Source organism: Sturnira hondurensis, unplaced genomic scaffold, assembly GCF_014824575.4.
Source record: "Sturnira hondurensis isolate 20B ecotype Veracruz unplaced genomic scaffold, ASM1482457v3 Scaffold0021354, whole genome shotgun sequence".
NCBI lineage: Eukaryota > Metazoa > Chordata > Mammalia > Chiroptera > Phyllostomidae > Sturnira > Sturnira hondurensis.
Genome location: NW_028093985.1, coordinates 17655915 through 17800093, shown reverse-complemented (window position 1 = coordinate 17800093; position 144179 = coordinate 17655915). Strand labels below are relative to the sequence as shown.

The following is a 144179-nucleotide window of genomic DNA, read 5'->3' as shown; positions in this document are numbered from 1 at the left end:
CATGTTTACTGACCTACTCTTGGTTCCCTTACACAGTCTCAATGAACACTCTACCCCACTCCATTTATTACCAGTCACCCAGTGTGGCTGGGTCCCACCCACAGTTGTGCTTTCAAACCTGGAAAGTCTCTATTAGGCACCCTCCATGGTTCATATATTGGTAAATTTGGATTTTTTAAATTATGTTCTCCTTAGAAGCTGTAGAATTCATTTGAAAATGAAATTTAGTAATATCTTTTTAAAAGGCACATTATTTTTCAGTGCTCTGGTATTTCTCTAATTCTTTATAACTTCTAAAAATAACTGCTGGTAAGCTCATAAATCCATTACTAATCCCACTGGGACTCAATAATGCATATTACAAACCTCCTGATTTTTATATATTAGATTTTCTCAAGAGTTCCCTTATCTGTTATTATCAACATAGCTATATTGACAAGGTCTTCATTACTTCCTAATTGCCCATATTTCTTTTTCTTGTTAAAGATCAATTTTTAAAATCAAGCCTTGTCACTTTGAAAAAATCATAGACATATTATCCTGTTAATATTAATGTTTCGTGTCTTTCTACTTTTTTTCACATACCTTTTATTATAGGAAACTTACTAAATGCATTCCTTACCTTTTGTTTTAAAAACTAATGCCTTTGTTGTGAGTGGATGGAGGGTTGTCAGTGAGGGGTAGGGACACATGCTAGTTTTTCCCCCTGATAAAATGACATTAAAATGATACTTCAGCCCAGGCTGGTGTTGCTGAGAGGACTGAGCACCAGCCTGTGAACCGAAAGGTTGCTGGTTCTAGCAGGGCACATGCCTGGGTTGCAGGCCACGTCCCCAGTTGGGAGCATGTGGGAGGCGAATGATTGGTATGTCTCGCACATTGTTTTTCTTTCTCTCTTTCTCCCTCCCTTCCCCTCTCTCTAAAAGTAAATGAGTAAAATGATACTTTATATTCAAAGGTAACTTTGTGAGCAGTCATATTCCCTATTCTAAACCAGACCCTAAAATGTAAGTTATGCATAGATTGTAGAAATTATTCCATGACCTTTTGGACTAGGACCATGAAAATATAAGATGACTAGCAATAATTAGAATAGTAAATGGCTGACCAAGAAATTCTTCTAAATTATCTCTTTGGTGAGAACTTACTTAGACTGTCCTAGTAAGCCTAATCTCTTAACAAATCGTGTGTGTGTAATATCACTTAAAAGTGATATTTTTAGCCCTGGCTGGTGTAGCTCAGTGGGTTGATCGCGGGCCTGCGAACCAGACGATTGTGGTTTGATTCCCAGTCAGGGCACATGCCTGGGTTGCAGGCCACTTCCTGGTAGGGGACACACCAGAAGCAACCATACATTGATATTTCTCTCCCTCTCTCCTTCCCTTCCCCTCTGAAGATAAATAAATAAAATCTTTTTTTAAAATTTAAAAAAATTTTTTAAATGATATTTTTTTCTCAGAGAATTCTTCAGTTTGTCAAAAGATTGATTGAAGAAGTAAATAACCTACTTCTTCCTTTAAAAATATTCTACTTACAGAAATTACATTTACATATAACTTTTAAAGACATCTACTACATAAAATGAGGTACAGCTTCAGATTGTCTACATTTGCCAAAGTAAACACATCAGGAGTTTGGCTGCTAACTCAGTAGCATATTTTGGCATGGTTTTTGCCCTCTCCAGGAAAAAAAAGTATGAGTACTCAGACCAAGTGAAGAAGAGTGTGGACAAAGCAGACTTGGAAGAAACACTTGGATTGCCATCATCACAGGAAGAAGGGGAACAGACAAGACTGGAGATATAGCAATGTTTTCTTCTCTCTTATCCTACTCTTTGAGAATTCCACTCTCAGTGCTATTTCCCACCATTTTTGTTTAATTTCTAAATTCTATTACATAAATGTAAGCTCCCTCTTTCTCAATTCCATTATAAGACACTTTTTCTTAAATATATATTCTTTTGGGAAAAGAAATGAAATGTTTTAGCAATTTGATCTTTCTTATATGATTCATAGTCTCATCCTTTACACTTAAAGTTTCTGATTCTTTTGACCATTTGTGCTCTCTTCACTGCTTTGAAAATTGCTACATTTCATTTTTTAAAAACAAGTGATAAATATTCAGTGTAGTATTTCAATTGAAAGGTCCCCTGTCTCCTACTTTTTGATTATTTCATAATGAATCACATCATTAACAAATTATATTTTTGGAAGAAACATTAAGAGAAATAAAAGGCATTTTATTGTCTGTATAAGCATAGAGTAGGATTCAGATTATAGGGGAAATTAAGCTCTAATGTAATAAAAAATAATCAACTTCATTTTTATTTAAGTTGACCCTTGATCATCTATATAGCTCCTATAACAACAAATATTACACATTGCTTTTACTACCCTGAAATAAAATCTAAAGATAACATAACCCATCTACTAATACAGTTGCTAAATTATTGTAATGATCAGTTAACACATAAAAAGAATAAAAGGGAAGCAACTCACAATAAAACTAATATGCATATCAATTAAAGTGCTCAGGAAATCAACATGAGAAGGTATAATATAGTAGTAAGATACTTGGTCCTGTGCATAGAATCACCATGAATTCAACACCTACAAAGGCAGGTGTGTTTACTGGCAACTCAAGTGCAATGGGCAGAGATTGCCATCCGTGATGAGATTTTATCATGTGGTAAACCACTTTGGGTAATATTCTGAACAACATAAAGTACAGAATCCCTTCAATTTACATTATAGTTGGGTTACTAGAAAAATCATGCCAAAAGTACTTCGAGATTATTTGTTAAACAGATCTAAATTCTAAGCCCATGTAATTATACACAGGTTTTTGTGGGGGGTTTTTTCAGGTATGCATAGCTGGTGGAACATTTAAAATCTATGTCTGGTACAGAACAATTCATAGTACTGTACTGCCTCGCAAACTGCAGGATGTCCACCATCCCAGGCCTCCTCCTCCCAGTAAATGCTAATAACTCTTCCAATCATCTTGACCATCAAAAATATTCCTGCAAATTTCCAAAATGCCCTGGAGGCCACTACCATGCCCATTAAGAACCACTGATTGAAACTGAGCAAAGACACATTTTTGTAACAAGGAACTAAGATCCTGTACATTTTATTTTAATACTGATTTGATTTTATGGATTAGGAAACTGAATGTGCCCCAGAGGTAACTTATCCATTAAGAACAAGGCTTTCAATCCAAAAGGATACAAAAATCATTCCCTGAGAACATGGCAGGTGCTTAATATGCAAAACCCTACATTATGGGAACCTCTCTCTGTTAGTAAAATGGTGGTTTGAAAAGTGGAAAGAAGTTCATAATCCCTAAAAAGAGGAGCTTCAGATCAGGGTAGAGTTGCACCAGAGGAAAGACCAAGCACTATCAAACCATGTCTGTCTCCTTCAAATAGCATGGTTGATACCAAATGGAATAGTTTCCATGTCACCTACAGGTCATTGCAGCTTATTGATAAGTGCCTGCTTTTTTGGTCAGCCTGAACTTTTCCTTTTTGTATTATTTTATGAATAATATAATGCCCTAATGTTTGTGTCCTGGCAATTTTCCCTAAAGTGTTGTATGTTTTTAATTCTAGAAAGCTTCTCTTGAAAAGTTTTCAGACTCTAAGCATTGTTATGGGTAGATATTTGTATTAACTTGTAAATATTTTAATTGAACTTTGGTTCTAAATTTTTGAAAATGGTCTCCAAACATGCTCTTGAAATGTGTATATTCAGCCCCAGGTGGACATGCAATTACCTACCTTCCAAGCGCTATTTTAAATTTATTAAAAATCTACTTTAAAATATATAAAATAGAGCCCTGGCTAGCGTAGCTCAGTGGATTGAGCACAGGCCTGCGAACCAGAGGATCGCGGTTTGATTCCCAGTCAGGGCACATGCCTGGGTTGCAGGCCAGTTCCCTGCAGGCCAACTCCCAGCAGGGGATGCAGGAAAGGCAACCATACATTGATGTCTCTCTCCCTCTCTCCTTCCCCTCTAAAGACAAATAAATAAATAAATTTAAAAAAATAAATAAATAAAATAAAATAAAATATATAAAATAGAAAGCCATTTTTTCTATAAAATATTCATGTTAACACTCCTTAGTTTGAGGAGGATTTTCCCTCCTCCATCCCATTCTCTGTAATTCAGTTTCTAACACACCTTGCTTATAACCTTTATTCCTAGCAATTTTCTTTCCTCTGACAAAGCACACATTCTCATTATTTATACTCTTAAATTACAAGGGTAAATGTTGAGAGCCAGTGCAGATACTTAGTTATCTCAGGGACTTTGGTATTTTCAGCCAAGGGCTAATCAAGCAGAGAGTAATCATAAGCTAAAACTAAAAAGCCTTTGTAGTGATGTTATCACTAGGGAAATTTGTTCATCCTTCAAAAAGATTGTCATCAGGAAAGAAAAAAAATGATAAAGGAGTTAAAAATGCTTCAGACCGTTGACTCCTTGGGTCCCTTTAGATTCATAGATTGAATTGGTTTTTAAGGAGTGGGAGGAATTATGAGAAGAGTTCCCTGAGAAAGCTCACAAATTGATCCTAGTCTTGGTAACACTACTAAGTGTTAAGTGTGATCACTGTGGAGAAAATGCCAAATGAGCCTGGAAGCATGGGAAATGAGAAGGAAAAGAGACAATTAACACCTTTTTTTTCTTAGTGTTTGGGGATTGCCAGGTAGTATGCGTCTGAGAATAGTCTTTCAAAAAGAAGAAATACAATTGATTTTAAAATATTTTATTATTATAGTCCTGGCTGTTGTAGCTCAGTGGACTCAGTGAGAGCCTGTGAACCAAGGGGTCATTGGTTTGATTCTCAGATAGGGAACATGCCTGGGTTGTGGGCCAGGTCCCCAGTGAGGGGCAGCCACACATTGATGTTTCATTCCCTCTTGTTCTCCTTCCCTTCCCCTCTCTCTAAAAATAAATAAGTAAAACCTTTTTTAAAATATTGAAAAAATATTTTAGCATTGTAAATGCAGTTAGTAGTTATTGTTGAAATGAAATTAGAGTTGCAAGCACTACAGAAATAGGGACAAGCATTTCATAAACCTCCCCAGAAACTGGGCTCTCTTCTAGATAGACCCACAAAATATTATTTAAAGTTTATGTCTGAACAGGTGAGAACTGCTCACTTGGGTTTGGAGAATATAAATGCCTTCAAATTCAAAATTATAATGATAAATATCTGGATGTTATATATATTTTTAAAAACTTGAAATTTACACACCTATTGATGCAGACAGGCATATGTGTAATTTCTTTCCTCAGGAATTATATTAAGACGTCAAAATCCAGTCAGTCATTTTAGGATTTGCCAGGATAAACTTCACACTCATCTCTCTCTCCCATCAAGTGGCATTGAATTTTGCCTAAAATGAGTAAGCAGATAGAGAAATGACCTCATTTTTAAGCCTGAGTGCAGTAATGTTTCTCAAGGATATGACTTCAATATTGGGTGTTAGTTTCAAACGCTGGTTTGCAAAAGCCATTCTGCAGAGGAGAAGAGGATGGAGAGCATCCTTATGAGGGCACCTGTAAAGAGACCCTTTCTCTGGTAGGGCCAGCTCCCAGGGCTAAGTCACAGACTGTAGCCTTCTGCTCTCTCTGGTCGACCGCAGCCATAGCATCCTTATTGTTGTAACTCCGAAATTGTGATACTGTCACAAAACTGTTGCTAGGCAACAAATGTGGTTACCAGGTCTCAGCGAATAGCTGAAGGGGAAAGCAAAGTGTTGCACCATTGTAGAGTAACCATAGCAATGACCTACTATTACAGACTGAAGAATTATCATTAACAATGTTAAAGTATCAGACAGAGGCCCTGAATCTGGAGACTTCCAGGCAGTATCTTTCTGCATAATTGGGTGATGTAGGAAGAGATTTCAAGTGTCTTAAAGTTACTCATTATTTCTATGGGAGAGTCTTAGTAATTACCTTTATTTTTTAATTTAAAAATTGTTTAGTTGTGAGTCTACTGGTAAAATGATATAAACTATCTCAAGGAATCAAAAGCAAAGTAATGCCCTCATCTGTTACATATACATCAATGTTATTTTTTGCCTGTTAAAATCAAAGTGGATTGGATTTGGAAGATACTGTATGGTTAGTATTGAATTGAAACCACAAAGAGAAGCTGTGGTAAAATAAAATAACCCTGTAAATTAACAACTAAGCCTGCATTTTGTAAATTGAATTTCTCCTGACAAAATAGGAAGTCTAGACGCTCCTTTAATAGTCACTGCTTTGAAACATTTTTTTCTTAGCTTTTCAAAAACTGCCCCCTAAAATCTGTTTGGGGGGTTGCTTTTGTTTTTGTTTTTGTTTTGTTTTGTTTTTAAAGTAGCCTGCTTGGACACTTTCGTATCTGGCCTTCATTAAGCGTCCTGTACAATTTGGTCTCAAAGGCCTCGCGGAGGCAATTCTAACAGCACGCTATCTGGAGAGGCAAGAAAAACCGGACTAGTTTTTTTCTCCTGGAAAGCAGAGGAACGATGGTGCTCGGAGTGGGTGCACAAGCCGGATTCCGCGCACGAGGGAGACCAATCCCCGCGCGCCGGGAGCCTGGGGAAGTGGGTGGTTTCGAGGCGGGGATGGGAGTGGCCCTTCCTGCCTCGAGCCTCGATTGGCCCGGAGGGGCTGAGGCCCGGCGGGGGGGGGGGGGGGGGGGGGGTGCCGCTCGGCTGCTCCAGGGCGACCCTCGGGGACGTCCCCGCCGGGTCCTGGCGCCGGGGACTCGATGGGGCTGAGGCGGGAGGCGGCGGAGGGGTCCGGATCGTCGCCCCGGAGGCCGAGGACGCGCGTTTGGCGGACGTCAGCTCTCCTCCGAGCCCCGGGGCCCAACGGAACGGCAGGTACAGGTGGGCTTCGGGGGCGGGGCGCGGGGGCTCGGCCTGGCGGCGGCCGCTGCACTTGTGGCGCTCCGGAGCGAGGCCCCTCCTGACCGAATCTGTGTTTTTCTGCAGGCACCGACCGTCATGAGCTCACCTCCTGGAAGAGCTTCCCGTCTATTTTCAAGTTCTTTGCGGAAGCCTCTGAAGCCAAGACCAATTCCCTAAAGCCGGCTCTGACGAGGCGCTCGCACCGCATCAAGCACGAGGAGCTGTAAGAGGACAGCGAGCGAGACGGGGAGGGGGCGCCGCAACCCACGCTCGAGCCGCCACCCCGCTCCTGACGGCTCGTGTCGGCGAGCCACCTCCCAGCCGCTCATTAGATTGTTTTCTTCCTAGAGCACAGGGTCGTGATATATACATCTAAATAGCGTTTTGCATTATTTCTAGATGAGTGCAACTGTCAAAGCAATATGGGTTCACTGGTCGTGCTTCCTGCGGGGCCGCGCCTGGCTTCGCGCTGCCCGTCAGCCCTCAGATGAAGGCTGACAGCGCCCTGCCCGGGCGCGGCCTGCGCGCCTCTAATTGCCCGGACGGAGCCGCGCGGGCGCTGTGGGGCGAGCGGTGTCTGCGCGGTCCTACCGCCCGCTGCCGCGCAGCCGCTGGCCCCTTCCCCGGGCCGCAGCCCCCCTTAATCACGTCCATTTTTTTCGCCCTCTCCTCTCCTAACTGAAGCAAACTTTTAGTGTAGACTTCAAACTTCCCCTTTCAGTAGCTCACTGAGAGCATCTTATGCTTTTTTTTTAAAGGACGTCCCCCCCCCACACTCACACACACCCAGAAAAGCCAAATTTAAATTGAGAACGTGAATGCTGTGATTGTACTATGTAGTTTGGGGAGCGCAAATTGTTCTCTCCTAACGATCTATTTTCATTTCCAGACCAGAAGGAAAACTTTGCATAAAAAAGCTATGGAGTACCAATGCACATTACCGCTAAAAGTCCTTGCTAGTTGAAGTGACATTTTATTACACAAGTTTCTAATTTCACAAGATATTATTTAAAACAAACATAATGAAGAACAAATATTTTAAGTATATGTGTGAAAGCCCCCTTTTCAGTGGAATTTCTAATTTTATCATTAAAATTGACTTTTCAATATATAATGTATATTGAGTGGCATTGTAATTTAGGTAGCATACTTGTTTTGCTTTTTAAATCCTAAGGTGAAGAAAGTTTGTTTTTGTGGGTAACCCTAACTGAAACAATCTATTCTGATCTTTCATGGAGTTAGATCCTTTCAAGGACGGGATTTTTCATCGTCATCAGGGAAATGAACCTGTGTACTCTTGAACCTTTTCCTTCTGAAAGACTAAGTGGGGCTAAAATAATTCTTTTAGTTTGCTGCTGCAACAGAAAGGGAAAGGCCTGATATGAAAGATTTCTCAATCCAATAGCAATTGTTTGTAGTCCACCTCCTCTGTAGGGTTTTGCCCTACAGTTTCAACTGTTAAGTATTTTAATCTAGCTAAGATCTGCCCAACACTGTTGGGTATTAGAAGTATAATAAGTTAAGATTTTGCTGATTTTTACATTCAAATATTAAATCTTAACATTATCTTTAATTCCTTGAAGAATTTAATTACCCACTGAATATTCTATTTCTAATAGTTAAGGATCTGAATTTAATATTCAACCTTTTTTCCAAGTATATTCAACAGTATGTCTGCCTTATTTGAGGACATGATAAAATGTACCCAAAATGACTTAGAACTGTCTGATTCCTCAGAAAAAAATTACAAAATAACCACCTCATGGATAAAATGTTTTTATAGTATGAACAGATTTCAGCAAGTTTTAACACTGATAATATCTTTGTTTGTATACAAGTACATTAATTAGTTCTTAGAGTTTTAATAATAGCAAATTCAAGTGATCTTTTTTCAATGATTATAATGCATATCTTTCTATGTTATTATAGCAGAAACAACATAGGAGGAAAACTCAAAACATATTGTTCAGCTTCTGGATAGGTCAAAGTGTATAACTCCAACAATGTCAAGCCCCTTGTTCTGCAATCTTCTGTTTCAGAAGTAATGATGAACTATATAAGCTAATGGTAACTTCCACTGAGAGAATTTGAGAATTGATGTAGATTGGATATATTTTTCAAAGTGTTATAAACTGTGTGGTGTTTTCAGTACATGAAAATGCTCACAAGAAACTAATTTTGTTTTGTTTTGTTTTTTTAAAAACCCGTACTTGTGCAATGCTAAATTTGTGAGCTTCTGCAGCTGAATTAGAGCAAAGGAAATATGCTCAGCTTATAAACCAAATTATTCCTGTTCCTTCTCTTAGATTTTCTCACATCTCTTTAAAAAAACTTTACTTTTAACTAGAATAAATCACTGTTAAATTGCCTTTAATACTTTAAAACCACTGGGTTGTTAGGCCTTATTTAACTATCTATAGGGCTATTTGCAAACTTAAGTTGTGTAAATGTAATTTCTACTTGTGGATCTGAGCTGTAACCACCCGGAGAGAACTAGGCAAACCATCCCAGACCTCCAACTGGTAACTGATAAGATTCCTTGTAATGTAGAATTTTTTTAACCTGTTGATTATGGGTCTGTTGATGTAAATGTAATACTATCCTTCACCTCACTTTTCCTGGAGTAACAGTGATCAGTTGGTGGAAGCCCGCCTGTTTGGAAGCGACAAGTGTTCATATTTTTGCTCTGATCTTCTCCCTAATTTGGTTTCTTTAGCCAAGTTTTTAGAAGAGTAGAGGTCTAAAGTTAGGATGTGGGTTTTCTTTTTAATTATATGCTTGAGCAAGTGAAATGAGGAGGAAAGAATTGTTGCTAAATCTAAGATTCAAAATCATCCTGTTAAAACTGAAAAGCTAGGTATTGGCTTTGGAGCATTCTAAAGGTACCTAACCATTCAGCCATTAAAAGTTTTTATGGAGGGCGGGGGGAGGGGGGAGGGCAAGAGAATCTACTTGTGATAATTGTTCTCATTTCTGCCTTGTGCTTCAACCTGGATTACATTATTGTTTATACCAAAAAATGTAAAAGTAAAGCACAGGAGTTTCCTATATATTATATATTCTGTTTATCATTTTAAAATAAAAACACTTTTCCCAACAAGCAACAGTGCGTGATTCTTATTAAGAGGCTCATTTACTCGTGTATAGATGTTAATAAGAACAGAAACAAAAAGAATGATAGGATATCATTCATCAATATTTAAACCTTTAGTTGCTTATTATTACTAGTATTGTGGCTGTAAAGCAATATCCTAACTCTAGCTGAGTCACTGTTTTGCTTGAACCTTTCCAAAGCTACCATTTTTAATATATTTGTTTTTAATAAAATATCTTAGCTACAAAAAAATTTGAATCCATTATTAAACTATCATTTTATAAAATATGCTGTAGTGTATAGTAAACAACTGTATTTTCCAAATGGAGTCTGCTGAGATTAAATTGTTCCCAAATTCCTATATAAGTTCCTGATGTATTATGAAGTCTAATCTGAAAATATCTAACAATTATTTTACAGCTTTTCCTTCTTTAAAACTTGTAACTCCTCTGAGAATGTGACAAAATATGTTAACAATATTATCAGTGCTAATAAGTTAGATTTTTTTTATGTTTCTCTGGGTTATCTGGAGTTTCAATCCAAACACATGTGTATCTCTTGTCATAATCATAGTTTGTAACTGTAAACTAACAGGTTCCTTTTGGTGTCCATAACCCTGATTCATTAAGAAAGATTACTGTTACAGAAAGTCTAAAAATTTCTACAAAACTTTCCCTGTGCCTCTGTAGAGGGGAAAAAAAAGTCTTTAAATAAATGTGAGACATTCTCATCTTTGAAATATGGGTGGCCACAAAAAGGGAGGGGACAATAGTGGTGGTTATTTTATGATTACTTATTAGGGGCTGTAATAATATAAAATAAAAGACTCCAGGAGGTACTCCCTTTCAAAAATTGAATACTTTCCTTCCTTCCTTCCTTGTATAGAGTGACCGAGTGGGAGTCTCTTGAATTGTTGGTCTTCCTTTTATCTAATATTCTATTAATCTCCAAAAAGATCAGTTTGAGTCTGGGAAAGGGTTTTTAATCAACACTTCACAGAGCTTAAAGCTACCCTACCTAAAGCGTCAGCTTTGTTAGACGGTTTTAGATTTAAAGCATTGCAACTGTCATGCACTGTACTAAGAGTAAAGAATGTACACCAAGTGGAAGATGTTGAAAAGAGAGAAATAGCACAAAGTCGATCAACGGAGATTCAAGAATAGAAGTAGCCATCAAAGCATTCCAGCGTTTATCTCCAAATCTATGTAGGGTTAAAAAAAAAAAGCAACAATGATAGTTTTAAACCTCACACTTAGGAGGGATGAATGTTGATTTAATTGATTCATTTGGATCCATGTTTTTAAAGTTTCACACCACTGATCTTTCATGTAGTGATGTCTTTAGCAGTCAGTGGTCTGACATGAGCCTCCTCAGATTTCATCAGTGGGACTCTCCATGACATCTGAAATTATGCACTGGCCTGTGCGATGGTAACTGGAATCGGGAGACCTCAATGCCAAAGAGCATGGTTAGATTGAAGAACTCTTGTTAATTCTTAGCACAGAGGTTTTAGAGGAGTGGTAATTGTAAATGAACCTTAGAGGTTAAAGTCACCAAACATTATGTAGTGGGCTTTAATTGCTAGACAGGAGAAAATTGTTCTCAAAGTTTGACCATTAAGTGGATATCATGCAGTGAGCAGTGTTTTCCCTTTGAATGTAAAAAGCTTGAAAGTGGAAATTTGACTTAACCTATGAGGCCTTCCAAGCCACTTTTCCCATTCCTCCGCCTTGAGGTTTGTCAAAAATCTTTCACTATATTTTTATATTGTTGGAGTTAAGTTCTATTTGAAACAGACATGAAACGTATTTCTAGAAAGAAATCTAGAGAGGTCCTGCAACTTTCCAGATCATGCAGCTTTTACTCCCTGGGCTATTACATCCGGTAAGATGGGAGACTGTCATAGGTAAAATAATGTTGAACTGTACTTTGTAGCCAGCCTGCAGTACCAATACAAAGAATCTGAAATGAAAAGACAAACAACACCCTAAGAATATGTCTCTTTTTAAAGTTTACAATTTGAATAATGAACTTGGATGGAAACTTGGCAGGAAAACAAACCATGGCACCATCACATCAACCATTTTCACTTTTCTGTCCAATTTCAGAGTGCATGTGTTTGTGAGTATTTCACTAGATCAGTGACAGCTCTTTATTTGCATAATTATATGCTCTGGTCTGAAGAGAAAACTAACCCCCAAATTTCATGGGTCACCAAACTGCAACAATCAATGTTTTATCACGTATGCTAAGCAAAATCTAAGAAGCTATATGAAGTTTCTTGGGGAGTTTTTACTCCTCAGAAAATTAAAGACTTTTCCTCTCCTGAATAGATTCAAAATCTTTCCAAGTTCTTTGTAACTGAATTCTGTTTGAAGGCAAAACTAGAGATTAACGTGTAGATCTGGATCTTAGACTCACTAGCATTACTTCAAAGTGTCTTAAGAGGGCCAGCATTTTTAGAATACTAAACTTTTTAAGTACTGTCTGCCCTTCATGCTATGAGGAAGAAAATTATTAGTCAAATTATGATGAGTCAAAATTAACTCTGAATTAACTACCATTAAATATAAAGTTCATTTCTTTCTTTGAAATAACTCAGGGTTTTTTTAAAGACCAAATAGAAGAATATGTATATGTGTGTGCACACACACATACAAATATTCACCCATGAGGTCCATATGACCATTTTGTCAGAAATAGCCAACATATACAGTATATACATGTCTTTTCAGTGCCCATAACATAGTAGGTACTCAACGTTGGTCACCAGGGTTGTTTGTAAATGTATTTTCTTTTAAGTCAATTTTTCATGTTCAAATTCTACAAGGCATTGAAATAAATATTTTTAATGCCTCAAGTTCATTTGCACCAGTAAATTCTCCTTGTATCTAATGTGTGTTTGTGTATAAAGTGGCTTTATTTCATTCAAAGAAATTGATTTAAACTGTTGGTGTCTTTAGTTTGTAGGCAATCTGCCAGACTTGAAATACAATGGAGCATCAAGACACACGCAGAGAGTGACTGTTTGTATGAAGTTATTAAAATCCTGGAAAGTATGGCTTTACTTAGGCTGTTGAGGAATATGCTAGGTGCATGATTTAATTCTACTGCACATGGACTTAGGTATGAGTTTCATTTAAAAGCATATGATAAAATGCCTTTTATTTGAAATTATCTGTTTGTAATAGTATATTAACAGTTTCTTTATCAGACATTATACTGTCATCAAGAAAAATACTAGAAAAAAACTTTGAGGGCAAAAGTTGAAGAATTGCATCATTTTGAAATAGTTTATTCTCTATCTTGAAGAAGGATAAGATTGTTTAGGTCAGGTATCAAATTTCCCAAAATATTTCAAGTGAAAAATCAATTCTCTCAAGTTTTTTATTTAAGTTGAATCACAAATGAAAGACTTTTTTTCCTCTTTTAGTCTAAAAACTTAAACATCTGCTTCTCAGGAACACTATCCTCTGTCACCCCATCTCACCTCGTTACTGAAATGTTCACCTAGTCATACTCCCTCTTGGGCTACCCCCATGGTCTGCCTCCCCAGAAATGGCTGTTTGGACTGAAGGTCTTGGATTCTTCTTGGTGCAAACTTCTCAAAATTGAATCTGTAAAAACAAATAAGTACAAGGTTAGCATTTTTATCAAACAAAATGAGTGGTAAGCAAATGAATTAATGCTAGTACTGTCTGAGCAATAAAAACAAAATAGTAAAACCCTCCTAGATTACTATTTAAAAGTTTATAGATTGAGGACCTATGTGCCTCTGAATTAGATGAGTTTGCCTTCTATTTTTTAAGGTATAAACTATTAAAAGGAAAGAAATAGACAATATGTATACCTAATCACTTTTCTGTATTTAACCTTTGTGAGAACTTGGCTGGGAGTTTCAAATAAGGCTCTCAGTTTTCTACTCCTCCTAGGACACAGAAAAATTTGTTATTTCCCACCAAATTCCACACATGAAGGGATTGACCCTATATCTGAAAGGCCTTGGTTTTTTCTTTTTATCATTTTCATTTCATTTGGCTCAAGTGCCATGTAAACACATTGTATCTGAAAAAGGTATCTCTGATCCAGTTCATTTTCATGTACCTCCAAATAATTTTTCCAAAGGTTTATTTTCATTGTTTTTAATTATAAATGAAAGTTTTTTTCCAATAAATTGTTTTACCTTCCCTGAGTGCTTAGATAATCAGGATTTATCAACTCAAGAAATAGTAATGGTTTGCTATGCGGTTTTGGATTTTGTTGGGGGGGGGGAGGTTGTGTGTTTTGTTAAATTTCTTTTTTGCTTTTGCTTTGCCTCAGTAAATTACTTAATATTATCCCCTGGAATAACCAGCTCTATAAATAGCCCTAGCACAGAGTGTCACAATTTGGCTTTCATACTGTTTTGAAAGAAATTTATTAAAATTGCATTGATCTCACAAATATTGATCTAGTGCTTGATATCAAATATCATATGAGGCGCTGTCAGTTGCTGCTGATCATGGCGTCAGCTGTTTGAATTCTTGTCCTTTCCCTTCTTCATTGTCACATCGACACAAGTTACGGAGGCTAAAATTTTCATGATTAACACAATTAAGATAATTTTTTTCTGTTTTTCAGATTTCAGGTTTAACCAAACATAGTACTTACCTGAAATTTTGTCACATGGAAATATATGTGTATATATACTCACACTTTTGTAAAAGCATGTGTTTTACACATGTGTGTAAAAATATTTTTAAAGCGGTTCATATACTAGGTGGGCTATGTTTCTATTTAGTTCTTTATCCAAATTTTGAAATAATTTCTGTCTGTATCCTGCTTTGTTTCTGGTCACCTGTCTTTTAAGAAATCAAAATATTTTTTATAGGTTGCAGTTGTTAGAGTACCATTTTAGAACTTTTGATGAAGTCTTAGCCATTTCAAATTTACACACACACAATAGGTAAATCACTCCTTTAAGTCTTGCTGGAAAAAATACAATTGCAGCATTTGACCAGCATGGAGTTTAGAGAATTAGTTGAATAAAATTGAGTCTATATAGTTTTAATACTTTCTTAATAAACTCATGCCAAGTTGTGCTATGCTTTTATATCCTATCAGATATGGAAATAGCTAAGTGCCTTTGGATATGGTTAAGGGCTCACATCACCTCTTTCTTTCTCCCTTGCTCTTTACTTTTACATCAAGAATTGATGGTTCCGTTGCTTTGAAAAAACGAAACACTGTAAGGAAGAAGCCATCCTATAAATGAGCAGGCAGTGCTGTTGTCTGTCTAAGCAGTACAAGCTGAGAAATAGAGTAGAACCCTCCAAGAGTACAGCTTAAACCGTACATCCTCGTGCGTATTTTCCACATTCGCGGGGAGAAAAAAAAATTCTCAACCGCAGGAGTCGATTTCTCTTCCCCCCTCTACACCTGAGCTCTGGTTACAGTGAAATGAAACCAGGTTCTTCCCAGCACCATGGACAGCGCTCAGCGCGCCCCCTTCCCTCTCCCCTCTTCAGAACCCCGAAGTCTGGCCATAGCCTGATTGCGCTCTCCCACCACTGCTAACCATAGGAAACTAGCTCTTGAAATCTTAGGGTCTGGACCCAAAGCGACAATGGGTTATTAAGTGTGAACTTTGTGGGTGGTGCCGTGCTTGCTGCAAACCCGGGAGTTAACAGTGCCCCAGAGTTGACACCACGCCATTTGCGTGCTCCCCGAATTTGCATCTACTTTTATGATGAAAGCAGCGCCACTCTCCGTCATTTTTGTGGAAGAAGTCTTACCCCCACAACTTTCTTTGGCCAACTTTTCACACCACTCCGTAGCTGGCGAAATCTCTACTGGCTCCAGTTTAAGAGGTCTGTATTATGAGCACGTTCTCCCTGGGCTGATGATCTCAGCCACGGGAGACCTGTGTTCCAGGAGATGGACGTCCAGACCCACCCGACCCCTGGTCCCCCTCGCGTTGCTCGGGGCCAGAGCTGTCGGATGGGGCTGTGCGCCCAGGTACCGGTTAATTACCTCCCCCGGGGAGGGAGCTGTGCGGCGGGAGCCGGCGGGCTGCCGCTAAAAAGCCTGGCAGCAACTTATCTGACAGCACTAAAGAGGGGGCCGTCTGGCTGGGTCCCCACCACCACCTCTTCTCCTACTTGCAGACCTCCACTCTAGCCTCCAAATTTCCACGCTTCTCCCTGTGAGGCTTTCTTTTTAACCGTTGAGCTAAGCAAAGTACAGTAAAAGAGGATCACTGCCGTGTGGCATCTTTTTCACTTCATGGTCTCCCTGGAAACATTTAAGTTCCCGTTTCTAAGACAAGACTAGTTTTTAAAGCTTTCAAACTACACCTTACTTTATGGAAACTCGCCTCACTTTTGAGCTTTGAGTGAAATCTGCTCCCTCTCACTGGAACCCTATTCTAGTCATCTACTCTCTGCAACTGACTTTGAAGACGACAATATTATGTTTAGAGCAGGTGAAATGGCCAGAAACAAATTTCCACTCAATACCAATTGTACAAAAATAGTTTCAAACCAACTTAATCCAAACTTTACAAGAAAGCCCCGGGAAAGTGAAAAAAGAGAAAGAACCCTAATATCATAAATTAAGGGGCTTCTTTCCTATAAAATAGCCTTAATAAACCGATTTCAAAATTCCTTTTGTATAGTAATATGGGCTGTAACAATTTCAAGATAAAATTATTCTTGATTTGGCATAATATTACAATGAAATATTTTTGTGTTTCCTTAGTTTAGCAATTTAGTTTCAAAATATTGTATTATATATCTTAAAACATATTATACAAACATTTTACTAAATACTTCACAGGTTAACAATTTAATCTTTCTCATACAGTGCTGCTTACACAAAGTTTTTGCCCCCTTTTTACTGTGCAGAGTCACTGCTGACTTTTTCCCCAAAGATAATTTTTCCTCGTAATTTGGTGATTCTTGTGGTCACAACAGTTTTTTAGCGCAAATAGTAAGCCAAGCCCATACTGCAAGAGGAACTCGGCCATGGCAGGAGCCGTTTAAACTAGCAGTACTATCCTCCTACGAAAACGGGGGGGGGGGGGGGGACTCATGTCGAGGCAGATTGGCAAAAGGGACCTGTTGAATAATAGTGACCTGGAAATTCATATACTGTTGACTGGGGTTCATCTCCCAGGATCCAAACCGGCAACTGAAGTATCTACCTAATGTTTGCATGTCTTTTGCTGGTAAAATTTTCAGGAACTTGGTCCATAAACTGAGCTTCCATCTTTGGATAAATGATATATTTCATTCTCACCTCCCGGAGGTTCAGGAGCAAAAAAGAAGGGGAATCAGGTTCGTGGAAAGAGGTGGAGTTTTCTTTGACTGTGCAGGGGAATTGTTGCTATACAGGATCTAATAGGTAGAACTTACTGAACTTCTGGGTGCCTAATATTTGTTCCCTCAGTCTGAGTTTGGGGGAATCTCTTCTTTGAGGATTTTCCTTATAACCTGGGGGATGGAGTAGCTAAGATCTCTACTTAAATAATCAAGAATTTCTTACTAAAAAGAACATGTATTCTTGACATAGTTCCAGGATGACTTTTCTGGGCTATTCTAAGTAAATCAGAACTTCCCAGACCTTGGTGGGTATTTCAGGGCCACCTTGCCAGAGAAAAATATGCAGAAAAGAAGTAAAAGAAGTTCATTTAAAAAAAAATCAAAACATTGAGTGATACTGACTAGGTCCCCTACCCCCCAAAAGGGGCATCTCCAACAATCTTTGCTCACCACCTGCCTGTGTTCAGTGAAACTTTAAACCATTTTACAGCATCGACAGCAATTCCCCACCTTTTGTCAAGCTTTTTCTTTCATTCCAACTTCAGTTTTCTAGAAGATTGCAGTGGTTCTGTCCATTCCCCCCTTCGAAGTCCTTTAAAATAAGTTTCCTTGTCTCTTTCTTGGTTGTCAATGACAAATATATGCTGCCTATTTAGTTTTTTTAAAAGTGTGTTATAAAATAACAGACTTCTTATCTGGTTTCTTGGAAAATCGATAATCTCTTAAACACTTGCCAAGACCCCTTGGGAAAGGGAGATATGTAAACAATAACTACCAAATTTCAACATGACAGTATTGGTTAAAATCTGCAGGATGGTACAGGGAGGTAAGAGAAGGAAGGACTCCAGACTGTGCAGTTGTGTAGAGAGGGACCAAAGGTGTCTGATGCCTTGCTCCACCCTCTGCAACTTACCCAGGGGGCTGGCTATCTTGCGGACTCAGGAGTTAATTCTAAACTTTCATATAAGACATCTTAATAGCCAGACTTTCCTTCAAATAATTGTGTTGGGAAATGGCTGGATGACCACAGGGACGTTGCAAAGGTCAGTTACCCCCATTTTTTAAAAAAAACAGTATGATTTCAGTCTTTCCCCGATAAAATTAGAGGCTTTGGGGACACTTCTTTATTTTATCTCATGCTGTTATATATATATATATATATCCTATTTCTCTAGCAAACCAAACTTTAAAGAAACTTTAAAATAAATTCAACCATTTAATTTCTGCATTTTAAAGTTAGTACATATGTATGTGAGGAAATAGACAAAGCATTTGAACAACTGAGTTACACATTAGCTATCTACCAGTTTAACAGTAGAGGGAAGAACACACCTAGTTTTTAACTTAGCCACTTTTAAAACTATGTGTTCCCAGAAAGTAATACTTGCTTGGATTATATTTGCAGGGGCTTCTAAACTAGGATCTCAAGAAGGTAATAAAATATGTGAAATCTCATGAGTTAAGGGTTCGGAGGGATTTATAAGCCATTGAGGATCCGCTGATCCACTGGAAGCACAACTCACTCAAATTTGAATTTTCATGATCAACTTTCAACCCTGAGAAAACAAGAGCCATTTGCTTAACTTAATCTGGAACATATGTTTGCACCAGTAGCAGGTTTTTTGGTGTGTGGCTGAGGCTGATCAAGTTGTAAATTTTCCGCTTTAGGTTTTCAGCGCCTGCTAGTTTCAGCCTAACACCTAGAGAGAGACTTTGTGGGGTTCCTCACCAAAGCAGTCAAGTTTTGACAAAAGGTTTCCAAACCACTCAGCTCTGAGTGTTATTGATTTTCCCAAAGGTGGAACATATCTATACAAATTGGTTCTCTAAATCCTAAAAGCAAGTAACAAGTTAAACTCTCTTTTGTTAAAGTGTTTGTAAAATGTCTATATAGAGGTTTTCCTTTCTTTTCTTTTTTTTCTTTCATTTGCCTTCCTCACCTGCAACCTTTTCTTAAGAGACACACAGTGGTAGGAGAGTGGTGGGTGCTGTGAAAGTGACATCTTCATTGGACAAAACAATACACAGATCCTTTGGGCTCATCTTAATTTTTTTCATCAGAAACTTAGAACTATTGATTTTCTGCCTCATTGTGCTTCAGCACAATGGAGTGCAAAAAAAAAGCCTTTTGAATATCTGAGAATAATCACCTAGTGATTAAAGTAAATATACATCAGAATCCACAAATCATCCTTCATGTGAAACAAGCTTTGTGGTGGCTTGTATTACTAATATTAAAACACATCTCTTTGTGGACATAGATTTTAGTATTTGGGCTTCAAACAGATTATAATGATTTTAGAATCAATGAATCCTATACCACAATAATAAATGAAAGTAATAAGTCCCCTACAATCAGCTGAATTCATCCTGAAATAAGAATGGGCGGCAGTGGTGGGAGCCGGCGGTGGACTCTGGTGGTCAACCTCAAGGATTGTAAATAGCCATCTGGACCTGCTGATTTATCTTCTTCCTGAAAACCTCAATCAGATTACTGGAGGAAAAGTTACTAAAGTGCTTCAAATGTATCAGAATGAGTAATTGAGCCATAAATATACCCCAAATTCAGGTGCAGTTTCACGGAATTTTACTATACGGATTTACTATTCACTAAATTTTATTATACAGATTAAGGTGGGAAGATCCCACTTGGAGTCTACCTTCATCAAAAAGGGAACAAGGATGACAAAAACAAGGGCAATAATAATATTACCAGCACTGTGCTAATCAAATGTTCACAGCTAGTTGAGAACAACTGTGCTAAAAAAGCAGCTTTAATTCTGAAATGGTAGGTCCTGAGACACCGAGCGCCATCTAGCAAGCAAAGTTAGAATCAAAGTGCGTGGAGTCAAGCACAGAACACAGGAGACCAGGGAACTGGGAGGCAAAGGGGGACTGCAAGCTGCACCTGCTGCGACTTAACCTCCAGCCCAGTCTCACCTGAGCCCAGTGCTACCTGCAGGTTTCTGCTTCTCACCCCACCAGCCAGCTCATAAAAACTTAACCACTGAGGTGAGACAGACCCTTTCTGCCTCAAGCTAAGGCTAGAGGACAGCTCCTCACAGGGCTGCTTATTGTCTCTAATTAGAACAAGCGGCCTTTCTGTTCCCAGCACCCCCAACCCCAAAACCAGTCCAGTGTCTAATTCTGCACCTTTCTCTCCAGATGGGGACAAAGGGCAGCGCCTGAAAGGCTCACCTTGGGCTGACATGACTCCCAGGGCTTCAGCGCAGAGGAAAGCCACATCACTGGAAAGACCTAGCAGGTTTTGAGAAGTCATTCTGAGTTTACAAGGCTGCCCAATCATCTCCTGACAGGCAATTCGAGCTATCTCTGAGTGGCATAAGACCCAGAGTTACTTAACAAGCCATGGATGGCCATGGAAACTGAGTGCTGAATATGAATAATATAACTTTATTCTTCTCCAGGCAACCAGATCTTTGATATTTCCTTTGGCTGAAGAAAATTAAAGGTAGCTAAAATGCTGCCAAATATTCCTCTTAGTTTATAACTTTCGGGGGGGGTTTAAAACAGCCCTTTTTATTTTTTTAAGTTTGAATGATGTTAACTGATTACATGAATATTCTATAGAACTAGCTTAACAAGGCAATGCTTCTGGGATTGTGATATGAAGAAAATAAAGAGTAATCTTCTGGTTTCTGTTTAGGCAAAAACCCCATGTTCTTCTTTTAAACCAGTCGATCTCAATTCAAAAAACTAAGAGGGTCCATCTCAATAATATGTGTGCTTTCTAAAGAATTTCTGTCAATTCTTTTTGGAATTTTATTTTAGGATTGGGGTGGGAGGAATCCAGTGTACATACATACTAGCTTTAAACTACTTGTAAGTTCCTGATATTGGATATTGCTCTTGTAGGAACTCATTGATTCACATTGTTCTTTAGACTACAGCGCCAGAGCTTGGGTTTTCTATTGTTCTGCCCCCTGCCCCCACCCACACATACAATTGTTCCTAGTGAAGTATTTTGTTTAAAAAAGAACCAATCAAACAAACAAACCTTTGAAAATGAATATTAAAACATTACAGTTGAGTTTTAAATGCTATTATAATCTCAACTTTGCTTCTCAATTAAAACAGGCATAGCAAATATGAAATAACAGATCCCTTTATTTTCCTACTACGCTATTTACTGTGCGAAGTGACCACATTGAGAAAGCTCAAAGTACTTATTAAAATATCTCCATAGATTATAGTATTTACAGAAAAAATCCTACAAAGATCACAACCCACCTAACAAACTTAAGCCAATAAAGAGAGATGTCAGAGTTTAGTCTACAATTTACAAAACATCTAAAACATTTCTATGAAATCTACTTGTCTCCTTACGCCTGAAAATATATGTAAAGATCTGAGGATGGAAAGGAGATACAATTCACACTGCCTCTTCTTTCCCCCTTCCTCTCTGAAGTTCAGAGAACTTCCCAGGCCAGTCTTGCCTCGGATAACAATAAAAATTAAACTTTTTTTTGGTGTCTTGTTAAATAGAACATTTCTCCCATCAAGTTCTTCTTAAACATGGAAACTTCTCCTAGACAGGGTACCCAGCTGTTTAATTTAACATTGATTTATTGCTTTTAAAAGTAAATTTACACACATGCCAGCAGCGCTCCGTTTTGTTTCCCCAGACTCTGAGATTTATTTTCTACTTAGCGCTTGTCTGACAAAACAATGTCCTTTAACTTTATTACACATCGATGAGGAAATCTGTCTTATTTTTGTTTGGATTTATTGCTGTGTTGCTTGTGGGGACTTTTGTGATCCAGAAAAGCTTAGGTCCGAAAATAAATAGAAAATTAAACAGAGTTGGTCACAAAATAGTCAAAACCTAGAATATCACCCAGCATGTACTGACCAGCTGGGAGTAGAGTGGGGCAGAGGATGAAGTCCCTTGGTGGTGAGCACAGTTACTGAAGAAGAAAAAAAAAAACTTTAAAAGTAAGGTAGCACTTGAAAATAAAGTAGCCAAATCTGGGTTCTGTAAGATCTCCAAGTTCTTGGTTCAACTGTATTTGGAATTATAGGGCAGGGAGGCAATCTGCATGCCTCCCCACCCCGTGGCTGCCTTACCTCCATGCAGAACTCCCAATTATCACATGTTCGCGATGACTGAGCCCAAGGGAATTAAGATGGACTTTGAAGCAGCTTTTACGGTACACTTCATCTACATTTGAGTTTTCTTTAGTTCTCATTAAAAGGGCCACTTTCTTCTTTTCATTAATATACTGTCTTTGTGTCCTTCATTTCACACTCTTTTAAAAAGTTCTCTCATCAGATCAAGTGCAAAAAGGAGGGGATGACATAATAACCATCATAATCACGGTAACGACAACAAACAACTGGTACTGTGGGTTTAAATCTCTTTTAAAGAAAGGGTTTCTCCTCGGTAAGGCATGGTCCTCCAACAATTAAAGAAAAAAGCTAGGGTTGAGAATGGAGATAATAAAAGTGTTTCTAAGGTTAAATTACAAATACAGGCAGGCTTTTAAAAATCTGTGTGTGTGATGAGCTTTCCTCTCCCAATCTGATTTCTCACAGAGGCATCTAATAATCACCTTAGAGGTGTTCAAACAAGGACCCTGTCCCTTTTCTAGTAAGAAGTAAAGATGTGACAGGTTTTGTTACTGGGCTAAGGGAGAACTTTGTGAGATATTCCCTTTGTTTGCCTCACAAATACACCGTCGTGATTACTCTGCTGCTTTAAGCACTCTGGTGAGCCCACAAAATCTTGTTAAAATGTTTCAATAATTTTTATCAAGCCAAAAAGATTTTTTTTAAGTTAATAGGTCATTCTTTAACCTGAAACACATCAAGGCACGTTTGCACAGGCACTTTCTAAAAAAAAAAAAAAAGGATCTGTCTTAAAAGGGGGGAGGGGAAGTAACTCTTCGAAACCTTGAAAATTCTCCTATTCATATTAGAATCTTTTTTCCCCCTCTCCGGTTTGCCCTTTGAAAAGGAGTCCTGTCACTCAGAAAAGAGCTGTTTCTTCCACCACCTCCCATCCACCCACCAGCCGGCCCCCCTCAGCCTAGCAGCCTGGCCCCGGCCCACCCCGCGGCCCTCCCCGCACACACAGTTTCTTCCAAGTGCTTTTCAAGTCAGAGCCGGAGAGACGAGAGGTGCGGCTCCTGCGACGCGCAGCCAGACGAGTCTTCCTCCCGGCAGGGCAGAGCGCAGCCGGCGCAGCGGCCCGAGGCCGGCCGTGCCTTTTCTGTCAAGAAGCCACGCGGCTCCCTGGCTGGAGGCCTCTCCCGGCGGCCGGCCCGCGACGCGGCGCTGGAGCCCGTCACGTGCGCGCGCCCCACGGAGCCCTTTGTTAAGCCCCGCGGTCCCCACGCGCGGTCGCAGCGGCTGGGGCGGTGCGGCGGAAGGGATGCTCCCCACATGGTTGCGGGACTACCCAGCTTGGCCTCGGCACCCCGGGATGGCCCGAACACCTTAGGCAGATGCCCCAAGCACTTAACAAATCAAGATTCCCATCACTTTGGGGGAAACGGATCGGGGCCACCCCCCTTGTTTCAACCAAAGGCACAAAGCGGGGTGAGGGGCCCGGAGAGGGCGCGCCTCGGCACAGGGAGGGGTGTAACCACTGCGCTGACTTCCCTCCTCCTTGCCATTCCGCCTCACCAGTTTCTTGTCTTTTTTTTCCTCTTCCCTTACCCTCTACCACGCTCAGAGGCTCAGTGGGTGGGAGTATGGGAGTGTGTGTGTGTGAATGTATTTGTGTGTGTGTGCAGTTAGGTGGAAATTTCATAAGAATATGTTCTACACTTATAAACTTGTCCGAAAGGGGGGGGGGCATGCTCTCCATTAAATGCACTGGTGGGAGAGTTTAAGCGACTTATTTGGGAGGAAATAGGGGGTCAGATTTGGTCTAAGTGGAACATCTGCAAAACATTCAAGCAGCTTATTCAACAAAGAATCTAGCCATTTATTGTAGAAATAATAAAAAGCCACTAATGATTATGGTTCCCACCCCTTCCCCCAAAAGGCCAAATCCTAATGAAATAATTCAAAGGTAGGCCTCATTTCCTAATAGTGGAATTAAACAACAACAAAAAAGAGCCCAACTCAACTTTCCAGTTCTGTCTTCTTAAGGGCCTGGGAACCTTGCTGAGAAATTAGGTAAATAAAAGGCAAGTTGGAATTTCTGTTGAGCTCAGGCTGCAGGGCCCCGACTTGCGCATAGTTCTGCCTTGATATGCAATTAAATTACAGTAAATTCCTCTTTAAATAATAAAATTTGGAAGACTTTTCAGGAATCAAAGATGTCTGGGGTTAAGTAGCTTTTAAACCGTCAGTTTTTAAATGGCTTGGGCAATGAATAGCTACCTTTAAATCCTAAAACCATTATAAATATGCTATACATCTGGGTGCCAGTTTATCTCTCCATATTTCTTTTTAAAATGAGGAAAGCATTCATAAAAAGCTACTTGGCACACTTTATTTTAGGAAAGCAGATGTTAATTTTTTCACGTATCATTTTATGACCAAGTACATGTGTAACATTGGAAAGCATCCAGAACGCCTCTATTATTTGCTAAATGACTGTTAGTTGAGGCATATTATTCTCAGCCTAACCATGGTTTAGGTTATATCAATAAAGTAAACATCTGTGATTTTTTTAACCAGGGGAAAGGGGTATAAAGCGTTATTATAAACGGGGGGGGGGAGAGTTTGGGTAAGAAGAGCACACCTGTGTCGCAGCAAATAGGATATTTATATTGTTCCGTGCAAAACAAAGTCCCTCATTCGGGCACTCGGGAATATTTACATGGCTGGAGATAAAGTTGAAAGCCTTTCCCGGTGTGCCAAATGGGATTCTCCCTGCGGCCTTCTGCGTGGCAAGATAACAGGTACTGAGCGCTCCTGGCGGCGGCCTTCGCCCGCCGCACCCCCCTCCCTGGCCAGCCAGCCGCAGGCCCAGTCTGGGGTGAGCCAGTCGCTCGGGCTCTAGGAATTCCCACGCACCGAGAAAGAAAATTTCAGCGGGGTTCCCAGCCTAGAAATATGCTCAGGAAGCGTCCTCATTTGCCCTGCGTCGCTCGAGGACGCCGGCGCCCAGGATAAGCCAGTGGCGTGATAATTAATGGAATACAATATTTATAGTCCGATGTATTGACTCTGAGGCAAGCGCACCGTGTAGACAGTCCGTAGGGGTCTGACAAACAGGGGGTGAGTGAACAAACATAATGACCGGACTACTTATGTCTATCCGGTTTACTCACTTAAACCCGAGGTAGGTAACATCATGATAAATATTAATATCCACCTAGACAGCCACTCCGTCCTCCGAAGCTCTCCCTTCCTGAGCACTGCCCTTTACAAAAAGGCCAGAGAGGAGGTTTTTAACATAAAATGCTGCAAATATGAAAAATAGGTCACCAATAAAATTGGTCTCAGCATGGAGCGTAATTGCAACAAAGTGCCGCTGAGTAAAATCGAGGAGTGAGCTGGCTGAGGCGGCACAGTCGCGAACCATCTGGTGTGTATTAAAAGTGGTGCTGTAAATATTGCTGAGAGCTAATGCATTATCGGCTTCTATAAGTGCACAGGGCCTGTAAGCTTTCCATATGTTAGAATATGTAGATCGGTGAGGGTAGAGAAAGGTGTCCTATCAATCACCAGCTTCTAAAGCATTGTTTTGCCTAGACTTTGTGGAATTTTTGGCCCAAAAGTGTAGGATATTCATTCTCATTCTCTGTTCCGGACCCCTCCCTTCTCCCTCTTGTCCCTGCTAGCTCTTTCTCTCTTTCTGTAGCCCTTTCTCCCAGCTCCTTCTTTCCATCCCCTCCTCCTCTCTCCCTTTTCTCCAAGGGGATAGGACAGGCATTGCTGACGTCACTTCACATCAGTAAAAGAGAGTAACTGTTTCAGAGAGAGGGAGAAAAAATTCATCTGTTTTTCATCAGTGCTAAAGTTTTGCCTTTTTAATCGAAATGAGCTGCCTGGCCAGAGCACTTTTTCTGATTTGAAGCTTTTGGGGGGTGGTCCAGAGAGATTGGAAGGCGTTCTTCATCCTGTGAGTCCAATCATTTTATAAATGGATCTAATGAGAGAATCAGCTCAAATAGATAAGACTTATTAAAATAAGAGGCAAAACTGATGTGTTCTAGAGAAGATTTCACATGCACACCTACTAGGGCAACTTTTGCCAAGGAGAATGGAAGCTTCGGGCTCCATGACACTTCTGCTCTGAGTCCTGGAACTTCTTCCCTTATCTCCAGTTTCTCTCCTTTAATTCCACCCCCCACATACCGAAACCGCCACACACAAAATAGCTAATAATTTTCCTGCTGTCACATTACTTCTCCAGGGAAAACAGAGTCCTCCTTTTCCTGATGATACCCCACATTTAAGAGTTAACTATAATTACACCCTCATCTCATTCTGAGTCCCCACTCCCCATATTTCTCAGCTACAAGTTCTTACTCAAATCTGGTGCTAGGAAATTTTCCACATTACACTGTCCACAGAGTTCATTTTCTCTCTCACAATGTTGTCCTTGTCTCTTTCATTCTTCCTATTCCATGTCATCCTCTCTTCCCCTTCCTTTCCTCCCCACATCTCTCTCTGTGCACACGCAGTTCAAACCTCCAGCACTTCCAGTGTGGATAAACCTGCTGGTTATGACAACCCAAGTTCAATCAGCAAATAAATAAAACTCTTACTTTTTTTTAAGGCTGCCGGCTGCATTCCCCCTCTTGCCGTTGCCTCCTTTAATTATAGGAGCTATATTTCTTCCCTGGGAGACATTCGAGGGGATTTTTAGTTGGAAACTCGTTTTCTGCTGAGTTATTTTGGAGCCAGGACCAGTGAGTGAGTGGCTGGTACCCAGAGGCTTTGAGTGAAGTGCAGATTGAGACATATCGAGTTCCCTCTAAAAGGATCATTTCATGTGGGAGGTTGGACACAAAGTTTGCACTCGTGACTGGCATTCCAGTGAGAGACATGCATATTTTAAAACAACAAAGCAAGTTAGAAAGAGGGCCATAGGGGAGGGGGAAAACTTGGAAAGAAGTTACTAAGTGACAAACATCTGTCAACATGGGATAATTTGTACATTCTGATGTAAAACTATCTGCCTCCTTCCATGGAGTTCAAGGCACAGATCTAGGAGAGCAAAGTGGATACATATTTGTCCCTGTGCAATATGGTTAAAAGACACTTACCCCAAAATAGGTGCAAGGTGATTAAGCTTCATAAATGAGTATAATTTTAAAATGTTTCTTAAAATAGTGGAAGCCTCTAAATTTGCTTCTGATAGTTAATACAACATTAGCTCCTATTTAATTTTGAATGATGTACTTTATTTAAACAAGGGAGAGTGATAAAGTAATAAGCAGGGCATTTATTATAGAAAATAAGATGAACTTTATCATAGCAAAAAAAGCAGAAGAAAAAAAGAGAAACAAAAAGCTCAGACAATATCTAGAAGTCTTTAACTCAAAGAACCAGTTTTACATGTGTGTGTGAGCCAAACACGTAAACATCCACCTTTCTGCACTGTCAACAGGAAGAAATGGCAAAATATTTTCAGAGGATATTTTCTCTCTAAGATTGGAGTTTCAACAGCATGTTACACTTTGAGAGAGAAAAACAAAAAAAAAGTTCTTTCTTTAGGGGGGAAGTTTTTAAAAGCAGAGTATTAGATCAAGCAAGGTCCTGGAAACATCTTTTTTTTTTTTTATAGCCTGAATTTCCAATAACCACATGGAAGTTCAGGCTCCAGCTTCCACCAAGAAATCTTTTTCTCCTCCAGATCTGAAGACAAAAGGAGAGGAGGCCCGGTGGTGAGCGGGATATCTCTGTTAGTTGTCAGCACAGGTCCATGGGTTAGGAATGCTAATGAGCCTCTTGGCCAGCTGAAGACTTGGTTCTCTCTTGCATACCCTGACGCTCACACACACTCGGGCTTCTGCATGCCGACTGACAAGCACGCAGACAGAGCCTTGTGCTCGACCCTGTCTGTTTCCTTTTTCCTCTGAGCCCAGAGATCGATCGCTGACCCCACCATTGGGCCAACGCTTTATTTATCTGGCCGAGCAATGATATTATCAGCCTTAAACGTTATATACAGCAAATGTCTTCGTAAATCAACACAATAGGATAGCCTGCAGAGACCAGCCTGGTCTGCCTTAAAGAAATCTCTCTCTCTCTCTTTCTCTTTCTCTCTCTCTCTCCCTCTCTCCCTTCCCTTACAAACATCCCTTTTCCTTCCCATCTTTACAACTGGGGATATTTTAGATGCTGGACTTGGGGATTTGATCCCTTGTTTTCAGCTTCGTTGGAGGAGGCCTCAGCCAACTAGGAGATGGATAGACACCATTATCCACCCATCACTGTGATCTTCATCTGAGGTTCCCTTATCAGCCAGATTCAACTGCCTACGCTATTCACCTGATCCGGATTTCTCAAAATTGGGGTAGAACAGAAGGCGAGGGGTGGAGAATCGAGTGTGCAACCTTGCACTGTGTTAATTGTTTTCTTTCCTCTCAATTACATTCATAAACCTCTTTTTTTCCATTGCATGTTATTTCTTTGTGCTTTAAAATTGAAACCACGTGCAGCCTTCTTCCCTCAGCGCACACAATAAACGCTCTACCCCCTCCCCCAACCCATCACAAAACTATTTACATCTTGGTTACTCACTCGCGCTCTGGACCCGGAGAGAAGAAATTGGCCCCTTGAGACTAGGTGAGGCTTTGTGAAAGCATCTCTCAAATCCACATCTCAGGCCCCCATCTCCGAGAGAGGCTCCTGGGCCCCCCTCCGGGCCTACTTCCCATCCCCTCCTCGCACAGGTGGTTGAGGCTTACTCTGGGAGAGCTAGCAGGGAGGACATCCAGAGAGAAAGGCAGCTGTGTCCCGCCAGACCCACAGGCTACCCGGCCCCCCACACCGTCCTGCCGGTTGGCAGGGGTCAATGGCGGCGGCTGCAGCAAGCGAGTCTCTGCTGCACCCTGGTCCATGCACTCTGGGCACCGAAGAAACCGCTCTGGGGCGGTCTCTCCCCAGGGAGCGTTCCAGACCTGGGTCCTCCCGGGCAAACAGGCCCACCAAAAACAAAAACAAACAAACAAACAAACTCCAAAGGGGGAAGGGGGAGCTGGAAAGTGGATTCGCTGACAGGGAGAGATAATAAATGAGAGGCGCTTTCAGATAGATATCTCAGACGTGAAATTGCGCCCAGCTGGTTGTGTAAGCAAACAAATAGTTGCATGTTAGGAACTCTCAACTTGTGGCTTGATGAATAGAACACGACAGAGGTAAATGGGTCTTTAACTCATTTAGGAATGGAACTCTTTGGCTTTCCGAGTTAAAGGCCGGTGACGCCGCGGACCCTGAGCAGACCCTCTAAGGAGCGTCCCATTAGTCGCCACTTGCGTCTCCCCGCGTGCCCACCCCGCGCCCCTTCACGGTTTCTCATCTGCACAGACGTCCAGGAGGTTCGCTCTGAGGGATCTGGGAGCTCACGGGAGGCAGTTCTGCCACCGTGAGAGATACAAGGACTGTCTTGTATCTTCTACCTGAGGGGAGCAGAGAGAGGAAAACGAATTTTTAAAAATAAGCTTTTTGCCTGCTCCAAGCAGAACAGCTCAGGTGGATGCTCAGCGTTCCTAAGGATCCCACACAGCTGGGCAGTGGGGCCTGGAGGAGTGGACCGGCCCGGCTGCTGGAGACGAGTTGCCTGAACCCAGGCGAGGGGCCCTAGCCCGGGCCCCCCCCCCCAGGCCGTCCGCGCTGCCCACCCCCGGGAGGCGGTGTCTCCCAGGCAGGGCCACGGTCGGGGTGCGCGCGTCCGCGCCAAGGCCGCGTCTGAACTCCCTCGCGCCACTTCTTGTCCGGGGCAGCGGGTGAGGCGCAGCCTCTGCTCCCTGGAGATTCTCCAAGACACACGTCCCGAGGCAGCCTTTTTGATGTTTTAAGTAAAGCTGTGGCTAACGCAGTTTAAACCGACTGCAAAGTTCTGGTGGCCCAGCAAGAGTTTGGGGTGGAAAAGGGAACGTTTGACTTTTCCACGTCGTGGGTAATTTTGACAGGGCGGTCACCTCGTGTGGGCCGCTCCCCGACCGTGCGGGTGCGTCTCCGCCTAGAGACCCGCCATTGTCCCCTCGCCCCATCCCCTGCCCTTCGGTCTCGACGCCAGGCTCGAGCGGGCCCTGCAGGCCGCTGCGGGGCCGCGCGCCTCGGGTGCACCGTCTGGCCACCTGCCTGCGGCTTTGCCGCCTCACACCCGGGTCCCACGGCTCCCCCTGGCGCTTGGATCCGAGTTGGGTTCTCCGCTCAGGGCCCCGGGCAGCCACCCCGGCAAGACTGACTGCCTTCCGCTGCAGGTCGCCTTCCGCCCAGGGGCTGCCAGGGGCTGAGGAGTCCCCAGCACTGAGCTGGGCAGCCCGGCGGTTGGAGCTGCCCCTCTGCGCTGCGAGGGGGAGCCGGGCTGCGGCCCACTCGCGAGGCCTTCGGGCAGCTCGTGGGTCACAGGAAGCCGAAAGGACTAATCTCGGTTGTTCCGCAGGCTCCTTCCGCGCCCGAGGTGCCGTCATCTCAGCTTCTAAACCTCCCCTCACTGCGGGCAAATTCAAGGTCCCGACTGCGCGCTTGGAGAGAAAGCCTCGGTGCCGACCGCCCGCACAGCCGGGCAGGGGCGCCCACGCGGCTCCTGAGTCCCTGAGAGGCTCGGTCTCTCTGGTTGAGACACTCGAAGACCTCTGGAGACAACTGTCTCTCTGTGGACAATGCAGGCCAGGACCGCGCTCAGCCACTACGGAGACAGCAGAGGAGAAACCCATCACCCGCAGCCCGCAGGAGCAGACCGCCACTGTCTCCCCTAGTTCCTCCGCCCCAGGGCCTTCCGGTTCCTGGTCCCCAGACTGAGCCTGTGGGGGACTCTGTGAAGACACAAGATGGGCCGCTCCTCTTTCTACACTGGCCCGTCCTGGGCTTGAACCCAGGTTTAGAAAGGTGGTGGGAATTCCTTAGGCAGGGGGCAAGGGGCAACGCTCTGTCCTGTCTGGCAGAGCCAAGTTGGTACTGTCACCTCTGGCCCCTGGAGCAAGTGCCTGGTACATTCCAGGCCTCGGTTTCAGGGCCAGTCCCCACACTGGACTCCTGTGCTTGGGCCTCCACATTGAGATTAATTGAAAAATACGTTTCAGACCTACAAAAATGTTTATCTGTTTTCATCAGAGGGATCACACTGTAATGCATATATTTACATCTCATTTTGAGAAGTGTAGGAAAGATCGTGAGCGTTTGGTGGCAGCTCCCCTCCCCCTCTGGGCTCGGGCTACAGGCACTCCACTCCAACCCTCACGCTCTGCCAGCCATTGGGCAGCACAGGAGGACTTCCTGGGAGGCGGTCTGTGGTTAAATAGGAGTTCTCCCCAAGACCCAACTGCCTTGGCTGTCAAACCTGCAGGGCAGTCACCGCAGGCACAAAGGCATTGCTCCTGGGTAGGGTGCAAAGGATGAGGAACATTTCAGAATATGACCCGTCAGAGACAGGAGCCCCTGGAGATCGAGGGACTCCACACTGCACATACCCTACCAGTCCAGCCACTCTCAGGACCAGGCCAGTCTCCAGGCAGGCTGGCTGGGGATCATGGACCTGCAGGGGTTTCTCCACAGCATGGTATTGCTTGAACTGTGCTGCACTCGGAATATCCAAACTTCAGGCTGGTTGGAGCGGAGAAGCTTGTTAATGTGTTTTTAAAGGAGTGGGGTAGGGACCTGGAAACTTCTAGATAACAAATTGGAAGCAAAATTTTGCCAATGACTTCTGAAAGTGAAGCTTTTGCCTCTCAGACGGGTGTGTTTGGGGCTGGGGGAGGGGGTGAAGGTGAGAGGTGTTATTTTAAAAGATCTGGCTTTATTAATATGGTAAGAAAAAGCTCCCTTGGCAGTATGTGTTCTCACAGTGCTGACTGTGATCCCATAAAACATTCATGCTCTGAAAGCTGTTACAGAGAGCAGCACACCGCCCCCCACCCACCCACCAAGCACACCCAAGGAGAGGCCTGGCGGCAGTTTATGCCCTCAAGGGGCCACTAGGGCTCAAACAACCCTTCTGAAAAGAGCCTGCTCCAGTCTAGCTCCCCCACTCCCACTCCCAGGTCTCAGGTCCACATCCCTAAGGGCCATGGGGGGGAGCGGGGCAGTGGGGTGGGGTGGGGTGGGGAGAGCCCTATTGTCAACCCAACAGACCTGGAGGACCTCCCCCTATAGAAACCCTCTCACAGGGTATGAAGAAAAGGGCAAACCATAATGGCCTCTTCAGCAGACCATAGGGAGAGCAAAGCCAGAGCTCCCAGCACTGAGGCCCTAACTCTGTCCCAGAGCTGGGGAAGCAGGCAGACCTCCAGTCATGACATGAGGTACAGAGGTGTCTAGGTGGCCCTCTCCCTCCCTTATCCCCTACTTCTAGTGCTCTGCACCTCTACAGCCAGGCAAGTTCCCATCTGCAGTCACCAAAGCAAGCTGTGCCCTGAGACTGGCCCCGCCTGGCCCTATCACCAGGCCTGCCCCAGCCCGAGACCCAACCTGCGGCCCACCTGCATGCAGGGCCTCTAGCTTCCCACTACCCACAAGGTCCCATCGGATGCCGCTTGCAGCCGAGGGTCCCGGTCCTCCCTAACCATTGTGGCCCATGCAGAGCCTGGCTCTCCAACTTTACAAAACCAAGCAGCGGCTTGGTTTAGGAAATAAATCTAGCCAACTTGGTAATAAACCTTAAAAGTTCTCTACTCTTACCCCCTCCCCATTCTAATAATAATTGGAGTAGAGTTTAATTGGAGGGTTCTTTTGCACTGATGACACCTGTCAAGCAACCGGACACGTGGGTTTTGCTAAATTCTTTTATTTTGTTTAAATTTTCACTTCAATTTTAATTCTTGAAGAACAGCCTTGACAACATATATCGCACTCATTATAAGAAGCAAAGGGTTATATCAAAAATTATTAGTATAGAATCACAGGAAATCTGGTTTGGAACCAGAAAAAAATACAAAACAGATATAGATACATAGACACAGGACAGTTTTTATAATTATTTGGAAAATGTTATTTTCCCCTAATTCTTGTTTCCTTTTTTTTATGTGCATACGATGTTTAAATTTTACAAAAAAATGAAAATAAAGACTAGTATCTTACAAAATGAATAACAATGGTTGGGGGTGCGTGTGTTTCTACATAGGATTCAGTCCACTTCCATGTGTGTTGTTTTCTGTACAGAATATATCCACATCCGTCCACAATAAATCCCGGAAGATCCATTAGTTTCCTCTTGTTTCATTAAAATTCTCATGGTCCTCTCTTCCAAAGATTGTTTTCTTTTTCTCACCAGACACAAGGTCCTTTTTCTTTCCTTTCCAATGTGTTCACAGATCTGATCCTAAAAGAGTCTCTTTTTCTCTTGGATTGCAGCTCGGGTTGCATTTCTGCAGGGTGGGCTGCTCTTGCCTTCCTGGCCCTCCTCCCCCCTGCCCAGCCTGCCCAGCACACTGCACCCTGCATCAGCCGCCCGGTGTCCCCCAGGCTTTGGAGTCCATGGCCCCTGCCGGTCCTCTGAGTCTCTAGGGAGGTGGGGGCAGGTGGGAAGTGCCCAAGGTCTAGGAACACTGGATGGACATGTAAGGCCAGTTGAAGCTGCTCCCAGACAGTAACATATCACGGATGAGAGTTTCGATGGGGGTTTTACCTACCAAACGAACGAAGAACAGCTGCTCAATGACTGAGGAGGACACGGTGCGCAGCGAGGGCAGCCTCAGTAGCAGTTTGCCGAAGCGGCTGGGCTGATTAGGGTACTGGCTCCTCACGTACTCCTCCAGCGCACACTGCGACTTTTCCTGCAGGCTCTCGATGTGGGCAGCATCCGACAGGCCACAGGCATCTGCCCGGGCAGCCACAGGAAGGAGAGATAAGGGAAGGAGGCACAGTGGTTAGGTCAGTGAACAGCAACAGCACAAGCCATTACAAATTCTTCTTTTTTTTTGAGGAGAAAAGGAGAAAAAAAGAAATAGGAGAAAAAGAAAAGAAATCCATCCCTCCATGCATCCCATTCCTCTACCAACTCCCAATACAAATAAAATAAATCAAACCCCCACCAATACAAATAAAATAAATCAAACCCCCACCAAGCCTAAGGGAGCTGGAGAGAGAAGCACACACATGCAGAGGCAGCAACCTCTCTCATCCCTTTGTTTTTTTTCTTTTCACCTTTGCATTAAATAATGTACAATGCTGAAGCCATGTTTGCTGTACCCAGCAACCTGCCCACTGCCTGCAGGGGAGCATCCGTCCACTGTGCTCATTAAAGGGAGGACTTTTACCCCCTTTCCCCCTGATTTTGAGGTGTTCAGAAGCCCTGAAGAAATATGCAGCCTGAAGGCAGTTCTTAAAGGCTTCCTGGAATCCCCCTCTCAAACCCAAATGATCCCAACCAGAAACCTCAAGGAGAACCTAGATTGTGTGGTGAACAAATACGTAAGAGTCGGTAAGGAATCATGGGCTGGCAGTGCCTGGAATCAGATCAAGCCCATGCTTTAGCAATATAGAATTTGAGATCCGCTATCCATGCAAGCAAGAATTCTGCAGCAAATCCTTGGTGAGGGTGTACACTTCTATCCGTGCCTTAGATCAAGTAATTGAAAATTGGTCACATCTCTGTAAGCTGTATAATAATCAGGAAGAATATGGCTCAGTTACTCCAGGCTGCGGAAAGGAGACATCTTCAGAGATCAGACACAAAGCTGGGCTACAGGCAGCTACTGCTGCTGCTTCAAAATTGGGAGGTCAGGAAGGGGGGGTTTGGGGAAATAAGCTTCCTTAGAGGACCAAGGGGGGGAGGCACTGACACACAATGACAGCATCTCAAAACCTGTGTGTTTATCTCATACCAACCAAGTCTGCTCTTGGTCTCCTAAAAATATTCAAGACAGCAGTTTATACTATATCAACTAACTAGAGGCAAGCAAATGGAGGGAACCATGGAATCAGATGAATGAGGTGAGGGCTTACTTTCTTAGTTCAAATACCTATGTCGTTTCTTATATTAATAATAAACAGTTAAAGATCAGGAAGATCACAGAGGAGCCCTTAGCCAGTCAGGAGACTGACTGGAGATCAAAGGTAGAGCTTGCTAATATATCGATCTGGGAAGGAATTCATGCACAACAATGCCCGCAAAAGGATATTATATAATTGTGAATGGACAAGTGTGACCCTAAGATGATGTAGCAAATGATTCAAAGTGAAACCTCCGTCTGCTGAGTTTCTGAGCTTTATGTCTTTGTATTTCAAGAACTGGAATTTACAAAGCATTCTAACACCTTCATCTACAAGATTATGGCCTTGAGCAAAAACACAAATAAAACTAGTGATAATTCAAGAACTTCTGAGGCAAGTCTCCTTTGACCCCAGATCCAAACTGGGTTCCTTTCAGATGTCTAATCACTCTAACCAGCTGCTTTGGGTGCATCCACACTGGCCTGAAATGGGAAGTCAGTGAGGTTTTATGGCTAGCAGGGTGAAGGCAGGAGCACTTTGGGGCTTTGCTCCTTAGAGAGAGGGGACCCTGAGGTCTGCCCTTGGCCCTGCTTGCTAACCTGGTTCTGCTGAATGGCCACCATGCAGACTCATATTTACATATATCTTGCTTTACATGCATTTTCTGCCCATTATGCAACAGGATCTCTTTCAGCCTTAGACAGTGCAAAATAAAAAGGAACCACTGATACCCCAGCAGATTTGAGGACCCATATGGCATTCCCTCAGGTCTGTAAAATATTTACAATTACCTGATATTTACAATTAGGGCCCCCAGGGAGCAAGGTCACTACTCCTCTCCCAGTGAGACCACTCCAAGGGAGAGAAGCCCAGTAAAGGCATGCTTGCGCCCTGTGCTGGCTGCTTTGACACCTTAACTCCTTTAAAGGCAGAATGCCTGTAGCTGGGCCTGACTGCCAGGAGCTAGCTGGCAAGACCTATGGCCTCCTTCCAGCAGGACCCCTGGTTTGGTCCTGGTTTCCCAATGTAGATAGTTATTCCCACACTGGACATTCCTGCAACAGGATTCCCTCAACTGAGGACAGACAGTATGAGCTCTCCAATGGATTGAGTGGTTGTGGTAGCAAAGCTAGGTGAGCAGGGGGTGTAATGTAGTCCATATTTATATGCCATGAGTTATATATACTCCAGATAAGCTAAGGAGGCAGAGTGTGCAAAATCTATGTCTCACTTTTTATATGGTAGTGTCAATGTGGGAAACTTCAATATTTCTTCTACAGTATATGGCAAAGAAATTATGTAAATAAATAACCATTACTGTTCAGGCCCTCCCGGCTTAGCCTTTGTAGTGTGGAGAATGTATTTCATGTTGTGCATTCAGAAGAGTTTAGTGTTCAGGAAATATAGATGTAATCAGCTGCCATAACTAGAAATCAAAGTTATTATTGTACTGAAAATGGATTTATTGTATTTATGTTAACTAGATGGCTCCTTTCAGGGAAGGTCTCATTTATTTGAAAGAATATTTAGGTGTATGAATTAATACAGTTTTTTTTAAAAGTAAGTTCAGGTCATGACCTAGTCCTTGGATGCTGTCCAGAATATTAAGGATTAAGCATACCATCCGGAGGCCAAATGTGAAAACCACCACAGGGAACCCCTGTGCCAGCTTCAAATACTTAACCGGAGCAAACCTCATTGGACAATATGTCTAAAACTGTCTTTTCCATCATTCAAAGTTTTCTCAAAAGTTGGATGACTTTGAGAAGGCTTCCCATGAATTCCCTTCTGGTTAGCAATCAAAACAAGTTTAGTCAAAAGTGGCAATGTGTTGTATGAAAGGGGGGGGGTGAATTACTACTGACAGCTCTATTTCCATTTTCAGATATTCTGCTTGTAATTTTCCAACAAAATAATGTTATTGTTCACTTCTCGGCCTCCCTTGCACCTTGAAGACTTGGTTTAAGAAACTTCTTTGAGGAAACTTTTTAAAAAAGAAATACTTTTCACAGGGATGTTTTAGGAAGAAAAGTTGAAAGAAAAGCTAAATAATTCCACAGTCTTCTCTCCAGCCTGCAAAGTCCTTGCCTCTCTCTGGGAAAGGGCAGGAGATCAAAAAAGTCAAGGGGGTTCAAAGAACCTTAGGAGGACAAGAAAAAGGGATGGAGACCTTTCTTGAGAAGACCTCTGTGCAGCTCCAAGTCACATTTCTGCTTCAAGACACCTCACTGGAGGAGATTTTAAAACCCCAGCTTCCCTGACACTGGCTTGCTTCCTGATTAATTTGGCTAAAGAAGCTGGGTAGTGGAGAGCCAGCCAGGCCCCAGGCCTGCCAGAGCTAAAGCAGCCCGGTCACTGCTTCCCAGGCTCTTTGTCACTTTTGAAAAACACGTTTCTATCAAGAAGACTTATTAAGATAAAATGCATTCAAACACTGAGGAGCCTATTCAATAAATCTTCCATTTGTTTTAAGGTTCTCAGTTTATCCTCTTGCAAAGAATAACTCCCTCTCCCACTAGCAGACCTGCATTTGCACTGAAAGTAAAAGGGGGGCAGTCCAAGTCCACGGCTCTGGCCACCCTGCATACAAATGAGATGCTCTTGTCTAAATAAATTATCTGCTGTTCAGATCGATATTAATACTACATTTGCTACATTACAATATTGTGCAAATTTAAGAGTCATTTTAATACAATGTAAATACGATTCTTCACGCATGAAAGCCAAGAAATATTGATAGATTATACCAAGGCCTTGGGAAAAGGGGTTTGCCATCTCTGCTCAAGAATGGTTTTAATTTGGCCTTTGGGTGTCTTGGCTCTAGGATAGATTTATTAGGGTAGTTTATTTGTTCTCTGAATGGAGGAATTAAAAACAATAGTGCCAATAATGGAGGCAAAACTGCAGCTATCCTTAATCACAGTGGGCAAGGCCGAGACCCAGTCTGAGCAGCTCTGTTCCCCACCAGCGTCTCTTCTGGCTTTGTTTATATTTCTCCCCATTACCTGCTGTCCGGGGTGTTTATATGTTTCCCTCTTGCAGGTTACAATAATAAAAAAGGCGGGCAGTGTTTTCAGAGGCTCAGACCAGAGCCTTCAAAGGCTACGTTAATGCACTTTCCTGGGAGTTAATTTGAACCATCTATCATAAGAGAAATTGTTAACATGCATGTTACCACAGCCTACATTTAATTTGATATTTTTGAGGCACTCTGTTAAATTTCCGATGTTGGAGTGTGTTGCATGGCGATGCGATTTATCTCCAGGGCGGGAATCCTCCATACTTTCGAGTTCTACGGTATTGCTTTTGTTTTTATCTTTCTTGTTTAGATCGAATCCGTTTTTTACGACCCTCAATAACCTCAGCAACTGCAAACATGAATGGTTTCCGATAAGGGAAAATCAGGGGCACCAATAAAGCAGGATTATTTATGATTTATTTGAACGTATTCTCTTTCCACCTCTGTGTGTGCGCGCGTGTGTGTGCGCGTGTGTGTGTCTAGGTCGGGAAACTCATCCAGGGAGCTTGCCACACCGAGGAGAAAGCTACATTCCCACGTTCTTTTCCTTTCTTCTCCTCCTTCAGAAACGCTGAATTCTGGCGCGCGCGCACACACACACACGCGAGCACACCGCACACACGCGCAGCCAGACGGGTCCACAGCACCACCTCCCCCCCAGCACACACGCACCCGCTGCCGCTGCGGCCCCGCGCAGGGGACCAGGCCGCTAGGCCTTGCCGCCCGCCCTTGGCCCGCACCCGCGCCGCCTCCTCTCCCGCACCGCCGCGCTCGCAAGATGGCAGCGGCGCCGCCTGCCGAGTCCTGGAACGGGGGCCGCAAGACACGGCCAGGCCCAAGGTCAGGCGAGGGCCTGGCCGGCTCGGCGGAGGTCCAGGAGGCCCGGCCGGGCGGAGTGGAGCCTACCGTGGCTCCTGGCATGGCCTGCCATCCCAGCGACCGCAGCCTCACCTGACGTGAACAGCACGATGGCTTTGAGGCAGCTGTACTCGGCTGAGTCGACGTGCAGCGCCTTGAGCTTCTCCACCTGCTCCTGGAAGATGCGGATGTGGTCCATGAAGGCCACGACGCGGTCCGCGGACATGGGCGAGGCGTGCAGGCCGGCGGCGGCCAGCAGCGGCGCCACGTGCAGCGGCATGGAGCACTGGGCTGCGTTGAGAACGAACAGCTCGCTCCAGGTGAGGCGCAGAAGGGACACCTGGTCGGTGATCTGCAGATCCGGGAAGAATGGGATGTTGCGGGCCCACTCGACGGCGCTGAAGAGCAGGCGCGCGGCCAGCTCGCAGATGTTCTCGATGCCCATGATGTTGTTGGGCTGCATGCATTGGCTGCCGTAGCGCGACGTTGGGTAGGGCTCCGCGCGCAGCAGCAGAGAGATGTAGCCAGATAGGTAACAGTGACCGTTGAGGGGGTCCCCGTTGGTGAGTGCGTACTGGCCTGGGTTGGGTTGGGTTGGAGGCATTCTTCCTCGCTGAACCGCTGACAAAAAGAAAGAGAAAAGAGGCAATGTGCATCCAGGAGGCTTGCGAACATCGCCGAGCCGAAGAGCACCCGACACAATGAGGAGGCTTCTCTCGCAGCCACACGCGCCCCGCGCATTTTCTCTCACGCTCACTCTCGCAGTCAGGACCAGGAAAATATCTGGGATGAAGCCCTCCAGCTCCACTGGTCGAAATGTCCAGCCATAGCCTGCGCACCTGGCCACCCCAGTCCTTCGAGAACTAGGCCTGACTTCAGGGCCCCCAGCCCCGACTAGCCAAGAAAGTACCACCCAACCCCTCCACCACCAAGGAGTAACATGCAGATTAAGGAAATCCCTCTCACTCCTCCAGAGGGAAACAAATCAGGGTAGAAAATAAACAGGAAAAATCAGAGAAAGGTTGTTGTTCTAGGCAAATGCCTAGCTGTCTCTTCATTTGCAAGCAAGCAGCGTTTTGCTCAAAATGTTTCCACATTCTCTAAAAATGCCATAGAATTATCCTTAAAATAGATACAAGTTACATACCCTACAAACCACTTACAACTTCTCAATAGAAAACAAGTATCCTGCACCTTCCCTTGTCTCCTCCTCCCCATCTCCCCACACAAAGTTCTCGCTGTTAAAAGCAACAGAAAATTAAAAAATATCAAGAAAAAGTTGAACTTACAGTAGCCAAACATTATGGAAAAAAGTGGGAAATATAATTAATGTCTGTCCTGTGTGGTGCCACTGCAACCTGCAGCCAGCTTTTGCCCAGTGAATGCACGAGCTTGCAACTGCAAAAACACTGGATTCATTAACCATCTGAATGCAAAACGTAAGCATGCTTTGAGTTCTTAAAGCTGACCAAAGTTTTTTTTTTTTAATGTGTATGTTTTACTTCAACAGTGCCAGCGTTTTAAATTGCCACGTAAACAAAGACAACTTTAGAAAAAGTTAGGGCTACCGAACTCTTCCCCCCAACAAATTAATATAGATATGTCCATGTACACATAGCTGTCTTGTTTCAGGTTATGCACCGTTTTCTTAAGTTTGCTTTGATTCTATTTTTAATGTAAACTCCAATGCAATTCAAGCTCTTGAAACATAATGGCTAGGATACTTTTTTTCCTAATTATAGTTTTGAACTTGGCAGTTATTTTTCAATTAAATGAGAGCACAACTCAAAGTTCCTTTTTTTCCAGATGCCTACAAAATCTCCCTGGAGCTAGAAATGAAATCGTCATATTTGCCTGCTCTTTCAGATCTGAAGGAATTCAATTTCTTTTCCTGTGGCATATAAAATATAATTTTAAAGTCAATTACAAGAAGGAGTAATCTGCATTCTGCAAAATTGACTGGTTTGCTAATTTGACTATAAGACATCTTTAACGATTGTCAGGAGATAAACTTTAACTGTAAACGGCTAAATATATTTATAAGAAAAGTGCTGCATCTCTTGCCACATGAACATGAAGCATATCTAAATACAACATCAAAAGTTGTGTTAAAAGAAACCAAAGCCATACAACACAGGGATTAAATGATGTGGAAGCTCATGCCAGCTGCAGTCTATGCATTATAGGCAAATCAGAAGGATCGGTAAATGCCCGTTGTAAATTGTAATTTGTATGCAGTATTTAAGCAGAGGGTGGAGTTTGATGAAGAAATAAAACAAGTATCATGCTTTTAAAAAAATGACACAACTATGAAAGCACAGTTCAGTCACAAACTTCCCTTTCAAAGTAGAGGGGTGAAAACAAGGCCACAGCTCTGGAGGAGGCGGCCCCAGCTCGGTGAAGAGAAGAGGGAACCAGTGAACAGGCCAGAAGCCCCCCTTCTCCCCTAATTAGACCTACAAGTGCAATAAATCTCACTCCTCTTTTTCCATGCTAAGCTTCCAAAAGGATGATGCAGCAATGAATCTACTCAGGGTACTCCAGTCCCGAGCCCTCCCCCATATTAAATAAAGGGAAAAAAGAGATGGGGGGGAAAGTGGGATGCAAAAACACAGAAACAAGTTTTCTGCGGGAAGTAAGCACCCCTCCCCAAGTTCATGCCAGCACAGCCCCAAGCATCCTCACGCACACGCGGGAAATAGATACACATCGAGCACGTCCAAGACGGAGGAAGGAAAGGGATTTTAAGCCACAGCTCACGATCTCGGGGACGCAATCCAAAGCAGGCAGCAAGAGGGGTGGAGGAGCCACGGAGAGGAGCGCAGGCCGGGAGGGGGAGGCAGCGGCAACGAGCTGGGGGGGGGGGGGACGCCGGGGGAGGAAGGCAGCAGGGACAAGGGAAGCTGGGACGGGTCGAGACTGCAGAAGCCCTAGCCCCATACAGCAGCCACCCCCGTGAGAGAGAAAGAAAGAGGGCCGGGGAGGCAGGCGAAGCTCAGGGAGAGAAGCAGAGAAGAAATATTCACCTTCCCGCCTCATGCCCACTTTGAGGCACTTCTTGAGGCGGCAGTATTGGCACTGGTTGCGGTGGTGCTGGTCGATGGGACAGTTCCTGTTGGCACGGCATGTGTAAGTTAAGTTCCTGCGGACGCTCCTCTTGAAGAAACTTTTGCAGCCCTCGCAGGTGAATTGGCCGTAGTGCTTGCCGCTTGACTTGTCCCCGCACACCACGCACTCGATGTGCTGCTGGCTCTGGCCCGAGCCAGGCGGGCCCTGGCCCTTGTCCCCTGCCGTGCCGGGGGTGGCGGGCGCGCCGGGCTGGCCCGGGGTCTGCGGAGTGTGCGGTGCGCCCGAGCCTGCCTGCTGCTGCTGTTCGCCCGCGCCGCCGCCGCCGCGGGCCGCCTGCGCTGCGGGGTTGGGGCCGCCGGGGTTGCCCCCGGCCACGTCGTCCTGCGGATCTCGCCAGCTGCTAACTACCATTGCCATATCTTTGGGCCCGGGGAGCGCTGGGGGGAGCCGAGCTGCTCGCCGAGGGCCGCGGGGCGCGCGGGCGCGCTGGGAGGGGAAGGGGAAGGGGAAGGGGGGAGGGGGAGGGGGCGGGGGGCCCACTGGGCGCCCCGGGGTCGCGGGAGCCGAGCCCGAGCCGGGCACCGGCCGCTGCCTCCGCCGCTGCCGCCGCTGCCGCCTCTACTGCCTCGGCCGCCCCGCTGCTGCTGCGCGCCCGCCCGCCCTGCTGGCGTTTTGTTGTGGTTCCTGCTGTTTTCTTTCTCTCTTTTTGCAGCCCCCCCAGGCTCTCAGACTCCCCCCCCGCAACACCCTTGCTCCCCTCGCCCGCTCCCCCCCGCTCTCCGATCCTGGGGGGGCCACGCTCTCCTTCCCCCCCTCCCCACCCCCCCAGAGAGCAAGCTCCCTTCTCTCGCTTTTTTCTTCTTCCCCAAGTTGCAAAATCAGAAATGGCACAGGCGGCAGCCGGGAGCGGCGCGGGGCGCAGCGCCGGGGGCGGCGGGCATGGGCCACGGCGCGCGCACACACTCGCCCTCCGCCTCGCCCGCACCCCCGCGCACACACACACTCGCACACACACACTCGCTCACCCGCGCCAGGCGCCCGCCCGCCCGTCGGCCGCTCCGGCTACGCGCTGAGCGCGGGCTGAGCCGACATAGAAGACCGCGAGGGCGGCGGCGGCGGTGGAGAAGGAGGTCGCGACTGCAGGCGCCGCTGGAGCCGCCGCCTCAGCTGCAGCGGCGAGTGCCGCTGGAGGAGCTGGGGCCCGGGCCGGAGTCGGAGCTGGAGTCGGGCCGCAGCCGGAGCGTGAGCCCAGGTCCGGGCCGCCCGCGCAGCCGCCGCTGTCCCGGCGGGAGCCCTCGCTGGGCTTGGGATTGAGGGGAGTGCGGTGAGCCGAGTGGGGAGCGGGGCAAGGCTGCTGGCGGAGATCAGGGTGCACTGGTGTCTGGGGGCCAGGTCCAGGGCCGGACGCAGCCAGCCATTCAGGAAGGCAGCGCTGGAGAGCGGGAGACAGCCGGCGAGGAGGATCACACACTTTGCTCTTTTTGTTGTGCCGGTGGCGCCGGGCTCTCTCTGCCTTCTTCTTTCGGGAGGTGACGGAAGGAGAGAAAAACACAAGAGATTCACGCCGACGACGAATTCACAGCAAAATAGAAAAAATAAAAATCAGAAGAAAAAGAATTGCAAAAAAAAAAAAAAAGCGAGAGAGACATCCAAAGTAGGTCGAATAAATAATCCTCTTCTTTTCCTTTTTCTTGCTCCTTCTTCTGCTTCTTCTGCTATAACACACAGAGCTAGTTAAAAAAACCCTGGAGATCGCCCAAAAATGTTCTTTTTTTAGTATTTTAAATAAGTGCTCTTCAGCCGGGAACCAACACCCTCCCTCCAAAAAAAATCATATACGTATAAAATAACGATAAGAAGAATATGAAGGGGGTGCCTCCTCCTTCTCCTCTCTCTCTTTTTTTTTTAAGTTTAGCCCTCTCTCTTTTGCAGGAATGGAGTAAAAGAGACAAGGAGGAGGGAGAAAAAGGAGAGACAGAGGAAGAATATGGGGAAAACAACTAGTAGAATACGTAGAGAAAAGGGAGAGAAGACTGAGGGACAGAAGAGAGACTGAGAGAGAGAGAGGTAGAGGAGCTGGAGAGAGGAGAGCGAGGGAGAGAGACAGAGAGAGAGAGAGAGAGAGAGGGAGAGGGAGAGGGAGAGAGAGAGAGAGAGAGAGAGACCCCAAAATTGAATGCGTTTAAACGGGAGAACTCGCAGAGCAATGTTTCCGAAAGGGGGATCTGCGCGAATGTCTGTATATAGTGAACTTTGACACTACTATTGAAACTGACACGTTTCTATGGAGATCGCTGCCTTATATGGAGCTTGTGTCAAGGAGCCAGGAGAAGGGCTGCTGGCAACTGATAATCAAAGGCGACTGACTGGTCAGAGCCCTGAATGGGAGGCGGGGGGGCGGGGGGCGTAGAGAAAATGGGAGGCTAAGGTTAGCCATGCCTCCTGCACGCCATTGGTTGGAGAGCCCTTCCCCCCTCCTCTTTTTCTTTCTTTCTTCCTCCACCTCCCTCTTAGCTACCTACTGACGGGGATAGCTAGGGGAGGAGGAGAGAAAGTGAGGGAGGGGGTGTGCTCCTGACAGGCGCAATTTACATTGAGATCGCCCTGCGCTGCTATTTACTCTGAGACCTGATTAGTATGGGTCGTCTGTGGTTTCTCCCTCCCCCCCCCCGCCCTACAGGGCGAAGGGAGAATACTTGCAACGTGCAAATTAGAAGAAAATTATGTTGATTTCTTCTAAAAAGTTTTTAAAATTAGGTTCCATGAGCGTGAAGAGAGTGTCATTGAAAATGTTAGGAAATTTTTAATGGGAATTTAACTCTCACCATTTTAATGATTCGTGAAATACACTGGGTTTGGATTGCTTTCTTCTTTGACATATAAGCATAATCCAAGTGTGGATTGTGTTTATTTTATATCTCTTAAAGAAACAAGGTAGATAGGAATCTCTGTTTTTTTGGTCCTAAGTATACATTGGTTTTAAAGGTTTAATTATGATAAAACACTCCTGGAATTTACAGCTACTGTCATGAAATCAATCTGAACGGTTCTTACTGATCCCAGCGATCATTTTAAAAATAAACTTTCCCATAAATTTGACTTTTCTTTCTTTCTTTCTTTCTTTTTTCTTCCCTCTATGGTATCCTCAGGCTGTTCCAAACTCAAACAACACTTCAATAATTATTAAGAAAACAGTGGTAATTCCTCATAGTGGTGGGGTGGTTAGTGCGGCCAAGTCAGAGTCCCAGAAGAGGAAAGGGGCAAGTGAATGAGAAAGGGAGAAGATGGGGAGAAGTGGGGAGAGAGGGGAGGGAGGAAGAGAGGAGAGGGCAGAGAGAGGGGGGGGAGAGGAGGATGGGGGAGAGGGAGAAGGGAGAAGGGAGAAGGGAGAGGGGAGAAGGGAGAAGGGAGAGGGGAGAGGGGAGAAGGGAGACGGGAGAAAGGAGAAAGGAGAAGGGAGAAGGGAGAAGGGAGAGAGAGAGAGAGAGAGAGAGAGAGAGAGAGAGAGAGAGAGAGAGAGAGAGAGAGATTCCCGAAGGCGATTGGTCGCGGGAGGAGGGGCGAGTGGAGGAGCGGGTCGGGCCGTGGGGCTTGCGGAAATCGCTGGCTCCGGCTGCCACCTAGCGGACGGGAGCCGCGCCCGGGAGGCACACAGCCGGGTCCTTCCTCCCCTCTCTGCAGGCAGCCTGTGCCTTTTCTCCAAATGAAGACAGCACTTTGAAAATTCTTTCAATGGATTTTTTTTTTTACTTGAAAGATCGTACTGGGGGAAAAATGATACTTCTATTAGCTACATATTCTCCAATCGCACACTCGCACCCCCCTCGTTTTGGGATCGCTCCCCTAGGCAGGCTCAGGCAAGCGCGGAGCAGCGCGGAGTGACAAAGCCGACGCTGCCGCCGCCGCCGGGGGTGGGAGCTACACTCGCTGGCCCGCCCGCCCCTCCACTCGGGAGAGCGTTAAAGTTTGTCTCAGCTCCAGCATCCCAAGCCTCAACACGCCCTCAGATAAAGGTGGGATTAAATGGCCACGCTGTATTGACAGAGGTAGGGTTTGTTTTTCAATACTCGTTCTCACTTTAAATTTCACCATGCAGGGGTTTGGGAAGCGCTGCGCTTTTGGGATGCGTTTTGCGCTTTCCTGTCTCTCCAGCCTGTAAGTCGGGAGTTGGCGATCGGTTAGTGAGGAGGGTGATTTTAAAGAGCAGAATAAAGGCTTTTCCGTGCCTGCCCCATAGCCCCTCCAGCTCGAATAATGGAGAGACAGTCAATGCACTCTGCCAACGGAGGCCCATTGTACGCAGCCGGTAGAGAGGAGGCGACTGGGATCAGCAGGGGCTCCTTGCTCTCGTCCCTCTCCCCAAATAAATGCGCCTACGTCTCCTGGTCAGTTAAAAGGTAGAACGAACACGACAAAAGAAAAAGAAAGAAAGAAAAAAGAAAGAAAAGAAAAGGAAAAGGAAAGAAAAAAGAAAGAACCAGCTTTCTAGATATTCATTCTAAATTTTACTCCCCACACAGTACAGAGACAAGCAGTCGAGGGCAGGCAAGAGGGAGCAGGCAGAGAGGGAGACAGATGGAAAGAGGACAAGGAGAGAGACGGAGCGAGCGGAAGAAGAGGAGAGGGCGAGCGCCAGGGAACTGAAGGTCCCCTGGACACCGGGTCTTCGGGCCCAGCCCCCTTCGGACCTTGAATTGTGAGTCGTTGGGCACCGGAAGCGAGGCTCTGCCAAGTCCTGCCCCACCAGGCAAGTAATGCAATGATTATCGTTTCTTTTGAACTCGGGGTCGGCAACGCGGACAGGTCAGGAGGCAGCCTTGGCTCGAACGGCTCTGTAGGCCGGGGCCAGAATGCAGGAAGATAGGGCGGGACAAGGAGAACTTTGCGCGGGGCCCGCCCCGGAGCGACCCTCACCCTGCCTCTGTCCAGTTGCGCGGAGGTAGGGAGGGCGGCCGCCGCGCCGCCACGGAGCTGAGGACCTTGCCAGCTGGGAGTTCAAATTCAAAACAGGTCTCCCCAACCCCCATCCTCAACCTGTTCCCCGACCCCCTTTCGGGAAATGGCTACGGGGCCTCCAGGGCGGGTGCGGAGACAGGGGGATGAAGAACCACAGATCTTGCAGGGCGACCCCGCCGCGCCGGTGCGGAGCTCCAGCCACGGTGGAGACGGCGGCAGGGTCCTGCGGGACTAGCCCAGTTGCCCGGACCTTGCGTGGCTACGGTCAGGACCTGGAGAGCTCGGCTCCTGCTGCCCACCTGCGGACGCCGTTAGTAACGGGATCCCCTAACGTAACGCAAGCGGTGACTGCTTGTTTGATGTGGGCGATAGTGTCAGCGGATTAAAAGGGACGCCTAGCTCTCCCCAGCCGAGAACCCGCGGCGGCGGCGGCGGCGGGGAAGAGAGCACAAAATAAATCCGCAGCCCCACAGCCCAGCCAGACTCCTCGAACCTTAGCCAGAGGGCTGGGGGCGGGAGGGGGGTCACCTCCCAGGCGTGAGGACCGAGGGGGCGTGTGTGAAGGGAAGAGCCTGAATTAAAAACCAACTGCAGCGCTTTCATCCGCGCCGGGCAGGGGCGCGCGTTTGCGTCAGAGGGCGCGCGGGGCGGGCGCGGGGGGCGGGGGCAGCCGACGCCCGGGCCGCACCCGGGGTTGGGTGGGCGCAGGAATGAGACGACTGAGCGAGGGTGGTCTCTGTCTGGCCTGGCAAGCTTGGGGGCGGGGGTCGAGGCTTGGCCTGAGGTACAGCTGAAACTTGCCGGGAGCGGCGGGGCCCACTCGTTTTCACTGTGGGCTCTTCCTGCCAGCCCCCACACTAAGTTTATAAACTTGGAAGAGACCTCTGGGACTCGGCGAGATGGGGCTGGGGACTAGCGGGGCCACCGCCCCTCCGGAAGTGGGAGGGAGGGTTACAACCCCCAGCCTTAGTCGCGGAGGGTGAGTGCTGTTGGTGGTGGTGCGCAGAGCAGTGGAAACCCTAGGCTTTTCCGAGCAGGGGAACAAATGCGCCAACTTTCTGAAGGGAAAGGGGGCAAGAACAAACCGAAGCTTTTTGAGGGGAGGCGCGGTTCCCTTCTGGTACTTGTCCAGCCCAAGCAGCACTCAGGGCTCAGTTTCTCTTCCTGATCCTGTGTTTCCTGATCGCGTTTTCACACCCGCAGAGCGCCTCCACTGGTGCTAACAGCCGGGCCAGCAAAATGGCTTCCGTGGACGGACTAAGGGGTCCTGGGGGCGGGAGGGTCCTGGGGAGTCCGGGGGGGCTCTGGTTTAGTCTCTACAAGGCTTTCGGTTGTAACTGGTTCAACTTGACGCACTGGTCCTGGGGCCTGATACTGTTCACGCTGAGTCAGGAGATGGTGATACTGTTGTTTGGTAGGGCACCTAACAGAAAAGTGATCAGATTTTGCAGAAGCACGTAGGTCCGCAAATTGTGCAATTCCACACACGTGTCCAGGCTCGCTCAGCTGCAGAAGCAGGAAACGCAGTTGCAATTTCCTCCCTCTTTCACTCGTCCTTTCTTTTCCAGATATCTGTCCCTTCCTTGTCGCGCAAGCGAGACCTATAACTGAGTCTCAGCGTGTGGTCGTGGCTATTGGACCCAGACTCACTATGGCCCTTTCCTTAGCATCCTCAGATCTGCGGCCATATCTACTTGGCCCTTCCAGGGTCTCGGTCCTGTGAGACCTGTCTAGGTCACGGAAAACCTCGCCGGGGCCCGAACTCCCAGGCCTCCCTTCTCAAGCCTCCCTCTGCCTTCCTGTTCCACATAGACTAGTTCAGTGTACACAAAGTGTCCAGTGTGGTTCACCCAAGAAATGAAGAGAAGGTATCCCTCCTTGAGGGGAGTGAAATCAGGCTGAAAGCTTACAATGCCACTTACAAGTTGCTCTCATCATGGCTTGCCTTAATCACCTTTTAAAAGACCTTCCACACAAACCTTGATTCCTTGCCAGCCTGACAGACAGTAAACAGTTGTGACCTGGTGGGAGAAGGAGCGAAGCAGAGATCTGTGGTTGCACATACAGCATCGACTTGCATTCCAGGCCCCAGTGTCCAGATCTAAGCAGACTTTCCAGCTGATTAACATCCCTCTCCTCAATATTTTTCTTTTGAGGAAGAATGAATCACTCTTCACTAATCCTATGACCTCTTTGATACTGGTATTTTGCCTTCCCCAAACTCACTGGATCATTCATTTTGGCTTTTTGGTAAATTACATCGAACAAAGGTGACCTTGTAAAAATATTTTCTAAATCTAGTTCAAGAGCCCTGAGATCCTGCAAATGACCAGATCTATGTAGAAAATTCTCTCCCATACCTCTTCCCTACCCTCTAGATCATTAAAAATGGTATTATTCTGTTTAGAGAGACTACAGAACAGAAACAACCCTGTTTTATCAAGCCCATCTGGAGAGATGAACATGCCTGCAATCATTGGGAGAAAGGTCAGTTCTTCTGATCTCACTACAGACCTTTCCCAAAGAACTATTTTAAAGGTGCCGAATCAATTAGTCTCCCCTGGCATGAGATTAAGGCTGGGAAGGATGCAGTTGAAGATGTATTTAACATGGTCTTGCATAGATATTTTGAAGAAAAGGGTGGAGAGCCCCACTGGAATGCTTGCCTAATGTTTTGAGCTTATTAAAAAACAAACAAAAGCCTAGTGTATATCAGAAACTCCCCTCTTGAAGGATTGAACTCAGTCTGTATTGTGGCTTTCCAGCTGTAAAAAGTTCTGTCTTTGACAACACAAAAACAGGAGTGGGAAGGCCAAGTTGGGAGTCCGCTTTTGCTGCCTTGCTTGCTCTTAGCCTTTCCTCGTAGTTGAACTGTGGATGCAGCAGTCTCCAGTACTCACTATCACTCTGGTAGCCTGGGCATTTCTTCTTTGTCGCCTTTGGGTCAAAATGCTTACAGATAAGTGCTTTGTTTTGGAAAGCGGTTTAGTTTCCTATCTCAAACTGGCCATTTAACGTAGTTACTTTGGAAAATAGAGGTAAGGGAAGCACTTCCCCTTTTCTGCTTGCACCGCGGTGGGAGAGCCCCAGAGTAGCTAGGGGAGGATGGCAGCAAAGCAAGTGCTGACCTTTGGATGCAAAACCAGCCTTTTATAGGAGGAAAAGTGACAGTTATTCCTAGCATTTCAGTGAAGCTGGGGCCAAATATTTACTTTAAAAAAAAATCAAGTGTTAGCTATCTAAATGCATTTATGCAAAATTAAAGAAGTAACTAGAGACTTTATGTTATAAAACGTATTTACTTTAAATGCCCAGCCTGAGTGAAGAATGACTGCAAGGCTCATCTTCCCAGGTCAGATGGGTTGGGTTCAGATGAAAAGTTTGGGTTTTGAAATGAGTTTGAAGCTTGTTAAAGGACCTTAACAATACAATTGACTACACTTCATAATCATTTTCTTTAATAATTACCTGTCAGAACACAGATTTCTTTTATTACAGAATTAGCCCATCAGAAGTACATTTGAGTTGGACATTCCTCCATTGATTTAGGACCATGTTTAAGTTTTCTAATGTCATTTTCCTTACTGCTTATAAAATAAAGTAGTGGAAAAATATTGGCTCACAAAGCTAGCAGATCTGTTGGTAACTATTGTCATGCTTCACTTGTATTTGCCTATCAGAAAGTTGATCTAAATAATAAACCTAACATTTACTTCTAAACTGTCAATGAAAAGATATGTTTATTATAGTGTCCTCCATCCATCTCCATCAGTGAGGAGAGAGGGGTTTTAGGTAAAGTTTAAATGAAAAAGAATGAGCATAGCACACCACTGATACAAACCACATGGAGCAGTAAATAATTATGCTCTCTGTTATGCTATGTATATTTTATTTGCCTATTTCAGAAGTGGGTGATAAACCCAGCTTATCTATGGGAGGAGTAAATAAGGTATTCCAAATGCATGATGTAACAAAACTCCAGGATAGTTCCATGTTTTATTGTTAAATTTGCATGGAATTTTCTGAAGCTGAAAAGAAAAGGGAAAGGGCTTTTGTGTTAGTTGATCCTTGGCTAGTCTGGGGCTCAGGTTGGTGTGAAAGGGATGAGGGGGTCACACCAAATGAAATCTCCTTTTATCTACTCTTATTTTCTCTGTGGATCAGCAACTTTGAATAGACATCTTCTAATCACTCTTAATAGAAAGAAACTATGGGAGCAACAAAATTGCCTTTACTTTATAAGTGAATACATGTGTGTGGACAGCTAGCTAATTTTGTATAGGACTACGTTTCTGCACATATGTGCTTAGGTCTTTTTCTGGATACATAGATATATATGTAAATGTTTCCCACACAGTTGAGGGGGTTGTTGATTGGGTGGGTTATATTTACCCTTACACATAAATATGAACTCACATCAGGATTCTCTATCAAGTCTAGGTGATACTTTCAGCTGGCTCTTCCTGGAGCTATTTTTTGTTCTCACTCTTTGGAATGTCATATTTAAGTCCTGAAAAAAGGAAGTAATTGAGAACACAATGGAGAGTCTTTTAGTAAAGACATCTTATTTCACCTGGAAGCCACAATGACAGGAGGATTTCTCTTCAGAGGGTAGAGATTGTGTGACAGGTGGGAGGTGATGGGGTAAGGCAAGATTATTACTTTCAATTTCTCCCCCAATTTTTAAATCTATCTTGTAATCAAATTGGTTAAAACACAATAAGTGAATGGAAAACAATAATCTAATATCAGACAATTTGTTTTTTTGCTATAGATTTATATCTCAAAATCTTTAAAGACGAGCAAGTGATTAACATTTGTTTTAAAATTAGAATTATTTTAGTAAGTCTTATATGCTGACCCAAATACCATCTCAGTTGTCTTCTTTAGGTGTTTACTTCAAAAAGGAGAAACAGCCATCAGGTTGTTAAGTGTGAATGGCTATCCAGAAAAGGATATTTGATTTCTAGGACTGAAAGCCCTGGGCTTTACCTACTAAGGAGTACTCCATGCCACCCCCACCCCCAGCTCCATGTTCTAAGTAAAATTCGGATTGCTCCCAAGGCTTGGGACACAGCTATAAATTCCTTTAACGGAACACTTGGTTACCAGGGCTACAAGTTCCCATCTCAACCTGCCAGCCTTCTTGCCCCCTGCTGCGGATCCCAGAGACACTTGGCTGTCTGAGCTGGGACCTTGAGGCCTCTCCCCTACTACCCCTAGCCTACCAGGGATTACAGTTCCAAAATTTGAGGTTTGGTGGGAGAGGATTAATCCCTCTTTAACTCCTCTGCTTCCAGTCCTCCATTATGAACCCCAAGGGATCATTTCCCCGAGTTTCCTGGTAAATAAAAGAGTAGGAGCCGACCTGTCCAATAAAAATTAAATTAAGTAGAAGAACCCCAGCCATTGGATATTTGGAAGCTCTGATGGGGCATCAAACCAGCATTTAACACATTTTCCCACTCACTGTGCACAATCTTGGACCTGTTGGGCTTAGTTTAGAAAAGAAAGAAGGAAAAGGGTAAGGAAAGAAGGAAGGAAAAAAGAGAAAAGAGCCACGGAGAAACTTCAGTTTCAAGAGGGGAAGTGACCTTGTTGTGGCTGAAGGCAAAAGCAGAACTTCTTAACCTTTCTAGTTTTTTCTCTTCCTGAGCCACACCAAGAATTGAAGGCTCCCTCTCCCAGCTAAGGGCCTGGAATTTTGCTGTTTTGAGTCTGTTTATTCCTTAGGGACAGTTTCATGACCTGGGGTCAGAACTGGGTGTGCAGGAGGAAAGGTGCACTCAGAGCCCAGTCATCTCTTCTATGCTGGTTTTTATTTTTTTATTGTTGTTAAAATACAGTTGTCTCTATCTCCTCCCCTCTCACCACTCTCCCCCACCCCAGCCATCCCCATGCCCCACCCTCGATCTTTAAACTAAGCTTTTGGTAGCAGGAACTGCACAGTTTCCTTTAGTTGCTAACCAGCAGGAAAAACAATGGCTTTCTCTGTCAGCCATGTTCAGTGCGCTGGACACTGACCTTGAGGCTGCCACGAGGCCAGGCGCTTCCTCCCCTGGGAACCATCCCAACCCCCAAATATTGGCCTCTCCCTCCCACCTGCTCCTCTAGTCCCAGGGTGAGGTCCGGAGGGGCAAAAGGCGAGTCCCTTTGTGGCAGTGGCTTCTCTGTGCAAATACAACACCGAATAAATTAACCTCAAACCGGCTAGTTGGGGTGTAGTAGTTTAGCAGGACTAATTGCAGACAATGGAGCTGAAATGACTTTTCCAATTAGCTGCTGGTTGGAGTTTAGTTGGAGGAACTGTCAGCTCCAACGATGGGTAATTGCTTTATTGCTCACAAAACTATCATCTATTTAGAACATATGTGCTAATTACTCTGGATGGGCGTCGAAAAAGAGACCATAAATCTAATAGCACTTAAAAAAGTCTATGGTGCTTGTAAGCAATCCCAGTCCCTTGCACATTCTCTTCTGCCCAGGTTGGCGTGATGGATGGCTGCCTTTCAGAACACCGAACGTTTGGACTGGAGGCACCGACGGGATGCTCTGGTCAAATCGAGTGTGCGGGAGAGCTAGCGACCAGTGCATGCTGTGCCCAGGCGATAAATCACTGTCATCAAAACCAGTCCCCTTTTTAGCCGCCCACTTTCCTCCCACTTTTTCAAAAGATTACTTCAGAAATCTTTTAATTGGATTATGCTGGGAAATTAATCTCCTTTAGCCTTGGTTAAATTTGTGGCCACTGTCAGGAGGAAAGCCGAAAAAGCTCTAAGCACATGTATGTAGAGATATGGTCCTATGCAAACTTAGCTGGCTGTCCATACATTTGTATTCACTTCTAGAGTAACTGCTCCTTCCTTCCCTCAGCCCTCCAGGGTCTCCCAGCTGTGTACGGCAACCAGCGCCCCGAGTCCTCAGGAGTGATTGGGAGTGAGAAAGTTGGAAAGACACATCTGGGCAGAAGGCCGCGGCAGCCCTTTGTGAACCCCCTTTGTCTTAAGTGGAACTTGTCTGTCCCAGATCCCCTAGCTCCATATCCAGCATCCCCACAGCACGTTGCCTTCCTCCACAAGTTGGTTCTGGGGGCCAGGTACCAGGGAAGAAAAAGCTGGAGCGGCAGGAAAAGGAAGGAGAGTGTGTGGGTGGAAGGCTGCCAGACAAACCCACTTGGTGCCTCCTCCCCCCACCCAACCCCAGCCCCCTTCTGCACAAAAAGGCAAAGCCCGCTCTTGGCGTTTTCCCTGGCGCAACTCTGGAGACACTTCCCCTTGACATGTCCAGCGCTTGAGGTCTGAGAGCTGGGGCTGGTCGGGCTCCTCCCGATTCGGGGAGCACCAGCGCAATATCCTTTCCAGCTTCCCGGCCCGGAGTTCTTAGCTTGGTCCAGCGCGGCTCGCGCAGTTGCGGAAGCTGACAGCCAGGTCCCACGGACTGCTTATCTCAGCGGGAGATGACAACATCTGCCCGAAACGGGATATCTACTTTTGCAGCTCAATTTAGCTCTTAATAGCAGCCCTCTGAGGTGTGGTTAATTGATGGGGATAAAGGCATAATGACTTGACGGGGAGACGACAATGATCCTTTGATATACTTTTAAAAGAACACCAACCACCCCAAACACCGGCAGGTCATCGCTGGGTGGGAGGATAAGAGGAGGGTCTGGAGGCAGGAAAAACGGCTCTTGTGTTTCTATTAGAGGCTTCAGTGAGGGGTGAGCCGGGGTGAGCCGGGGTGAGCCCTGGCTCCCAGGGCTGGGGCACCCGGGAACCACCAGGGCGCGCAGCTCGGGCTGGTAGGGGGTTGTCGCTTGGTAGCGGAGAGCGGGGCGGTGCAAGGACCCAGGCGAGCTCGGGATGAGAGGTGACCAGACTGAATGGCGGGGAGGAGCCCAGAGCCAGGTAGAAGGTCACCCTCCCCGGGCTTGGCCACTTTACCAGCCCTTCCCTTGTGCAGAGCTGAGTCCCTGTACCACTGGCGGCCCCGGCTGCCCTCCCACCCCAGCTAGAGCTACCCCCTCACCCAGTGTGAGCCAAATAGGCAAAGGGCCGAGCTAGCGGGAACTCACGGGGCTCCGCTGACTGGACAACCTCAGAGGGCCCCCAGCGCTAGAAAAGAGCGGCAGGCGCCGGGGGAGGGTGGTGGTGGTGGGGTGTGTGTGTGTGTGTGTGTGTGTGGTGTCTCGCCCCCGAAGTGCAGAGCTGCGCCCAGCAGCCCCAGAGCACGTGGCGGCATTTTCTTCCGTCAGCCCAGAGCCCCGGGGCAGGGCGCCCTGGGACGCACGCACACGGGAGAGGGTCGCTCCGCCCGTCAGAGCGGCCCAGCGCGCCACCCACCCGGACCTCCCTTCCGGCCGCCACTTCTCTGCACCTTCCTTTTCTCCTCGCCTGAGTTCCCTCCACGCAGTTCTAGTTTAGTCCCCAGGGGGTCAAAGCAGTTTATGACACTGCTCAAGCCCCCAACCAGAATCACACGAGCACTAAAACGAAGCAAAGCAAAGCAAACCGCGTTCTATTTGCCAAGGGGAACCCCATCGGGGACAGGCGGTGGTGTCCCTGGCAGGTTCTGAGAGTGGCTGGTTTTACAGTTTGGAGAGGGGCAACCTTGATGCTTCAGGGGTGAGCTCCCTCTGGAAACGGGAGGAGAAATGACTCCAGTCGCCGTCCTCATTTTATCGTCCTGAGAGGTCGCAGGTGTTTGGGCTGCGTCTGTCCTCTGCCCTTCTCCCTGAGCGCTCGGAGCAGGGATGAGAGGCTCAGGAAACCCAGTGTCCCCGAGCCTTCCTGTGGAGAGGGCGTCCGTGGTCTCGGGGCGGCGCGCTGGGGTCAAGGACTTGAGGAAGAGTAATTAAGAGTCTCCCCTCGCGGTCGGCCTGTCGCAGTGTAGTCTGCCCTCCCACCCTCACCGCCCAACCTCGTCTGGGGTGGTGCTGACCTCTCTGAGGTCCAGGGAATCGGGACTCACTGTCTGTCCCCAAGTCCTGGGGCGCCCCCTCCCCGCGACTCTCCGCCGGCCCAGCCAGGCAGGACTCCTAGGCCGAGGTGTCGTCCTCGGGCACCTCAGAGTCAGGGGCCGGTCCGGGTCTAAGTCTAGGCCCCGGTGAGCGCCTTTCGCCCAGGAGCGCCCCGGCGGCAGGGCCCCGGAGCTTTCCCGAAGGCCCGCAGTCTTCCCGGTCCCGAGGTGCTCGGGTCACCTCAGGTGGGTCCCGTAAGCGCTGGGATCGGCGTGGTCCTCGTGAGTGAGGGCAGCCAGGAGGCACCGTCCCTTCCGCAGTCAAGGGCCCTTCCCCCTGGGTGTCTCCTCACGCTCTTCACCCCACAAGGGCGCTCCTTCTCGAACCAACTCTGCGCTGTGCAGAATCAAACTCTCTGGTAAGGGCCCCGGGACCCTTCCACTCCTTCCCTCGAGGCCCCGGGCATTCCGGCCCTGAGCCCCGCGCCGGAGGGAGCAGCTCCCGGAAGCGAGGCCCACATCCGGGCACCAAGCCTCGCTGGCGAGGCCGCCTGCGGGCGCTCCACACCAGAGTGGCTCCCCGCGCCGTGAGGGGCCCGGGCGCGGGGCTGGGCCTCAGGGACCTCGTCTGACCGCAGGGCCCGTGCTCTGGCTGGCACTTAAGGCCCCTACCCCGGGAGTGAGCGGAGTGACCAAGTCCCAGGCCTGCGCGGAGGAAGATTCATTAAGGAAGCCAGGCCCGACCGGGGGGTGGCGCACGCTCCCCGAACCCCCGGCCCTTGCCCTCGGTCGGTGCCCGCAGTTTGTGTCCCCTCAAGTCCGAGCCACAAACGTCTTTGGAACTCGCCAGGAGGAGTGGGAGGCGGCCTCCGCCGGACCATGCGAGGGCCGGAGACACCGTCGAAGGAACGCCTTTTGCCTGTGGGCCCCAGTAGCCCTCTCTCGCCTCTATGGCCAGAGCGGTCTAAGGCTCCCAGTCTTCGGGCTGCCCCCCAGTCTGCCCAGCCTGGAGCGCCCAGTCCACCGTAGGCCGAGGCGGGTGGCTGGCAGGGCCAGGGGGCGACTGCGACACCTCAACTCCGGTTTTCTAGTGTAGGGGGAACTTGGTCTTACGAAGCTGAAAGTCCGTGGGAGCTGACTTTGTGGCGTTAGGTATTTTTGAAAACACCCGTCAGCAAAGCGGGAACAGCACAAAGTGCTGTGCAGTTCATAAAAAATGTTGGGGAGAAGAGTTTGCGGAGAGAGTGTTTTCTCATCCTTCAAATTAGAAAGTTGGTGTGTGTCTCACCAGCAGCGCACTGAACCGTATCTTCCTTCAGACAGGGATTGCGAAGCGGAAATACCGCCACTCTGCAGCCAAACCTGTGAGGACTGATTGCAGGGGGACTGGTGCTCCAGATGTTGCACTAGAGGCGCTGCGAGTGTGAGCAGGTAATGTGGAGAAGAGTGACATTGTTAACAGAAAGCGTCTAATTAACAATGACTTCATTTGATTGGAAGGATGAAAAAGCCTTTTAAATCAATCCAGATTCACTGGCCTAAGCTTAGCCAATTTATGAATATGGAGCCTGACTGGGGTCTGCTTTCTTTCAAAGATGTCATCTTAGGGGTAATAGCATAGGTGAAGTCATTTGGTTACACTGTGGAAACTTTTATAGTGCCTTCCTTGGGAATTTAATTCAGTGCTTCTTCATTTTATTAGGAACAGACTGACTCCATCAACTGTGCTCTCCCTGTTTAGAGGCAGGACTGCTTGAAGCAATTAGGTTCACCAATTAGCATAGTTTTACTGACCCTAGCAGCAGCACTGCTTCTTAGATTATCCATTTCTTCAAAGTCAGGGAAAAGCTGGAGCACAACATGCTTCCCAGGTGTCCAGGTTGGGAAAATAAGCCCACAAGCAGGGTAGCACAGCAGCGCAAAAAGCTTCCTAATAGTCCCCAAGTGTTTGTTTCAGCAAATTCAGGTGGATTTTCTTCTTTTTTCTGACTCTGGACTCTGTAATACCTCCTTACTTCGATATAGCCTTTAACACCTCTCTCCTGTGGTTGTACTTTTGGCAGAATGGCTTTAAAAAGTGAATTTTCTTCCTTCTTTTCTGCCTGCCTGTATGGTAATGATGCTGTGGATAATGTTTTGAAAGCGTACCTCCAAGACTTTGCTGCAGTCTGTTCACTGTAACCTCAGTCATTTGGTGGCCAACATCTGTAGTACAGCAAAGAGTTTGGAGCCTGAAGTAGTCTGGGAAAGAAGGGGCTTTGCTTTTGCCACCGTCCTGGGTAGTGAAGGGATTACATTTACATAGCTATTTAGTCTCTCTCTCCTCTAAAATATATATTCCCCTGTAAGATTTCACTAGATTAAATTGTTGACAGTTCATCAGTAGCAGCAACAGTGTAATATCTCTAACCTTATTAAATCAATAAATACTAGATCCATGCATTGAATTAAAAATGCTTCAGCATGGTCAGGAATTGCAATCATATGGTCATGAACCTCAGAATTGAAGATGCTACTCAAAAACTGTCTAGTTGGCATTTATTTGACCTTCGTTTTCTGTTTTGGGTCTGTGATTAGATATTCAGAGCTAACATTTCAGGGACCACTGCGATAGATTGTTTATTTTCTGAAAATCCTTTTCTTTCACCAACTCCTCACACTTAACCATGAAAATGATATGTGCATTTAACAGTAGCAATGCACTGTGACTTTGTAGTTCTTGTCATTAATTTTCATCCAGGGAATATACTTCCATTCAGTATACATTACTGTAGTAAGATGTACTCAAGGTGCATACATTTCTACATAAGCATGACTAAATTTAGATGAATATGTTTTTATACATGTGGAAATAAATATACTCAGTGTGCATGTATGACTGTACATTGATTATAAGTTTATTTTAAAAAAAGAAACCACATAAATTTATCTTTCAGCACTGTCAACTGTAATTGTAAGCCAAAGTACTATTTACTGTTTTAAAACAAGTTATTTATAATCTGATTTCCTTATTGAAATTTATTCCACAGAGAAGAAATAAAAAATTTTCAAGTCTTAAACTTAACAGAGTACTTAGGAAGTTATACACTTCTTAAATGATTACATTTTATGTGTGAAAAAAAATACCTCAAATGTGATTTACCAGAAATTGGTCAGTTTTAGATTAGTAGGTAAATTTACAGTTAGTCCCTACTGAAAACAGGGAATGTATTTAACACCTGGAAGTTTAATGGAAAAGTAATATTACTCTAGCCAGATATTTGTTCATACCGATTAATGATGCTAATTATTTAAAAATGTGCACCCCCAATTGATGTCAGCAAGCATATATGGTACTGAATTCTAAGATATAGTCATTGGGCCTTGGGTCTTTCACACTGTGAAAGAAAAAAAATCTGTATTTGACAAAATAGGAAATCAACCGAAATCTATCCCCTTTAAATAAACTGATTCCTCAGTATTTTCCCACTGTTGGTGTAAGTTGTTGTCTGTGATGTTCCCTAGGGCTCTTTCCTCTGCTCTCTGATTTGGTATATAAAAGCAGCTCTGAATGATGGATTACTGTGTCATTGCAGCCTGTGAAGGATTAATTTGTTTCATTGATTTCTCTTTAGGCAGATTGCCAGAATTTGCTGCTTCCCACCTTTCCTTAAGACTTCTAGGAGTAATAGACAGTAATAGCCTAAGACAAATCAGCTCCTGCCCGTAAAAATACAATCATGAAACTAGGAGTCTTACGAAAGCTATATCAAACTTTTTATTGGCACACTGGGAGAAAAATTAATAGACTATTTTATTTGCTTTAGAAATATTTTTAATTGAAAAGTTTCCTTGACATGGTGACTTAAAACACATCATATTAATACCTCTTAAGTAAACATTAATAATGCTTGTCCCATTCAAATTTTCTCTAATTTATAAGGATCCTGTTTACTCAGGTAAAAAAAGTCATCTATGTAATTTACAAATACTTTTCTTTCTATGCCAGATTTTAGGATCAAATAACATGCCATTGTAACTTTAAACCAATTTACCAGAATATTTATAGGATGATTTGACCCAAAGAATTTTTAGAAACTGTGGACAAGGACAGTGTATTAGAGCATAGAAACGGAATTGTGTAATTGTTGAAAGAAACAATAACATTTTATAATTAAAAAAGTAGTATCTGCTCATAATAGAGAATTTTCAAAAATTAAAATGACATTTTGTGTATTTCCTCTAAGCCTTTTTTCCAAGTGTTTATGTTTTTATATATCATATATTTATAAAAATTATAGTTAGCACTTCATACTCTGCTATTTTTCGGTTGACATAGTACAATGAACATTTTCCTATATACTTAAAATTATTATTAAAGTCATTTATATTGACTGTAAAATGTTTTAACATGTATACTTTAATCATCATTGTAATATTGGTGAGTTAGATTTTTAATTTTCCATTATAAATAAAGTTATGATGAATAACATTTTAAATAAATCTTTAATCATACCTCTAGTTATTTCCTTATGATGTATTATTAGAATAGAAATTACTTGGACTGAGGGTATAGACTGTTTTTGAAGTTTCTTTGTATCAATTACTAAATTGTTCTCCAGAAAGGTTCTTCCAGTGTACACTGGTGCTGTTTTAAAAGATTTGTCTGTAGAGCCAGCATTCTAATTCATGTTACATGAGCAAATAAAGCAGAACAACAGTCTTTTCCTTGTGTTCTAAAAGTAGTGGCAGCATTTTGCATATACTTAGTTTCTCAGAAGTATTTTCCCAAATGCAGATGTGAAATAGGCTGGTTATACAAATCTATTTGTTTCCCTTCTGTGGTGCTGAAAATTATATTGATTTAATGATCTCAAGTTATACTTTTTATGCAATTAGTTGTGTAGTAAAAACTAATATTGTCATGTGCTAATGTCTTTTTCCTCTATTGTGCTATAGTAGCAGTCCATGCAATATCAGCAAGTTTATGCTTTTCCTGTGCATTGCTGAAAGGAAAAAGGAACATCTGTTTCCATTATATATCTGCATCATAATGATAACAATTAAATAGCTATTATGGTGTTATACAGTAAATATATTTTGCTGAATGACCTATATGTTCTTGTTTGAAGATTTCAGAGATCTCAGAGGCATCTAGGTTTTACAGGTAGTTTCATGTACCATTTAGAGGTAGAAAAGCCTTTACTTACTTTAGGTAAATCATTGCAGTTTCTTTTTGTCTTGGTAAAAACAAATAAACAAACAAACAAAGAACCCTAAGGCTTGAATACTAGGCTCTCAGATATGACTCTTGAATATATTTCTCTTAGACATATGTTTAGAGTACAAATTATTAGTATTTCTCTCAATATTCTTGAATGAGTTAGTCATGGTGCTAATAATACAGTTCATTTTGTGTTTTGTGACATTTGCGTACTGTTTATATTTTACTAAGCTGCAAAACTGGTGATGTGTGTGTGTATTTACATACTGTTTCACTCTTTTTTTTTCTTGTATTAGGGGGACATAGTGATATTTACTTTTTAAACTCAGCAGGAGAATGTTTAAAACCACATTATTTCCACTGACCTTTAAGATTCTAGAGAAATCTTTTGGTTAGTGTTTTGGTGGTTATTTAAAAAAATTACTATAAAGTATTTCAAGCAAAAAATCATGTATTATACATATAACTCCATGTACTCCAAACTGGATTTGAGAAATAAAATGTTATCAGTACAACTGAAGCTCTTCCTGAAAAGATTATCATTATCCTACATCCGATTATTATATTTTGCCTTGTAAGTCCTTTTTTCACATGGTCTAAAAATTTGACTTAAGTGGCTTGTCCTCTTAAATTACTTGGCATATTTCTCTGCTTTCCCGTCCTGATCTGTGAAGTTGAGAATAGGTCTGCGTGCTTTCTGATGGTCTTCTAGCCATAGTTTTTAAACGGGTTTTGATTACCTCTTGTTTTCCATATGAAACAAAATGGAAAAAAAACCAACAATGAAAACAAAGAGGCTCAGAGAGGTTAAATAACTTGCCAAAAAAAAATATAGTAAATCACAGATCTGGTAATAAAACTCAGTTCTCTTCAACTTAAACACTTTTCTTCAGTTCATAGTGTCATCTTTTGGGTACTAGCTGACTGCCTACAGTTCTAGACTGTGATTAACGACTATCCAGAGGATGTGTGGTTTTGTGATTGTGCATGCAAGAAAGGGTTCTCTCTTAGAAAATCTTTTCTGTGGGTAAAACCATTAGAGTCACATCAGTCTGGATGTTACTTATTCAAGAATGCTGTGTGTCCTGCAGAGATTGTGGTTCCCTTTGTATTTTCTGGACTTTCCAGGAAAGAATGACAGTTTGGGTATAATGAGGCTTTCTGTAGGCACCCTACCTTACAGTTAATTTTCTGATCTCTTCATGATAACTGGACTAGGAAAATAGGAATGGACAAAAATATATATGTCTCTTTATCTGTATGTATATCTAAATTCCAATATATTTTGGCAGTCAGAAGTTTAACAAATTACTTTTTTCCTTTTCAGTGTCTTTTTCTATGGTCAAATAACAAACTACTTTTTATTTGAAAATTAGTTTTTACTTTTTGTTTCTATTTAGCAGCCAACTTACCAGAAAGTAACTTAAAGTGAAAGCAACACAAACAGAATAATGTAGAAACACATTTTTAAAATCTCTTTGGAAAAAAGTCCCCATTCTAAAAATGGCAACTTAGAATTACGTGCATGTAAGTTCTCTTTCAGGTTTTCACTCTTAACAAAATTTAATTCATTCTTAGTCGAGATGAGTAAGCTTGACTCATAATATTCACAAAGTACCATGTCTCTTCTATGAAAAAAATAGCATTATAACTAGAGATGGAGTTATGTATCTTATTTTAAAACCATCTTTTCTAAAATCAGTTGCTTCCAGACCAGAAAGTTGGTTTATAAATTATTTACTTCCTTCAGTAAATACATACTTGGAAACTGTTAATAGTAGGATCATTTTTTCTTTCTTTAAGGCAGATGAAGCTACTAATAGTAGCTTTGTCAATGCTATACATGTTCTCAGAGTATTTGTATTTAAACAAGCAAACCCGATAACTTTTTTTTTTATAGTATTTTAGGTCAGTTATTTTATGTGTTCAGCAGCTTCTAGTTGGAATATTTCCCTAGCATTAAGTTTGAGGAGGGGAGACCCAATGTAATCAGATACCAGCATTCAGGTACCCCTTATATTTAGCTAAAATTATTGGCTTATTTGCTTATACTCACTAAATATGATTTCTTTAATTTCTTTTGTGTTTTTATCTGGAGGGAAAGGTGTGTGTTGTAAATATTTCAAAAAGGTAATTCTTGTCTAGTTGAAAGTTCTGGTGAACATCTATAGTATATAATATAAGGAATTTTCCGCGCTGGTTAATTTTCCCCATGTTGCTGTAGCAAGTTTGTGAAATTCAAGAGAAAAGCCATGGGTAAAGGAAACTAACCCTTGACTGACCTGTTTTCTCCCTGATCACAATATGAATATGTGTGGTGGTGGTGAGAATATGGAATCTTAATCACCAAATCAGTAATGCCAAAACCAGAGAGATCCCAGTGAGACACAAGAATCTATGGTCATATATAGTCCACATGTATTATCTTTCTTAATGTAACAGTTCTCTGTAGAAAGGTTATGTGATGTTTACAGAAACAGCAGTATATGCTAAAAAGTCAAAAACAATTTTTTTGCCCTATAGAATACCAGGCATATAGGTCCTTAAATATCTGCACTGTTTCATTCAGTTCTTAATGACTTTACTTGAGACCAAATTGATATTATTTCAAGACTAACATTGGCTGTGTATTTTCTGTTGACAACCAATAGACAGTTTCCACTTCAGAATTTGCCTTTTGGTAAGGGGCATAGACTTTTTCTCTATTAATGTTAGATTTGAACTTTGTAAAATTTTGTTCATGGCCTGTTTTGAATTCCCAACTCATTAGGATTATTTCCCATAATTCTGAGGAAAATTATGTTATTGTTGTAATTATTGTTTTTGAGTTATAGATAATTACAACTATTTAATGAGCTCTTGCCATGCTTAAGGTATGTGAGGTAGATAAAGGTATAGTCCCTGCCCTCAGGGGAATAATAATTGGTACATTTTTGCCAATAATTTAATAGATTATATTTTCTCAATGTAACATATTTGTGTTATTTATTAATATTACTAAATTGGTACTGTAAGAAAAAAAGAAAATATATTTAGTTTTTGTTGCTGTTCTTTACCTTTTAAACAAATTCTTAGAAATAATGCTAAATGGAATCAGCCAGGTGGTGAAAGACAAATACCATTTGATCTCACCTATAAGTAGAACCTAAATGACAACATGAAGAAGCAAGCAAAATAGAACCAGAGATATGGAAATAAAGAACTAACGGACAGGGACTACAGGGGAGGGTATGGGGTATAATGGGGGAAAGAAGGAGAAGGGTCAAGTCAAGGAACATGTATAAAGGACCCATGGACAAGGACAACTCAGGGGATAGGGCAGGGAGGATTGAATGTGGGAGGGGGGTGGGCATGGCAGGGGAGAGTAATGGGAGAAAAATGGGGATGACTGTAATTGAACGACAATAAAAAATTAAAGAAAAATATAATTTGGGGTCAGGCATTACTTTTAATAAGTACCTTGAATAAATTGAATATAGCATTTGCTAATTTTAAATCAGTTAAAAAATTAAGATCTAAGAATTTTTTAATACTATAAAGTATTTTCTTGATGTTTGCCAATCTAATTATGTCTCTGTAAAAATAATTGCACAACAATGTTTTTAAAAAGTGGACTTTATGTTTCTTATTTAGCAAGAAGGAGGTTCATTTTTTAAAAATATTTTATTTATTTATCTTTAGAGGGGAAGGGAAGGAGAGAGGAAGAGAAACATCAATGTATGGTTGCTTCTTGTGCATCCCCTGCTGGGAACTGGCCTGCAACCCAGGAGTGTGCCCTGACTGGGAATCGGACCGCGATTGTCTGGTTCACAGGCCCACACTCAATCCACTGAGCTACACCAGCCAGGGCCAGGAGGTTCATTTTTAACATATATCTTATCAATTATGCTATTACATTTGTCCCAATTTTTTGCTCCTTTTCTCTCTCCATCTGGTACCCCTATTCCCTCCAGTAACCGCCCCCTTAGTTCATGTCAATGGGTCGTGCATATATGTTCTTTGGCTTCTCCGTTTTCTATACTGTTCTTAACCTCCCCCTGTCTATTTTGTGCCTACCAATTATGCTTCTTAGTCCCTGCATGTTTTTCTCCATTCTTCCCCTTCCTCCTCCCAGCTGATAACTCTCCAAATGAGCTCCATATCTATGATTTTATTCCTATTCTGGTTGTTTGTTTAGTCTGTTTTTTTTATTCAGTTGTTGATATTTGTGAATTTGTTGCCATTTTAGTGTTCATAGTTTTGATCCTTTTCTTAAATAATTCCCTTTAACATCTACATAATAATGGCTTGATGGTAATGAATTCCTTTAGTTTTACTTTGTCTGAGAAGCACTTTGTCTGCTCCTTCATTCTAAATGATAGCTTTGCTGGATAGAGTACTCTAGGTTGTAGGTCCTTGCTTTTTATCATTTTGAATACTTCTTGCTAGTCCCTTCTTGTCTGCAAAGTTTCTTTTGAGAAATCAGCTGATAGTCTTATGGAAACTCCTTTGCAGGTAACTCTCTGCTTTTCTCTTTCTGCTTTTCATATTCTTTGTTTTTAACCTTTGGCACTTTAATTATGATGTGCTTAGGTGTGGTCCTCTTTGGGTCCAAATTGTTTGGGATTCTCTGTGCTTCCTTGACTTATATGTCTATTTCCTTCACCAAATTAGGAAAGTTTTCTTTCCTTATTTTTTCAAATAGGTTTTCAATTTCTTACTTTTTCTCTTCTCCTTCTGGCATCCCTATGATTTGTATGTTGACACAGTTAGAGAGGTCCCAGAGTCTTCTTACTATCTTTTCATTTAAAAAATTCTTGTTTCTTCTTTCTGTTCTGGTTGACTGTTTATTTCTTCCTTATCTCCAAATAATTGATTTGAATCCTGGCTTCCTTCCCTTCACTGTTGGTTCCCTGTGGGTTTTTCTTTATTTCACTCAGTTTAGCCCACATTTATTCCCTTATGCATTTGCTGTACTCAGTGCATCCTTATCACTAGTGTTTTGAACTCTGCATCTGACAGGTTGGCTTAAAAACTTTGGAAGTCTTGCATTTTATAGTAAGGAACTGGCCAAATGCAATACTTCTGTTCTCATATAAGCTTGCTTAATTATTTTCTTGCCTCAGCAAAGTGTAATAAACCCTTACTTTGTGAATTTTACTTTGTTCTTTCATTTATTTTTGGGTGAATTTTACTTTTTATGCAACTATTAAAACGCTATTATCATCATATGAGATGCTAAGCACAGCTTAGCATCCTTCCCCTCCTATCTTCTTCATATATTGTTTAATCTATTCATGTAAAATATAAAATTCCTATTTTACTGATGAAGGATTTGAGTTTCAAACATGGTTAATTCTTTGCTTAAGTCACATAGCTGATGAGTAACTACAGAACATGGATTTTAATTGAAGAACATCACTCCAGAACCCATTCCTCATCTATGGTGATTTCATTGCTACTTATCAAGTAACTCATTATATTACCATATGATTTTATTATGGTCCAAGTTATATTCTCACAGGACATAAAAGTTCATAGGGCAACACTTTTATAAAACAAAGGAGCATCTACATAATTTCACATTATTCTTATGTTCCACTATTTACAGGATTATAACATTCTCCAGTGTTTATGTGATGTTATACATGTAAATGCACTACATAGGATGAAGGATGAGTCATATCTGAGAGTGGCTTTTTTTGGCACTAAGTTGGCTTCATAATTAAATAGCACTTTTGTTTCCAAATTGAAAAATTAATAGCAAGAACTTTTATTATTTCTGATTTGCAATCTTTTTTTTCAGAATGATTTTATCTTTAGTGGCTTTGAGGGGAAAAAATCATGGTTTCCTTAGTAGGTATATTATTTTGCTAGGGCTGCTATAACAAAGTAACGCAAATGGGGTAGTTTGAGGAACCAAAATTCATTATGTCTTAGTTTTGGAGGGTAGAAGTATAAAAGCAGGGTGTTGGTAGGGTTGTTTTTTTGAGGGCTGTGAGGGAGAGGATCTATTTCATTCCTATCTCCTAGCTTGTGCTGATTTGCTGGCAATCCTTGGTGTTCCATGGCTTGTAGATGTATATGACTCTGATCCCTGCCTTCATCTTCATGTGGTACCCTCCCTGTGTGTATACATCTCTGTGTTCAACTTTTCCCTATTTATAAGGATACCAATCATATGGGATTAGAGCCCATCCTAATGCCCTCATCTTAATTTGATCATTTTCAAAGGTCCTATTTCTAAATAAGGTCACATTCACAGGTACTGAGAGTTAGGACTTCAACATTTTTGGGGGGACACAATTCAATTCATAATAATAGGCAATTTTTTCTAAGATATTAGATTTGAAAACACTTTAGTAGTGGTTATATACATAACTTTATAGTTTATCAAGTCTTCAGTATAATTATATGTGCATATATCCCTAAACGAGTCATGTCTGAATAGGACTGATTTTGCACTGTGTTCTTGTAAAACAATTGTAGAAAGAACAAACTGGAGAACCACTCAGGAGGGCTGTCAGTAAAAGATGATTGGATGTCATAGTATGTGGGGCATATAATGAGCTATTGGAATGACATGTACAAGATTGGTATAGCTGGTGGTATGATGAAGTTGGGATATAGGTAGACATCCAAGGCAAGAGGATGTTTCAGAAGCAAAAGGGGCATGGGTTTAGGTCCTGATGAAGGAATGAATATTATATGTATAATGGTGCTAAAGGGAGGCTTTTGGGCCAGTTATGTTGTCAAGGAATCCTGGCTCTGGCCCTTTAGGGTTAATGCCAGTTTTAGCTAAGTTTTAAGGAATTGCCATAGGATTTATTTTGAATATTATCATGTAGAAAATTTGAAATACATCAATAACGAGAAGAAAAACATGACCTGTAATCTCACTACCCAGAGCTAGTCATTATTAATATTTTGGCATCTTGATGTGATTCCTATGCAATTTATGCCATGATTTTTTATTGAGATTATATCATATAAACAGCTTTCTAAAATTCATTAGTTTGTATATTCTCTAAATATATATCTAAGTTTGAGATCCTTGGATAACAGATCTAATGGTCATTAGTGATGAATTGGGTCACTGTAATTATGTAAACCATTAGGTCAAATCAGCTTTGTCTCATGTGATTTGGTCCTTTGCCTTCAGTCTGGTTCTTCCTACTATCTTTCCCACTGCTGTCAAGATCTTTTTAATGATCATGTCATTCTCCTGACTTACCTCCTTTAGTCAGTATAGAGGTCCAGTTTTTTAGTATAATTAGGCATTTCTATGATCTTTCTCATGCCTTTTTTTCCTCATCTGCTACTTTCCCAAAAGTTTCTTGAAGTTCTCAGAATATTGTGTACCCTTTTGCACCTCTATAATTTTTCACCTCTTCCCTCAACTAAGAATGCCCTCTCTGTCCTCTGTACAGCAGCTACTCATTCATTTGTACTCATTTCACATGACTTGTCCTCTCTGAAGCTTTCGTTCTAAGCATTTTAGTATTTATAGAACTTTCTAAAAAACTTGTTATAAACTGATTACAGGGTATTATAATGAGTAATTTCCATCTTTACCGTTCTTACTAGATTGAGTTATTTAAGGGCAGGAATCATGTGATACTTACACCAGTATCCTTTGTACTTAACATGGTACCCAGCAGGTGTTCAAGCAAAATGTTTGCTGAATGAATAATCCTTTTTTAAAAAAATCAAGAATGGTGGCTGAACAAGAAATAATTTGGGGGCCCTGGCTGGTGTAGCTCAGTAGATTGAGCACAGGCCTGTGAACCAGAGGATCACAGTTGGATTCCCAGTCAGGGCACATGCCTGGGTTGCGGGCCAGTTCCCAGCAGGGGACTCATGAGAGGCAACCACACATTGATATTTCTCTCCCTTTCTCCTTCCTTTCCCCTCTAAAGATAAATAAATAAAAAATTAAAAAGAAAAGAAATAATTTTGGGTATGACAAGCAAAAAAGTAAGATGGCTAGTTAAATTCAATATATCACATGTTTATTAAGCATTTACAACTTGTAAGGTGTTCAGCTGGGCATGTGAAAATGGGAGACCAAAATAAAGAGAAACTTTAAGAAACTGCAGTCTAGTCCTGGCTTGTGTGGCTCAGTTGGCTCGAGCATTGTCCCATACCTGAAAGGGTGCAGGTTCGATTCTTGGTTAGGGCAGGTACCTGGGCTGTGGGGCTCAGTCTCTGGTCTGGTTGCTTGCAATCCTTGGTCTGGGCAGGTATGATCCCAGGCCCAGGAGCATATGTGAGGTGATCAATCAATGTTTCTCTCTCACACCATTGTTTCTCTCTCTCCTATCTCCTTTCTCTTGCCCCCTTTCTGAAATCAATGGAAAAATGTTTTGGGGTGAGGATAAAAATATAAAAAATAAAAAATAAAAAATAAAAAAGAGTTGCAGTCTAGTGGAGGATTCCCAATTTCAGTAAATTGATGTGAGATGATGGTAAGGAATATAATAAAGAGTTGTTAAAGAGTATGGCTCATTTAAATGAATTGTGACTGCAAACATTTGTATAGAATCTTAAAATTAACAAAGTTTATTTGTTTACAGGTGAGAGTGGATCTACATCACAGGCTGTAGTTGATGTTCTCAACATTTGTATTGATAGTTCCTCATCATCACTTGCAAGAGGAGCTCCAGAGCCTCATTGCTGAGGTAAACACCATGATCTGGTATGATGCCATGCTTTTCCACTTCATCCTTTCTGTTCTGGCAGAGGATCTGGGTTAGAATTTATCTATTTGTTATTGTAAACAACTATGTAGAACTGAAAGTGGAATTTTTCAGTAATATTGATATCATGATTTCTTTGAGATGTGTACTGCCTGTTCACAGAACTCCCAAATAGTGAGTGCCTTGCTTATTGTAGGTATTTAGCAACATGAATTTGTTTAAATTGTGTATAGCTGTTAACTGCTTCTTACTGATTTTTAACATCTCAGTTAAAAATCATTTTAGTTATTCCCTTTAATAATAAAGAAGCACATAATATTAATTTTACTTATACTTAAAACCTCTGTCTTCAGTAATAATTAACCAGCTCCTCAACTCTTATGGAAATTCAACTGGCAACTAATAAAATTTCATATCAGGAATATTTAATTATAAAACCTCTCTATGTATTAACATGAATGAACACTGGAGCTAATAAAAATATTTTTTCTTTGTAAAAAGTACATGTATTTTTCAGAATTCTGGGAAATGTCAAAGTAGTTTTGCCTGTGGTCATATTACATTTAGTACTATCAAGAATATTGCTAAAATTAACAAAAGTATCCTTTTAAAAATATTTTATTTATTTTTTAGAAAGAGGGCAATGGAGGGAGAAAGAAAGGGAGAGAAACATCAATGTGTGATTGCCTCTCACGCTACCCCTATTGGGGACCTGGCCCACAACCCAGGCACACACCCTGACCAGGAATTGTACTGGCAACTTGTTGGTTTGCAGGCCAGTGCTCAATCCACTGAGCTACACCAGCCAGGGCACAAAAATATTCTGTAATTTCCTCAGTTATTGCTACTGGTGATGAGGAATATGAAGTTGGCATGTTTTCATGTTTTGAGCGTTTTCATTATATACTTCTGATTTTACATGTCAGAAGCAATCTGTTTTAGTTAACAGAACTGAGAACATTTTTACTTAGGGATAGAGGTCAGGCTTTGATTGTATTTTTAGGTAAGTATACTTGTATATAGAATACAGTGAATGTGCCCAAGTAAATCAATGTACAATTTTGTATGTAAGTATTATATAGTATTTATATATTTCTGTGACTATAGTTCATGAAAACATAGTGGTTGGGGACCAAGGCATAAGTTTAATTTCTATACTGATTATTTAATTTAGTTGTTTTCCATGACTGTGGTTACACTCATCTTTCAGCTATAAGCTGCTGTTCACCAGGGAACTTTGGCAAGAGAATTGGCTAGATCAGCAAGTCCATTTCCATTGTGGAAAAACAACTTGAAACTCCTCTCTACTGATGGTGAGTCAGTGTCATCTTCATACAGGAAAGATTGTGTTAGTATTATTTTAAGTTTCCAGGGTTATCAGATGACAGTTTGGTTTAAACTTTTTTATGAGACATTATTAGGATATTTAATTATAATGTTTCATTATTTAAATGTAAAGGATCACACAGAAATCAACCTAACAGTGAAAAAGAATGGAAGTAATAATTTGATGTTTAAGAATATACCTAAAAGCAGTTTGATTAGCATCCCCTTCATTGCATTCTTATTTCCATGTAACACATGCCAACTATAATTCATGACTCTTATATGAATGAATATTGGCTAGAACACAATTATTTGTTCTATACTTGCTTTAAAATATAGTACTGATTTTAGGAAATTTCAGGAAATTTACGGATACTATAGTATCAATGTAAAGATTTTCTTCTATTTTGGTTTTTTAACTGATAACCATCATTAATCCTTACTATCTCAGAGATATAGTGGATGACTACATATGTTTAATATTGTAAGACTTAGTAGTGTATCTGCTTAGCAATCTGTAGTTCAGGTCAATATTATTTCATGTATATTTAATAATCATAACTTCATTTTACTGTACTAATTACTTTTATGATTTGACCCAACCTCATCTAACTGTGAGGTATGTGTGTATGTGAGGTATATGTACTCGTATATATGGGAGTATATATAAATAACTTGATACAGTTACTAATATTGCTTTGATCCTCTTTCTTCAAGTTTTCAACTGAGTCATCTCCATTGTCAGGTTGTCAAAGTAAATTTTATAGTCTTGCTTTGCTAGTATTCTGCCTTTCTTTTGTTGTTATTGTTATTATGTTTTTATTTTCTTCTTTCATTGTATAAACAGATCTCAAAGTTTCAGACTGGTAGGATTGATATTCACTGAAGTCAGATGAAAGTCCTAACTGTAAGGAGAAGATCCTTATATTACAGGTACATGAGATTATGTGATTATAATTAGTCTTACCACCAGTATATATGTTTTTCTAAGAGGCCATGAGATAAAAAAATAACATGACAGTGTAGTTTGTAGGTTTTATTATACAATTTTCTTTTCCTCAAAAATGCCCTGAGTATTTCTACATTAATATTGGATCCTCCCTTCCCGTGATCTATATGTAATTATTCAGTGTAACCTGATGCATTTTTCAAAATTTGGTCCCTTGAATACATTATTTTCATACCATACATCTCAATATTATTATTATTATTTTCACATTAAGCCTATCTCAAACATTTTCAGTTGGACTAGACTTTGGAAATTTCTTTAATAATGCAAGTCTAACAGCATTATTTAGTGTATAAACTTGAGTTTATCATAGCTGGAAAACTTTCTAGTATAGTTATAATAATAAAATACTATTTATTGAATAATTAATATTTGCTCAGCTCTATGCTTAAGTGTTTTCTCTATCTTATTATATCTTCACAACAGTTATATGGGTAGAAGTAATTATCCTAGGTTTACAGATAAGGAAACAGAGGCTCAAAGAGCTTTATAATTTATATAAGGATAGTGGCTGACCCAGGATTCCAAACACGGACTATCTGATCCTAGGGTTTCTGCTCAGACCACCTATTTAAGAGTGCTGTGTTAAGCTGCATGAATGTGAAATGTCAGTTTGACCATTGTTGAGGAAAGCCAAATGGACAAGTTGTTTAGGCATTATGGAAACCTGTGGTCCAGTGATTTTTATTCTTAAAATCCTTCAATTGTTTCTATTGTTTATAAGATATAAATTGTGTTCCCTTTAGTGTACATACAAGGTCTTTTGTTATCGAGCCATTGCATACTATTTCAGGCTTACCTCTGGCAGTATTGCCACTCAACGTCATATATACTTCTTACATGTTGACCTTAGTTAAATTGAATAGCTACCATAGTCATCCTATCATGATTAGTTATTTGGTATCTTTTCATTAATATTTCCCTTCTTACCATTATGATCTTTCCTCTCTGATCCCTGGTAAGTAGCAAATTTTTATTTAAGATTGAACTTTGTTATTTCTCTGAAGCCTTTCCTGACTACTGGTCTCTGTCATTGAACATTACCTTCTTTTTTAAAAAAAGTTTTATTTATTTATTTTTAGACAGAGGGGAAAGGAGGGAGAAAAAAAGGGAAAGAAACATCAATGTATGGTTGCTGCCTGCACACCCCCTCCTTGGAAGCTGGCTGGCCTGCAACCTAGGCATGTGCCCTGACTGGGAATTGAACCAGCAACCCTTTGGTTTATAGGCCAGCACTCAATCCACTGACCCACACCAGCCAAGGTAGAATCTTACCTTCTTTAAGCCTTTCTGTTACATAGGTATATTCTAGAACCTATGCTTTATTATATTTATTTATTTATATGTCTCTTTCTAACTAGACTATAGATTTCTTAAGGGTAAGTACAAAGGCTGTGTGTCTAATTTTTATATCCTCAGTTTTTAGCACAATGGGGAACACAGTAGATTTTTAATAAGCATTTTTTGAACAAATGAATGACTGTACAAATGAATTAATGGCTAATTCTGATAGGAAAGAAAAGATGATTCTCACAGTTGGTATGATAACGGTGATAAAGTGAATTCTAAGGTGGAATATTGCTACACTTTTCAGGGGCCATTAAGTATAGAAAACAGTTTCTTGAAGTCTCACTATAATAATACCAGCTTCTTGTAGACAATATATCGTGTATGACTGGAATTTTGTTATCTTGAACAACCAAACCATTATTGTTGGAAATTTACCAATAAAATTTAGATAGTTGATTTTTTCATAAATATTATATTTCAGTAATGAGTATGATAGATCTTGACTCAAGGACTCTATTACTTTCCTTAAGGAGGTCCACATGTGCTTCAGTATTATAATCAATCTAAAGTTAGAAAAGGACTCTTCTTGAAAAATTATCAAAAGTAATTAAAAAATGAGCCTATTATCACATTTAAAATTCCATTTGCTTTAAAATAGTAATACATTCCTGATTAAAATGCTTATAATGACCAGTATTATCAGGATGACAAAATCTTACACAGGTTAATAGTTTTATATTTTGAAAAACACTAATTTATCATATTACTCCTTTAGTAATATACCAAGCTTTAAGTTGGTTTATATTTTCTCTATTTATAATTTATTTATTTATTTTATTTATCTTTAGAGGGGAAGGGAAGGGGAGAAGGAGAGAAATATCAATGTGTGGTTGCCTCTCATGCCTCTCCCCTACTGGAGACCTGGCCGGCAACCCAGGCATGTGCCCTGACTGGGAATCGAACCGCAATCCTGTGGTTCGCAGGCCCGAGCTCAATCCACTGAGCTACACCAGCCAGGGCCTCTATTTATAATTTAATAAAGTTATATGAGTTAGAGATCAAATGTTCTTTGGCCATCAGAGTATAATTTTAACTGAAGAAATGCTATGCAATGACGATATTGAAAGAAATTTTAAGGTTTCTGATATTAACTAGATTCTGTCAAATTTTTATTTGCTTTGGACTATATAAAACAACTTAAGAAAATACACTAAATTAAAATGAGCTATGCCGACATAGCATATTCACTAAATAATTTAGATTAAATGAGGCAAATGTTGAGGGAGGTTAGAAAGAGTGAAGTTTTCTTTGCTCAAGCTATAAACACTAAGACTTTTAATTTTGTAGAAAGACATTAAGTACTCTGGTCATTCAACTTGTATATCCTTTAGCCTATTTAATAATCAAGTATTTCTAAGTAAATATGTGATTTAATTTGTGCTGCTGAGAAACAGTGATTAGAAATAGCAATGGTGGGGGAGGGAGTGTGCGGGTGGAGGGGAATGAAGGGGGGGAATAGAACAACTATAATGGTATAATCAATGAAATAAAAAAAGAAATAGCAATAAAAGTCATATAATGAAATAAGAATACTAAAAAAATCCAGGGGTTTTACTGTGGCTCATTATTCATTCATTTTCTGGCAGCCTTCATGATTACAAATCACTTGATTGACTAAATAGACATTCTCAAAGTGAATTATGAATCAGGTTCATTTTTCCTGGTTGATAGTTGGCACATGCTGTAACATACTTTGTGATATATCAAATTCTTGTAACACTAATAAGAGATATAATCAACTCTTTATTTCAGGAAAACTAAATTGCCTTTTCAAAAGATGAAATGCAGTTGCTAACATTTTAACAACACAGTGTAATTCCTGCTTTTGTATTCCAGAGTAGAATTCATAATGATGATATTATTTTTCAGATTAAAAACATCTTTAGAATGATTTACCATCAGGCATAAAACTCATATCATTTCTATAGCCTCCTTGAACAGTTGTCTGAGCCTAGTTTGCAAAAATAGTTAAATTTCTTCCTGTAGTATTTAAAGGGTCCATAGTGATTGGAATCTTGAGTCTTTCCACTGGTAAAACTAAATCCAGGGGGTCAATTTTGCTTTGATATGCATTCTGTTCTCTTTTAACTTAGTAAGAATTCTTCATACATAACTACACTGGTAGTTGAATGGCAGAAAATTCTTATAGTACAACTGCATTTTCTTTAATCTCATCCACCCAAGCAACTGACAATAAAGTGGGTGCTCTTTAATGTGTATTCAAAATTTGAGAACTTGAACAAAATTCAGTTATTACCTTAGTAAAATGATGTCCCTTCACTGAAAATTATCAGATATGGAAATGTAGGGCTTCATTTTTTTAACAGAGTTATTATGGGATCCTCTTACTAATAATAGAATTGCATAAGATAAAGTAATTCTGTGTTCCTAATGAAGGTAAAACCATCAAATTTAATAGAAGCTTTGCATATATAAGGATTACAGAATTATGCTGTCATACTTCACACCTATGTAAAAGCAGAGTAATTAGTATCTCAGCGTTCCAGTGCTTTTAAATTTAGTTTCTTTAATGAATAAGATTTATTTATATTATAACTAAAAATTGTTTTGTTGCTATTTCATTGTCTTAAAAAGTGTACAAAATTTTTTTGTACAGAAAAATTAGACTGAATAATAGACTGAATAATACTCTATTAACATATGAAAGTGTAGAATGATAATGTATAATTATATCTAATTTTATAAATGCAATTTTAAGCTAATTTTTATTTCAGTGTTTAGTCTCTTAAAAATTGCTTAAAGTTCTTGAATTTGTTATTTAGCCACCTTGAAATTTTATTTTATTTTAAAATATATTTTATTGATTATGCCATTACAGTTGTCCCATCCCCCCCTTCATTTCCCTCTACCCTGCAAACCCCCTCGCCCACCATTCCCCCCCTTTAGTTTATATGTCCATGTGTCACAAGTTCTTTAGATTCTATATTTCCCATACTATTCTTGCCCTCCCCCCTGTCTATTTTCTACCTACCATCTATGCTACTTATTCTCTGCACCTTCTCCCCCTTTCTCCTCCTCCCACTCCCCTGTTGCTAACCCTCCATGTGATCTCTATTTCTATGGTTCTGCTCCTTGATCTAGCTATCTGGTTAGTTTGTTTTTGTTTTAGGTATGGTTGTTAATAACTGTGAGTTTGCTGTCCTTTCACTGTTCATATTTTTCATCTTATTTTTCTTAGATAAGTCTCTTTAACACTTCATATAATAAGGGCTTGGTGATGATAAACTCCTTGAATTTGACCTTATCTGAGAAGCACTTTATCTGTCCTTCCATTCTAAATGAAAGCTCGGCTGGATAGAGCAATCTTGGCTGTAGGTCTTTGGATTTCATGACTTGGAATTCTTCTTTCCAGCTTCTTCTTGCCTGTAAGGTGTCTTTTGAGAAATCAGCTGACAGTCTGATGGGAACTCTATTGTAGGTGACTGTCCCCTTATCTCTTGCTGCTTCTAGGATTCTCTCCTTCATTTTAATCTTGGCTAATGTAATTATGATGTGCCTTGGTGTGTTCCTTCTTGGGTCCAACTTCTTTGGGACTCTCTGAGCTTCCTGGATTTCCTGGAAGTCTATTTCCTTTGCCAGACTGGGGAAGTTCTCCTTTATTATTTGTTCAAATAAGTTTTCCACTCGTGGCTGTTTNAGCCTCTCCTCAATTTTTTGAATTCTTGTTTCTTCCTTCTTTTCTGTTTGGTCATTTCTTTCTTCCTCCTGGTCTACTCCCTTGATTTGAGTCCCAGTTTCCTTTCTATCAATATTGGTTTCCTGTGCATTTCCCTTCATTTCAATTAGTGCAGCCTTCATATGTTCCTCTAATTTGTGACTAAAATCAACCAGTTCTGTGAGCATCCTGATCACCAGTATTTTGAACTGTGCATCTGATAGTTTGGCTATCTTTTGGTTGCTTAGAAGTATTGTCTCTGGGGCTTTGAGTTGTACTTCTTGAGCCATATGCTTTAGTCCGTTAGCGCCTCTTATGTATGAGGGGCAGAGCCTTAGGTGTTCACCAGAGCAGGGTGACCCAGTTGGGTTGTGACACCATATTTGGGGGTGGGGTCAGAGAGCGGCAATGACATTTGTTCCACTCTCTTTTGGATTTTGGTCCCCTCTGCTGCTTCCTGCAAGTAAACCAGGGCTCCCCCTGGTGCCGGCTCCTGGGTGTGTGGGCCTGGCACCTGCCAGGACCCTGTGGGTCTCCCCAACAAACTCTCTGTGAGCCTGGGAGCTTCTCCCGGCACCTTGACCCCCCAAACTTTTCCAATTGGTGCTTTTAGGCTTCAATTCCCATCTCTGGGTCCCTACCCTGTGCGGTCTGTCTCACTGCTCGCTCCTTCGCCTGGTTTATCTGTGCGCAAATGTGTGACCTCGGTCAGCCTGCCGCCTTGAGCCCTCACTGGGTCTGCCCGTTGCCACCCCACACCTGGGATCTGCTAACCGCTGCCTGTGTGCCTGGGTTGGTCCGGCCACTTTTTCCTGCGTGACCCACTCCACCAGCCGCTGACTCCGCCCCTTTTACTGGTCTGGCAGAATGGTTTGTTGTTGTTGGACTTCTGTAGAGTTCAACTTTCTGTGTTTTGGTTGTGTTTTTGTTACTAAAACTTTGTTGTCTTTAAACTTGGTTGTGAGAGGAGGCACAGTGTTTCCACCTATGCCTCCATCTTGGCCAGAAGTTCCAGAATCTGACTCTTCAAAAAGTTGGAGTTGCGGGCCTCAAGGGGAAAGGCAGTGGGTCTGTTGTAAGGGTTTTGGCAGCTGAAGGTGCACCCTGGATCGGCTCCTCTGCTTCCTCCTGCTTTTGCAACCCTGACTCCCTGAGGTCTCCTGAATCACGCCACTGGAAATAGAGAGGCTGGAGCCACAGCAATGTCCCAGGCTTATTTTAGGGTGGAGTCAGGGCGCTGCGATCTGAGGAGAACTTTCTTTCCTTGGATGATATCCTGACGTCCCACGAGAAGCTCCCGGTGCGCACAGAGATCCCCATTCCACGCCTCGGTGCTTTCTTCCCAGAGCGGAGTAGAGGAGCCGACACAGACAACTCGATCCCCCAGGTTAGCCCTTTGGCTCAGGCCTATGTAAAATTTTATTTTTATTCCCCTAACACCATAATTATGGGACTAGTAGTTAAAATTTCTATTAAATGTGTTTTCTGTGATTAAAATTTCATTCCTGATTAGGCAGTTATTTATATGTGTAGTCCATTATTATTTTCATCTAAAAATTATAACTGGAATATTAATCTTCCAAAGATATTTTTAAAAATATATATTTATTTATTTATCTTTTGAGTGGAAGGGAAGGAGAGAGGAAGAGAAACATCAATGTATGGTTGCTTCTCGCGCATCCCCTGCGGGGAACTGGCCTGCAACCCAGGCACGTGCCCTGACTGGGAATGGAACCACGATCGTCTGGTTCACAGGCCCGTGCTCAATCCACTGAGCTACACCAGCCAGGCCCAAAGATATTTTAATATAAATTATCCTGGGAATTGGAATTAAGGAATTAGAAATGGAGAGACAAAATGTCAATTTATTAATTATTTAAATTTTTTCATAACATTGGTAGGTTTTGTGAAGTAGCCATAAACTAAACTGGGGCCATTAAATGCTCCATTTTCCAGCCTGGCTCAGTGCCTTTTGAACTATGTGACTTATCTGTACATTTGGAATCTAGAAACATTATTGTATTTTAGGTATACTGAAGTAAGTAATGTCCAGTAAAATGAACTTTTGTTGCTTTGACCTGGCCCTAAGATTTGGGAATAGAAGCCTGGGTAGAAAGGAAGAGACAATATTTGTTTTAAATTTATTTAATTGTCGTTCAAGTACAGTTTTATGTCTTTTATTCCCATCTCAGCCCACCCTCGCCAGTGCTCCCCACCTCCCTCCCGTTTCCACCCCCTTTAGTTGTTGTCCATGTGTCCTTTATACTAGTTCCTGTAAATCCTTCCCCTTTTCCCCTGAAATTCCCTCCCCTCTCCCCTCTGGTCACTGTCTGCCTGTTCTCTATTTCAGGAGACACAATATATTTTTTAAAGATTTTATTTATTTATTTTTAGAGGGGAAGGGAAGGAGAGGGAGAGAAATATCAATGTGTGGTTGCCTCTCATGTGTCCCCCACTGGGAACCAACCGGCCTGCAACCCAGGCATGTGCCCCGACCGGGAATCGAACTGCGATACTCTGTTTTGCAGGCCTGTGCTCAATCCCACTGAGCTACACCAGCCAGGGCAGAGACACAATATTTTTAATGGCCACAGAAATACAATGAATTTTTCAACTTTGATTATTTGTTTATGTTGATTAAATAAAACATGCTAGATTGTCTCCATTCTGTGATATACAACCTGATTGCTTCCATGAACACTTCCCTTGAACAACTTAGCATTAGGCCAGTCATTGTGAGATTACATCAGTCTTTTGAAGTGCAAAAGATTTGAATTTTGTTGAGGTCTAATTTGTCCAATTTTTTAAAATCAATCATGTTTTTGGTGTCATATCTATAAGAAATTTTTGCCATCTTCCTGTCAAGAACGTGGTATAGGCAGACATGGCTTGCCTCTTTGCACAACCACAATGAGATTACAACTAAAATATAGAACAACCATCACTCAGAACCAATAGAAATCCAGTTGAATGGAAGTCTGACAGCTACAGAATTAAAGAAGCCACATCCATCCAGACTGGTAGGAGGGGCACAGATGCAGAATGGGCTGGTCCATCACATGTGTAGTGAATAAAAATTTGGGAGGGATATCTCTGGAGCAAGAGTCCCAGTCTCACACCAGGGCTCCCAGCCCTGGGTTCCAGTGCCAGGAAGACAAGTGCCAGGAAGATAAGTCCCCACAACTTCTGGCTGCAAAAACCAGTGGGGATTGAGTCAGTGGAAGAAACTTCTGGAGCTCCAAACAGTTCCTCTTAAAGTACCCAGACATGGACTCACCTACTTTTACTCACTCTCTTAGGGCTCCAGCAACAAGGCAGAGGCTTGAGGGGCACCAGTGCTGTGGAGGGGGAGGCTGAGGTGTCTAGCATGTTGGCTAGCAGATGCCATTGTCCCTTTTCTGGGCCCTCTGCCCATAGAGCCAGCAGAGTGGGGCCATATCTGAGATTCCATCAAGCTGGCTAACACTGACCTTGGAGACCCCTAAAGGCTCTGTCCCACCCAGTTTTACTGGCTCAACCAAGCTGCTTGTCCATAAGAATGGCTGGTCTTGGCTCATAAATCCTATCAAACAAGTAACAGCTGGCTTCAGTGAGCCCTGGCACAGCCAGATTAGATTCACAGCTTGCTTCTTTACCTGGAAATCTTCAAGTTCAGCATAAGTAGCAGCCATCTCAGATTGCTTTACAGGTGAGGCAGGGTGGCCCCAGGCAAAACACAGGTGGGGGCTGATCTTTTTCTGCGCTACCTAGGAAACCCCAGGGGCCAACTCATCCTGTGGACAGCTACAGATCACATTGTCAAAGCAGCTCTAGCTAATACATAGGAACAAACACAGGGAGGCTGTCAAAACAAGTAGACCAAGAAATATGGCCCAAATGAAAGAACAGACCAAAACTCAAGAAAAATAGCTAAAGAAAATAGAGGCAAGCAATCTCTTAGATGCAGAGTTCAAAATACTGATGATAAGGATGCTCAAAGAACTTAGTGAGGACCTTAACAGCATAAAAAAGATCCAGTCAGAAATGAAGGGTACACTAATTGAAATAAAGAAAAAATTATCGGGGAACATCAATAGAGCAGATGGAGTAAAGAATCAGATCAGTGATTTGGAACATAAGGAGGAAAAAACCCCAAAACAATCAGAACAATAAAAAGAATAAAGAATCTACCCCCCCACCCCCCCCCCCCCCCCCCCCACCAAGGATAGTGTAAGCAGCTTGTGGGACAACTTTAAGCAATACAACATTTGCTTCATAGGGGTGCCAGAAGAAGAAGAAAAAGAGCAAGAAATTGGAAAAAATAGGCCCTGGCTGGTGTAGCTCAGTGGACTGAGCACAGGCCTGCGAACCAGAGGATGGTGGTTCGATTCCCAGTCAGGGCACATACCTGGGTTGCAGGCCAGTTCCCGGAGGGGACACACGATACATTGTGTGTCCTCGGCAGAGGCAATCATACATTGATATTTCTCTACCTCTCTCCTTCCCTTCCCCTCTAAAGATAAATAAATAAAAATATTTTTTAAAAAAGAAATTGGAAAAAATAATGAAAGAAAAATTTCCTAATTTGGTGAAGGAGAGACGGGAGGGCAGGTATGGGAGAATGGGTGAGTGATAAGGAGATTAAGAAGTACAAATAGTTAGTTCCAGAATAGTCATGGGAATGTAAAATACAGGAAAGGGAGTAGCAATAGAATTTACATGCATGACCCCTGGACATGAATAGGGTGGGGGGATTGCCTAAGGGAATGAGGGATACTGGGTAGAGAAAAGCAAAGGGGGAAAATCAGGACAACTTTAACAGCATAATCAATAACATATAATTTTTTTAGACTTTATTTATTTATATTTAGAGAGAGGGGAAGGGAGGGAGAAAGAGAGGGAAAGAAACATCAATGTGTGGTTGCCTCTCATGGGCCCCTTCCTGGGAACTTGGCCAGCAACCCAGGCGTGTGCCCTGACTGGGAATTGAACTGGCAACCCCTTGGCTTGCAGGCCCATGCTCAATCCACTGTGCCACACCAGCTAGAACTCTTTCATGTCTCTTATAAGGGGTGCTAATCCCATTCCTGAGGCTCCCACCAGTGAGGCCTAATTATATCCCAATGCATCTATTTCTAAATACCATCAAATTGGGAATTTGCACTTCAACCTAAGAACTTTTGGGAGACATAAGCATTTAGACTGTAGCATATGGATATAATGAGCGTCATGATCATTATTTCAGTTACAAATATTTGCTTCACTAATGTCAGATGGTGTATACACAATAGATTTTTAAGAACTTTTCTGAAGTATAGATTGCAATAACTTTTTTTTATTGTTGTTCAAGTGCAATTGTCTCCATTTTCCTGCCACCACTTCCCTCCATCCCATCCATAGCTGCCTCCCATCCTCAATCCTACCCACCTTTGGCTTTGTAAATAGTAATTTTTATTTTTATTTTAAAAGACTTATACATTTTATTTTTATATTTAAGTATATTTTATTGATTATGCTATTACAGTTGTCCCATTTATTTCCTCCCCTTTATTCCCCTCTGCCCTGCAATCCTCCTCCCACCAGCATTCTACTCCGAACCTTAGTTCATGTCTATGGATGAACATATAAGTTCTTTGTCTTATCCATTTTCTACACCGTTCTTAACCTCTCTGTCTATTTTGTACATACCATTTATGCTTCTTATTCCCTATACCTTTTCTCCTATTCTCCCTTCTTCCCTTCCCCTCCCCACTGATAACCCTCCATGTGATCTTCATTTCTGTAATTCTGTTTCTGTTCTAATTGTTTGCTTGGTTTGTTTTTTGTTTTAGGGTCAGTCATTGATAGTTGTGAGTTTGTTGTCATTTTACTGTTCGTAGTGTTGATCTTCTTCTTTTTCTTAGATGAGTGTCTTTAACCTGTCATATAAGAAGGGCTTGGTGATGATGAACTCCTTTAACTTGACCTTACCTGGGAAGCACTTTATCTGCTCTTTCATTCTAAATGATAGCTTTTCTAGGTAGGGCAATCTTGGCTGTAGGTCCTTGCCTTTCATGACTTGGAATACTTATTTCCAGTCCCTTCTTGCCTGCAAGGTTTCTTTTGAGAAATCAGCTGACAGTATTATGGGAACTCCTTTTTAGGTAGCTTTCTCCTTTCCTCATGCTGCTTTTAAGATTCTCTCTTTATCTTTCCTCTTGGGTAGTGTAATTATGATGTGCTATTAAGAATGATGGACTTTGCAAAGAGTCTCTGAAGTGTGGAATACAGCCCTTGAAATACAAATAAATAAAAAGAAACAGAATTCAGCAACAAACATCTTTATGGACAATAGACCTCAGCACTACTCTAAAAGATCTTCCCTTTTCCCCCTTTTTAAATGGATGGTACACACCCATGAGATGTATTCTGCCTTGGTCAAAGAGGACATCCAATACTGATGACTTCAATTTTCTTTTTCATGTTATGTTTACCCCCAGTTCCCAAAAGAAAATTTTGGAATATATATGACATCAGTGACAAATATATAATTTTTGAAATAATACCAATGATTGTTAGAAAAACATTAAGAATAAGCTTCCCTTCCCCATGTATTTATACCATCACAAAAAGAGGAAAAAATAAATTAAAAGACACAGGAAATAGGGAATCAAATACAGGAAAGAAAAAAAAGGGATTGTCAGAATGAAGGCAAAGCAAAGCCCCAAAGCAACAACAGCTCTGTGGTAATCCCAAAAAGGAACTTTCCCAGACCAGAGCAAGACAGCAAAAGAAAACTAGAAAATTCCAGGAAGGGTGCCTGGGTTGGGGAAGCAGCTAATGGACTGCCTACACAGCTGACCACGCAGAAGACTGTGTTGAGAGTATTTTACCAGCTTGTTGGAAGAGGTGAATAAATGTGGTCATAAATCAAAGAATATGAACATTTTAAAAATGAGGCAATTACTAATTTCAGGAAAAACGAAAGCTTCTCACAATACATGTGATTACAACACACTGTGTAGCAGGGAGTGATATTTACATAGTCATATTAGGGAATTACCAAATTGTGACGTGGCCATGTTGTCAGCGTGGGAGGGGAGGAGAGGAGAGGCTACCAAAGAATGAGTGATCTTCAGCTGCCATAGGAAGTCAATTGATAACATCTAAAATATGTTGTGTTTGTAGCCTAACAAATAAAAAGTATGTTGTGCTAAAAAACACACATTAAGAATAAGCTTATCACATAGAAATTTTATAAATTAATTGGAGCCCAAAGCACACTTATAGTCATGAGGCATATTCTAGAAGCTAATGATCTGCTTTTTTTGACTATACATGGTAGGCTTGCAAAAAAAAAATCTTATTATGTATTAATCTGTTTTGGGATCCTCTAACACTAGCCTGCCTGTAAATAGGTTGCTTTGTTTTTTCTCCTTCTTTGTCTCTTTTTATTCCCTATTTCTTGAAGATTTACTCTGTTCTTTATATCGGCTTAAAGTATCATGTTGTCATGTTGTATGTTGATTGTTTAAATTTTTCCATTTTATCATAATAGGAACTTTCTCTCTCTCTAAGTACTTCTATTTTTTGTCTTTTTCTAAATAGTTGTTCAAGTATAGTTATCTACATTTTCCTGCCACCACTTTCCCTACCCTACCTGCCCCATCTCCCACCCTCAATCCTACCTCCCTTTGGCTTTGTCCATGGGTCCTTTATACTTGTTCCTTGATAACCCTTCTTCTTCTCTCTATTTTTAATTTTCCTTTTAAAAGTATTATTTCTTATTTCTTATTTTAAAGAACAAATACTTAAAAATTCCTCTAATATATTTATTTTTGCATTGTTTATTATTTTCTTTTTCTTCCTTTTCTCTTAAATTTTTTCACTTAATTTTTTTTTGTAATAGCCATAGCTACACTACTGACGTAGCCAAAGAGAGACTCTGTATTACAATTGAACAAAGGTAAGGTTTTATTCCTTAAATTTCTTTCTAATGAGTCTCTCAGTCAATCTAAGGATGGCCTCCTAAAACCCTTTTCTTAATCACATGTTGGCTAACTTTCCTCAATGTACCCCATGCTCTACAGATATCATATTCAGTCTTTGTATAAAAGATATTGCTTCCTAAAATTGCATACCATCTAATTCTTATAGGTATCTGTTTTAAAACTTGTGATTTCTAAAATAGTTGTTAGCCTTTTGCATAAATAGTGGTAATAGAGAACCAAGAATTAGGAGAGTGCCATTTGGGAAATGATTTTTTCATGTAATATGCCTAACATAACTGTGTTGATAATCCAAACAGTGGTAACTCCCCCACTATAAAGATATTAATGGGGGTTTATATTTACTACCAGCACCCATGAATACTCTACCTTAGTAGAGATTCTAAGTCAAGCTCTTGGTATAGCTTTTACACCAGCCTGGTGCTAATTTAGTTATTTCCCGGGGAATCCTCTTTGTTTTGCAGAATCATAGGAGTATCCTTTGGGCATAAGGCCCTTCTAGCTCCTTTTCCTTACTATTTGGATTAAGAGTATATTTTTAAGCCCTGGCTGGTGTAGCTCAGTAGACTGAGTGAGGGCCTGCGAACCAGGTGATCGCAGTTCGATTCCCACTCAGGGCACATGCCTGGGTTGCAGGCCAGTTCCCAGCAGGGGGGCACACAAGAGGCAACCGTACATTGATATTTCTCTCCCTCTCTCCTTCCCTTCCCCTCTGAAGATAAATAAATAAAATCTAAAAAAAAAAAGAACATATTTTTAGCCCTGGCTGGTATAGCTCAGTGAATTGAGCATGGTCCTGGGAACCAAAGGGTTGCTGGTTCAATACCCAGTCAGGACACGTGCCTGGGTTGCAGACCAAGTAGGGAGTTCACAAGAGGCAACCACACATTGCTGTTTCTCTCCCTCTCTTTCTTCTTCCCTTTTTATCTCTCCTAAAATAAATAAAATCTTTTAAAAATATGTATTTTTTAAATATTAAATAAGGAAAATAATAATCTTTCTCCTTGGAATTACATTATTTTATTTTTTAAAATATTTTATTTATTTATCTTTAGAGGGGAAGGGAAAGAACGAGGGAGAAAAACATCAATGTATGGTTACCTCTTATGAGTCCCCTGCTGGGAACTGGCCTGCCACCTAGGCATGTGCCCTGACTGGGAATTGAACCACAATCTTTTGGTTCATAGGCCCATGCTCAATCCACTGAGCTACACCAGCCAGGGCTGGAATTACATGATTTTAAAATATGGAAATTGGATTTATTTCCACCAAAATGTTTCACTATAATGCTGCTTTTTTTTAATGTTAAACTGAGAAAGGCTTTGTTATTTCTTGCATTAATCTCATTGGAAAATCTTCATTTTACTTGTCATTGAGTGTATAATAGTCCATCTTAGAAAAAATTTTAGTGTGAAATAGGGAGACTCATAATAGTGGGTAAAATATAAGGTATGACTATGAAGTGGTATAGCCACTATGGAAAACAGTATGAAGATTCCTCAAAAAATTAAAAATACAGTTAACAGGCTGACAGTGTCCAGAGGGGAGAAGGGAGGGAATTTCAGAAGAAAAGGGGAAGGGTTTACAGGAACAAGTATAAAAGACACATAGACAAAAACTAGGGGGGGGTGGAAATGGGAGGGAGTGGGGAAGGGCTGGGATGGGAGTAAAAGACAGAAAACTATACTTGAAAAACAATTAAAAAATTAAAAAAATAGAGTTAACATATGACCCAGCAACCCCTCTTCTGCGTATCTACCCCCCAAATTTGAAGACATATGCATCCCCATGCTCATTGCAACATTATTCACAATGGCCAAGATGTGAAAACAACCAATTTTTTTTGATAGATGATTGAATAAAGAAGATGTGGTACATATGTGCCATGGAATACTACTCAGCCACAGGAAAATATTAAGTACTGCCATTTGCAACAACATGGATGGATCTTGAGAATACCATGCTAAGTGAAATGCTAAATCAGATAGGAAAAGTCAAGAACCATATGATTTCACTCATGTAGGATATAAAACTGAAAGCAACAAATGAATAAATGAGAGAAACAAACAAAAATAACTCATAGATACAGACAACAGTATGGTAGTTGCCAGAGGGAAGGGGGTAATAAAGAGTAAAGGGGATCAAATATATAGTAATGAAAGAAGATTTGACTTTGGGTGGTGGGCACACAATGCAATGTATAAATGAGGTATTATAGAATTGTATACTTGAGACCTATATAATTTTATTAACCAATAAGTTTAATTAAAAAGAAAAAACCCATGAAGTATGATATTAAAAACCTGGATTGGCATCCTCTATTGGCCAAGTGACCTTGGAAAAATTAGTTGATCTTTCTTATCTTTAGCTTCTTCATTTGCAAAATAGGAAAGATGTTACCTAACAGGGTTATTGTCAGACTCAAATGAGATATTTTTGAAGGTGCTTTATAAATATATATAAGTATTATAATTCTAAATAATAATATGTTATTATTATTTTATAAGTTTTTTGTTCTAAGAGCCATTCATGGTGTGAGAGGCAATAAAGTTAAGTCACATTGCTTAAGTTCAAATTCCAAATTTTCCACTTGCTAGAGGTCTGACCTGACCTCACATAGCCTCACTTTCATGTTCTATGAAATGAAAATATAATAGTATTAATCTCATAGGGTTGTCACGAAGATTAAATAAGATAATCCATGTAAAACACTTCCAACAGTGTTCAGCACATTCAATAAATGCTACCTATCATCACCATCATCATGATTGTCCTTTGATTAAAAAAGGAAGCTCTTTTCCTAAATTAAAAACTATATTTACCATTTATCAAGTGGTAAATTATCAAATCAACTTTATTCTGCATTAAATTATCAGCACAATTAATTTTCCTTAGTGGTGAATACATATATAAATACAAAGATACAGTTTTCTTTAATGGAGAACATTCATTGATGTAGTAAATATTTTAAATAGTAAGTATTCCTGCCCTGGCTGGTGTGGCTCAGTGGATCGAGTATTCCTGTGAACCAAAAGGTTGATGATTCAATTCCTGGTCAGGGCACATGCCTGGGTTGCAGGCCAGGTTCCTGGTTGGGGGCATGGTTTGGGGGCATGCAAAAGGCAACTGATGACTGATGTATCTTTTGCACATTGATGTTTCTCTCCCTCTCCTTCTCCCTCCATTCCCCTTTCTCTAAAAGTAAACAAATAAAATATTTAAAAAATAGTAGATGTTCTTGATAAGTTTTATACATATACTATTTTGATAAATTTAATTATGTTTTGAGTATAGTAAGGAAATTTAGAAAATAACTTGTGAAAATAAAACTGTTGAATAATAAAGGACCCTTTGAAATGTGATTGCTCACTAATTTATTCATCCTTAAAATCAACTTTTTATATTTAAAAAAGAAATCTGACTACATTTATACTCACTAATAACTTATGAGAATTAATTCATTGTATAATCTATTTTAAAGGAATCACAAAAATGATCAAAGCAGCAGCCTTGATGGAGCAGTTTAAACATGCCGGAGACAATGAATTAAATCAAGTAATTTCTTCAGGTAAATGCCTAATGTAAGGTAAAGTCTGACCAAACTAAGACTGGAGTTTGAAAATGCATGAATAACTAACTAAAAGATTGTGATTTTTGTTGTGAACGAATAAATTTAGCAAGATCTAGAGTAGTGTAAATAGTTGAGATTAACTTCTAATACTTAGGTTAAACTTTTATCCTTTTTCTCATTTACATGGAAGACATGACTTTTACCACTTACAGCTCAAGTATGATTGCTTCACATTTTGTGTTAATACTTTGGTGAAGTGTACAACATAGAGTGAATTAAATGATTGATGATTGCTACACAGTCCAATACTGATTTCAGCCAGTCAAAATGTTGCAGTGTTTGGCTTAATTACAGGAAGAGTCTGAGACACATGGTTTCTGTGACAACCCAGTTCAGGTGACCTGGGTATGTCCTGCCAATGTGTTTCTGTAGAATAAATAAGCTGTTTGTAAACAGAACGGCTAAGCATCTTCTCACAAGATTTCAAGTTCACAAAGTATGAGGCAACTGGATAAAAGGTGAAAGGTGAAAGGTAATAAGCCATGTGGGCTTGTTCTTTTGTGGAGCCTTTGGCTGCCTTTCAGACTGAGGTCTTGGAAACAGTTCAGACACAGGCCTTTTGCCAAAAGACTACTGAGAGTTGGCTCAGGCAGGATTCTATTACAAAGTCCTCTCCCTTTCTTTCTCTTACTCTTTCTGTCTTGTGTCCTGCTGTCTGAAATTTATAAAAATGTAAAGCATTATATAAAAACTAAGTATATAAATAAAGCAGCCCAATAAATTCATGTTTTACATAAATAAATTTAGAATAACTTTTCCTTTAAGGACAGAGTTACACTGTCATTACCAATTAGTCGCCTTATATCCCCCTCCCCTAAAAGCACTACATTGTTTTGTCCGTGTGTCCTTTTTCCTTTTTGCTCAGTTCCTCCACTCATAACCCTCTTCCCTGCATATCTCTCATCCTGCTCTCTATCTATGAATCTATCTGTATTTTGCTTGGTTGTTCAGTCTGTTCATTAGATTCTACCTATGAGTGAAAGCATATGATATTTGTCTCTCTGACTGGTTTATTTCACTTAGTATAATGTAGATCCATCCATACTGTTGCAAAGGGTAAAGCTTTCTTCTTTTTTGTGGCTGAGTAGAATTTCACTGTGTAAATGTCCCATAGTTGTTTTATCCACTCACCTACTAAAGGACACTTCAGCTGCTTCCCTATCTTGGCTATTGTAATATAATATTGTAATATTGTAATATAAATAATGCTGCAATGAACATAGGGGTGCTTATATTCTTTCAAATTAGTGTTTTGGGTTCCTTCGGATGTATTTTCAGAAGTGGGATTTCTGGATAGAAAGGCAGATCCATTTTTAATTTTTTGAAGTATCTCTATATTGCTTTCCACAATGGCTGCACCAGTTTTCATTCCCATCAACAATGCAAAAGATTCAATTCCTAGTCAGGGCACATGCCTGGGCTGCAGGCCAGTTCCCAGCAGGGGACACACGAGAGGCAACCATACATTGATATTTCTCTCCCTCTCTCCTTCCCTTCCCCTCTAAAGATAAATAAATAAAAATTAAAAAAATAAAATAAATTAAAAAAAAGAAAAAAATTAAAAAAAACCAATGCAAAAGAATTTCCCTTTCTCCACATGCTCACCAGTGCTTATTGTTTGTTGGTTTATTGATGATAGCCACTCTGACAGGTGTGAGATGATATCTTATTCTGGTTTTAATTTGCATTTCTCTGATTCAAGGTGATGAACAACAAAGTACATTTTAGAAAAAGATTAAGTATATCTCAATAACAAAGAAGAGTAAAACTATTGACAGAAAAACTCAGGGCAATTTTAGGCTTTTAAAAGAAGTGGTATATATCTACTCTACTCAAGTCATCAGAGGCAGTCTTTAAACAGCCTAGTGAGATATTTTAATTAATGAGCTCTTCTACAAGTATATGTTATGTATTGAGTGTTAAGATTTGCTGTGTATTATAAAGAAAAAGATATAATTAGGCTTCCTAGAAATTTCTTCTCTCTCTAGATTTATTGCTGTTATTCTTGCTCAGAGTAGGAATTCATTCCAGGAGTAAAGAAACAAAAAAACAAAGTAAATGTCAGATATACCTTCTCTGGCATTAAAACTTGGCTTGAAGAGCCTTTGTTAGTTCCTTGGCTATTATATCTGCCTGCTTTACTGGCTTGCTCTGTCTCGTTTGAACACTACTACAGAGGTAGAACTTCTATTATGGTCAATTTTGGTATATTTTCATCCTTGGGTTGAAATACTTTGTTAATAAACTTGTAGGACACTAAATCCTCTTTAGGTTAGAAAAGGTGGGGAAAGGAACGGTGAAAAGGTGGCAAAAGAATTATTCCCAAACACAAAGTATGAGCCACAGTATATTTAACCATAAATCTACTTTTTGGGATGGTAGCAATTAGAGAAATCACCCAAATAAATAGAAAAGTAGAACACTTCATAAAATTTTATGTAAGTCCTAGTGGAAACCAGAACATGTAGTTTGGGTCATAACCAGTGATACTTTGGGTTTTATTGTTTATTGTACTAATAAGGATAAGTGTGGAAAGGATTGGACTTTCCAGTGTGTTTCCTAAAGTCTGATTTCTTTTTTTCTTTTAAAATAATGAAAGAAACCCATTTGTTTTAATAGAATTTTCCAAGAATATCTTAATTCACAGGCGGTCTTGTCTTTATCTATTTTCTTTAGAAAGCACTAAAAGAAAAATATTCCCTGAAGTTTGAGAAGTCATTTTCCATTATTTTCATTTCCTTGAATTTCTTGGTTTTAAGAACACTTATACAAGAATGAGTTATTATATGTGTTGGTAAACAAGTTGTTCTTCTTTGTTTTTCCTTTTCTCTTTTTTCAGTATATTTTATTGACTGTGCTATTACAGTTGTCCCATTTTTTTCTCCCCTTTATTTCCTTCTGCCCTGCACCTTCCACTCTCCAGCATTCCCCTCTTCCTTAGTTCATATCCATTGGTCATATATGTAAGTTATTTGGCTTCTCCATTTCCTATACTATTCTTAACCTCTCCCTATTTATTTTGTGCATACCAATTATGTTTCTTATTCCCTGTACTCTTTTCCCCTATTCTCCTTTACTCCCTGCACCTCCCCCGCCCGGCCCTGCTTATAACCCTCCATGTAGTCTCCTTTTCTGTGATTCTGTTCCTGTTCTAGTTGTTTGCTTAGTTTGTTTTTTAGGTTCAGTTGTTAATGGTTGTGATTTTGTTGTCATTTTACTGTTCATGTTTTTAGCCCTCTTCTTTTTCTTAGATAAGTCCCTTTAACATTTCATATAATAAGGGCTTGGTGATGATGAACTCCTTTAGTTTTACCTTGTGTGGGAAGCATTTTATCTGCTCTTCCATTCTAAATGATAGCTTTGCTGGGTAGATTAATCTTGGATGTAAGTCCTTGCCTTTCATGACTTCGAATACTTCTTTCCAGCCCCTTCTTACCTGCAAGGTTTCTATTGAGAAATCAGCTGACAATCTATGGGAACTCCTTTGTAGGCAACTGTCTCCTTTTACCTTGCTGCTTTTATGATTCTCTTTATCTTTAACCATTGACATTTTCATTATGATGTGTGTCTTGGTGTGGTCCTCTTTGAGTCCATCTTGTTTGGGACTCTCTGTGCTTTCTGGGCTTATATGTCTTTTTCCTTCACCAAATTAGGGAAGTTTTCTTTCATTATTTTCTCAAATAAGTTTTCAATTTCTTCCTCTTCCTCTTCTCCATCTGGCATCCCTATGATTCTGATGTTGGCCTTTCAGTGATGTTCCAGAGTCTACTTAAACTTGCCTAATTTTTTTGAATTCTTGTTTATTCATTTTGTTCTGGTTGAATATTTCTTTTTTCCTTATGTTTCAAATCATTGATTTGAATCCTGGCTTCCTTCCCTTCACTGATGGTTTCAGAATATCACTGATGATTTTCTTTTCTTTTTTTTTAACAAAAATTCTTTTAAATCATTTTATTAATGTTCAAATACAGTTGTCTCTGATTTTCTTTGTGTCCTTTAGTAGAGCTTTCATTTCTTCCCATATACTTTTGCCATATTCAGTGAGATCTTTGACCATTCTGACCACCAGTGTTTTGAACTCTGCATCTGATAGGTTGGCTACCTCCAAATTACTTAGTTCTTTTTCTGGAGTTCTGTTTTGTTTCTTCACTTGGGGTATATTTCTTTGTCTCCTGATTTTGGCAGCCTCCCTGAGTCTGTGTACTGGATAGAGCTGCTTTGATTCCATTTTAGTGCACCTGTTAAGTCATATGAGTGAAGCCTTTGTTGTTCACCGGGGTGGGGCAACCATGGTTCTGTGTGGGGGAGTGGTCAAAGAGGGAATAATGCTACTGCTAGCTGACTTCTGGGGGCTTGCCTGACCTTTGCCCCATTTCCAGTCACTTCACCAACTTTCTGTATATGACTGGCACCCCTCCAGCTGTTGTCCTGGTTGTGATTCCCAGGGTGGGTAGCTTTGAGTCCGTTCTGGCTCTCTTTATAACCTGGCAGTTTCTTCTGCCACTCCAACCCCCACTGGGTTTACAGCCGGAACTTATGAAACTTCCTTTTTTCTGGTATCGAAGTCCCAGGCTTCATGGTCTGGCCTGGAGATGGGCTCCCTGGCTCACAATGTGTCTCCCTGGTTTTTATCCACCACACGTGAATATGGGGCTGCCCATTCCACTGGTGACTACTGCCTCACTGCCCCTAGCTCACTGCCACCACACCAAATCCTCTCTGCCCTGAATCCCCATTTTTGTCCCTCCTACTCATTTGGATGAATATAGCTTCTTTATATCCTTGGTTGTTGGACTTATGTATAGTTCTGGGTGTTTTTCTGGGTGATTTTCTGGCATTTCTGAGTGTTGTTCATTTTTATGTTACTTGTATTCCTTCTTTTTTGTGTGTGTGTGTTCCTTCTTATGGTTATGCAGTGGGGCAAGGCATGTCTCCCTATGCCTTTATCTTGACCAGACTACTCTTTGTGTTTTTTCTATATATTGGATAGAGCTGCCTTGACTCCCTGTCTTAGTAGTGTGGTCTATTGTAGAAAAGTGTACCGGTAAGTTGGATGGGGTAATCACCAGGATGGGGCAACCTGTGTGAAGAAGGTTGATGGAGTCTCAGATATGGTATTGCCTCTCTGTGGCTCTGTGTGGGGGAGGGCTCAGAAAAGGGACAATGGTCCCTGCCTGGCCTCTGGGATTTTGTTCGGGAGGAAGCTGTCCCCAGGTACCTGCCCTGATGCCATATATTTTAGTTTCTCCCTGTATGTCAGTGGTGCCCTTCCAGCTGCTGCCCCAGTGCTGGAGCCCAGGGAAGTAAGTCTGAGTAAGTCATAGGACTCTGAGGGCCTTTAAGAGTAGGCTCCTGGAAATCCTGAAGTTTCCTCTGCTATCCCAACCCACATTGGTTTTTACAGGCAGAAGTTATGGGGACTTATCTTCCTGGCACTAGAACCCTGGGCCGGGTGGTATGGTGTAGGGCTGGTATCCCTCACTCCTGAAATGTCCCTCCTGATTTTCATATATCATCTTGGGTATGGGATGGCCCATTCTGTGTTCTGCATCTCTGCCTCTCCTACCTGTCTGGATTAATGTGGTTTCTTTAATTCCTTGGTTGCCAGACTTCCATATAGCTCGATTTTGTGATGATTCTGGGTGATAGTTGTTTTGTAATATAGTTGTAATTTTTTCTGTGGTTGTTTAAGGAGCTGAGTGGTGTTTACCTACGCCTCTATCTTCTGTTACCATGTAATTCTTTTTTTGGTAAGATTTTACTTATTTACTTTTAGAGAGAGGTAAAGGGAGGGAGAAATAGAGGAAGAGAAACATAGATGTACTAGAGATAACATCCATTGTTTGCCTCTCACGTGACCCCAGTTGGGGACCTGGCCCACAACCTGGGCAAATGCCTTTACCAGGAACCTTTTTGAATAGCAATCTTTTGGTTTGCAGACTGGCACTCACTGAGTCACACCAGCCATGGCAAATTCTTTAGTTTCTTTTTATGATTCTTTGTATTTGTGTGGTATCAGTTGTAATAACTCCTTTCATTTCCAATTTTGTTTAAATCTTATTTCTCTTTTCAGTAAGTCTAGCTAAAGGTTTGTTTATTTTGTTTACATTTTCAAAAATCAGCTTGTGGTTTCACTGAGCTATTTTCTTTTAGCCTTTATTTCATTTTTTTTCTGGCCAAGATGGAGGTATAGGTAGACACATTGTGCCTCCTCAGACAATCAAAAGAAGGACAACAAATTTAAAAACAAAAAACATCCAGAACTCACAGAAAATTGAGTTGTATGTAAGTCCTACAACCAGGGAGTTAAAGAAGAAACATTCATCTGGTAGGAGGGGTGGAGATGGGCAGCCAGGCAGAGCGGACTCAGGCAAGGCTGTGGCTGGTGGACCCAGTTGTGTGCAGATGAACTGGCAGGAATAACTGGGGAATGAAACAGACTATGCAACAAAGAGTTCCAGCAGGGAAATAAAGCCTCAAAGCTCTGATTGAAAACACCTGTGTGTGTTGAGGTGGCAGTGGGAGAAATTCTCAGCCTTACAGGAGAGTTCATTGGAGAGACCCACAAGATCCTAGAATGTACACAAACTCACCCACCCAGGAATCATTACCAGAAGGGCCCAATTTGCTTGTGGGTGGTGGAAGAAGTGACTGAAAGCTGGTAGAGAGCGGTGCAAGTGGCACCTTGGACCCCTTCCCCACATATAGCATCACAGTGCAGCAAAGTGGGTTGCCCCACTCTGGTGAACACCTAAGGTTCCACCCCTTACTAGGTAACAGGCTCAAGGAGACAAAAAAATGGCCCAAATGAAAGAACAGATCAAAGCCCTAGAAAATATACAACTAAGCAACAAAGAGATAGCCAAGCTATCAGAGGCACAGTTCAAAATACTGGTGATCAGGATGCTCACAGAATTGCTTAGATTTGGTCACAGATTAGATGAAAAAACGAAGGCTATGCTAAGTAAAGTAAAGGAAAATGTACAGAGAACCAACCGTGAAGGGAAGGAAACCAGGACTCAAATAAACTGCGTGGACAGAAGGAAGAAATAAGTGTTCAACTAGACCAGAATGAATAAACAAGAATTCAAAAAAATGAGGAGAGGCTTGGAACCTCCAGGACATCTTTAAATGTTCCAACATCTGGATCATAAGGGTGCCAGAAGAAGAAGAGGAAGAACAAGAAATTGAAAACTTATTTGAAAAAATAATGAAAGAGAATTTCTCCAATCTGACAAAGGAAATAGACTTCCAGGAAATCCAGGAAGCTCATAGAGTCCCAAAGAAGTTGGACCCAAGGAGGAACACACCAAGGCACATCATAATTACATTAGTGCAGGGGTGGAAATGGAAGGGAGGTTGGGAGGACGGGGGTGGTGGGCTGGAATGGGAATAAAAGAAAACCATACTTGAACAATAATTAAATAAATAAATTGCATTAGTGAAGATCAAAGATAAGGAAAGAGTCTTAAAGGCAGCAAGAGAAAAGGAGACAGTTACCTACAAAGGGGTTCCCATTAGACTATCAGCTGATTTCTCAAAACAAAACAAAACAAAAAAACCTTGCAGGCAAGAAGGGCCTGGAAACAAGTATTTGAAGGCATGAAAGGCAAGGACCTAAATCCAAGATTACTCTATCCAGCAGAACTATCATTCAGAAAGGAAGGGCAAATAAAGTGCTTCCCAGATGAGGTCAATTTAAAAGAGTTCATCATCACCAAGCTCTTATTATATGAAATGTTAAAGGGACTTCCCTAAAAAAAGAAAATATATATAAACAGCAAAATGACAACAAACTCACAGTTATTAACAACTGAACCTAAAATAAAAACAAAAACAGAAACAAACTCTGCAAACAACTAGAACAGGAACAGACTCATAGAAATGGAGATCACATAGAGGGTTACCAGTGGGGGCATGGGTGGGGAGAGAGAGGGAAAAGGTACAGAAAATAAGTATCACAAATGGTAAGTAGAAGATAGACAGGGGCAGGTTGAGAATAGTATAGGAAATGTAGAAGCCAAAGAACTTATATATATTACTTAGGGACATGAACCAAAGGTGGGAAATGGGGTGAGAAGGGGTACACAGGGCAGAGGGGAATAGAGGAGGGAAATGGGACAACTGTAATAGTATAGTGAATAAAATACATATTTTTAAATATTTATTTTCTTTTTTTAGTTTTATTGAATTTATTAGGCTGACATTGTTTAATAAATTATATAGGTTTCACATGTGCAATTCTACAATACATCATTTGTATATTGTATTATATATTCACCACCCAAAGTAAAGTCTTCTTTAACCCCACTTATTCCCCTTTTAACTTCCTCTACCTCCCCTCACTGGTAATCTACCACTGGTAAACTACCTTCCCTCTGGTAATCACCATACCGTTGTCTAAGTGTGAAGTGTTTTGTTTTTTCTTTTTTGCTTAATCACTTCACCTTTTTCACCCAGTTCCCAGCACCCTCCACTCTTAGCAGCTATCAGTCTGTTTTCTGTATCTATGAGTCTGTGTCTATTTTGTTTGTTTATTTTGTTCATTAGATTATGCGTATAAGTGAAATTATATGGCATTTGTCTTTCTCTGATGGGCTTATTTCACTTACCTTTTAAAAAATATTTTATTTATTTATTTTTAGAGAGAGTGAATGGGAGGGGCAGAGGCATCAATGCATGAGAGATACGTCTATCAGTTTCCCCTTGCACACCCCTAACTGGGGACCTGGCCTCAACCCAGGCATGTACCCTGACTGGGAATCGAACCAACAACCTTTTGGTTCATGGGTCAGCACTCAGTCCACTGAGCTAAATTAGACAGGGCTCATTTATATTTTTATGGCCAAGAAGTATTCCATTGTGTAAACGTACCATCACATATCTACTCATCTACTGCTGGGCACTTGGGCTGCTTCCAACTCTTGGCTATTGTAAATAGCACTGCAATGAACATAGGAGTGCATCCCCTATTATTAATTCTAATAGTAACATGGTATACTATCATAATGAATGAACCGGTATCGACATATTGTTTTTAACTAAAGTCCATACTTTATTCAGATTATAGTTTTAATATGATCTCCTTTTTCTGTTCCAGGAGCCTGTCCAGGCTGCCACATCTCATTTTACTGTCATTTTATTTATTTTTGCTTAGATCTTTTTAAATTTCCTTTCTTCTAGCAACTTTGGACTTAATTTTTTTCTTTTTCTAATTGCTTGAGGTGTAAAGTTAGGTTGTTTATTTGGTCTGCTTGATGGTGTCCCATAAGTCTCTTAAGGTATCTTCACTCTTTTTTTAAATTCTCTATCCCTTTTGTTCCTCTGCTTGGATGAGTTCCACTGCCCTGTCTTTGGTTCGCTGTTTCTTTCTTTCACTTCATTTAGTCTTCTGTTGAACCCTGTATTGATTTTTTCACTAGTTATTGTATTTTTCAACTTAGTTATTTGTGTTTGGTGCTTTCTTACATATTTCTGTTTCTTTGTTGATATTCTCACTTTGTTCATGCATTGTTCTCATGATCATTTGTATTACCATTATTTTTAACATTATTAGGTAATTTTCTTATCTTTGTATCATTAACATCTTTTCTGAGCTTTTCTAAAAAATTTTAATTTTTTAAATTTTAATTTTTTTATCTTTCTGTTTTGCTGACTTGTTGTTCTGTTAATTCTGTTCCACTTATAGCTGAGATCATATGGTATTTGTCTTTTACCACCTGGCTGATTTCACTTAACATAGTGTTTTCTAATTCTGTCCATGATGTCACAAAGGGTAGGAGTTCCTTCTTTCTTTCTGCTATGGAGAAATCCCATTGCGTAAATATATCAGTTTTTTTATCCACTCCTTTACTGATGGACGCTTAGGCTGTTTCCAGCCCTTGGTTATTGTAAATTGTGCTACTATGAAAATTGGGGTGCATAGGTTCTTTTGAATTGGCATTTCAGGATTCTTAGGGTATAATCCCGCAGTAGAATTGCCAGGTCAAGAGGCAGTTCAATTTTTAGTTTTCTGAGGAGATTCCATACTGTTTTCCACAGTGGCTGTATCAGTCTGCATTCCCACCAACAGTGTACTAGGGTTCCCTTTTCTCTACAACCTCACCAGCACTTGTTGCTTGTTGATGTTTGTGATAGCCATTCTGACTGGTGTGAAGTGGTATCTCATTGCGGTTTTAATTTGCATCTCTCTGATGGCTAGTGATGCTGAGTATCTTTTCATATGTCTCTGAGCCCTTTTCTATGTCCTTCTTGGAGAAAGGTCTGTTCAGGTCCTTTGCCAATTTTTAAAATTGGGTTGTCTTCCTGATGTAGAGCTATGTGAGCTATTATATATTTTGGAGATCAAATCCTTGTCTGAGATACCCTTGGCAAATATATTTTCCCATATAGTGTGTTTGTTCCTTTTTCATTTTGCTGATGTTTTCTTTAGCCATGCAGAAACCTTTTAATTTGATGAAGTCCCATTTGTTTATTTGTTCCTTTATATCCATTGCTCCAGGGGACATATTGATGGAATTATTGCTGTGTGGAATATCCAATATTTTCCTACCTATGTTCTCCTCTGGGACTTTCATGATGTCGTTAACTTATATTTCAGTCTTTTATCCATCTTAAGTTTATTTTTGTGTATGGTGTAAGCTGGTGGTTGAGTTTCATTTTTTTTGCATGTCCACATCTCCCAGAAGCAAGATTTGCACACATTTTAAAGTAAGGGTTATGGATGTCGTATACATGTCATGAAACTGGTATCCCAGAAACTGGTATCTCCTTTCATTTCTGGCCAGGTCAGCTTCTCTGTAGCACAGCTCAGTATGTCCGGTTTTATGTGTTTGTTTTTCAGTGTCCATCAATGGATTAATGGATAAAGAAGATATGAGATATCTGTATACCTACCTATCTATAAAATGTGGAATATTATTCAGCCATGAGAGTTTAGGAAATCTTGCCATTGGTGATGACATGGGCCTGGAGGTTACTATGCTAAATGAAATAAGCCAGACAGAGAAAGACAAGTACTGCATGGTGTCACTTATCTGTGGAATAAAGAACAAACTTCAAACTCAGAAACAGAGTAGAAGGTGGGTGAAATATGGAGAGGATGGTAAAAAGGCAAAAACTTTCAGCTTTAGGAGGCATAATATGTAAAGTAATATAAAACATGGTGACTATACTTGACAACACTATTCAAAAATGTACAGATATTGGAATCTGATTTTCAGTCTGTCATTTATGACTTCTGTGATTTACTTTTGGGCAAATAATTCAATGTGCTTGAACTATAGTTTTGAAAAATTTATTAGGGTCACATCAGTTAATAGGATTATAGCGGTTTCAAGTGTACATTTCTTTTTTAAAAATTTATTTAATTATTTTTCAAGTACAGTTTTCTGTCTATTACTCCCATCCCATCCCACCTGCCGTGTTCCCCTCTCCCTCCCATTTCCACCCTCTCAGTTGTTGTCCATGTATCCTTTATATATGTTCCTCTATATCCCTCCCCTATTTCCCCTGAAATTCCCTCCCCTCTGGTCACTGTCAGCCTGTTCTCTATTTCAGTGTCTTTGGTTATATTTTGCTTGCTTGTTTGTTTTGTTGTTTAGCTTCCTGTTAAAGGTGAGATCATATGGTATTTGTCCTTCAACACCTGGCTTATTTCACTCAGCATAATGCTTTCCAGTTTCATCCATGCTGTTGCAAAAGGTAGGAGCACCTTCTTTGTTTCTGCTGCATAGAATTCCATTGTGTATATGTACCATAGTTTTTTGATCCATTCATTTACTGACGGGCACCTAGGTTGCTTCCAACTCTTGGCTATTGTAAATTGTGCTGCTATGAACATTGGGGTGCATATGTTCTTTGGGATGGTGTTTTAGGGTTCTTAGGATACAATCCTAGCAGTGGAATTGCTGGGCCAAAAGGCACGTCCAATTTTAGTTTTCTGAGAAAATTCCATACTGTTTTCCATAATGGTTGTACCAGTCTGCAATCCCACCAACAGTGTACCAGGGTCCCCTTTTCCCCTCACCCTTTCCAACATTTGTTGTTTATTGCTTTGTTTATGATAGCCATTCTCACCGGTGTAAAGTGGTATCTCATTGTGGTTTTAATTTGCATCTCTCTGATAGCAAGCGATATTGAGCATCTCTTCATGTGTCTTGAGCACCAACTTACACCATACACCAAAATAAATTCAAGGTGGATAAAAGACTTAAATATAAGCCATGACACCATTAAAGTCCCAGAGGAGAACATTGGCAGGAAAATATCAGATATTTCACGCAGCAACATTTTTACTGATATGTTCCCTAGAGCAAGGAATATAAAGGAAGGAATAAACAAATAGGATCTCATCAAAATAAAAAGCTTCTGTGTGGCTAAAGAAAACAGCATTAAAATAAAAAGACAACCAACTGTATGGGAAAACATATTTGCCAGTGACACCTCAGAGAAAGGTTTAATCTCCAAAATATACAAAGAACTCACACGACTTCACTCTAAGAAGACAACTAACCCAATTAAAAAATGGGGAAAGGACTTGAACAGACACTTCTCCAAGGAGGACATACAGAGGATCCAGAGACACATCAAGTGTACATTTCTATTATACAAGATGAGCCATAGTTTTTAACCTGTAATGTGGATGTAAGGCTAATGTAAGGATACAATGAATCAATTTATGTGAAACAACTTAATAAGCTATAAAGCTTATTACAAAGTTACCTACAGCCCTTGGTAAGTGTGAAAGTTGTGAATATTTGTGCTTTTAAAAAGAACTTTTTAGAGATGTATGTCAGAGGAATGCCTGTGTGGGAGATCCCCTTGGTTTCTCCCCTTGAAGTTTCAACAATTTGAACACCTATAACTCAACAAAGGATTTCCTGTTGAAAGCACAAATATGCCTGAGAGATCTGTACATTAAAGCATTTAAAGGTGGACAAATGGAGCAAAAGGTGGAGGCAAAAATGGAGAGGGGCTGATATGAACAAGGGATGTAGTCTAGCAGCCTGGAGCTCATAGAGGAGCTCTTTCAGAGAAGGAAGGGATCCAGTGATAGCTGACACACTCTTCAGCCAGAAGGAGCAGAGAGACTGGATGGGCACTACTGTAGTAGTGAGCAGTGTGAGCTGAGGCTGAGCTGAGACCCGAGCAAGGACACACAGCATAGGAGTGCAGCAGTTGTTGGGCAGCTGACACTTCAGATGGAGAAACAGACATGAAGCCAAGCCTTCTCCCCTTAGCCACCACTTAGCCTCCTGGAATAAACCTCCCTCTGCCATTGGTTCCAGGTTGTGGAGCCTATAGTCTGTGAGCCTGGTAACTACAGAATCACATCTTTCCCTGAGTGAAGGGTGAACTTTATGACCAGTTTTAGGGTCAGGACATAGCAGGGACTCTGTGAAGGACCAAGGTCACCATTACCAGGAGGGCAACCAACAGAGAAGATGGTGCATTATCAAAGCTCTTCCCAATTCTAACACATTGCAGCTATACTGATGACAGCCAGAGACTATGGCTCAACATTGAATCTCCCAGAGGTAAGAAAACCTGCGATTCAGCACCACCTACTGGAAAAGAATAGAAAGATCCCTTTGGATTAATCCTCTAGAGAAGTGCCACTCACACATTGATGCCTAGACAGAGAAGGAATTCATCAAATACCATGAATAACCAAGATAGAGAGGCTGACTGAAAAGAAAAATGAAAAGTCTCCAGAAAACAAATTTAAAGACACACAGATATATGACATAAATGACAGAGAATTCAGTATTACAGTTCTGAATATGCCAAGGAGATGCAAGAAAATGCAGACAGGCAGTTTAGTGAGATCAGAAAACAATGAAGAAAACATATATTTCACCAAAGAAATTGAAACATTAAAAAAGAACCAAACAGAAGTTCTGGAGATGAAGAATTCAATAAAAGGTTAATCAGGGAGGGGGATAAAGGGGAAAAGGGAGGAAGGGTTGTCAAAGAACATATATAAAGGACATATGGACAAAACCAAAGTGGGGTATGACTGAGGGTGGGAGGTGGGATGGGTTGGGTGGGGAGGAGTAGTGAGGAGAAAATATAACTGTACTTGAACAACAACAACAACAAAAAGAATAAACTAGCAAGCACAGCAAATAGAGCAAACCAAATGGAGGAAAGGATTAGTGATATTGAAGATAGAAATCTAGGAGTAACACAGAAGAAAGAAGAGAGAGACCTGAACATAAAAAAAAAGTGGAAGAGCTCTATGAGAACTATATGCCTCCATCAGAAAGAACAATATAAAAATGATAGACATAACACAAGAAGAGAGGAAAATGGGAATGGAGAGTCTATTCAAACAGTTGAGAGTTCCCCAAATCCATGGAAAGAACTAGATTCTTATATCCAAGAAGCAAACAGAACACTTAGTTACCTCAATCCGAAGAGGACTTCTTCAATGCATGTTGTATTAACACTGTCAAAAATTACTGACAAAGAAAAAATGCTCAAGGATGCCAAAAAAAGAAGAAATAAAGGAAAAAAAGAGAAGAAAATAACCTCTGAAAGAAAGCTGATTAGGTTATCATTGGATTTCTCAGTAGAAACTATATAAGCCAGAAGAGAGTGGTACCAAATATTCAAGCCCCTGAAAGAGAGAAATTACAGGCCAAGAACAATATATCCATCAATATTATCCTTTAAAGTGAAGACAAAGGGTTTTCCAGGCATACAGAAGGTAAGGGTATTCATTGCCAGAAGACCTCCATTGCAATAAACAATTCAGGGAGGTTATTGTACCTGAAACAAAGAACAGAAGGTCACAATCTACATATAAGATCACCAGCAAACTTACAGCATAATCAGGGATAATTTATGATAACAAAAACACAAAAGGGGAGGGGAAAAGATCTAAATTTACAAAGAAGGATGGAGATCAGACTGCATTCAAAAGAAAAAAGACTACTGTATATATAAAACCTTGTTTTCATCAGTCTAGTGGTAACCACACACACAAAGTCCCAAACTGAGACACATACCATACAAAGAAAAAGGAAGCAGAGGAAATAAATATAGAATATCATCAAACAGAAACAACAGAGAGAAACATGAAGGAAAAGAATGGAGGCACAAAGCTATCAGAAAACCAAAGATAAAGTGGCTATAGGAAATTGTTATACATCAATAATTACCCTAAATGTAAATGGACTGAATTCACTAATAAAGAGGCACAGAGTAGCAGATTGGATCAAAAAATAAAACCCAGCCATATGCTGCCTTCAGGAGGCACAGCTAAGCTGCAAAGACAAAGGCAGATTCAAAGTGAAAGGTTGGAAAAATAATTCTCCAAGCAAATCATATCCATAGAAAAGCAGGTGTAGCCATACTAATATGCGACAAAGTAGATTTCAAGGTAACGAAGGTAAAAAGAGACAAAGATAGATACTTTATAATGATAAGGAGAACACCACATCAAGAGCAACAAATTATATAAAGCAACTACTCTCAGGACCAAAGGGAGAAACAGACCAAAACACAACCATAGTTGAGCACCTTGATATGCCATTGATAGCTCTAGATGGATTATCCAAACAGGAAATCAACAGCAAAATCTAAGCCTTAAATGATAGATCAGATGGTAATACCTGACATCTACAGAGCCTTTCGTCCTGAACATCAGATTGTTTATTCTTTTCCAGTGGACATGGAACATTCTCAAGGATATACCACATGCTGGGTCACAAAACTAGCTTCAACACATTCAAGAAGATTGAAATTATAGCAAGCATACTTTCTGACCACAATCCTTTATAATTAGAAGTGAACTGAAAACAGAAACTAAAGAAATCTACAAATATGTGTAAATTAAACAACATACTAATAAAAACAATTGGGTTAGATGAGAAATAAAAGGTTTGATCAAACGATATATAGAGACAAATGAGAATGCTGATACAACGTATCAAAACTTCTGGGAAAAGCAGTAATAAGAGGAAAGTTTATATCATTGCAGGCCTATTTAAAGAAACAAGAGAAAACCCAAGTTAACATTACGTCATAAATAGCTAGAAAAAGAAGAACAAAAGCAATGCAAAATCAGAAGAAAGGAAATAATTAAAATAAATAAAAATTAAAATAAAAATTAGAGCAGAATTGAATGAGGGATCAAAAAGACTATACAAAAATTAATACAACAAAGAACTGGTCCTTCAAAAAGATTAATAAAAGTGACAACCCCCTAGCTAGACTCACTAAAGAAAAAAGAGAAAAGATTCATTACAACAAAATCAGAAATGAAAGAGATGTTACCACAGATATAACATATATATTAAGGATCATATCAGAATATTATAAAAGACTACATGGCACACATTCAATAACCTAAAACAAATGGAGAAGTTCCTAGAAACATGTAACCTTCATAGACTGAATCATGATGAACTGGAAAATCTAAATAGACCAATAAACATTTAGGAAATTGGAACAACCATAAAAATTTTTTCAAAAAGTATAAGTCCAGGACCAGATGGCTTCACTATTGAATTCTACCAAACATTCAAAAAAGATTTTGTACCTGTCCTCAAACTCTTCCAAAAAATTGAAGAGGCAGTACTTCCTAACACATTTTATGAGACCAACATAACTCTGATACCAATACCTAGCAGTATCAGATAACACACACACAGAACTATAGACCAATATTTCTGAAGAATATGGATGAAAAATCTTAAACAAAATATTAGAAAATCACAATAAATCAAATACATTAGATTATAATACATCATAATCAAGTGGGGTTCATTCCAAGGGACAAGGGTGTTTCAACATATGCAAATCAATCAATGTGATATACCATATTAACACAACAAAGAATAAAGATTATATCTCATTAATAGTTGCAGAAAAAGCATTTCATAAGATATAGTGTCAATTTATGATTAAAACACTCAATAAAATGGGTATAGAAGGAAAGTACCTCAACATAATAAAGGCCATCTATGACAAACCTCAACCAATATCATACTCAATGGTAAAACCCTGAAAGCTTTTCCTCTAAAATCAGGAGCAAGACAAGGATGCCCACTCTCACTACTCTTATTTAACGAAGTTCTGGAAAACCTAACCAGAGAAATTAGGCAAGAGGAAGAAACAAAAGACATCCACATCGGGAAGGAAGAAGTAAGTGTCACTTTTCTGCAGATGACATGATTCTGTACATAAAAAACCTTAGAGACTCTACCAAAAAATATTCGAAACAATAAACAAATTTAGTAAAGTTGTAGGATACAAAACCAATGTACAAAAGTCCACAGCTTTTCTATACACTGACAATGAAACTTCATAAAAAGTAATGAAAAACAATTCTTTTTGCAATTGCAACCAAACCAATAAAATACTTAGGAATTAACAAAGGATGCGGCGTATTTAAAATTACAAAGCATTATTAGATTGAAAAAGACACAGGAAAGGCATTCTGCATTCATGGATTGGAATAATCAACAAAGTTAAAATGTCCATATTCTCCAAAACAATGTATGGACATTGGGATGTTGATGGGGATTCCATCAATATCCCAATGTCACTTTTTAAAGAAATAGAACAAAAATCAGATTTGTATGGAACCACAAAAGACTCTGCATAACTAAAGTAATCCTGAGGGGGGAAAAAAAGAACAAAGCTGGAGGAATTACACTACCTGACTTCAAATTACACTACAGAGCTACAATAATCAAAACAGCATGGTGTCTGTAAAAAAGAGACCCACAGACCAATGGAACAGAATTGAGAGCCCAGAAATAAAACAACAGGTATATAGGCAAATAACATTTGATAAAGGACCCAAAAAACATACAATGGAGAAAAGAAAACCTCTTCAACAAATGGTGCTGCAGGCCCTGGCTGGTGTGATTCAATGGATTGAGTGCTGGCCTGTGAAACAAAATGTCACAGGTTAAATTCCCAGTCAGGGCACATGCCTGAGTTGTGGGCCAGGCCCCCAGTTGGAGGTGTGCCAGAGGCAGCCAGTTGATGTGTCTCTTGCACACTGATGTTTCTCTTCCTCTCGTTCTCCCTTCCCATCTCTAAAGTAAATAAATAAAATCTTTAAAAAAAATAATGCTGGGACAATAGGAAAGCCACATGTGAAAGAATGAAACTAGATTGCTGTTTGTCCTATTGTACAAAAATTACTAAAAATTGATCAAAGACCTAAATGTAAGATCTGAAAAAATAAAATACATAGAAGAACACATGAATACTAAACTTACGGACTCGGGTTTTGGAGAACATTTTATGAATTTGACTCCAAAGGCAAGGAAGGTGAGGGCAAAAGTAAATGAATGGGAATATATAGGTATATATCTTCTGAAGAGCAAAAGAAACCAACAAAACAAAAAGGCAACCAACCAAATGGGAGCTGATATTTGCAAACAACAGCTATGAAAGTGTGTTAATATTCAACACATATAAAGAAATCATACAACTCAACACCAAACAAATGATGCAATTAAAAAAGGGACAGAGGACCTGAACAGATACCTCTCAAGAAGACATACAAAGGGCCATCAGATATATGAAAAGGCGTTCAACTTCTCTAGTAGCTATTAGGGAAAGGCAAATCAAAACTACAGTGAGATACCACTTCACACCTGTTAGAATGGCTATTATCAACAAGACAGGTAATAATAAGTGCTGGAGAGTTTGTGGAGAAAAAGGGACCCACATTCACTGTTGATGGGACTGTAAACTGGTACAACCACTATGGAAAACAGTATGGCAGTTCCTCAAATAACTAAGAATAGAGTTACCATATGACCTAGAAATCTGGGTATCTACCCCCAAACTTGAAAACGCTTATTTACAAAGTTTTATGCACCCCTATATTCATTGCAGCATTATTCACGGTGGCCAAGATATGGAGACAACCAAAGTGTCCTTTGGTAGAGGATTGGATAAAGAAAATATGGTACATATACGCAATAGAATACTACTCAGCCATTAGAAAAGATGAAATACTGCCATTTGTGACAACATGCATGGACCTTGAGAATATTTTGCTAAATTAAATAAGTCAGAAAAAGCTAGGAGCCATATGATTTCACTCATATATATGATATAAAACTGAAACTCATAGACAGAGACAGACAACATTATGGTGGTTACCAGAGGGAAGGGGCTGGGGATAGTAAAGGGTAAAGGGGAACAAATATATGGTGATGGAAGATAATTTGTCTTTGGCTGGTGAGCACACAATGCAATATGAAGATCATGTATCATAGAATATATACTTGAAACCTGTATGACTCTCAATACATTTAATTACAAAAATAAAATTACTTTTCCCTTTTTTTTACAGTATAGCAATTTATTTTTTATTTTATATTAAGAGATATACATGAATAAAAGTGAGTAGTAAATATTCTAATTGGGAGATAGGACATGTGGATCTACAAACATTTATATTATGAATTAATTATTGTAAATGAGGCATTGTAAGATTTAATAATTCACCTCTGATCACTTTTGGCTTGACTCACCAGGAAAAGGGATGTAGAGTAGGGGATTATAGGTACTTGGAAGTAAATAAACTATTATGGAAAAAAGAGGATATTTAATTTTTTTGGTATAATCCCTGTCAATTAGGGAACTGCCAAATTTTTCACTATTTCTATAATCTAGGTGTTACTGAGTCAGTGGTAGGTCACAGTCAATATTAAGCTTCTTGATGCCTTTATCTTTCTTCTAGCATGTAGATGCTGGCATTTGGCCCCTTTCAGCATCAGTATAATTACCAGTAACTTTGGTGAGCCCTATACCTTTAATATAGGACTGCCTCAGGAAATTTTATTCTCTTTTAATTTTCCAGCAGTAATGACACCTGTTTTATCAGCGGTCATTCACATTATGTGAGAAATAACTACACACATACACAAACACATGTACAAGTATACATATACACATATAATTTCATTTTTATTTCTTTATTTTTACTTAATATTTTAATTAAATTTAATATTCTATTAAATATTAAAATATTTAATATTTTCATTACCATTTAGTTCCCTTATACCCATCTCTACCCCACGGTCATCACACTGTTGTCCATGTCCATGAGTCCTAGTGGTGCAGTAGGTTAGCATGTGGTACTTATTACTTACTTTATTTTGAATTTTAGTAAGCCAAAAATATCAATTGTTTTTCATGCTGTTCATTTTTTACTAAATGCTATAAATTTTAAGAGGTAAAATTAATTATATCTTCATTTTTTGAATTCATCAGTAAATGAACATTGCAAATTCATACTATTGAACTGTTCTTCTCGATGGGTATATAGGGGATACAAAATATAAAACATAACTATAGGTGACCCTTGAATAAGGCAGGGATTAAGGGCACAGACCCTTGCTCAGTAGAAAATCCACATGTAACTCCTGACTCCCTAAAAACTAAACTATATTGTCACTTTGTGTCTGGGGGATTGGTTCTAGGACTCCTTGCAGACACCAAAATCCAAAGATGTTCAAGTCCTTTATATACAATAGTATAGAACAGTGCATACAGTCAGCCCTCTGTATCAGCATAATTCCAAATGTGGATGGAAAACATAGTTTTCCAAAACATAGGTTTTGAATCTGTATGCAAAACCTGGGGATATAGAGGGCTGACTCTATGTTTATTGAAAAAAAATTGTATAGAGTTCCAGTCAAGATGACATCATAGATAAATGTAATACTCACACCCTTCAACAACCACATGAAAATTACAGCCAGACTACAGAACAACCATCATTCAAAACCATCTGAAATTGAGCTAAATGGAAGTCCTACAACTAAGGACATATAGAATAAGCCACATTTAGATGAGTAGAAAGGGTGAGGCTTGCACAGGCTGGTCCCACATCTAACTGTGGTATATACAAATCAGGAGGGATATCTTAGCTGCAGAGTCCCCCCTGAAGAATGAGAAGTCCTAGTGCCACACCTCTGGCCCAGCATGCCAGTGCCAGATAGAGAAATCCTCATAACTTCTGTCTGTAAAATACCATTAGGGATAGTGACTGTGTGAAATAGAGGGCTCTGGAATCCCAGGAACTTCCTCTTAAAGGACCCATGCTTGGACTTACTTGGACTCATTCTCCATTTTAGCACTGAGGCAGCACCTCAGAAAGCACCAGGGACATACAGGATAAACTGGATTGTCTGGCATTCAGGCAGAGTTGGAGGGGTGGCTTTCTCCAGACAGAGTGCTGGCAGAGGGCATTGTTCCTTTACTGAGTCCTATCTCCACAGAGCCAGTAGATGGATGCCATATCTAAGTCTCTATCAATGTGGCTTACACTTTGCCCCACCTTGGTGATTTCTTGAGACCCACCCAGCTTTCAGGCCCATCCAACCTGTTCCCAGCACTTTTCCATGTAAACATCCTGTTTTGGCTTATGCTGCAGACTTCCTAAAATCTCCCAAATAAGTAGCATCTGGCCTTGGTGTGCCCTGTGCCTCTCATTAAGTGGCCCCAGGTCTAGCACTTGCAACAGCTGGCTTTATTAGCGGCTTTGCCTTTCCTGGGCACATTCATGCCCAGTACAAGTAGCAGCTATCTGCAGATCACTTTGTTGCTAATGCTTGGTGGCCCTAGGCAGAACACAATCTGTGACTGACCTTGGCCTGGACCTTCTGAGAGGCCCCAGAGCCAGCACACCTAATGGATAGCTTGAGACCACATTGAATTACCATCCAAACCCCTCCACAAGGGACACACTCAAGGGGTGAACCTGGTGTGCACCAAAGCCTCACTGAAGTAAGTCCTGCTGTGTGGGATGAGCCTCTGCCCAGCTGATCCTCCATGGTATTTGTGGCCAGACCTTGGAGATGATCAACCTGGAGATAAATCCCTTTCATTGACAAGCCAACGGCAATACAGGTTTAACTATAAGAAGGTGTACACAGCCCCTACAGAATGAGGGTGTACCTAGAGTACCATTTAGGGTTATTGGCAGGCTGTGCCACTGATCCCAAAATAACTTATAACATAATATCCTATACCAAGCTGGGAGATGTAGCAGCTCTATCTAATAGACACAAACACAGGGAGGCTGCCAAAATGAGGAGACAAACAAGTTCCAGGGAAAGAGTAGAACATGACTCCAGAAAAAGAACCAAACAAAATGGAGACAAGCAATCTACTATATGCAGAGTTCAAAACACTGGTTATAAGATGGTCAGCAGATGCAAGGCAAGAGTAGATGAAGTTAATGAGAACTTCAACAACATTAAAAAGGTCATGGGAAACCATAACAGAGAACCAATCAGGAATGAAGGATACACTAACTGAAATAATAATTTACAGGGAATTAACAGTAGAATATATGAAGATGAGAATCAAATCAGTGATTTGGAATATAAGGAAGCAAAAACATTCCATCAGAACAGCAAAAGGAAAAAAAAGACAAAAAAAACACAAGAATAGCGTAAGGAGCTTGTGGAAGAACTTCAAGGGTGCCAACATTCCCATCATAGGTGTATTGGAGGGAGAACAGAGAAAGCAAGAAATTGAAATCCTATTTGAAACAATACTGACAGAAAACTTCCCTAACATGGGGGAAATAGACATAAAAGTCCAGGAAGCACAGAGAGTCTCAAAAAAGGTGAATCCAAAGAGGCCCACACCAAGACACATAATTAAATTGCAGAAGGTAAAAGACGAAAGGGAATCTTAAAAGCAACAAGAGTAAAGCAGTTAGTTACCTATAAGAGAGCTCTAAGAGTGTCAGCTGATTTTTCAACAGAAATTTTGAAGACGAAAAGGGATTGGCAAGAAAATTTAAAGTGGTGAAAACCGAGGACCTACAACCAAGATTACTCTGTCCAGCAAAGCTATTATTTAGAATCTGAGGGCATATAAAGAGCTTCCCAGACAAGAAAAGCTAAAGGACTTCATCAACACCAAACCAGTTTACATGAAATGTTAAAGGATCTTTTTAATAAAAAAAGATAAAATGTATAAACAAAGTGGCAATAAATACATATCTATAAACAATTAAATATAAAAATATAATCAAGAAGAAAAGAAACAGACTCATAGATACAGAATATTTTGACAGTTGCCAGATGGGTTGGGGCTCAGAAGGAAGGGTGAAAAAAGTAAAGGGATTAAGAAATAAAAATTGGGACTTCCAGCCAAGATGCAGGCATAGGTAAACACACTTCCTTTCCTTGCACAACCATAAGAAGGACCACAGCTAACCTCAAAACAAAACAAAATAAAACAAAACAAAACACAGAACTGCCAGAAAATTGGCTGTATGGAAGTCTGACAACTAAGGATTTAAAGAAGAAATATTCATCCAGACAGGTAAGAGGGGTAGAGATGGGGAGCCCGGGTGGAGAGGATGAATTGTGGTGACAGTGTGCCTGCAGTGGTGACTGGCTGAATGGGCAGTCTCACATTCATGTGTGGCAGATAAAAACCAGGAAGGATACCTGGGGAGTGAGTGATCTTAGCTCTAGGCCAGGCAGTGCAGCCTGGTGTTCTATTGCTGGGAAAATGAAACTTCATAATTTCTGGCTGTGAAAACCAGTGCAGGTTTGCATGACAGAAGACCCTGCTAGTCTCTCAGGAGAGCCCACTTAAAGGGCCCTCATAGTCCTAGAATGTATGCAAACCCACCCACTCTAGGAAGCATCACCAGAGCAACAGCTGGAGGGGTGCAAGTTGCATGTGGTGAAGTGACTGGAAATGGGATGAGTGCTAAGCAAGCATCATTGTTACCTCTCTGACCCTTCCCTTATATGCAGTACCACAAAGCAGTGAAGTGGGTTGCCCTGCTCTGGCAAATACCTAAGGCTCTGCCCCTTACAACATAGTAGGTGTGCCAAGACAGGGAGTCAAAGCAGCTCTACCTAATACACAGAGACAAACACAGGGAGGCTGCCAAATTGAGAAAACAAAAGCAATATGGGCCAAATGAAGGAACAGATCAAAACTCCAGAAAAATAACTAAGTGAAATGGAGATAGCCAACCTATCAGATGCAGAGTTCAAAACACTGCATCAGGATTTGCTCAGAGAAGTCATTGAGTATGTCAAATGCATAGGGGAAGAAATGAAGGCTACACTAAGTGAGATAAAGAACAATCTAGAGGGAGCCAACAGTGAAGGAAAGGAAGCTGGGTTTCAAAACAATGATTTGGAACATAAGGAAGAAATAAACAGTCAACCAGTACAGAATGAAGAAACAAGAATTTTTAAAAAATGAAGAGAGAATAAGAAGACTCTAGGGTATCTCCAAAAGTGCCAACATCCAAATCATAAGGATGCCAGAAGAAGAAGAAGAGCAAGAAATTGAAAACTTATTTGAAAAAAATAATGAACTAACTTCCCTAATTTGGCAAAGGAAATAAACATACAAGTCCAGGAAGCACAGAGAGTCCCAAACAAGTTGGACTCCAAAAGGACCACATTAGCACACGACTACAAAACCAGTATCATCCAGAATTGTCAGAAAATTGAGCTGTATGGAAATTCAACAACCAAGGAATTAAGTCACATTTATCCAGGTAGGAGAGAGGCATGTGGAGATGCACAGAGATGCAGAATGGGCAGTCCCACCCCTACTGTGGTTGATAAAAATTGGGAGGGATACTTCTGGAGTGAGGGATCTCAGCCCCATAACAGACCACACAGACCTGCATTCCAGTGCCAGGAAGGTAAGTCCACATAATTTCTGGTTGTGAAAACCAGTGGGAGTGAGGGCAGCAGAAGAAACTGGGATTCTCAGGCATCTCCTCTCACAGGACTTAGGTCTTATGCAGACTCACTCCCTCTGGGCTCTAGCACCAGGGAAGCAGCTGGGAGGACATCAGTGACATATGGGGAGAAACTGAAGTGTCTGACATTAGGGCAAGTGCCAGGGGACAGCTTCCTCCGGGACAAAAATCCAGACTACAGGCTGTGTCATTGTCCCCTTTCTGAGCCCTCTTCCACACAGAGCCACAGAGCAGCTATGCCACATCTGAGAATCTATCAATATGGCTCACACAGGTTGCCCCGCCCTGTGATTGTGGTGATTGCATAAGGCTCTGCCCCATCCAACTTATAGCAGCACTCTTCTACAATATGCTAAACAATAGGCCTTGTTTGTTTCTATTTAATATGTAGAAACAAACACAGGGAGGCTGCCAAATTGAGCAGACAAAGAAATATGGTCCAAATGAAAGAACAGAGCAAAACCCCAGAAAAAGAACTAAGTGAAATGAAGATAGCCAACCTATCAGATGCAGAGTTCAAAACACTGGCTTTTAGGATGCTCAAGGAACTCATTGGGTACTGCAACATCATAAAAAGGACTCAGGTAGAAATAAAGAAAAATTCACAAGGAACCAACTGTAAAGCCCAGAGTGAAATCAATAATTTGGAACATAATGAAGAGAAAAACACTCAATCAGAACAGCAAGAAGAAAAAAGAATCCAAACAAACAAACAAACAAGGATAGGTTAAGGAGCCTCTGGGACAACTTCAACATACCAACATTGGAATCATGAAGCTGCCAGAGGAGAAGAGACAGAGCAAGAAATTGAAAGCATATTTGAAAAAATAAAACTTTCCAAATTTGGTGAAGGAAACAGACATACAGGTCCAGGAAGCACAGAGTCCCACAGAAGTTGAACCCAAAGGGGACCACACCAAGACACATCATAATAAAAAGGCCAAAGGTTAGAGATAAAGAGAATCTTAAAAGCAGCAAGAGAAAAGCAGACAGTCACCTACAAAAAAGTTCCCATTAGACTATTAGGAGATTTCTCAAAAGAAACTTTGCAGGCTAGAAGTGATTGGCAAGAAGTATTCAAAGTAATGAAAAGCAAGGACCTACAACCTAGATTACTCTGTCTGGCAAAGCCATTATTTAGAATAAAAGGGAAGATAAAGTGCTTCCCAGATAAGGTCAAGTTAAAGGAGTTCGTCATCACCAAGCCCTCATTATATAAAATGTTGAATTATTTAAGAAAAAGATCAAAACTATGAACATTAAAATGACAGCGAATTTTTTTTAAAGATTTTATTTATTTATCTTTAGAGGGGAAGGGAAGGGGAGAAGGAGAGAAATATCAATGTATGGTTGCCTATTGTGAGTCCCCTGCCGGGAACTGGCCTGCAACCCAGGGCATGCGCCCTGACTGGGAATCGAACCGTGATCGTGTGGTTCGCAGGCCCGCACTCAATCCACTGAGCTACACCAGTCAGGGCTAAAATGACAGTGAATTTGCAACTGTTAACATTTGAATCTAAAAAGCAAACTAAGCAAACAAGCAGAAAAGAAATAGTATCATACATATGTTGATCATTGGAGAGCTATTAATTCAGGGAGAGGGTGAAAATATACAGGGATTAAAAAGTACAAATGGTAGTACAGAATAGACAGGGTGACGTTAAGAACAGTATAAGAAATGGAGTAGCTGAAAAACTTACTTGCATAATCCATGGACATGAACTAAGGGGGGTGGCTTGGATGGAGGAGGGCAAAGAGGGAAAATTGGGACAAGTGTTATAGGATAATCAATAAAATATATTAATAAAAGATATATGGCACCAAATTATCAATAATAACAAATTGTACAATAGTTTTGTTATAAATCCATATAGCCAGTGAACTCACACAATATTTTGTTGATTTCTGCCAAATCCTTGTATTCAGAGTCAACCTACAGTTGTGACTGACAAATGAGTCTAACTGAATGTTGGTTGATATTTGCCTTTTTATTAACAAGTAAAAAGAACATGAAATAATAAAACCATGTCAGAACTTCAATTGCTCATCAACAACATGAGTGACTTCCTTGATGAATTAGATGATAGTTGCAAATACTAGGAGAACTTTCTCAAATCAGTTTAACAGCACGTTACAAGTTTAATAGGCATTATTCACATTTTCTTCATGACTTCCTCAAGTCGAGGCAACCAACAAAACAGTTAACCAAGCCCTGATGTGTGGCATTTACAGATTTCTAGGCTGTAAATACCCTCACTATGGCTGATTCCAAGTTATCAACATAAGGTCATGGGCCACAGTTGGGAAGAAATGCACAGCAACACACCATGATATAATATTCCCACCATATTGACAAAGTCATATACATAATCTCAAGATCATAGAGAAGAGTAAAATGAAAATAAATAGGATGTGAAAAAAATGTATGTTGCTTTTCTAAATGGTTTTGACCATATGCAAATTTTCCTTATGTGCTGAATTTAGATTCTAATTCCTGTGATAGAGATCACTTAATCTGTGATTTTTTTCATTAAAAATTTTTATTAACCTACCCATTTTATTTTTACTTAAACATTTTAATTGTATTTCCATTATCATTTATCTTACTTATAACCTCTTCCAACATTACCCACTTCTGTCCTCCCTGCATCAACACATTGTTGTCCATGTCCAAGGTCCTTTTTCTTTTTTGCTCAATACTTCCACCCTTAATCTCATCCCTCCACTGCAGAGCTGTCAGCCTGCTCTATGAGTCTGCCTCCATTTTGCTTGTTAATTCAGTTCATGAGATTCCACATATGAGTGAAATTATGTGGTATTTGTGTTTCTCTCACTGACTTATTTCACTTAGTATAATGTTCTCCAGGTCCATCTATGCTGTTTCAAAGGGTAAATTTTTCTTCTTCTTTTTTTATGACCAATTAGTATTCCATTGTGTATATTACTGTAGCTGTTTATCCATTCATTTACTGATGGACACTTGGGCTGCTTCCAAATCAATATTGTAAGAAACAGGGCTATGAACATAGGAGTGCTTATATTCTTTTGAATTAGTGTTTTGGGCTTTTTTGGATAAATTCCCAGATATGGAATCATTGGGTCATAGGCAGTTCTATTTTAATTTTTTGAGGGTATTCCACACTACTTTTTACGGTGGCTGCACCAATCTGCATTCTTCCAACAGTGCAAAATACTTTCCCCTTCTTCACATATTTGAAAGCACTTGTTGTTTGTTGATTTATTGGTAACTGTTATCAGTGTGAAGTAATATCTCATTTTTATTTACAATTCTCTGATGATTAGTGATGTTGAGCATCTTTTCATATTTTTTTTTGGCCATTTGTATGTCTTCTTTGGAGAAGTATCTATTCAAGTCCTTTGCCCATTTTTAAAAATTGGATTGTTTATTTGATGTTGAGTTTTTTAAGTTCTTCATAAATTTTGGATATTAATCCATTATCAAATGTATTAGTTGTCCACTCAGTTGCTGGTCTTCTTATTTTGTTGATGTTGTCCTTTTCCTGTGCAAAAAGTTTTTAGTTTAACGTAGTCCCATTTAATTTTTGTTTTCTTTCCATTGCCTAAGGAAATAAAGCAAAAGAAAAAAATGTTGCTATGAGCTATGTTTGCGATTTTACTCCCCATGTCTTCTAAGATTTTTATGGTTTTGGGACAACATTTAAGTCTTTAATACATTTTGAATTTATCCTTGTGTGTGGCATAATGAGGTGGTAAAGTTTCAATTTTCTGCACATATCTGTCCAATTTTCCCAGCACCATTTATTTATTTATTTATTTTTCTTTCTTTTTTAAAAAATATATTTTATTGATTATACCATTACAGTCGTTCTATTCCCCCCCCTTCATTCCCCTCCAACCGCACACTCCCCCCCCACCATTCTCCCCCCTTTAGTTTATAACCATGTGTCTCAAGTTCTTTAGATTCTATATTTCCCCCACTATTCTTGCCCTCTCCCCTATCTATTTTCTACCTACTGGCTATGCTATTTTCTGTACCTTCTCCCCTCTTCTCCTCCTCCCACTCCCCTGTTGCTAACCCTCCATGTGTTCTTCATTTCTATGGTTCCATTCCTGATCTAGCTGTCCTCTTGGTTTGCTTTTGTTTTAGGTGTGGTTGTTAATAACTGTGTGTTTGCTGTCCTTTCACTGTTCATATTTTTCATCTTCTTTTTCTTATATAAGTCCCTTTAGCATTTCATATAATAAGGGCTTGGTGATGATGAACTCCTTGAACTTGACCTTATCTGAGAAGCACTTTATCTGTCCTTCCATTCTAAATGAAAGTTTTGCTGGATAAAGCAATCTTGGCTGTAGGTCTTTGGATTTCATGACTTGGAATACTTCTTTCCAGCCCCTTCTTGCCTGTAAGGTCTCTTTTGAGAAATCCGCTGACAGTCTGATGGGTACTCCTTTGTAGGTGACTGTCCCCTTATCCCTTGCTGCTTCTAGGATTCTCTCCTTCATTTTGGTCTTGGCTAATGTAATTATGATGTGCCTTGGTGTGTTCCTTCTTGGGTCCAACTTCTTTGGCACTCTCTGAGCTTCCTGGATTTCCTGGAAGTCTATTTCCTTTGCCAGACTGGGGAAGTTCTCCTTTATTATTTGTTCAAATACGTTTTCCACTCATGGCTGTTTCTTTCCCCCTTCTGGTACCCCTATAATCCGGATGTTGGAATGTTTAAAGATGTTCTGGAGGTTCCTAAGCCTCTCCTCATTTTTTTGAATTCTCATTTCTTCATTCCTTTCTGGTTGGATGTTTTGTTCTTCCTTCTGGGTCCATTCCATTGATTTGAGTCCCAGTTTCCTTTCCATCGCTATTGGTTTCCTGGACATCTCCCTTCATTTCAATTAGTTTAGCCTTCATATGTTCCTCTAATTTGTGACTATAATCAACCAGTTCTGTGAGCATCCTGATAAACAGTGTCTTGAACTGTGCTTCTGAGAGGCTGGCAATTTCTCGGCCACTGAGAGTTATCGGCTCTGGGACTTTGAGTTCTTCTTGCGCCATCTTTTGGGCTGTTCGTGCCTGTTGCACAGCAGGATTGGAGCCCTAGGTGTTCACCAGAGCAGGGCAACTCAGTTGTTGGGTTGTGACGCTGTATGTGGAGGCGGGGTCAAAGAGGAGCAATGGTGTCCCATCTGCTGCCTCCTGCAGCCGCCTCCACAGGTGCTGCAGCTGCCACCATCACCGGGGCCTGTGCGTTTCGTCCCACTGCACGCGAGTGCACCACTGGCGTTAGCCCTCCACTGGACTCGCCCCCTGGGGCCTGCGTGGTCCATCTCACTGCGCGCGAAGGTGCGACCTCGGTCAGTCTGCCCCACACCCCGACTGGTTCCGGGCTGCCTGCGCGCCTAGGTCGGGGGATCTGTCCTGCCTGACCCAGCTCCGCTGCTGGATCCGCTGCTGGCTCTCTTACCGTCCCCGTTCAACGGTTCGTAGTTGTCGGACTTCCGTATAATTCCGTTTTCTGGTCTTTGGGTGTGTCCTAGTTCTCCAAACCTTTGTTGTGTTCAAACTTGGTTGTGGGAGAAGGCACAGTGTTTCCACCTATGCCTCCATCTTGGCGGAAGTCCCCCAGCACCATTTATTGAATAAACTATGTTTAGCACATTGTATGTGCTTGCTTCCTCTGTCAATTATTAATTTACTATAACGGCATCGGTTTATTTCTGGCCTCTCTATTCTGTTCCATTGATCTCTATGTATAATTTTATGCCAGTACCATGCTGTTTGATTGCTATGGCCTTATAGTATAGCTTGCTATTAGGTAGTGTGATTCCTCCAACTTTGTTCATTTTCTCAAGATTGCTATTTCTATTGGGGGACTTTTGTGGTTCCATATAAATTTTTGAAATATTGGTTCTAGTTCTGTGAAATACATCCTTAGTATCTTGATAGGACTTGTGCTGAATGTATAGATTGCTTTCAGAAGTATGGACATGTTGATAATGTTATATTCTTCCTATCCATGGACACAATATATGCTTCCACTTATTTGTATCTTTTTCAATTTCTTTTTTCAGTATCCTATAATTTTCAGAGTACAGGTCTTTTACATCCTTTGTTAGATTGATTCCTAAGTATTTTATTATTTTTTGAAGCAATTGTGAATGGAATTGTTTTCTTAATTTCTCTTTCTGATAGTTCATTAATTAATTTTTGGCATATAAAATGCACCTGATTTCTGGATATTAATTTTATATCCTCTACTTTACTGAATTCATTTATCACTTGTAATACTTGGTTTTATATGTATAGTGTGATGTCATCTGCAAATAAGGACAGTTTACCTCTTCCTTTCCAATTTGGATGCATTTGATGTTGTGCCAAAGGTTTCTTAAACTCTCCTCAAATTAAAATTTTTTTTTCTTTTTTCTGTTGTGCTTGGGTTATTTTTTCTACATTGTATTCAAAACTGGTGAATCAATCCTCTGTTTTATCTAATCTACTAATTATTTCTCCCAGTGTATTATTTATTGCAGATATTGCATTTTATTTATTTATTTATTTATTTATTTATTTATAGTTCTATTGCAATTGTCCACATTTTCCCCTATTACTCTTTCCTGCCCAACCCATTCCCCACCACCCACATCCAGGCCTCTCCCACCCCTTGTCTTTGTCCATGGGCTCTTTATACATGTTCCTTGACTTAATTGTTCCCCTACTTTCCCCTGTTATCACCCTCCCCCTCCCCTCTGGTCACTGTCAGTTTTTGTTCTTTATTTTCGTGTCTCTGGTTCTATTTTGCTGGCTTGCTTGTTTTGTTATTTCTGTTTCACTTATAGGTGAGATCATATGGTGTTTATCTTTTACGGCGTGGCTTACTTCATTTAGCATAATACTCTCCAGTTCCGTCTGTGCTGTTGCAAAGGGTAAAAGTACCTTCTTTCTCCTGTAGAATATTCCACTGTGTAAATGTACCATAGTTTTTTGATCCACTTATTTACTGATGGGCACTTAGGCTGTTTCTAGCACTTGGCTATTGTAAATTGTTCTGCTATGAACATAGGAGTGCATAGGTTCTTTCGAATTGGTGTTTCAGGATTCTTAGGGTATACTCCCAGCAGTGGGATTGCCAGGTCGAAAGGCAGTTCCATTTTTAGTTTTTTGAGGAAATTCCATACTGTTCTTCACAGTGACTATACCAGTCTACAATTCTACCAACAGCATACTAGGGTTCCCTTTTCTACACAACTTCACCAGCACTTGTTGTTTGCTGATTTGTTTATGATGTCCATTCTGACTGGTATGAAGTGGTATCTCATTGTGGTTTTAATTTGTATCTCTCTGATGGCTAGTGATGCTGATCATCTTTTCATATATCTCCGGGCCTCTGTGTGTCCTCCTTAGAGAAGAGTCTGTTCAGGTCCTTTGCCCATTTTTTTAAATTGGATTTTTTGTTTTCCTGGTATGGATTCAGGTGAGTTCTTTATATATTTTGGAGATCAAATCCTTGTCTGAGATATCCTTGGAAAATATATTTTCCTATACAGTGTGTTCCCTTTTCATTTTGCTGATGTTTTCTTTAGCCATGCAGAAGCCTTTTAATTTGATGAAGTCCCATTTGTTTATTTGTTCTTTTATATCCATTGCTTTAGGGGACACATAGGTGAAAATATTGCTGTATGGAATATCTGAAATTTTCCTGCCTGAATTCTTTTCTAGGACTTTTATGGTGTCACAACTTATATTTCAGTCTTTTATCTGAAAGATAAAAGTGTGTATAGTTTAAGCGTATACTTTAAGTTGGTGGTTGAATTTCATGCTGTTGCTTGTAGTTGTCCAGATTTCTCAACACTATTTGTTGAAGAGGCTATTTTTATTCTATTTTATGTTCTTGCCCCCTTTGTGAAATATTAACTGACTCTATTGACATGTGTTTATTTCTGAACTCCTAATTCTGTTCCAGTGATCTATATGTTTAGTCTTATACCAGTACCATACTGTTTTGATTACAGTGACCTTGTAATATAGTTTGGTGTCAGGTATCATGATCCCTCCTACTTTGTTCTTTTTTCTCCCCTCAAAATTGCTGTGGCTATTCAGGGTTGTTTATATTTCCATAGAAATTTTTGAAGTATTTTTCCATATTTATGAAATATGTCATTGGTATTTTAATGGGGATTGCATTGAATCTATAAATTGCTTTGGGTAGTATGGATATTTTGATGATATTAATTCTTCCAATCCATGAACATGGAAAATGCTTTCATTTATTTGTGTCTTCCTTAATTCCTTTCTTCAGTGTTGTTTAGGTTTCTGAGTATAGGTCTTTTACCTTCTTGGTTAGCTTTATTCCTAGGTACTTTATTTTTCTTCTTGCCATTGCAAGTGGGTTTTTCCCCCTCATTGCTGTTTCTGGTATTTCATTGTTGGTGTACAAAAATGCATTCAATTTCTGAATTTTGACTTTGTATCCTGCTTTTTTGCCAGATTCACTTATTAGGTCAAGTAGTTTTTTGGTGGCATCTTTAGGGTTTTCTTTGTACACTAACATGTCATCTGCAAACAATAACAGGTTTGCTTCCTCCCTTCAAATTTGGATCTAATCAGCAGTTTGGAAGGCAAAGTGAAAAAAACACCCAATTGGAGCAGCAAAGAGAAAAGTGAGTCTTAAAAAATGATGATAGTTTAAGGGACCTTTGGGACAACATGAAGTGTAACAACATCCACATCATAGGTATACTAGAAGGAGGAGAGAGAGAGTGAAGGATGAGAACTTATTTGAAGAAATAATGACTGAAAACTTCCCTAATGTGATGAAGAAAAAAGGCATACAAGTCCAGGAAGCACATAGAGAGTTCCAGAAACAATGGACCCAAAGAGGCCTGCACCAAGACACATCTTAATTAAAATGGCAAAGGTCAAAAACAAAGATTAAATCTTAAAAGCTGTAAGAGAAAGACAGTTAATTACCTACATGGGAGCTCCCATAAGACTGTCAGCTAATTTCTCAAGAGAAACATTTCAGGCCAGAAAGGATTGGCATGAAATATTCGAAGTGATGAAAGCAAGGAATACTTTACCCGGCAAGATTATCACTTAAAATTAAAGAAGAAATAGCTTCCCAGACAAGAAAATGCTATAATAGTTTGTCATCATAAAACCAATGTTACAAGAAATGTTAAAGGATCTGCTTTAAGAAAGAGATGTAGGAGGAGAAGGAGGGGGAGGGAAAAGGAAACAACAGAGGAACAAATTTAAAATAATAAAATGGCAATAAATATGTACCTATCAAAAATCGCTTTAAATATAAGTGGCTTAAATGCTCCAATCAAGACATAGGTTAGCTGAATGGATAAGAAAACAAGACCTATATATATGTGGTCTACAAGAGACCCACTTCAGGATGAAAGACACACACACATACTAAAAGTAAAGGGATGGGAAAAGATATTTCATGCGAATGGAGATAAAACGAGCTAGGGTAGCAATACTTGTATCTAAAAAGGAGACTTTGAAACCAAGGCTATAGTAAGAGACAAAGGACACTTATAGTGATAAAAGGAGCAATCCAACAAAAGGATATGACTGTTGTAAACATTTATGCACCCAACATGGGTACACTTAAAAATGTAAAGCAAATTTTGAGAGACATAAAGGGAGAGATTGACAGTAATTCAGTTAGTAATGCAGTAGGGGATTTTAACACACCATTGACACCAACATATGGGTCTTCTAGACATAAAATCAATGAGGAAATGGTGGAATTTAATGATACACCAGATAAGATGTATTTAATTGATATCTTCAGAGCATTTCAGCCCAAAGCAGCAGCATATGAATTTTTTTCTAGTGCACATGAAACATTTTCTAGGATAGACCACATTGTAGAACACAAAACAGGTCTTAATAAATTTAAAAAGATTGAAATCATAGCAGGCATTTTCTCTGACCATATTGGTATGACACTAGCAAGTAATCACAAAAAATAAAACTTAAGAACACCCAAGACATGAAGGCTAAATAACATGTTACTAACTAAACAATGAATGGGCTAACAATGGGATCTAAAAAAAAGATAATTTCAACAAATGAAAAAGAGAACACAACAACTGAAAACTTATGGGACATGATGAAAACAATCCTAAAGAGGGAAATTCATAGCATTTCAGGCTTATCTCAAGAGAGAAGAAAAATCTCAAATAAACAATTTAACTTTACACTTATGGAACTTGAAGAAGAGCAATAAACAAAGCCAAAATGAGTAGGAGGAAGGAAATAATAAAGATCAGAGCAGAAATAAATGAAGTAGAGTCTAAAATAGTAATAATAAACATATCAATGAAGCCAAAATCTGGTTCTTTGAAAAGATAAACAAGATTGACAAACCTTTAACTAGACTCATCAAGAAAAAAAGAGAGGATCTAAATGAATAAAATCAGAAATGAAAGAGGAGAAGTAACAACTGACACCAAGGAAATACAAGGAATTGTAATAAAGTATTACAAGCAACTATATACTAACAAATTGGACAATCTGGACAAAATGGATAAATTTCTAGAAACAGAATCTTCCAAAACTGAATCTTGGAGAACTGAAGCAATGATAATAATAAAAACCTCCACCCAAAACAAATATTCTGGACTGGTGGGATTCTCAGGTATATTTTACCAAAGGTATTTTACTATTCTTCTCAAACTATTCCAAAAATTTCAAGAGCAGGGAACATTCCCAACCTTATTTTATGAGGTCAACATTATCCTAATTTAAAAATAACGTAAAGATACTACAAAGAAGTAAAATGGGACGCCAACATCCCTAATGAACATAGATGTTCCCTGACCAGTAATCAAACTCCATGACCTTTCATTGTACAGGATGATGCTCCAACCACCTGAGCCACCTGGCCAGGGCAAAATCCAAAATTTATAAATAACTTATAAAATTCAAACACTAAAAAAACCCCACAAACCAATTTAAAATGGGCAAAATACCTGAATAGACATCTACAAAGAGGGAAATCTGATGGCCAACTGACATATGAAAAGATACTCAGTATCACTAATCACCAGAGTAATGTAAATTAAAACCACAATGACATATTGCCTCAAACCTATCAGAATAGCTACCATCAATAAATCGATGAAGAACAAGTTTTGGTAAGGTTGTGGAGAAAGGGAACCTTTGTGCACTGTTGGTGGGAATGCAGATTGGTGCAGCCATTGTGGAAAACTGTATTGAGTTTTCTCAGAAAATAAAAAAATGGAACTGTCTTATGACCCACAATGCCACTTCTTGAAATGTATTTGGGGAAACCTGAAGCACTAAGTTAAAGGAATATATGCAACCCTATGTTCATAACATTACAGTAGCCAAGATTTGGAAGCAGCTTAAGTGTCCCTCAGTAGATGAGTGTATAAAAAAGGTCCAGTACATTTACATAATAGAATACTACTTGGCCATGAAAATGAACTAAATCTTACCTTTAGTGATATCATGGATGGACCTGGAGAGCATTATGCTAAGTGAAATAAGCCAGTTAGAGAAAAATAACTACCATATGATTTACTCATATGTGGAATCTAGTGAACAAAATGCACTAACAAGTAAAATAGTGACAGACTAATGTTAGGAGGTTGACAGTTGTTGGTGGATTGTGGGGAGACCAGGTAGAAAAAAGGAGAAAAAGAAAAAGAGAAGTCCTGACTCAAGTGGCTCAGTTGTTTGGGCATCATCCCCCAAAGTGAAATGTACTAGTTCAATTCCCAGTTAGGGCATATGCCTGGGTTGTGGGTTCATTCCTAGTCAGGGTGCATTGAAGAGGCCACTTACTTATGTTTGTATCACTTTGATGTATCTCTCCTTCTCTTTTTCCATCCATTTTCCTCTCTCTAAAAGTAAATAAGTAAAATCTTTAAAAGAAAAAGAGGAAAAACTTATGTACATGCACATAAACTTATGTACATGTACAGTGTGATGATTGTCAGGGAGGGAATTGGAAGGAGGTATAGGTGAGATAAATGGTGATGGGCAGATAATTGTGCTGTGGTGGTGAACAAACAATACAGTTGTGTAGATGATATGTTGTCAGATTGTGCACCTGAAACCTGTATAATTTCCTTAACTGTGTCACTCCAATAAATTCAATAAAAAGGAAAAAATAGGTCTATATTGCATTACTTATATTTATCAAAAATGCAATTTTGCAGAACAATTGTTGTTATTAGTCCAACATTTAAAGGTCATTTTACGCTGGTAATATATTGTAGAAGTCCTTTGAATGAATGTTTCTTTTTTTCCCCTCCAGTTGAAACTTATTCAGGTTTGTAAACTACAAAAAAAAGAGTTATACAGTAGGTCACCTGTTGTAGACTGCTCTGCCTGGATCTAGGAATTGTATCTCGACTCCTTGTGGCTAAGGGCAAGGGACGACCTCTGGAATGTGAGCAAGAGACAAAGCTTGTCTCTGGTAGCAAACGCTGCCTCAGTTTCCTCTCCCTGCCCCCAAACCTTGGTCAGAAGTCAATGACGGGTAAGACCCCTCACAGCAGGGGATAACCTAAGCCAGACTTGATCACTTGGGAGGCCTTCATGGAAGGACTTGGGGGCCTGCTACAGGTAGCAATGGACTCTCACCCCCCTAGCTTTGACCATAGCCTGAGTCCCCATGTTCTCTGGGAGAGGTATTTCCTGGCTCTAATCCCCTTAAGCCTGAATACCTGATGGGGAGAGGTACAGCTCCTTGCCTTGCTAGAGCATGTCCTGGGGAAAAATCTGACACCACAAAGACTTCCTGATAAACCTGTGACATCTGCTCTGCCAAGAGTGCTTTCATTCATATGTTAAGGGTTCAACCAAGGAATCCTAAAACTCTGTTCCTGTCAGACTCTGACTCATACTAAGCCCTCAGATTTCTTTGAAATGTTATATACTGTTTGATCCTTGCCGCCCTGTGTTCCTGTGTATTACAATCCAATAAGAGGCTCTAGAGGAGGGGGCTTGACTGGCTGCTGCTGGCCTTTTCCGCCTGAGAAATTGGCCACTGCCTATGGCCTTTTTCCTCTGGGAAAATGGCCACTTCTCCTTCCTAAGCAGATCACATCATGTCTCAGTAATATTTCTCTTCATCCGTGGCACTCAGGGGGACTTTCGAGGAAAGTCGCTCCCACAGTCACCCAAACACTTTCATTCTTTTTGCTTTAACCTAGTATTTTCCAGTAATGGGATAAAAGTTTTGATGACTACTTTATCTACTTTCCTTATCTCTTCTTAAAAGAAGAATATAAACTTGATTATATATGACATTTAAGTTTTGTGACATATGTATGAAAGTAAGTTACTTAGTTATTATTTTCTGTAACATTCTTTTTTTATTAAAAATGTTTTACTAATTTTTATTTTCAGAGAGGAGAAGGGATGGAGAAAGTGAGGGAGGGAAACATTGATGTGAGAGGGAAAGAAACATTAATCAGTTGCCTCTTGCAGGTGCCCTAACCAGGGACTGAACCCAAATAGACCTAGTCAGGAATTGAACTGGTGACTTTTCGCCAGTGGGACAATGCCCAACCACCTGAGCCGCACTGGGTAGGGCTGCTCTGTAACAGTTTTAATCTATTAAAAAAAAACTTCATAGTTCTTAAATTTGTTTTGCTTTCTAATGAGATTTTTAAAGATTTTCTGCAATTGATTTTTTTGTTTTAAATATCTAATTCAGTGTATTTTGAAACAACAGGATTATACTCTGAAACCAACAATAAGCAAATAAGCTAATAAAAAATAAACCATCATAGAAGAAAATGTGAAATAGAAGTACATAATCAAACCAATAAAAAAAGGGGAGAGAGACTCTGCCCTTCCTACACATCTGAATGAATGTGGCTTCTTTAAGTTCTTGGTTGTTGAACCTCCATGTGTCTCAATTTGTTTTGAGATCTGGTTGTAATTCTTCCTATGGTTGCACAAGGAGGAGCAATGTGTTTACCTACACCTACATCTTGACCAGCATTAGAACCTAAATTCTTGAAGTTAAAAAAAAATCTGGAGTTTAAACAAAGGTACTTCATAAAACAGAATATATAAACTAATGTGAATTAATGGAAAAGACAGCATTCTCTCAGTGAGAGATTCAGGAAAGTATTCTGATTATATTCTATAAGCACACTACATAGTGATTTGTATTAACTGTGAAATTGAATAAATCTGCTGCTGGGTTTCTTTTTCTAGATTTTTTAGATAAATGTCATTCTAGTGATTCTTTTGGTAACTGGTACATTTTATAGTTAAAGAAATGTGATAACTCTAAATAAAATAGTGAACTCTTGGCCCTGGCTGGTGTAGCTCAGTGGACTGAATGCAGGCCTGCGAGCCAGACAATCGCGGTTCGGTTCCCAGTCAGGGCACATACCTGGGTTGCAGGCCAGTTTCCAGCAGGGGACGCATGAAAGGCAACCATACACTGATATTTCTCTCCCTCTCTCCTTCCCTTCCCCTCTAAAGATAAATAAATAAAATCTTTAAAAAAAATCATAGCACTTTAAAAAAATAGTGAAATCTTTTCCTTGATGATGTGAAAGACTCAGGTTATTCTGTTCTAGTTTCTAAACTTTACAAGCTACACTGCTAGTTTAATATTTTGTGTTGATGCTGTGCATTTCAAATATCTATAACTTTATATTGTTTTTTCTGGAACAATGAAAAGATGAAGAGTCAGAACATCTGAGTTATAGTCTTAGCGTTTTACTTATTAGTTTTGTGTCTTTGAAAATTCACTTAACTTCTCTGACAGGGTTGCTGTGTATATCTTAAATGAGAAATTATTTGAAAATAATCTTTTAAGTTGTAGAGTGCTGTTAGATATAACATCTAAAATACTTTTGAATGAGAAAGCATATAAAGAAAAATAAGTTATTTATTATTATTTCTGTTTATTCATATTTATTTGAGAGATACCAACTATATTCATTATTAGATAGGGTGAGTATTTGAGAAAGGTCAACTGCTTTGTCTATTGCCAGCAGAGGAACAGAGAGAAATTTAACGTAGGACATAGATTTCAGGTGATGTATATATTCTTATATTTAAAATTTCTTTCAGCTCTAGGATCTTGTCATCTTACTTTTTGACCTTGTTTTTTACCTATATACCACATAAGAAAATACTCTCTGTCTGTGTGTGTACAGTGTATTTACATGTAATGCATTTATACATTATATTTGGGAGTGCCAAAATACTTTAGTAGGTATATTAGTAGTTAGTTCCTCTGAAGGAGAAAACTTTGCTCATTCAGTAATTTTTGTGCTGTTAATTGTGCCATGTACAATTTAGTTGTCCTGGCTTCAATATTTGACCATGTTAATTGCAAAAACTAGTGCCATTTTGTTCTTTGCATCATGATTGGTTTCTGTTTATATTATGTGCCTTTTCAATAGATACTCAAAACCTTCACTGAATGTATATGTTGATAAGGATGCATTCTGTTTTCAGTTTATTACCTTAAATGTAACTATAAAGGCACAAAATTGGTATACAAAAGAGATAAAATTGGCATATTTTTTTGGTATACAGCTGAACTTTGAGGAGTGTTTTCTGGCATATCTCCCTTCAATTATCTATTTATCAAGGACCAACTTATATATATATATAGCAGACAGGAGAGATATTTTAAAAGTGAAAGAAACTATATTTTTGTTAATATCACCCATTGATTAAGTTAATATATTTATTTATTATTTACTCTAAGTCACACACTATATCTAGATGTTGAGGATAGAATAGGAGTAGGTTATAATTACTCATAATCTGGTAGAGGAGATGAACATCAGTCAGATCATTTCAGAATTATATATGAAATTAAAACATTCATAAATACTAAGGAGGGGTATGTGTTCTTATGAGAACACACAACATTTGAAAAAAATAGAAAAAATTGTAGGTATGTATTCTAATGATAAAAAGAAGTGGGAAACTTCTTAGTAACCAATAACAACATTATCACATGCATTTTACATATTAAAGAGTTCCAATGGGGGGAGTTTGGATAAAATTATGGAGGAAGGTAATTTTCCATTGGCTAGGTGAACTTAAATAAAGAATTATAGCCTTGGGCCACTGTAATCAAAACAGCCTGGTACTGGCATAAAAACAGGCACATAGACCAATGGAATAGAACAGAGAGCCCAGAATTAAACCCAAACCTCTACAGTCAATTAATATTCGACAAAGGGGGCAGTAACATAAAATGGAGTAAAGATAGCCTCTTCAACAAATGGTGTTGGGAANTTGGCTAGGTGAACTTAAATAAAGAATTATAGCCTTGGCCAGTGTGGCTCAGTTGGTTGGAGCATCATGCCATACATCAAAATATTGATGGTTCGATTACTGGTCAGTGCACAATCCTAGGTTACAGGTTTGATCCCCTGCGAGGGCACGCATGGGAGGCAACAATCAATGTTTCTCTCTCAAATGATGTTTATTTCTCTCTCTCTCACTTCCTCTCTCTCCCTCTAAAATCAATAAACCCTTTTAAAAAAGAATTATATAAAACAGGTTATAAAGGTAATATTAAACATAAAAACTGGAGCATTAGAGAAAAATCAAATGGTTTCACTTTTATATGCAGTGGTACCTTGGTATTTGTTGTTAATTCATTACAGAATATGTGATGATTGCCCAAACTGATGAGTATAGAGCAAATGACCAGTGATGAAGCATTTTCTCTTGTGAGGCTGTGTTGTGACTCATACAAGTCCTAGCAAGTGTGATGACTCCTGAGCATGTACCGAGTGCTGAAACTTTTTTTTGGTCAAAATACAAAGAGTGCAGAGTTTGTTGAGTTCTGAAACTGATGAGTACTGAGGTGTGACTGTATTTGGAATTGATGGGATAAATCTATATGCCAAGTTATCTTTTAATACATGTCACTCTTATACACAGTGTTTCCTCATCTTTAAAAGTAATAAAATACACCTTAAGACACCCTAAATCTAGCCAAAATAAAGTTCTTTTTCTAAAATATTAATGGAAGGATTAAGAAATTGTATTATTTTTTCATTGATGTTTTTCTTCTTTAAAATTTAGCTTTAGAAAGGAGCCCATTATTTTCACTTTATATTTATTAATTTTGCTTTGTTACCTGAACTGTTGTTTGAATTGCAGAACTTATAAGAAATTTATAAAAATTAAAAGATTTTCAGATTTCATGGTCAAGTTGGAGGCATAATTAAACACAGCTCACCTCCTTCCACAATCACATGAAAATTGTAGCTAAACTATAGAACAACCACCACTCAGAACCATCAGAAATTAAGTTTAATGAAAGTCTGACAGCTATGTACCTAAAGAAACCATGTCCATCTAGGCTTAGGAGATATGGAGGTGTGGGGACATGGAATGCTCTGGTCCCACACCCATGTATGGTGCATAAAAATCCAAGTGGGATTTCTCGGGAGTTAGTAGTCCCAGCCTCACATAAGGTCCCCCCAGCTAAGGGCTCCAGTGCCAGGAAGATAAGCTCCCAAAATATCTGGCTGTAAAAACTAGCAGGGTGTGAGTCACTGAGAGAAACTACTGGATTCCCAAGCAGTTTCTCTTAAAGGACTTGCATACAGACTTACTCAGACTCACTCTCTCTCAGCTCCAGCTACTAGGGTATCAGCTTGAAAAGCCACAATGGCATACAGGGAGGAACTGAAGTGTCTGACATCAGGGCAAGGTGGGGGACAGTTTTCAGGCAGAATGGTGGGCAGAGGTCATTGTTCCTTTTCTAAGCTTTCCCCCAATACAGCCACAGAAACTAGCAGGCAGGTGACTTATCTGAGACTCTATCAAACTGGCTGACACAGTTTTCTCTGCCCTGTGACTCACAGAGGCTCTGCCTACCCCAACTTACAGGCCCACTCAAGCTTTTAACAGTGAATTTTTCATATGAATGACTTGTCTCCACTCAGGCTTCACGTCTTCCTAAGTCCTCTCAAACAAGCAACACACAGCTTCAGCAAGCCCCCAACCGTCTCCCCCCTGTACTTCTTGCTGAGTGGCCCCAGGCCCAGCACTAGCAGCAGCTACCTTGGGATCACAGTTTACCTTCACCTGGGAACCTCCAAGCCCAGTACAAGTAGCAGCCACCTGCAGATTGCTTTGTAGCTCATGTTGAGTGGCCCTGGGAAAACACAGGAGGTAGCTGGCCCTGGTCTGCACCACATTGAAAACTGCAGAGCTTGTGCAGTGGACAGCTACAGACCACATTGTAACACCACTACCCTTGCCCTGCACAGCTGATCCTCCACAGAGGGTAGAGGTTGGTGATCAATGGTCAGAGCAGTCCTGGTAACTGACTGGCTTGGGTAAATCCCTCCCATTGACCTGCCAATAGCAATCAAGGATTGCTACAAGAGGAGGGTGTACTCAGCCCATCTGGAGGGTACACCTTGAGTACCTAGCTTGAAAGATAGGGAAGGCTCTGCCACTGAACCCTATAGGACACCTACTATATTAGGGCACCCTACCAACACAGGGGGTCTTAGCATCTCTACCTAATACATAGAAACACAGGAAGGCTGCCAAAATGAGGAGACAAAGAAACAGCCCAAATGAAAGGACTGATCAAAACCCCAGAAAAAGAACTAAACAATGTGAAGATGAGCAATCTATCAGATACAGAATTCAGAACACTGGTTGTAAAGCTGCTCAAGGAACTTATTGAGTACCCCAACAGCATAAAAAAGATCCAGGTAGAAATGAAGGCTACACTAATAGAAATAAAGAACAATTTATAGGGAATCAATGGTAGAGTAGATGAAGCTGAGATCAAATCAATTATATGAAACATAAGGAAACAAAAAACAACTGATCAGAATAAAAAGAGGAATCCAAAAGAAGTGAGGATAATGTAAGTAGCCTCAGGGACAACTTCAGGCCTACATTCATGTCATAGGGGTGCTAGAAGGGGTTGAGAAAGAACAAGAAATTGCAAATCTTTGAAAAAATAATGAAAGAAAAATTTCTTAATTTGGTGAAGGAAATAGACATGCAAATCCAGTAATCACAGAGAGTCCCAAACAAGGACCCAAAGATGACCACACCAAGACACATCATAATTAAAATGTCAAAAGTTAAAGATAAAGAGAGAATCTTAAAACAAGCAAGAGAAAAGCAGACAGTTACCTACAAAAGAGTTCCCGTAAGACTGTCAGCTGATTTCTCCAAAGAAACTTTGCAGGATAGAAGGTACTGGAAAGAAGGATTCAAAGTCATGAAAAGCAGGGACCCACAGCCAAGATTGCTCTACCCAGCAAAAGTATCATTTAGAATCAAAGGGCAGATAAAGAGCTTCCCAGAAAAGAAAAAACTAAGAGTTCATCATCACTAAGCCATTATTATATGAAATGTTAAAGACATTTATAAGAAAAAGGAGATCAAATGTATGGACTAGAAAGTGGCAATAATCACATAGCTATAAACCATTGAATCCATACACAAACAAACTGAGAAAACAAGAACAAAGAAAGAATCATGGATACAGAGAGTGTTTTGATGGTTGCCAGATGGGAGGGCAGTTTGGGGGAATGGGTAAAGAAGTGAGGGGATTAAGAAGTACAAATAGGTAGTTACAGAACAGCCATATGGATGTAAAGTACAGTATAAGAAATGGTGTAGCTAAAGAACTTATACACATGACCCATGTTTATGAACAAGGTGTGGGAATTACCTAATGGAATGGGTGTTGCTGGATGGGGGGCTAAAAATGGGGACAAATTGGGACAACTGTAATAACAATCAATAAATTATAATTAAAACAAGATTTGTAGTTTTATATGATAATGCATCCCTTCTCTTCATTTTTTTGTAGTCAAAGCCTAAAATTAGAATTTTACGTGTCTTAAATTATTTAATATTTTTGATTCCTAGTATACTGTTGTATAATGTTAGATCTGCTTCTCTACGCATTTAATTCAATGTGTTTTCAAGAATTACCCCTACTAAAATATTTCTCTGCTTAAGTGAAATAAAAGAGATATTTCAATAATATTTAAGTTCTTATTGATTACTAGGTTACCAATGACTTACAAATAATTTTAAGGCTTATACACTATCAGCCTTTCCTCATTTTGCAGGCTAACTGGCTAGACTTTATGCAAGCACTTCTCACTTCTTCACTCTTAGAGTTCCCTGAATGAATTTTATTTTATTTATTTATTTTTAAAAATATTTTATTTATTTATCTTTAGAGGGGGAGGAAGGAGAGAGGGAGAGAAACATCAATGTATGGTTGCCTCTTGTGTGTGCCCTGCAGGGAACTGGCCTGCAACTCAGGCATGTAACCTGACTGGGAATCGAACTGCGGTTGTTTGGTTCACAGGCCCACGCTCAATCCACTGAGCTACACCAGCCAGGGCTGAATTTTATTTTTAATGGTCCTGGAGGTAAAATCCCTGGGTGTATTGGAAGCTGGGAGAAAAAAAATGTATGCCTTTGGATTGTATATTTTAATCATGAGGATAGTGCCATTTATATTCATTGTCCCTGCTTCTTGTTTGGCTCTTTTCAATTTAGATTTATCAAAGAGTTAACAACTTATTACATGTTTAGAATCTGGTGTAGAATTTTGGTATTATTAGGAAAAAAACCGAGAAGACATTTTTCTATCTCCTCTCAATCTGTAGATTTAAAAAAGTGTTTCTTTAAGTAGTTCTGTATTAAACATCCAGCAGTGTTCCTCTGGCTTTCAATGTATAATAGAACATGATATAAAATTATGTTCTGAAATATACTGTAATTTTATCTATGAACTTATGGTTTATGGTGGTCTCTGTGAGGGTCAACTATTGGAATTAGGATTAATGAACCATAAAATGCTTTCCACCCCTTTGAGATGGGGACATTCTGTTCCATATTTCTCAGTCCCTGCATTCTCCAAGCTTAATTTTTTGCCTATGTTAAAAAGTACTTAAATTCAGTAAGAATACTTCCTCCCCTGACATCAAAGTTACAAGTTAATTACAAAACACATTTGTTAAGTTCTATACATATTTTATGAAAGGTGATAGAACTCTTCAATGTCTCAATAAATTAAAAAGTTCGAGATAATTACCATCGTCACGTGGCATTTGTACCAAAGTCCAAAATAACTTTCCCCAAAGCCTCACCATTTAATAGTCATACAAGTCAGTCAGAACATATCACAAACAAGCTTCTCCTTTATGATCTGGACATTTTTGGCACACACTTAGTGTTTTAACTAAAAGTTGTATGGTTGAATAGTATAGAGACCCAATTCATTCACATTCTTTGGACTCATAATAACATGGGGGAAAACAATAGATGACTTGAGAATGCTGATGCCTCAGACAAGGGTTTGATCTCCAAAATATATAAAGAATTCACATGACTCTACATTAGGAAAACAAAGAATCCAATTAAAAAATTGGCAAAGGACCTGAATGGACACTTCTCCAAGGAGGACATACAGAGGGCCCAGAGACATATGAAAAGATCACTACCATTAGAGAAATAAACATTAAAACCACAATGAAATACCACTTCATACCAGTCAGAATGGCCATATAAGCAAATCAGCAAAAAACAAGTGTTGGCAAGGATGTGGGAAAAATAGAACCCTGATGCACTATTGGTTGGAATGCAGCCTGGTGTAGCCACTGTGAAGAACAGTATAGAGTTCCTCAAAAAACAAAAAATGGAACTGCCTTTTGATCCAGCAACTCCACTGCTGGGATTATACCCGAAGAATCCCAAAACACCAATTCAAGGAACCTATGCGCCCCAGTGTTCATAGCAGCACAATTGACAATAGCCAAGTGTTGGAAGCAACCTAAGTGCCCATTAGTAAATGAGTGGATCAAAAAACTATGGTACATTTACACAGTGGAATGATATGCAGCAGAAAGAAAGAAGGAGCTCCTACCCTTTGTGATAGCATGGATGGATATGGAGAGCATTGTACTATGTGAAATAAGCCAGGCGGTGAAAGACAAATACCATATGATCTTACCTACAAGTGGAACCTAATCAACAAAACAAATAAGCAAGCAAAATATAACCAGAGACATTGAAATGAACAAACTGACAGTAACCACAGGGGAGGGTGGAGGGGGTTAACAGGGGAAAGAAGAGGAAGGGCTGTCAATGCACAAGTATAAAGGACACATGGACAAAGCCAGAAGGGGGATAGAAGCTGATTGGGGTGAGGAGAGTGGTGGGGAGAAATTGAGACAATTGTACTTGAACAATTATACATGTGAGTATTTGTATTTGTCCTTTCTTTCTTAGGTCTTCAGTATTTTTATAAAATGTAATACAAATATACATTGGAACTATGTATAAGTTTTAAATTTTTGTGAAGTAAAAACATTCATGTGAGCAAAGATGCGACTTATGTAGAAAAGTACATTTTCAGTTGAGGATCTTGAAATATTCACAAGAAAATCATCCACCTAGTAGAAAAGCTTCCTGCTTTGAAAATGAGTTTTTTTGAGAGCTATGGATCACTGACTAGGTAATCATGTATTTACTCTCTTCTCTCTTTCTCTATATTATGGGCAATGAGAGGAAGGAGTCAGACAGCAATATGGGAATTTGGATTTCACATATGCAGATTTTTGACACTTTGATATAGAGGAATGATGATTCTAAATAACTTATTAAGTATGTATTTGAAAGAGGAGATGAAACTTTAGTAAAAATTCTAATTAAAAACATTGAGGAGTTCTGGCTAAGACGGAGGCATAGGTAGAAAACCTTCACTTCCTTGCACAACCAAAAGGAGGATAACAACCAATCTAAAACCAATAAAGTGTTGGTTAAATAAATCTGAAAAGTTTCCCACTGTGTGGGGGTTTCTGAAAACCACTTCCAGTTTCAGTGGTTCACTAGGAGGACTCACAGGATTTATCATATAGCTGTACTCATGGCTATAATTTATTATAGCAAAAGGATACAAAGTGGTATCAGAAAAGGGACAGGACAAAAGGGGTGAAGTCTGGAGGAAACCAGGAAGAAGCCTCTAAGAGTCTTCTCCTAGTGGAGTCACACAGGATGTGTTTAATTTCCTTAGGAATGAGTTATGACAACACATGTGGAATGTTTAAAAGGGAAGCTCACTAGAGACTCAGTGCCCAGGGNAGAACTCTGACAACCAAGGAATTAAAGGAAAAAAACCTAACCAGAACAACTAGACTGATAAGATGGGGGACTGGGCAGGCTGACCCAGAAAAACTGTGGTGACGCTGCGGACTGTGGCAGGGGGAGGCTGGCTGTTGAGCTCCACTGGGCTGTGTGGGAGTGGCTGACTTAGGGGGAAAACTGAGACTCAGAGCTGACTGTGGACTATGGCTGAAGTTGCTGCTGTGGGAGATACTCCCAGGCTCATACAAGAATAAATGCACTAGAGACCAGCAGGCAAGCTGCACTGTTCCCTCTCTGGTCCCTCCCCAACAGGCAGTGCTACAGCTCAGCAAGGAGGGGTACCCTTGCCCAGCTGAATACCCAAGGCCCTGCCCCTTTCAACCTATCAGCTGTGCCAAGACAAAGAAATATGACCCAATTGAAAGAACAGAACACAACCTCAGAACTAAGTGATGAGGAGATTGCCAACATAGCTGATGGAGAATTTAAAGCCCTGGTAATCAAAATGCTCACAGATCTGATTGAGCTGGGTCGAAAAATGAAAAAACAACTGAAGGATACCCAAAGTGAACAACTGAAGGATACCCAAAGTGAAATAAAGCAAAATATTCAGGGAACCAACAGTGACAGGAAAGAAACCAGGACTCAAAGCAACTATTTAGAACAAAAGAAAGAAACAAACATCCATCCAGAAGAAAAAGAAGAAACAAGAATTCAAAAAAATGAAGAGAAACTTAGAAACTTTGGGACAACTTGAAACATTCCAATATCTGAATTATAGGGGTATCAGAAGGAGAACAACAGCAGCAAGAAATTGAAAACTTATTTGAACAAATAATGAAGGAAAACTTCCCCAATCTGGCAAAGGAAATAGACTTCCAGGAAGTCCAGGCAGCTCAGAGAGTCCCAAAGAAGTTGGACCCAAAGAGGAACACATCAAGGCACATCATCATTAGGTTACCCAAGATTAAAGATAAAGAGAGAATCCTAAAAGAAGCAAGGGGAAAGGAGACAGCTACCTGCAAGAGTTCCCATAAGACTATCAGCTGATTTCTCAAAAGAAACCTTACAGGCAAAAAGGGGCTGGAAAGAAGTATTCACAGTCATAAAAATCAAGGACCTACAGCCAATATTACTCTATCCAGCAAAGCTTTCATTTAAAGTGGAAGGGCAAATAAAGTGCTTCCCAGATAAGGTCAAGTTAAAGGAGTTCATCATCACCAAGCTCTTATTACATGAAATGTTAAAGGGACTTGTCTAAGAAAAAGAAGAAGATTAAAAATATGAACAATAAAACTCACAACTATCAACAACTGAACCTAAAAGAAAAGAAAGACAATGAAAACAAAAACTAAGAAACAACCAGAACAGGAACAGAATCAGAGAAATAGACATTACATGGAGGGAGTTCAGTGGGGAGGAGGAAGGGAGGAATAGTGGGGAAAGGTACAGGGAATAAGAAGCATAATTAGTAGGCATAAAATAGGGAGAGATTAAAAAATGTTATAGGAAACAGAGAATTCAAAGAACATATATGTACAACCATGGACATGAACTAAGGGGGGGGGAATGCTGGAGGGTTGGGGGGGTAGGTTGGAGGAGGAATAAAGTGGAAAAAATTGGAAAAACTCTGTTAGTACAGTCAATAAAAAATACTTTTAAAAAAGAGTCACTTTGTTACTTGTTGAAAAAAAATTGACCGTGCATTCAGAGACTCTAGTTCATCCTGTACAAATGAGGAATTAGGTGAATGGAATGCAAAAAGTTAATATAAACTGTTACTAGAAGTTAATGTAAACTCTGACTCCTGGTCAACTATTATTTTATATATTTTTAATAGTTCTAATTTATCTGTATGATAAACACATGATCAATTTGTTATATAGAATCTAAGTAAAATAACACATATGTGAAATATCTGTGTTGGACTATTGAAAATAAATAATAAAAAATCATGTAAGGTAGGAGCTGTACAAACATATTGTGTCAGAGGTCATGCTCTCTTGTGTGTTTTTCTTAATATTGTATGTATCCATTGAGACTATATCTATGACAGTTGATCCCTTGGGTTTAGCTCTACTGATATAATAAAGATGTAAATACTGTTTACTTTCAAAAGGTTATTTAAAATTTTGGCTAGCAAATATTTCAAAAAAACAAAAACAAAACATTTAAAATTGGAAATATTAGAAAAATTAAATTAGAATACACTCAAACATACTGAGAAAAAAGAGACTAACCTCTTTAAACAAATGTTCATGTTTTGACATGTTTGCTTTATGTTTTTGTTGTTTTAAAGAAATAAAAGGCTACAAAAAGTGTTGAATCACTTCACATTCCATTCTGGTCCCCTTCCTTTTCTCAGAGGTAGCCACTATCCTGAAGTTGGTGTGCTTTCTTCCTCTAAGTTACATTTCTATGCATATATATATATATATATATATATATATATATATACTCATAAATTATAGTATATACCTGCTCTGCAAATATGGTGGTCACTAGCCAAAACTAGCTATTTACATTTAAATTAATTAAAATGAAATGAAATAAATACATTGGGTTCCTCAGGAGCACATTATAAGGGTTCAGTATCCATATGTGATTTAGGAGGCTACACTGGACAGTGCAGATACATAACATTTCTATCATTGCAAGAAGTTCTGATATATACTGTTATTTGCATGCTCTTAAACTTCATGCAAATGGGATCATGCTATTTCTATTCTGGAGCTCATTTTTTTCTCTCAATATTATATTTGAGATTTATATAACAGTAACATTGATTTATGGACATTTAGGCTATTTTCAGCTTTCACATGTTAAACTAATACTCTAACAAACACTTTTTATGCTTGTTTCTTTACACATATGTGTAAACTTTTCTTAAGGGTATGCATTTGTTGGTTATAATCCTTTTGAACTTTACATGATGTGATCAAATAGTTTCCTAAAGTAGCTATACCAATTTAAGCTTTGACCAACAGTGTGAAAAGATTTTCCTTTTCCTCATATACTTGCTGATACTTAATATTATTAGATTAGAGTGTTGAATGTTATTTTGTTTTAATTTTCATTTCCTAATATTTAGTAAGAATGAACAGTCTTTCATATGTTTATTGGCCATTTATATTTCCTGTTAATTGTCTATTTACATTTTATTTTTTGTTTTTGTTTACTTAGTCTAATTCTCTCACTTTTTTCTAATCTAGTCTAATTTCCTAGTCTAATTTTTTCTAGCTCATGATTCTACTTAAACTTACTAACCAAACTGTGCTCTGAGCCCCAGTTCTTTTGTAATGAAGAGTATACCTTGTTTTTTTTTTTTTAAAAAAACCTATTCATTTGTGACTTCAGCATGACATGGAACATTTCAGAGAAGCACAACTTATTTTGTTTATTTTGAGTTCAGCATAGGGTTTCTATTATTTTGCTTCAATTTTATCCTCTATGAATTTATACTTCTTTTTTCAATAGCTTATTTATATCACAAAGTGAACTTCACTCTAAACTGCCCTAGTTGAATTTAATTATTTTTTTAATAAATTTTTTAAAATTTATTTAATTATTTTTCAAGTACAGTTTTCTATTACTCCCATTCCATCCCACCCCCCGTGCTCCCCCCTCCCTCCCATTTCCACCCTTCTTAGTTGTTGTCCATGTATCCTTTATATTTGTTCCTCTAAATCCCCTATTTACATTAAAAATTATTCTTCATTTTGATTTATAAGTTCTTTATAATGATTGATTTTTGGTTATGTGTTATAAATTTGTCCCATTTTGTTCTTATATTTTTACTTTGTTTATGATATCTTGGGGCACAGAAATTTTAAAACTTATTGTGTAAAGTTTTTAGGTTTTCTTTTTAATGCTTGTATTTTTTAAAATCTTGTTTAAGCAAGCTTTTCCAATTTTGATGCCATATGGTTAATTTCCTGCTTTTTCTTTTAAAAAATTTATAATTTTGCTTTCTTAGATTTTGGTTTTTAAATCTACCTGGGACTTATTTTGTGAAACAGTGATCTAATTTTCCACCCTAAGTAAAACTAATTTTCTCAGCATTGATTCTTGAATCATTCCTCTTTTCACTGATTTGTATTGCCAATTTCTCATCTACCAAATCACCATGTATAGATGGATCTGTTTCTGGGTTTTCTATTGTGTGTGGTTGATTTGTTTATCTCTATGCCAGAATCAAGCCATCTAAATTATCAAAGCTTTAGAAAGTGATGATGGCTGCTAGGGTATGTCATTTGACCTGTTCATCTTCTTCAAAATCATTCTATTTTCAGTCTATTCTCATGCATGTGAGTTATAGGGTTATATTTTTAAGTTCTGTTAACAGCCCTCACTGGATTTTTTTATTGGAATTGAATTTACAGAATGATTTAGTGAGAATAGACATTTTTACAAAAATTTTTAAAAAATATTTTTATTTATTTATCTTTAGAGGGGAAGGGAAGGAGAGAGATATCAATGTATAGTTGCTTCTCTTGAGTCCCCTGCTGGGAACTGGCCTGCAACCCTGGCATGTGCCCTGACTGGGAATCGAACCATGATCGCATGGTTCGCAGGCCCTCGCTCAATCCACTGAGCTACACCAGCCAGGGCCATTTTTACAAAATTTAGTCTTCTCAGCTACCAACATGGTTTACCTTCTCATTCATTTGTGTTTACATTCATGCCTTTTAAGAGATTTCCTCAGATTTTGTTATATATATATATATTGAGGCACATTATGAGTTTGCTTCTATTGTGAATGAGATCTTTCATTATGTTTCTACTTGGTTGTTGCTTGTGTTTAGGAGTCCTATTAATTTTTTGTGTATTGATCTTGTATTTTATAACTTGTTGAGCTGTCTTATTAGTTTTGACAATTTGTAGATTCTCTTGGATCTTCTATATAATCATACTATCTTCAGATAATGACTTTAAAAAATTCTTATACTCTTAGTACTTTTAAAGTTGGTTAGGATTTCCTATACAAGATTGAATAGAATCAGCCCTGGCCAGTTGCTCAATTGGTTGGAGCATCATCCCACACACCAAAAGGTTGCGAGCTCAATCCTGGTCAGGGCACACACCTAGGTTGTGAGTTTGATCCTTGGTCGAAGTGCCTATAGGAGGCAATGAATTGATGTTTCTCTTTTGCATCAGTGTTTCTCTGTCTCTCTTTTCCCTTCCCACCCTCCCCACCTCAAATATGTAAGTATATCCTCTTAGGGGGATTTTTAAAAATGATTGAATAGAAGCAGTAAGTAATAAACATTCTCGTCTTATTTCTGATTTTGAAGTAAATGCTTTTAAAGTCTTATTAAATATTAGGTTAAGAATTTGTTTTGTATTCTTAGCTTGTTAAGAGGTTATTAAGTGATAATGCATGTTTTCTTGTACCTTTTTAAAAGATCATGTGATTTTTCTCTTGCAATATGTGACAAATTGGGCTAATAGGTTTTTAATTGTTAGTGTATCCTTGAGTCCCTGAGATAAACCTTACTGCTCATGGTGTAGTTATATAGACACATGTATGTATGTATATATGAATACAGACATGTAGATTATGTAAATAGACACACACTCTGCATGATTAAATTGTTTAAATTCGCTAATATCTTGTGTAGAATTTCTTTTATATATGTTAGCAAATAAGACTGTCCTGTAGTTTTTTTCTTATACAGTTTTTGAGCATTATGATTATACTATACCACCTTTATAAAATAAGCTGAATAACTTTCTTGAGTTTTTTAATTCTTTGGATATCTTGTTAAAATAAGTGTTTTCTGTTTCTTTAAGATTTGGTAATAGTTATCTGTGAACAAGCTAGGCCTGGTGCTTTCTCGTGTAGATATTTGCTGATTTAACTTTTTAAAAAATCATTATGAATATATTCGGTTTTCAAAACTCTTCTTGAGTCAAATTTAGGTTACTTATACAGAATGTCCCAAAAGTATTAGTGAAATTTTAAATTTGAATGACTTCAAAAATGTAAATGCCACAGAATGATATAACAATTATTTACAAGTTCATTTAAACTTCTTTCATGTCCTATAGTTTTTGAATTGCAAGTTAAAATTTTTTAATGTTTGCCATCTTTAGTCATAGGAACTGAAACAAAACATATACATTAAACATTTATTAAATTTATTTGTAGGTTTCCTCTTTTTTCCTTGTGCAATTTATTTGTTGAAGAAATCATCTTATTAATCTGAAAAGTTTCCCACTGTGTGGGGGTTTCTGAAAACCACTTCCAGTTTCAGTGGTTCACTAGGACGACTCACAGGATTTATCATATAGCTGTACTCATGGCTATAATTTATTATAGCAAAAGGATACAAAGTGGTATCAGAAAAGGGACAGGACAAAAGGGGTGAAGTCTGGAGGAAACCAGGAAGAAGCCTCTAAGAGTCTTCTCCTAGTGGAGTCACACAGGATGTGTTTAATTTCCTTAGGAATGAGTTATGACAACACATGTGGAATGTTTAAAAGGGAAGCTCACTAGAGACTCAGTGCCCAGGGTTTTGATTGGAGGCTGGCTAAGTAGGTATCCTGTCTGGCATGTACACAAATTCCAGACTTTCAGAAGGAAAGTAGGTGTTAAGCATAAACCACATTATGCAAGGGGTTTAGGCACATTGAGCACTCTTATCAGTTCCTGGAATGGTGGGAACCCTACTGAAATCCAAGTTCTCAGACACCCGATAAGGTCCAGCCTTGCAAACGGGCTTTTCTAAGGACAGCAGTATCAGGTCTGCTGTGTAACTCTTTTCTGCACACTTACATACAGGGCTTTGCTGAATGCATATTAGTGGGAAATACATTACTGTCTCCTGTTTTCTGTAAACCAGTAGTTAGGTCTATAGGCTTACAAAAACTTGATTTTTTTCTTTCTCCTCCCTCTCTCCCTCCCTCTCTTCCTATCTCCCTCCCTCTTCCTTCCCTTTCCTTCCCTTCCTTCCAGCAAGAATATTTCATTGATGGTGTTGTATAGTTTCAATTGCACCTTATCAGGAGGCATATAACATTTGTTTGCTCTCTTTTGGTGTATGTGTGAATGTGTTGTGAAGTTTGATTCATAATTTCAGGTATTATCAACCTGATACAGGCATTATAAAGTTCCTGTCTGCAGATTACCTAATGATTTTAGCACTTGTGATCATTGCCCAGATAAATCATGCCATTCAGATTTGTAAAATCTAAATTTCTTTTTTCATTTATTAGCTAGAATATTTTCTTTTTTATTGTTATGCAAGTACAATTGTCTCCATTTTTACCCCACCATGGCCCTCTGCCCCGATCCTCAC

At 40.3% G+C, this 144179-nt stretch overlaps 2 protein-coding genes and 1 long non-coding RNA gene across 5 annotated transcripts in view; 2 read left to right on the top strand and 1 right to left on the bottom strand.

Annotated features, from left to right (window-relative positions):
- Nucleotides 1-9103, top strand: part of ARB2A (ARB2 cotranscriptional regulator A) — a 423315-nt gene extending 414212 nt beyond the window's left edge. For both annotated transcript variants that reach the window (XM_037032445.1, XM_037032446.1), the window contains one exon: nt 6998-9103. In XM_037032445.1, coding sequence (XP_036888340.1) covers nt 6998-7140 — 143 coding nt within the window. In that variant the 3' untranslated portion in view covers nt 7141-9103. The remainder of the gene's footprint in view (nt 1-6997) is intronic.
- Nucleotides 9104-33218: 24115 nt separating this feature from the next.
- Nucleotides 33219-43004, bottom strand: NR2F1 (nuclear receptor subfamily 2 group F member 1). 2 transcript variants are annotated; one of them, XM_037032294.1, is made up of 3 exons: nt 42239-43004; nt 39306-39833; nt 33219-34220 (listed from the first exon to the last, which is right to left on the bottom strand). In XM_037032294.1, the coding sequence occupies exons 1-3, from the start codon at nt 42696-42698 to the stop codon at nt 33940-33942; spliced, it is 1269 nt and encodes a 422-aa protein (XP_036888189.1). In that variant the 5' UTR covers nt 42699-43004; the 3' UTR covers nt 33219-33939. The 2 variants fall into 2 exon arrangements, with proteins under 2 accessions (XP_036888189.1, XP_036888190.1); XM_037032295.1 differs by having other exon boundaries at nt 39306-39830.
- A 3093-nt stretch (nt 43005-46097) lies between these two features.
- On the top strand, nt 46098-88970 carry LOC118977299 (uncharacterized). The gene is made up of 5 exons (XR_005064494.1): nt 46098-46327; nt 46802-47291; nt 57512-57623; nt 69951-70072; nt 88883-88970. It is a non-coding gene; the product is annotated as an uncharacterized LOC118977299 (long non-coding RNA).
- Nucleotides 88971-144179: the final 55209 nt, after the last annotated feature.

Excerpts from the sequence above, each read along its gene's own strand:
- NR2F1 (XM_037032294.1), bottom strand. The coding sequence starts at position 42,698 with ATGGCAATGGTAGTTAGCAGCTGGCGAGATCCGCAGGACGACGTGGCC. Across the intron at positions 39,834-42,238 it reads AGTGGGCATGAGGCGGGAAG|CGGTTCAGCGAGGAAGAATG; the intron begins GTGAATATTTCT and ends TCTTTTTGTCAG. Across the intron at positions 34,221-39,305 it reads CATCGTGCTGTTCACGTCAG|ATGCCTGTGGCCTGTCGGAT; the intron begins GTGAGGCTGCGG and ends CTGCCCGGGCAG.